The 127243-nt window shown below is 34.5% G+C and overlaps 8 protein-coding genes and 1 pseudogene across 9 annotated transcripts; 3 read left to right on the top strand and 6 right to left on the bottom strand.

The window, feature by feature from the left end:
* Window positions 1-2513: 2513 nt before the first annotated feature.
* LOC120209694 (protein TIC 22, chloroplastic-like) lies at window positions 2514-4899 on the top strand. Of its 2 annotated transcripts, none has more exons than XM_039208637.1 (8): window positions 2514-2928; window positions 3006-3068; window positions 3199-3273; window positions 3670-3720; window positions 4082-4141; window positions 4249-4320; window positions 4512-4563; window positions 4632-4899. In XM_039208637.1, the coding sequence occupies exons 1-8, from the start codon at window positions 2551-2553 to the stop codon at window positions 4637-4639; spliced, it is 759 nt and encodes a 252-aa protein (XP_039064568.1). In that variant the 5' UTR covers window positions 2514-2550; the 3' UTR covers window positions 4640-4899. The 2 variants fall into 2 exon arrangements, with proteins under 2 accessions (XP_039064568.1, XP_039064563.1); XM_039208632.1 differs by having other exon boundaries at window positions 2515-2928; window positions 4512-4547.
* Window positions 4900-6754: 1855 nt separating this feature from the next.
* Window positions 6755-8422, top strand: LOC120209635 (protein WEAK CHLOROPLAST MOVEMENT UNDER BLUE LIGHT 1-like). The gene is made up of 4 exons (XM_039208581.1): window positions 6755-6769; window positions 6943-7136; window positions 7208-7913; window positions 8045-8422. Exons 1-4 carry the CDS (start codon window positions 6755-6757, stop codon window positions 8390-8392), a joined length of 1263 nt encoding a protein of 420 aa, XP_039064512.1. The 3' UTR covers window positions 8393-8422.
* Window positions 8423-27238: 18816 nt separating this feature from the next.
* On the top strand, window positions 27239-28343 carry LOC120209663 (protein WEAK CHLOROPLAST MOVEMENT UNDER BLUE LIGHT 1-like). The gene is made up of 2 exons (XM_039208609.1): window positions 27239-27854; window positions 27955-28343. The coding sequence occupies exons 1-2, from the start codon at window positions 27239-27241 to the stop codon at window positions 28341-28343; spliced, it is 1005 nt and encodes a 334-aa protein (XP_039064540.1).
* Window positions 28344-28923: 580 nt separating this feature from the next.
* On the bottom strand, window positions 28924-30918 carry LOC120209675 (photosystem I chlorophyll a/b-binding protein 5, chloroplastic-like). The gene is made up of 4 exons (XM_039208617.1): window positions 30906-30918; window positions 29296-29437; window positions 29101-29189; window positions 28924-29018 (listed from the first exon to the last, which is right to left on the bottom strand). The coding sequence occupies exons 1-4, from the start codon at window positions 30916-30918 to the stop codon at window positions 28924-28926; spliced, it is 339 nt and encodes a 112-aa protein (XP_039064548.1).
* A 24-nt stretch (window positions 30919-30942) lies between these two features.
* On the bottom strand, window positions 30943-35331 carry LOC120209685 (pentatricopeptide repeat-containing protein At2g04860-like). Its single transcript, XM_039208624.1, is given in 6 exon segments — window positions 30943-33208; window positions 33410-33657; window positions 33740-33769; window positions 34012-34643; window positions 34788-34911; window positions 34914-35331. Coding segments are annotated over 6 exon segments (3246 nt in total). The 5' UTR covers window positions 35013-35331; the 3' UTR covers window positions 30943-31095.
* A 26364-nt stretch (window positions 35332-61695) lies between these two features.
* Window positions 61696-62806, bottom strand: LOC120209644 (heat stress transcription factor B-4-like). The gene is made up of 2 exons (XM_039208593.1): window positions 62558-62806; window positions 61696-62449 (listed from the first exon to the last, which is right to left on the bottom strand). Exons 1-2 carry the CDS (start codon window positions 62804-62806, stop codon window positions 61709-61711), a joined length of 990 nt encoding a protein of 329 aa, XP_039064524.1. The 3' UTR covers window positions 61696-61708.
* Window positions 62807-90262: 27456 nt separating this feature from the next.
* Window positions 90263-91512, bottom strand: LOC120209652 (transcription factor bHLH95-like). Its single transcript, XM_039208601.1, has 3 exons — window positions 91261-91512; window positions 90485-90943; window positions 90263-90399 (listed from the first exon to the last, which is right to left on the bottom strand). Exons 1-3 carry the CDS (start codon window positions 91510-91512, stop codon window positions 90301-90303), a joined length of 810 nt encoding a protein of 269 aa, XP_039064532.1. The 3' UTR covers window positions 90263-90300.
* A 9445-nt stretch (window positions 91513-100957) lies between these two features.
* Window positions 100958-103123, bottom strand: LOC120209720 (NAC domain-containing protein 96-like). Its single transcript, XM_039208651.1, has 3 exons — window positions 102501-103123; window positions 101524-101796; window positions 100958-101281 (listed from the first exon to the last, which is right to left on the bottom strand). Exons 1-3 carry the CDS (start codon window positions 103005-103007, stop codon window positions 101192-101194), a joined length of 870 nt encoding a protein of 289 aa, XP_039064582.1. The 5' UTR covers window positions 103008-103123; the 3' UTR covers window positions 100958-101191.
* Window positions 103124-105223: 2100 nt separating this feature from the next.
* Window positions 105224-109461, bottom strand: LOC120209710 (annotated as a pseudogene).
* Window positions 109462-127243: the final 17782 nt, after the last annotated feature.

A 127243-nucleotide genomic window follows, 5' to 3' on the forward strand; every position in this document is an offset into this window, starting at 1 on the left:
CCTCCACCCAATCTCCAAATATCCACCCAATAACCCAAATATGACCATTATGAACTCTTGTTTCAACGTACCTGGTTATGGACAAGATCTATATCATATGTACCATACTTGTTTTGAGTCATATAAAATCTGGCAAGAGTGTATCCCTTCGATCCAAGCTATAGAAGATATGGACTTCCAATATCTTCCTACTCTTAAATCCTAGAAGTTTTATAAACTCTTTAACTCAAACCTTTGGTTTATCATCAATTAGTCCGTATTTTTCTATTCCAATGTGGTATGTGTCCAAAACGAGCTCCGATCTGAAACTATAGGAATTTGATCCTATCTTTTAGGACAATTCATTTTTATTGACTCCGGCACAATCGCTACCCATTTGGACTAGATACCTTAGGTTTAATGAAAAAGGGACTGTGGATTCACCCTATAAGTCTAAGGATAGTGAGAGTACCCTAAGAACTCATCGTGATAGATTCCTTCATTATTTGATCTCTTGGTGGTTTAGACCATCCGGAGGTAGGTACTCCTCCCTTAGAACATAGATATATGGTGGATATTGTATCCAACATAAAAAGAAGATTTATCTGCCACAGATCATTTTTAGTGAGTTTCCATAAACATTGTTCCTTCCAAGAATATAGAAACCTTGGTTTATGGTTGTCTCCTTAGTAATTTGTTTATCAAACCGGTCTTTGGGTCAATGGGTTTATCGTCCCGAACTCAGGACTTTTAATTGTGAAACATTTTGATGTTCATGGATTGTTTTATTTTGGGTGTTTGAATTGTTGGATAAATGGATATTGAACTTATATGCTTATATATTTGGTTGATTTTCACTTTCATTTTAAGCTTAATGTTATTTTGCATCATTTACATATTAGTTGCATTATGACCAATTTTTGTCATTTCACATTAATTATGAATATTGATTATGAAACTAATGGCTAACGTTTCTCTTGCTTGTGATCTTAGCAGCTTATATTATATATCAATTGGCTAACTGATTTCAAAACCTTGTTTAAATTCTTTAAAATGTCTTTTTGATTTAACAAAAAGGGGGAGAAGTGTTAAAGTGTTTTTAAATGATAAATGGGAGAAGTGTCAAAGTAAGGTGGAGTAATTTCAAAACTTGATTTCAAAATCTTAAAATTACTAAAATGTTTTTGTTATATCAAAAAGGGGGAGATTGTTGAAAACATTTTGATATTTCGATATAACAAATTAAGTTAAATGAATTTTAAGATTTTCCAAATGATTTTCTAAGAATTATTAGAATATCAAAACATTACTCCAAATCTTTCAAAGATCATTTTTAATCCTTACTCAAAGTGTAAAATTAAGTTTTAATCTTAAAACAATTTCAAAATACTTTCAAAATAATTTTACAAAGTATTTCGAACCATTTCAAAGCCAAAAATTCCAGATTGCTCAGAGGGAACCGATTCCCCCCTGAATGGTTTGGCTCCGAGAATTCCAGTATGCTCGGAGGGAACCGATTCCCCCCCAGGGGGTACCGATTCCCCCCTTGTATAACGGTCGAAATATTTGAATTTTATACTTAGGGAACCGATTTCCCATAGGGGGTACCGATTCCCCCCACGCTCCAAGCTGTTTTATTAATTGTTTTCACACTAAAACGGCTATATGATCTTCTCTAATCATCCCCAACGTTCAGAAGTGATTCAAGGTGTATTTAAACAAGTTCTGAAGCCCTTGATCAACAAGAAATTATAGAGAAACAAGAGAGAAAGCATCAAACATCAAGTTTGTGCAAATCAAGCCAATTTTCCTTTCAATATTCATTTTGCTTTCAAGAACACCATTTGTGCTCATTTGTAATTATCTTTGAGTGTTCTTTTCTTGTTCTAGAATTGTGCAAACATCTTACCTTGTGAGGTTTTCCTTGTAAGTTTGCAAATTTGTAATCTTCTCTTTGGGAAAGAGTGTTCTCAAGAATTGGGGTATATTCTTGAGGGTGTTGTAAGGTTATCTCTTTGGCCTCAAAAGAAAGAACAAATTAGTGAATTTGTTGGAAAATCCTTAGTGTGGATAGCTAAGGTAGTGGACGTAGACTTTGATTGAGAAAGTCGAACCACTCTAAATCGCTATGCAATTACTTTCAATTTTCTGCAAAAGCTTCCACCAAATTTTTAATTGTCAATTCACCCCTCTTGGCCAATTCCGTCAATCGATTAACTCAACACCTTCTAATCTCAATGGTAGGCGTACTACTTTTTGTATTATATATATTTTGAAGAAGAAAGTTTATTCCTTCTAATCTGCCTAGTAGAATTTAAAAACTTTGTCAAGTATTAACTGAATTATAAAAGGAATAATATCACAAGTGATCCTTGATATTTTTTGAATCCCTCAGTTCATCCGTTTTGGACCGGTCCACTGGCTTTGGTAACTTTTGAAACCCAAGAGTTGGGAATTGGGTGGAAGCCCGTATATCCGATTGGATTGGATTGGACCATCGAAAGCATGCGTTAAACAAAACAAATACATTTTCAGCTTCATATCTGCAATTTTCTTTTTCCCTCGGAAAGAATGGAATTCCCAAAACCTCCTTCACTTCCGTCAAACCCTCTCTTATCCCTCTCCACTTTCTTCCACCGTCTCGGCGCCGAGCTCGCCACCCGCCTCCACCACACCAACCGTCTCGCCGCCGAATTCGCCTCTGGTTTCTCCCAGTCGGCTACTTCCAACCATCGTCCGCTCTTTGCTTCGGTTTCTCAGCCGAAGGCTGCGGTAGCGGCGGCTGCATCGCTGAGTCCCGGGCAAGTTGCGAAAACTCTAGTCGGAACCGCCGTGTATACGGTGAGCAACTCCAACAATGAGTTCGTGCTTATCTCTGATCCCAATGGAGCCAAGTCTATTGGCTTACTTTGCTTTCGCCTCGAAGACGCCGAGGCATTTCTCGCTCAGGTTTGTTAAAATTTTGAATTTGGAGATATTTTCGAAGCTTTTTCTGTGTTGATTTTATTTCATTTTTGCTTTCATAGGTTCGACTACGGAGAAGAGAGCTGAAAGGCAATGCTAAAGTAGTGCCGATTACACTTGATCAGGTTACTACTTTTTAGTTACGGGTTTGTCAATTGTCATTTGTGTTCAATAATTGAAATGTTAACTAAAATTGGATTGTAAATAACAATAGTGATTTTTATGATTTCTGGTTTTGCACTATATATGATACAGGTATACTCTCTGAAGGTTGAAGGAATTGCATTTCGTTTTCTGCCGGATCCAATTCAAATAAAGAATGCATTAGAGGTTAGTATTTAATTCAATTTGGTTTGAAGGTTGTTGTTAAAACATGTTCTTACGGTCTTAGAAGTGTTTAATGGAAAAATCATTATCCCAAAAATAGCAGAGCTTTTAATTCCGTGGACTTATTTCATGTTCATTGTCTTTACCACCATTTCTTATAAGAAATTTTAAGGCAGTGAAGGGAAAAATGAAAAAAAAAGGGTACAATTTTCATTTAGTTGGATGAGAAATGCGTGGGTGTCAATTTATATGTAAACTGCATGTTGGGGTACTTAGAGAAGATAACCATACTTAAAATGAAGTCATGATGATTATTGTTTCACACTTGAATGAAGATGCTATCTTTCTCAGTTGAAGAATTATGCATCATTACTCACAATAGTTTTTCATGTCTATTAGCTGAAAGCCAGTGATATCAAAAGTGGGTTCGATGGAGTTCCGGTTTTCCAGGTATGTTGTACATTTTGTTAAATACATATGATCTCCTTAAGAGTTGATCTATAGTTAATGACTTTTTCAGATTGGATAAGCTTTTTCACTATTGCATACAATTATCACATGGTTTTTTAGTGGCCATCAAAAGCTTATTTATGCAAATCTATGGTTACTCTTTTTTAGTAAGCAATTCTTATTTCTGTATTAGCATAGAATAAAGAGACTTTCTCGAATTGTTGCTGTGAATAGGAACACTTTCGATATTATCGTAATATTATTACTATTTGATGAATCATGAGATTTTCTTTCTCCACGGTTTCTCAAAACTATGTTATCACAAATTAATGTTATATTTTTTTAATGCTTCCATCTACAGTCTGACCTTCTTGCTGTGAGGAAGAAAAACAAGCGCTTTTTGCCAATATATTTCAATAAGGTTTGCTTCACCTATCAAGTTATAGATTTTTTTTCCTTTTCCAAAATGAATTTAAAGGTAGTTATCGAACGTAACTTTGTTTCTATTAATTTTTTACTATTGTATAGGAAGATATTGAAAAAGAACTTTCAAAGGTTTCAAGGGCACCAAGAGGACCCGGTGTTTCTCAACATATCACGGTATCGTGTTTGTCACGCACATGATTTTGACATTCACATCGTGTGTGCATGCATGGATGAATGATTACGCATCAACCCCCCGCCTTCCCTCAATGTTTCAATTGTTCCAGCATCGTATACACGTTTTACTACTGGTATAATTTTCCGTTTTGGTTTTCTTAATATTCATTTGATCTGATATGTTGGAGCAGGTTGGAAGCTTGGAAGATGTTTTGAAGAAAATGGAGGTAGAGGATCTAATCGGCATGTATTTCTATATAAGACGTACAATAAGGAATTGAATCTGATTGTGCATCATTGTTTCGATGCAGATGAGTGAGAAAAATTCGGGGTGGGACGATCTTATATTCATTCCGCCTGGTAAAAGCCATTCTCAACACATCCAGGACGTGGTGAAAGTATGAGGCAGTTCAGATGTTACTTCCGCCCGTCCATTTGATAACATCAGAAATGCAATTACAACTCAAAGCTATTGAATTCGAATATGGAACGGAAGTGATAGGAGTTATGCGATAAGAGTGGGATACCTCCATTTATGTACTCCGAGATCCGATGGGTTCTTCATATGTTACTGAAAAACAAAAAAGAAATAGGCAAGGGAAACGTTAGCTCTGGTCATTGATATTGCACATCTATACTTTGAACGAGTAAAGCATTAGTTGTCTATTGACATTTGTTCATATCTTCATCATCATTCATCAAAGGAAGGATATTTAGAAAAGGCAACGTAAAATTGCAATTTATATAGTTTAACTTATAGTAATACAAATATAATTTAAGTTGAATATAAATCGAATTTAATATTAGTAATATCTTATCTATTCATATTTTACAACATAATAATAATATTTTAAATTACCATAAAGTATAAATAAAAATAAAAATGAATATAAAATATAATTTCTTATTTTATTGGATTTTATATATTCAAATGTTTAATTTAATTTTAATAGGGTAGTAAATTTTTACAAAGTTTTTCAATATTGATATTAACTTTAGTCAATTAAATTATTTTTAAATAATATAGTTATATAATAATTAGTAAGGCATTAAAATAATCATTTTTGATAGATTTATTTAAACTAAAAATGGATAATCATGAAGAAATACAAAACAGTATTAGTTTGATCAAAATAGAAAAGATGCATTGCTTAGCCGTGTAAAACAATAAACCATTAATAATTGTTGTTTTTTGCTTTTGTTTCTCCCCTTAAACTCCGCGTTTGAAGTACTTGGAAATCATTATTAACGGATACCCCTCCCCTTTTCGTCTGTTTGTTTCTGGTTAGTCCGGTTAACTTCTTTTCGTAGTTTTTTGGAATGCAATTTGTGAATTAGCTTTCTGTTCATCTTTATATAATCAATGATTTGTTCATGAATTAAGCGCCAAACCATTTGTTTATCTTTTCAGCTCTGAGAATTTTGAAATTGCTGGGATTCAAGTTGAATGAATGCATAACGTTAAAGTGAGAAGCCAAGCTTATAGTTTCTTCATTTCATTCCGTTTTCTGCTTCGTTTTATTGCAGAAACAATCTACATTCAGATCAACTCGGATTAGCTCCACGTCCTTTCCCTTGAGCTTTCATTTACATTTGTTGATTTAATTATTTTCTTTTCATTTGATTCTATTGTTTAGAACTCTTAGCAACGAAATGCAGGATCCGCAGATTTTCTAGATAATAATTTGCCTTCTTATCTCAAAACATTCTCATTAATATCTATTCTTTTGAAAAGAAACAACCTTTCAAAGTATTAGCGGGAAGAAAAAACTTCAATCTTGATGTTCTGCCAAAATTGTTTATCTGCCTGTAGGAAAGTAAATAGAGATGCTTATGATTTTGAATTTGGATTGTATTTAATACAACATAGAGTGTTGACATTAATTTGTGAAAATCATGATTCAGTTTGAATTCCATTTCAGGTAAAGAAGTCTGTATGTATGTTCTAAGCTGATGAACGATCATAGAAATTTTTTTCATCTGATTAAATTGCTTTATCCTTGACAGACCCTTTAATTTGCAAGGCTGAGCTTATGTGGTTCTAGTTTTGGCGTTTGTAGAGATATGACCATATGGGGTAGAAATCTATTTTCCATTTTAATTACAGTTTGAATGAAATTATCCCCCAAAACAGGCTTTTGCATTAAATTAAATTTAATTGGCTGTTGAATATCTTCCCCCATTATTGTTATTTAAATGGTTTATTCACGCCTTGATATCATTAATCATTATTGATGTGTTCGGTTCATACAAAGAGGTAAAACGAATTTAAGATGACAAATCTTTGTTGCCACCTAGATTCGGCATGATTTCTAATGCTTGTTTACTCTTTGCATTTCTGATGTCTTTGATCAAAATTTGTTTGCAACCTGCTGTATCTTCTACAAATTGTAGAACTTAGATGGTGCTTTGATTGAGGACCTACTATTGTAGAATGCAGTGGCAGACAGTAATTTGTTTGTTGAAATTCACAATGTTTTCTAAATATATAATTTCAGGTTTTCATATCAACTTTTTGTCACTGACAAATTGTAAGAAATTAGATGGACTGGGCAGCGATTTCTTGTAAGCCTAGTTTACCTTTCCCTTCCCCTTACATGGCTTATGTTTTGTTGGTTTCAGACACCTTGGCCTGTCTACTTGCCGTTTTCTCAGATGCAAAATGCTAAAACAGAAGACATACCTCGTTTAGATTTTTTAGACGACCCAATTATAGGACAAGTAGATTATATAATAGATACTGCAGCTTTAGCTTCTTCAGTTGTCATTGATCAAACTGAGGTAGATCATCAGGGTAGGCTGATGGAAGGTTATAGGTGTGGGGGAGTACATGACAGTTCAGATGAACATGACATCTATCTAAAAATTCTTGTTCTGTTTCGCATAGTCATAATGAGGACATAATTCTTCCTCCACCTTCTAAACCAAAGGTTGGAGATTCTGAAATTCACCATGTAGCATCAGCCAGTTCTGTCGGAGCTATACATGGTGTTTCTGATGGTCAGCAACCTGAGCAAGCTGATTTAATTACCAGTTCTGTTGTCAACGGTGAGAATGACGTGATTTTGCCTTCTGCTTACTCCCATGATGTGAAATTAAGTGAGTTTACCTTGCCCCTTCCTGAGGTTGGCACCATTGATGTTCAATCTTCCCAAAATACTACAGATGAACAAAAATCTGAAAATGCTCTTTCTGCTTCCATTGGTTCCGAAAGTAATAACCAGATAAAATCACCTAATGATTCTACTCAACCCCTTCTTGTTGGCCCCGGTTCTGTTGATGGATTAGTAAAAGATACTTTGGATGGACAACAGAATCAAGGTGCAGATTCTCTTGGCAGCTCTCAAGTTCAACTTAATGGCACTATTTCATCCTCTCCCAAGGTCAATAACGTCAGTCATCTTGTTATACCTTATAAAAAGATTGTCAGTTCTATGGTTGAATCCCCAAAACCTGGTAACCTTATACCGAAAAAAGGTGATTTGAATAGGGGTTGTATTGTCACAGCTTCACCTTTTGAATCTGTCAAAGATGCAGGTTCCAAGTTTGGAGGAATGGTTAGATGGAAATCTCAGAGAACACAAACTCTGGAGGTATATTAGATGTATTTGTAATGGTGTTAATGCTATTTTAGTCTATTCTACTGCAATATATTTCTTCTTTTTTTCTCTGCCTACTTTATTTGTGTCTGATAAATGTAACTTGAACTTTTTTGGGGCTGTAGGGAGGATCCAAGGCTGTGGCCCAAGACCTTGAGAACCTACAGGAGCAGATGGTTGTATATAAGAAACAGTCAGTTGATGCTGAAGTGGAAAAAATTGAAGTATTGAAGGAGCTGGACAACACAAATAAACTAATAAAAGAACTAAAGCTAAGCCTGGATAGAGCACAAACGGATGAGAATCAGGCAAAACAAGACTCTGAACTCGCCAAGATCAGGGCGGAGGAAATGGAACAAGGGATTTGTAACGAGGCTAGTGTTGCAGCTGAGCAAAAGCTTGAGGTTGCTAAAGCCAGGCATGCAGCTGCTGTTGAGCTGAAATCTGTTAATGAAGAGTTGGAAATGTCGTAACCGGTTTTCGTCCGGGCACGAAATATTAAATTTGGCGGGAAAATTGATGTGAATAAATAATTTTGAAAATAAATAATTTGGGAGTCGCCATCGGCCTTTTGGGTCAGGTAGGTCGAATACCTAAAAATTATTTTTTAAAAGAGTTTTAAGAAAACACTAATAAAAAATGAACTGGTCTGCGTTTTATAACCAAAAATTCGTTCTTTTTAATAAAAAGGGATTCGTGGTCGGTTACGTTTAGGGAAGGATTAGCACCCCTACAACGCCCAAAATTGGTACTTTTTAATTATAAATTGTCTCTTATTATTAAAATTTAAAAATTCAAAAATATATTTAATTTATAATCTTATTATTTCAAAATTATATAAAAAATATTTATTTATTTAAAAATATCAGAAAAGAACTTCTAGGTGCCTTAAAACAGCTCTTTTCTTTGATATTGATAAATTTTAAATAATATTGTTTAATTTTTAATTTTAAAACATCAGAATAGGACGTCCAGTTGTTTTAAGACTGTCCTTTTCTTCGATATTAAAATAAATATTTAAAAATTACTATTTATTATATATATATGAATATATAAAAATATTTATTCATATAATAAACATACTACTAAAACAATATATTTAAAAACAATAAAATAAATGAAAACATATAAAATAACTGACTAAATTACAGTAAAAATAAAATTAAAAATCTAATTCATAATTAACCAAAATTATAGGGATTAAACGTGCTATTTTCTTATTTAATAATTTAGTGACTAAAATAAAATTATCTAAAATTCGGATATTATAATAAAATAAATTAAAAATATAAACTAAGGATTAAAATATTATTTATTAAAATTGAGGGATTAAATCTGTTATTTATCCTAAATATATTATTTTAATTAAAAGGACTAAAATAAATTAAATTAAAATTCGAAGACTGGATTAAAAATATTATAAATTCAATTTAGTGACTAAAATGTAAAGTTTACAAGTTCGGAGGACTGCGGACGGGGTTTAACTATTGTTTAATTACGCGCATAGTCCTTCCCGAAACGACGTCGTTCGGGAAGGACTATAAAAGTCCAAAACTGGCTGGCCCGAAGGGCCAGCTTCATTTCATCATTTTCCTTCTCTCTCTCTTCTCTGAGAGAGAGAAGTTTCTCTCGCTTCTCTCTAAAACAGAGAGAAGCCCAGCCAGCCGGCAGTCGTTAGTCGGCGTTCTTCCGCCGTCAACCACCGCCGCCGGCCACCGAAAATTTTTTTTTATATATATAAACGTAGATCGGACCGTCCTAATGACGGTTCCGATGCTCTTTTCCGTTAAACGGCTCCCAATCGGAGTAAATCTAAAAAGAATACCTTCGGTTTTTCGAAGGTTTTGGTGAGATCCGGCGTTTGGCTTCCTCGGTAAGTCTTTCCTTCTTCCTTTTTCCTTCTTTTTTTTTGTTTCTGGTTGTGGGATATTTGACTGAGATCGTTGGTTAGTAGTTGTTTTTTTTTCTTTCTCTATTTTTTTTTCTCCGGTTCTGTATCTCTCTTTTTCTGTCTCTCTGTCCCGTGGTTTTTTTTTTTTTCAGGTTCGGGTGGTGGCTTTTATAGCCACCACCGTTGTAGCTGTCGGATCGGTCCGAAGAGGGGGTCTCGGTGAGTCACCGGACTACCAGTGGTGACTCACCCCGTAGCCGTGTCGTGGACGGCTGGCGTTGGAGCTTCTGGAGCGTTCGGTTGGGACGTGGCAGCGGCGGAGGCGGCGAGATAGCAGCGGCGGCCGCGTGTCCCTAGGGTATCAGACCCTAGGGTTTCCATCTGGGGCAATCTGGACCGTTGGATCGTGCCAGATCCAACGGCTGTGATGAGGCGGCCGGCTAGATTAGGGTTAGGAAACCCTGACTGGAAACCCAAATGTTTAGGGTTTCTGGTTTGATTTGGACCGGTTCTGGTTTGTTTGTAACTGGGCCGGTCCAGTTGTAATTGGTCTGTAATTATTTATTTATATATTTATTTAATATGTATTTAATAATAATAATAATAATAATAATAATAATAATAATAATAATAATAATAATAATAATAATAATAATAATATGGATAAAAAATTAGTATCTTCAGCTGCCCCTCTTTGCTCATTCTTGTGTTAACAAGAATAGGGCAAAGATGAAAAGATAATAAATTTTTTTTTATCCATTTGGCTTTACTTTGATCATAATGGATATATTGAATAAATTCTTCTCTCTCTCCAGATGAGTTCTTCTTATTATGAACTTTCTGCTGGGGATGATGATGACCTCCTTTCTGTGATAGAGTCATTCAAAAGGTTGAATAAGCTCTTGATGAGTTCTTCTCATTATGAACTTTCTCTAGAAAGGCTGATGTTAATCTATCTCCTTCTGTGATAGAATTATACAAAAAGTTGAACAAGTTCTTCTTATTATGAACTTCTTCTTTCTTCTTCAGATGAGTTCTTCTCATTATGAACTCTCCCTGGCAATGTTGATCTATCAAATGATGAATTCAAACCAAAAAATTGAACAAGTTCTTCTCATTATGAACTTCTTCTTCCTTCTTCAGATGAGTTCTTCTCATTATGAACTTTCTCTGGAAAAAATAATCCATCCAGTGATGAATTCAGATAAAAGGTTGAACAAATTCTTCTCATTATGAACTTCTTCTTCCTTCTTCAGATGAGTTCTTCTCATTATGAACTTTCTCTGGAAAAAATAATCCATCCAGTGATGAATTCAGATAAAAGGTTGAACAAATTCTTCTCATTATGAACTTCTTCTTCCTTCTTCAGATGAGTTCTTCTTATTATGAACTTTCTCTGGAAAAGATGATCCATCAAGTGATGAATTCAGGTAAAAGGTTGAACAAATTCTTCTCATTATGAACTTCTTCTTCATTCTTCAGATGAGTTCTTCTCATTATGAACTTTCTCTGGAAAAGATGATCCATCAAGTGATGAATTCAGGTAAAAGGTTGAACAAATTCTTCTCATTATGAACTTCTTCTTCCTTCTTCAGATGAGTTCTTCTCATTATGAACTTTCTCTGGAAAAGATGATCCATCAAGTGATGAATTCAGGTAAAAGGTTGAACAAATTCTTCTCATTATGAACTTCTTCTTCCTTCTTCAGATGAGTTCTTCTCATTATGAACTTTCTCTGGAAAAGATGATCCATCAAGTGATGAATTCAGGTAAAAGGTTGAACAAATTCTTCTCATTATGAACTTCTTCTTCCTTCTTCAGATGAGTTCTTCTCATTATGAACTTTCTCTGGAAAAGATGATCCATCAAGTGATGAATTCAAACAAAAAGTTGAACAAGTTCTTCTCATTATGAACTTCTTCTTCTTTATTCAGATGATGTTCTTCTCATTATGAACTTCTCCTTCCTTCTTCAGATGAGTTCTTCTCATTATGAACTTCTCTGGAAAAGCTGCTCCATCAAGTGATGGATTTGAATCTTTGCTAAAATCTTTGAAATTCCTGTTAAAAATTCAGCATAGATGAAAATGAATGAAAATGCACCTATTTTTGTAAACACCTAAAATATGATGCATGAATGTTGAATTATTTGATTTCAGATTGGTGAATTGAGTATTTCTTCAATTGTAAAAACCCAATAGATTTTTCTTCTTCAAATGAAAGAATCTATCATCTTTGACCAATGTAGATATAATGTCACAAAAATCTCTTGAGAATAAAACTCAATAGTATAGGCTCTTGAAAAGCTTGCATTCAGGTAACATGTTGATTCTGATAACAACTCATCTGATTATGAAGTGACCTTTCAAGATGATTTCACAGATATCGATAGTTCTTCTAATACCGAGAAATCTTGAATTCTGATTCTGATGAGGAGAATAAACTGTTATACTTGACAAAAATGGGATTCTCAAAGGCTGAAGCTTCAATAGCCATGTAGAGATGTGTGGTCCAAATTCATCAATTGCAGAATTGGCAAATTTTATATGTGCTGCTCACATGACTAAAGATGCTGACGCACTTCTTCCGGTAAAAGATGGGAAGCCATTATGTGATAATCCCAGTTACAAGCAAAGACGAAACTTATGCTATGATTTTTGGGAAAGGGATAAGCAAAAGAATCTTGAAAAGAAACTTCTTAATGAAGACGATCATGCAGTTCATCTTTTAATTCCAATGATTGGTTCTGTAGTTTCTACCAAACCAGATCAGATAACTCAAAGAACACTTCCAGAAGATGCTATTGGCAAATTCATCTTCTAAACTCAATGATTGGTTCTGTCCAACCAGATCAGATAACTCAAAGAACACTTCCAGAAGATGCTATTGACAAATTCATCTTCTAAATTCAATGATTGGTTCTGCCAAACCAGATCAGATAACTCAAAGAACACTTCTAGAAGATGCTATTGACAAATTCATCTTCTAAATTCAATGATTGGTTCTGCCAAACCAGATCAGATAACTCAAAGAACACTTCTAGAAGATGCTATTGGCAAATTCATCTTCTAAATTCAATGATTGTTCTGTCCAACCAGATCAGATAACTCAAAGAACACTTCTAGAAGATGCTATTGACAAATTCATCTTCTAAATTCAATGATTGGTTCTGCCAAACCAGATCAGATAACTCAAAGAACACTTCTAGAAGATGCTATTGGCAAATTCATCTTCTAAATTCAATGATTGGTTCTGCCAAACCAGATCAGATAACTCAAAGAACACTTCTAGAAGATGCTATTGGCAAATTCATCTTCTAAATTCAATGATTGTTCTGGGATATCATAATGCTTATTTGATGTAGAGCCAGAATTTGTAGATTCGAAGCATTTCCATGCTATTACACTGAAAAGGGCTATATAATTCTGCCAATTAAGAACAGAGTTTCTCTTATTCTGCTTCCTCCATGTGCTGATGCTTTTCCATTGACAAAGAAATGATGGCATCCTTGGAATCCAAGAACAAAGTTGAACTGTTTATAAACATGTACAGGAAGTGCCAAATTGACAGAAAGGATCTGTAAGAGACATGTTTCCCAGTGATATCAATATCTTGTTTCTTTTTGCTAGAATCAGTGCTGCAAAGATCGACTTCTACTGTCTTAGTATATCTTTGAAAACAGATGTGCAAGAACTGAATGGTGATCGGTTGGAGCAATTGATGAATAGATTTGGCGGATTCGACCTTGTTGCCGGTAGCATCCCGTGTAACAATCTTGATGTTCATGGCTTTAAGATGGTGATGATTTGCTTACTTTGTATTCCATGTATTTAAAAGTATTAACATAAAGTGATATTCAGAAATCTTTAAATTATTTCAAAATTATGTTAATTTATAAAAATAAATTGGATTTCTACAAATAAATTGAATCTCAAATAAATTGAACTTGAAATAGATAGAATTGTATTCAAAGTTATGGCAAGCATAAGAATAATAAAAATTCAAATGTCTCAACAAATTATAAGCATAAGTATTTCTAAATTAATCAAGTTGATACAATTTAGAGAAATGATGTAAGCTTTTGTCTGGAAGATCTCAAACGTTGTCGAAATGCTTGTAGATGTGAAGTTTCTCCCATACTGTCAAAATCTTAAGAGAGTTCAATTGCCAGATGCCTAATATCAAACTGCATTTGAGCCGCCTTTTCAGGTTTTCAACTCAAATCCTTCCTTTGGTTACAAGATGCCCTTTGCGGGCTTTCACCTTGACCCTCCTTTTTCTTTTTCTTTTCTCTTTTTTCCTTTTTTTTTCTTTTTCTTTCTTTTCTTCAAGCATAATATTTCTTGACAGAATCCGAGTTTATTGGATTTCTCAAAATTTTTCCATCAATTTCTGCCAAGATCAATGCTCCTCCGGAAAAGGCCTTTTTCACAACGTATGGCCCTTCCCAATTAGGCATCCATTTCCCACGGAAATCTTTATGTATAGGCAAGATCTTTTTTAGTACTAGATCACCCTCTTGGAATTCTCTTGGATGTACTTTTTTGTCATGAGACTTCATCATCCGTTTCTGATACATCTGTCCATGGCAAATAGCTTTCAATCTTTTCTCCTCAATAAGGTTCAATTGATCAACTCTAGCTTGGATCCATTCAGATTCATCCAATTTTGTTTCTCTCAATATTCGAAGCGATGGAATCTCAACTTCAATTGGTAAGACTGCTTCCATCCCATAGACTAAAGAAAAGGCGTTGCCCCAGTAGATGTTCGAACAGTAGTTCGGTATGCATATAGAGCAAAAGGTAACTTCTCGTGCCAATCTTTGTAAGTTTCAGTAGTCTTTGTAATGATTCTCTTGATGTTCTTATTTGCTGCTTCAACTGCCCCATTCATCTTTGGACGATATGCCACTGAATTTGCATGTTTGATCTTAAACTGTGCACAAAGTTCGGTCATCATTTTGTTATTCAGGTTCAGAGCATTATCTGTAATGATCCTCTCTGGTAGGCCATATCGGCAAACTATCTCTTTCTTTATGAACTTGCAGACTGTGGACCTCTTAATATTGGTATATGAAGCAGCTTCAACCCATTTGGTAAAATAATCAATTGCCACAAGGATGAAACAATGTCCATTCGATGCTTTTGGTGTAATTGCTCCAATGACATCTATTCCCCACATAGAAAATGGCCAGGGTGCTGTCATTACATGTAAAGGAGATGGGGGTACATGAATCTTGTCTGCATATATCTGGCATTTATGACATTTCCTTGCATAATCAATGCAATCTGTGTACATAGTAGCCCAATAGTATCCATATCTCATTATTTTTCTGGCCATGGAAAGACCATTTGCATGTGTTCCACATATTCCACTGTGTACTTCTTCAATGACGTTTCGAGCTTCGCTGGTATTTAAACATCTCAATAGCATTTGATCATTGCTTCTTCTATACATAATCTCTCCATCAAGAAAATATCCAGCAGCCATTCTTCTCAAGGTTCTTTTATCAATTTCCGATGCATTTGGTGGGTAACTTTGATTTTTGATATATTGCAGGATATCATGATACCATGGTTTACCATCTACCTCTTCTTCCACACTATAACAATGTGCAGGAATTTCATATACTTGCATTTTGATTGGCATCATATCAACTTTCTTGGTTGCTTGAAACATAGCAGCTAATGTAGCCAAAGCATCTGCCATTTGATTTTCTTCTCGAGGGAGATAATTGAATGTAACTTTCTCAAATTCCTTCACTAATTCAAGGGTAAAATTTCGATATTCCAACAATTTGGGATCTTTTGTTTCCCATTCTCCTCGCAATTGATACACCACTAACGATGAATCTCCATATATTTTGAGACATTTGATTTTTCTTTCTATAGCTGCTTTCAATCCCATGACACAAGCTTCATATTCCGCCATGTTATTGGTGCAAAAGAACTCCAGTCTACTTGTAAAGGGATAATAAACATTTTCTGGAGAAATTAACACTGCCCCGATTCCTCGTCCCAAAGCATTAGATGCTCCGTCAAAATAAAGCTTCCAAGTTGCAAATTCATCATTTGTTCTGAATTCTTCATTCATGGATATGCACAACAGATCTTCATCGGGAAAATTAAAGTTCAAAGGCTGATAATCATTTAATACACGACTGGCCAGAAAATCGGCTATGACACTTCCTTTTATCACTTTTTGGTTGACATATACAATATCAAACTCAGATAATAACATCTGCCATCTAGCCATTCTGCCTATCAAAGCTGGTGATTCCATTAAGAATTTCAAAGGATCAAGTTTTGATATCAACCAAGTAGTATGGTATAACATATATTGTCTGAGTCTTCGAGTAGTCCATACCAAAGCACAACATAATTTTTGTATTGGTGGATATCGAACTTCACAATCAGTAAATTTCTTGCTCAGATAATAAATAGCTTTTTCTTTTCTTCCAGATTCATCATGCTGTCCTAGTACACATCCCATCGAATTTTCGAAGACCGTCAAATAGAGAATTAATGGTCTATCAGGCATTGGTGATACTAAAATTGGGGCATTGGATAAGTATTTCTTAATAATATCCAAAGCTTCTTGACATTCTTCATTCCAGACTTCAGGATTGTTCTTTCGAAGTAATTTGAACACTGGATCACATTTGTCAGTTAATTGAGAAATGAACCGAGATATATAATTTAATCTTCCCAAAAAGCCTCGAACTTCTTTTTTTGTATTGGGTGGTGGAAGATCTTGAATTGCTTTGACTTTATCTGGATCAATCTCGATTCCTTTTTTGCTGACCACAAATCCCAAAAGTTTCCCAGAAGTTACCCCAAAAGTGCATTTAGCGGGGTTGAGCTTTAATTGATACTTCCTCAATCTCTGGAAAAGCTTCCTCAAATTTTGAATATGTTCTTCTTCAGTTCGGGATTTGGCAATCATGTCATCTACGTATACTTCAATCTCTTTGTGCATCATGTCATGAAACAAAGTTACCATGGCTCTTTGATACGTTGCCCCTGCATTTTTCAATCCAAATGGCATCACTTTATAACAGAATGTGCCCCACATGGTTATAAATGTTGTTTTTTCCATGTCTTCAGGATTCATTTTTATCTGATTATATCCTGAAAAGCCATCCATAAATGAAAACCATGCGTGCCCAGCAGTATTGTCCACCAATGTGTCTATGTGGGGTAATGGAAAACTATCTTTTGGACTAGCTTTGTTGAGATCTCTGTAATCCACACACATTCGAACCTTCCCATTCTTCTTTGGTACAGGCACAATGTTGGCTACCCATTCTGGATATTTAGATGCCTGTAGGAAACCTGCATTGATATGTTTCATTACTTCTTCTTTGATTTGCAACAACATTTCTGGCCTCATCCGTCTGAGCTTTTGTTGGACCGGTTTATATTTTGGATTGATTGGAAGCTTGTGTATCACTATATCTGTGCTTAAACCAGGCATATCTTGATAAGACCAGGCAAAGATATCTTTGAACTCTTGAAGGAGATTTATCAATTCTTGTTTTATCTGGATGGTCAGAGTAGTACCAATTTTCACCTCTTTCATTTCTTCATCTGTTCCCAAATTCACAATCTCAACCTCTTCCTTGTGGGGTAGAATTTGTTTATCTTCTTTTTCTACCAATCTTAATAGTTCAGTAGGAACATCACATTCCAGTTCATCCTCACAACCATTGATTTCTTCCAGACATATAGGATGCTCTAAATTTATCACTGGATTAAATTTAGGAATACACATGCTATTAACACGGTGACACCTGCAAATTTAAATCAGACATATTTCCGAAAGAATATAGTAAATTTATGAAATGTAAAAATGTAATAAAATGTAAAGAATGATTGCCATCTAAAAATTTTAAAGAAAATTTCTTATATTTAACATAATTTCTTTTACAATATAACGAAAAGTTTTCATATTTTTGAACTAAACATAAAGATTAGTTCTGAATATTACTCTGCGTTAATATTAAAAACTATAGGAAGATCTTCAGTGGTCCAATTGGTGAGTGTTTCTCCAGGAAGACATGGTCGAATCCTATCCAAGTATTTGCCAATTTTGTTGTCATTTATGATCATGTTGATAAATAATCCATTCATAGCTTCTTCGACTATGTCTTGATCTTTCGTCAACTTTTCTTCTTTAAAGGCTTCAACGAGCTGCTGTTCTACATTAATTGTTCCCCCTGATCTGAATATGGTCTTCAACTGTGGGAATGACATGTATTTCCAAAGGATTTCTCCCCCTTTCAATTTTGCCTTTCTGTATTCACATCTTCTTTTCATCTCTTTGTTCTTTTGCTGAAGATTGGGCTTAAACCCTAGCCCAAAACGGTCTTTTTTCATCTTTATACTGATAGGAACTGAAATCCCTTGAAGACTCTTTCCTAGACCTTTCCCAGCTTTAGCTCCGATGCCTAAAGTTTGTTGTACCGTCATCTTGGTGCAATCAGACAATCTGGGATATGGAATTTTGCTTCCTTCTTCAATAAAGGTTGCATTTACAAATTCAAGAGCTCGAAAAGAGCATTCAAGAGCCTCATCATTGGTGTCGATATATGGAACATCGCTTGTTACAGACGCAATGATTTCTTCTTCAGCACTGACGCATATTAGTTGTCCATCAACAACAAATTTCAATTTCTGATGTAATGAAGAAGGAACGGCTCCTGCTGAATGAATCCATGGCCTCCCTAATAGACAATTATATGTGGGGTGGATGTCCATCACCACAAAGTCAATATTGTACACGACTAGGCCAATTAACAACGGTATTTCCATTTTCCCAAGCACTTCTTTTTGAGTACCATCAAATGCTCGTACTACATTCTGATAACTCTTCATATGTGATTGATCCAGAGGCATTCTTTGAAGTGTGACTAGAGGCATTAAATTGAGAGCGGATCCATTGTCAATCAATACTCCTGGCAACACATGACCATGACAGTGTGTCGTGATGTTCAAAGCTTTTACTGACCCCATTCCGCCTTCCGGTATTTCATCATCGGTGAATGTTATATAATTGTCAGCGGCTATATGTCCCACAATTCTGTCAAGTTTATTGAGGGATATATCTTCAGGGATAAATGTTTGATTGAGAATTTTCATCAAAGCATTTCTATGTGCTTCTGAATTCATCAATAGATCAAGAATAGAAATTCTCGCTTGTTGTTTGTGTAGTTGTTCAACCACACTATACTCACTATGTTTCAAAAATTTCAAAAATTCTTGAGCTTGTTTTTCTGTCACAGGTTCATTAAATGCTGGAAGGGATTCATCCTCAAATACCTTCTGAGGTATTGCCATGGCTTTTCCTTTTGCTTTCACTTGTTCTGAAGCATTGGATGTTTCGGGAGAGTAACATCTCCCACTTCTTGTAAAGAAACCGACCTCGCTCACTGCTTCAGACGTCGATGTTGTACTCAGGCTTTGTATTTTCTCTTCTGTTTTTTCTAGAGAAACAGATCCTCCTACCATTGAAACATTGGTAGTATAATTCCAAGGTACCCTGCGGGTATCTTTGTATGGAAATGGTAGAGGAGTGGTGATGACTACTTTCGGCTTTATTGGTGCAGGAAACACCGTAGATGATTTCACATTAATGATCACAAGATCATTTATTCTTTGACTCGGCTTAGAATCCTCTGATGAGCAAACATCATTTTCTTTTTTCCCTGGTTCTTCTTCAAAGAATTCTATTTCTCTGTTGTTCATCAATTTTTGCACCAAATCCCTAAATTCAGGACATAGTTGAATTTTATGTCCTTTCTCCTGATGATATTCACAATAATTCTTGCCTTCATTCTGCTTTGGCCTGAATTGTTGTGGAATTATACCGGCTACAGAGAGTTGTTGGAATACCCAAACAAAAGGAGATTTAATTTCAGAAATGTCAGTTTTTGCTTTCTTTCTGTTCTCTTCCTGAATTGCATTCACGTTTTTATCTCCATGATTTGGCAATGGATGATTTGATGCAGATGGTGTATTGAATTCCAACTTCCCAGTGTTGATCAAATTTTGAACCACCCTTTTGAATGCTAAACAGTTTTCAATAGAATGACCTGTGATTCCTTCATGATAAACACAGTGTGCCTTTGTATCATACCAAGGAGAGAATGGTGGTTGCATGGGAACCAAAGGATAGGGCCGTATGACATCTGCTTTTAACAGTGAGTCATAGATCTCAGCATATGGTACTGGTAAAGGTGTAAAAGATAACCTTTCATTTTCCTTTCGAGATCCTCTGGAATCTGCTCGATTAGTGTTTGTTTCTTCTTTCTTAACCCTTGGCTGGGTTATTGTAACACTTTTCGATGAATCCTTGCTGTAAGAATTGGCATTGTTGACTTCATTCTCCTTTTTCCGGTATGTAGGTCTTTTGGAACTAGACCCCTCATTTGATTCAATTTTGCCACTTTTCAAAACATTTTCAATGAGTTCTCCAGAAATGACCAAATCTGCAAAATTTCTGGTTGCATTCCCCATTAGATGATTTAAATAAGGAGCCTTCAAGGTATGAACAAATATTACTGTGGCCTCTTTTTCTGACAAAGGTGGTTGAACTTGGGCCGCAGTGTCACGCCATCTCTGGGCATACTGTCTGAATGTTTCATTATTCTTTTTCTCCAAATTTTGGAGAGTCCATCTATCAGGGACCATGTCTGTCACATGGCAGTACTGCTCTAAAAATGCTTTAGCCAAATCTTTCCAAGATCTAATGTTGGCTTTGGTCAATTGAGTATACCATTTTAAAGCCGGTCCTGTCAAACTATCCTGAAAGCAGTGAATTAACAATTTCTCATCTTTCACATACCCTGCCATTCTGCGACAAAACATTGTAATGTGGGATGAAGGGCATGTAGTACCATCATATTTATCAAATTCAGGAGCTTTGAACTTGATGGGGAGGATTAAGTCGGGAACTAAACTTAATTCACTAGCATCAAACCCATAGAATGATTCAGTTATTTCCACAGATTTCATTCGTTCTTCTAAGCTCTTGATCTGTCTGGTCAGTTCTTCATTTACTTTTTGTTTCTCATTCAGCTCATTCAAATCTGGGATCAAATGCTCAGTATTCATATCTCCTATTTTCACATCTGATATAAGCGGATTTTTGCTTGAAGATGCAGGATCCACTTGTTGATCTTCATGCGGTTTGGCCTCTTGTAATGCAGATGTACGAGCATTGATTTGTATAGGTGTAGTACCAGAGTGATAAATTGGTTCTGGTGGAAAACCTAGAGGATATATGGGTTCTTGGTCGAAAGATACATGATTTTCATGCATTTTTCCACTGATAGCCTGCCTTTTAAACAAGTCCTCTATTTTCTTCATCATATTGTCTTGTGAATTTGCAATACTGGCTTCAATTTTTTCTAGCTTCATTCTCATTTCTTCTTGTTCTTTATGATGATGTTCCTCAATACGCTGTATTTTATCCTCCATAATCCTCTTAGTAGCTTGTCTAGTACCGTAGTGATGTTGTATTTCTCTTTTGGCCAGAATAACTGCGATTGAGCAATCTTTTAATATTATTTTTTCAAATTTTAATTAATGAATTTTATCTTAATAAATAAAATAATTCATAAAGAAAATTATGAAATGAATGATGAATGTATGCAAAATGCATGTATGTAAAAAAAATTGATCCCAAAAAGTTAACTGTCATAGAACAACTTTCATCGGCATACAAAAGTTTCTTTATAATAGTTCAGAACTACAGATAAGGCGTAGCTTTCCTATTAAGCTCTATAATTTCTTTCATTAACCATGACACCTTCTTTCCGCACTTAGAAACTGGATCAACGTGATGCTCAATTATTTTGGCTTCAACAGCTAGTTCCCCAACATATCTAGCAACTTCGCTCATTTGAACCATGGCCTCGAACACCATATTACTTCTTTCTTCACTTCTTTCAACATAGAACTCAGTTGACTTTTGCCATTGTTCATTTGTTCCTTCAAGAGTTTGCTCTAACTCAGTGATTCTGACTTAACAATTGTGCAGAATTTTTTCAAGATCTCTAATGCGTCTTCGTAGTGAAGCATTTTCCTCATTACTTTCTTTGAGATCATTAGGCCCTAGACGAACCTTTTCTTGAAACAACGATTCCTCAAGTTGCAAAATATAAGCATTAAACTCTGAGTTTTTATTTCTAGACTGATCCAGATCTTCTTCAAGTTTTGTTCGTGCTTCTTGCGTTCTTTGATTAAGCTTCTGGATTTGAACATCTTTGTTTCTGCATCTTTGCATCCAATTTCTAGCCACTTCCTGCTCTACCTCAAGTCTGGTGTTGAAATTTTTTCTTTCCAGCTCCCATTTTTCTTTTTCAACATTGGATTCTTCCATCTTTTGGCCTCTGACTTCAAGTTCAGCAATCAACTGATTCATTTCAGATTCAAATCCCTTGAACATGATATTTTTCTCACCTTCAAATTTATTAAAGATGTCATTCTTCATTTCTTCTACATCTTTGACTCGATCTCTTTCTCTTTGCATTTCATTCATGATCTCGCGATGCTCAGCCTTGTGTTTATAATTCGCTCTCTTCTGTCGACCTCAAAATCTTCCATTTTTTGCTTTCCTTTCTCAAGGCTTTTGAGTAGACGGCTATTCTTTCCTTTCAGATCTTCAACTCGTCTTTTCTCGATATTCAATTCTCTGGTCATCTGTACCGTCGATTGGCTGGGTCCTGATGCTTTTCGGGATTTATATAACTCCTGGTAATTTTTCTGTAAGGCTCTGTACTCATCCTCACCTTTTTCTTTATCTTTTCTCAACATTGCACATTGTGATGAATGAAAGTCAATGTCAACCCCCAACATAGCTTTATCTTGTCTCATTTGCTCTAACTCTTTCGACCAGCCTTCTCTTTCTGCTTCAAACTCAGCTCTCAAGATTTCAATCTCTGATGGAACCACCTTAATGCGATCTTCCATAGAAATATCCTCATTTTGATCTGGTAGAGGAATATTTTCGTTTTTTCTGACAGATCTCCAATCTTCATAATCAGGAGTTAACATTTCTTTTGCTGCCTTAGCTCGGATACAAAAAGTTGTTTTCCAAGCTGTAACGGCTTCCATGATATTTCTTTTATAATTTTTGCTGTGGAATGCGAACTCAGATGACTGTAATCCAGCAGTGACAGGTACAAATTGACGACCTTCATACTGTCTTATAACCAGAAGTGGTGCATATCCAATTCCTCCCCATAATCCGAGCAGCATTATCCAGTTGTAATCACCACACCTGTAAAAGAATTCCCTTTGTATTTGCCACGGGGCTCGCCAAACAACATCATTGTTTTGCAGATTTCGAAAGGCATTAATCCACATATCTTTCTTAATTTCTTTAGGCCATTCCTGCTCCAGAAATTCTTTTAATGGTGAGTAATCCGTATTAAAGCGTCGGTATGAAACCTTTTCTGTCCTCCAGAAATGACTACGGATCCAAACATATAACAACTGGGTACACCCTGAGAATCGTCCACCTCCTAACCTTCTACAAGCATTTAACGATCTGAAGGTCTCTGCTAGGATTGCAGAAGCAGGATTAATCTTTTTCGGTAGCTGTTCAAACAAATCTACCACTGCAACTTCAACATATCCCAATACTTTTGGGAAGATGACCATACCATATATACCCAGAGCAAATAAATCGAATCGTACTTTAATATCTGGATGGCTCTGAATAAGTTCTCTAATGTTGGTCCAAGCAATGCCTTCACTTTCGCATTTTTGTTTTGTACGGGATACCACCCATTCTTCTCGTACCCCAGCAATCTTTGCTAATTTAACTCGAAAGGGTTGAGTTTTAATTGACTTTGAATAGATTCGATTGTCCAAAGCCCCATCTATATGTAGCAAAGTTGTGTATTCTTCAATAGTAGGGACCAAATCTTCTTTATTGAGAGTGAAGCAATTGTACCCTGGATTCCAGAATTGAATTAGGGCTCTGAGTAATTCATCATTAACTTCAACATAGAGCAAATATGGGATGTCTCCATAAATCTGATAAAACTGCAATTTTTTGTTTGAATCCCAACTTTCCCAAATGCTTCGCAAATCTTGCGTATCATTTCTTTTTAGTGAAACTGGAGCATAGCTGGCCAAGTCAGATACATAATCATCCTGTAGGCTGTCTCCTTCTCGTCTTTGTAAGTCCTCAGCCCACTGTCTTACCTCTGAGTTTAGAATTACTTGATTTGAACACTTTTTATCCATAGATGAAGGCTTTCCAATGAGACAATTAACACAAGGATCAATGTCTTTTATCCTGTATGATGCAATGCAAACAGAAAAATAAAGAACACACAAAAAGAAAATAAATTAGTTTACATAATAAAGAAATTTAATAATAACATTTACATAAATATTCTTTATTTAAACATGCTTTTCTAAATTTAAATAATTTAAATAAACATATAAATTAACAAGAAAGTCAGAATTTATTTCTCCTGTGTGTACACCTATTTTGGACAAAATTTCGGCATGACTTCTGATCGGAAGAGTTTCTAAGGTTCTTTATATGCAAGGTTTCAGATCTAAGAATCAAGGTACCCGAATTGTCCTTGTTAGTGCCTCCTTGGGTTGCTAACCCTCAATCCTAGTCCATCACAGACTAAAGTGGATCGAGTTCAATTCGAGGGGATACATTTCTCTATATCTGACACGGAGAATAAATTCTCACGAAGACATAGAGCATATGAACCCCGAAAGTTACTTGCTAGGTCTGACACGGAGAATAAATTCTCACGAAGACGTCGCTTTCACTCCCACTTAAAAGGGACAACTCAATTATAGAGTTTTATGTTATGCAATGCAAGTGTTGTGTGTGAGGAGAAATGTTCATACCTTTGACAAAATAAATAATGAAATAAAATACTTACAAATAAAATAAAACATATAAATATTATGAAAATAATAAGTAAATATAAAAATTTTGAAAAGAAAGAATTAAAAATTAAATATCTTAACTTTTAATTAATAGAGACAATTTATAATTGATTTTAAAGTTTGACCAGTCCCCAGCAGAGTCGCCAAGCTGTCGTAACCGGTTTTCGTCCGGGCACGAAATATTAAATTTGGCGGGAAAATTGATGTGAATAAATAATTTTGAAAATAAATAATTTGGGAGTCGCCATCGGCCTTTTGGGTCAGGTAGGTCGAATACCTAAAAATTATTTTTAAAAGAGTTTTAAGAAAACACTAATAAAAAATGAACTGATCTGCGTTTTATAACCAAAAATTCGTTCTTTTTAATAAAAAGGGATTCGTGGTCGGTTACGTTTAGGGAAGGATTAGCACCCCTACAACGCCCAAAATTGGTACTTTTTAATTATAAATTGTCTCTTATTATTAAAATTTAAAAATTCAAAAATATATTTAATTTATAATCTTATTATTTCAAAATTATATAAAAAATATTTATTTATTTAAAAATATCAGAAAAGAACTTCTAGGTGCCTTAAGACAGCTCTTTTCTTTGATATTGATAAATTTTAAATAATATTGTTTAATTTTTAATTTTAAAACATCAGAATAGGACGTCCAGTTGTTTTAAGACTGTCATTTTCTTCGATATTAAAATAAATATTTAAAAATTACTATTTATTATATATATATGAATATATAAAAATTTATTCATATAATAAACATACTACTAAAACAATATATTTAAAAACAATAAATAAATGAAAACATATAAAATAACTGACTAAATTACAGTAAAAATAAAATTAAAAATCTAATTCATAATTAACCAAAATTATAGGGATTAAACATGCTATTTTCTTATTTAATAATTTAGTGACTAAAATAAAATTATCTAAAATTCGGATATTATAATAAAATAAATTAAAAATATAAACTAAGGATTAAAATATTATTTATTAAAATTGAGGGATTAAATCTGTTATTTATCCTAAATATATTATTTTAATAAAAAGGACTAAAATAAATAAAATTAAAATTCGAAGACTGAATTAAAAATATTATAAATTCAATTTAGTGACTAAAATGTAAAGTTTACAAGTTCGGAGGACTGCGGACGGAGTTTAACTATTGTTTAATTACGCGCATAGTCCTTCCCGAAACGACGTCGTTCGGGAAGGACTATAAAAGTCCAAAACCGGCTGGCCCGAAGGGCCAGCTTCATTTCATCATTTTCCTTCTCTCTCTCTTCTCTGAGAGAGAGAAGTTTCTCTCGCTTCTCTCTAAAACAGAGAGAAGCCCAGCCGGCCGGCAGTCGTTAGTCGGCGTTCTTCCGCCGTCAACCACCGCCGCCGGCCACCGTCTTCGGTGGCCGGAAATTTTTTTTTTTTATATATAAACGTAGATCGGACCGTCCTAATGACGATTCCGATGCTCTTTTCCGTTAAACGGCTCCCAATCGGAGCAAATCTAAAAAGAATACCTTCGGTTTTTCGAAGGTTTTGGTGAGATCCGGCGTTTGGCTTCCTCGGTAAGTCTTTCCTTCTTCCTTTTTCCTTCTTTTTTTTTTGTTCTGGTTGTGGGATATTTGACTGAGATCGTTGGTTAGTAGTTGTTTTTTTTTCTTTCTCTATTTTTTTTTCTCCGGTTCTGTATCTCTCTTTTTCTGTCTCTCTGTCCCGTGGTTTTTTTTTTCTTTCAGGTTCGGGTGGTGGCTTTTATAGCCACCACCGTTGTAGCCGTCGGACCGGTCCGAAGAGGGGGTCTCGGTGAGTCACCGGACTACCAGTGGTGACTCACCCCGTAGCCGTGTCGTGGACGGCTGGCGTTGGAGCTTCTGGAGCGTTCGGTTGGGACGTGGCAGCGGCGGAGGCGGCGAGATAGCAGCAGCGGCGGAGGCGGCGAGATAGCAGCGGCGGCCGCGTGTCCCTAGGGTATCAGACCCTAGGGTTTCCATCTAGGGCAATCTGGACCGTTGGATCGTGCCAGATCCAACGGCTGTGATGAGGCGGCCGGCTAGATTAGGGTTAGGAAACCCTAACTGGAAACCCCAAATGTTTAGGGTTTCTGGTTTGATTTGGACCGGTTCTGGTTTGTTTGTAACTGGGCCAGTCCATTGTAATTGGTCTGTAATTATTTATTTATATATTTATTTAATATGTATTTAATAATAATAATAATAATGATAATAATAATAATAATAATAATAATAATAATAATAATAATAATAATAATAATATAATAATAATAATAATAATAATAATAATAATATGGATAAAAAATTAGTATCTTCGGGAATCATTAAGAAAGACGTATGCTTCTATGGTGATTGAGCGAGATACAGCTGTTAAGAAAGCTGAAGAGGCTGTTTCTTCTTCGAAAGAGGCCGAGAAGAGAGTGGAAGAATTGACTTTTGAGCTGATGGCCTAAAAGGAGTACTTAGAGTCCGCCCATTCTGTCCATATGGGGGCTGAAGAGAAAAGGAATGGAGCAGCCATGGCCCGAGACCAAGATGCTCGCTTATGGGAGAAGGAACTAAAACAGGCCGAAAAGGACACCCAGAAACTCAATCAGCAAATCCAATCGAAAAAGGATCTGAAACCAAAGCTAGACACTGCTTCAGTACTGCTACGTGATTTGAAAGTTGACTTAACTGTTTATAGGGAATCTAAGTTCAATTTGGAAAATAATGGACACTCCACTGATGAGTCACAGACACCAGAGAAAAGAACTCGCACTGAGATACCAGCTGCTGTTACCTTAGCAAAGAAGGAACTTGAAGAGGTGAAGCTCAAAATATTAAACGCAACTGCAGAAGTGGATTCTTTGAAGGTGCTTGCTGCTTCATTAAAATCGGAGCTTGAAAAGGAAGAGTCTGCTATTGCCACCATTAAGCAAACAGAAGGCATGTCAGTTGATGTTGCTTCTCTGAAAGATGATCCAGATAACACCGAGTCAAAAATAGCTTCAGTGCAGATGAATGAAAAAAAGGCCAGAGATAAAATGGTGGAAGTGCCCAAGCAACTGCAGCAGGCAACACAAGAGGCTCTTGACGCCACAACACTTGCTCAAATGGCTCGTGAAGAGCTGTGCAAAGTAAAGGAAGTTTGCGTTAGATGCTATAAAAAAATTGCAAGATCATGCATCAGCTCAAAGAACCGATAATGTTGATTCACCAGATGCAGTAGTTATTTCCTTAGAGGAGTACAATGACCTCAGAAAACGTGCATATGAGGCGGAGGAACAGGCCAACATGAGGGTGTCAGCTTTCGCTTCTCAAGTAGAGGCAGCTAAGCAATCCCAGTCGAGTAGCTTGGAAAAGTTGGAACAAGTAAAGAGAGAGATGGCTGAAAGAAAGGAACAACTAAAAATTGCTTCGGTGAAGGCTGAGAAGGCCGCGGAAGAGAAATTAGGTGTAGAGCAGGAATTGAGACGATGGAGGTCTGAACATGAGCAGCAGAGAAAGACTTCTAAATCCTGCCGCAGTGTAGAACCTCGATGGGCAAGTTTTGATGGAACAAATCAAAGGAAGAACCTGGATCAAATATTTCTCCTTGCAGCACTCTAGATAGCTCAAAGGCAGTCAATTTCAGTGGCACCAAGTCCGAATCATCCCCAGAAACAGCGGTCGAAAAAAAGAAGAAAACTATTCCCCAAGTTAGCCATGTTTTTTAACAAGAAAAAGAGCTTATTAAAAACCAAGTCCAAGTTCAGAACCCAGTAAGTCTGTTTCTGAAAAGCTCTAATGATGCATTATCTTTGCCATTGTGATTTCACCTCGATTCTTTTTTCGTGATTGTCACGGTGGCCCTCTATATTCGATGAAGGTTTGCCGGATTTTCTCCGAGTGTACATTTTATTGACTATAGGATGAATGATAAAGTTGTGAATACATATTTGGTCTGTATGGCTGGAATATAAAGAAATAAAAGATGATCCAAGTTCTGTATAGACTTTGATATACTTGGATTGTCAATTCTTGTATAAAATGATACTTATGCTAAATGAAAAGAACTTTTTTTATGCAATATCACGAAATAATGTACACAATTGCCGATAATCAGAAGAAATCAGATGAACCATAAGAGCCAATAGCAAAATGATTTAACAATCAAGAAGAGGAGCTAGAAAGGGTTTGAATGATGGTCTTATGCCAGGTGCTCCACAAGGTTATCAATTGGACCTGCATGTGTCATGTAAGCTTGCACAAAGATCCCGAGCATTGCTACCATCGCTAGCCGTCCTGCATTCGAAAACCCTGGCTTAATTTCATGCAAAGAAGAAAAAAAACATGGTGATTGAGGGATGAATCAGGCAAACCAGACCATTTTTTATCTCTTTCAGCTTCCAGTCATGAGCGTTTTTAATATCTTTGGCCAGACCAAGAGGGTTCAACAAGGGACCTCCAGGGTATCTGGTAACCATGGAAACAAAATTCTAGGTTCGGTTTTCATTTTTCGAATGAAAATATATTTGCATCGAACATGCGTTCGTATCTGGAGAGCGTTTAGGAAATATACCCGGGTTCTAAACCTGCTAGTGCAGATTCCAGTCCAAAGAAAGATCCTTCTTTGGCTTGAGAACCAGGACTGATGAAATCCATGTATCTTTTAGTTTCAGCAAACCTGTTCTCATCAACATCAAGCCAAGAATTATTATAGTCTGCAGCACAACATATACAACTGTGAGTCTAAGTATGTCCCAAACGTTGCTTATTGACCACCAACAATTTCTGAAGAGCAATTGTCAAATCCACAATTATGAAGGAAGTTGAAGAGTCGACCTAAATCTAGTCGAATTCATATTGATATGAATGATATTTAACAAGAGCAATGTCTATCAAAGTTTTGTGGCCACCACAGAGGTGAATGCCACAACAAGAAGCATTGTCTACATCTTCCTAAATATCGAGCGAGCCGATAAAACGTTTGTAATTAATGTTATTTTGTTGTATCAATCGTTGGATCATTTATGAACAACATTATTCATCTAAATTTTTAATTTTTCATACATAATTACAAACTACTCAAATTACTTTTAACTAAATATAAATCCATACATATATTTAAAACATTTCCTCAACATAAAAATCAACATACAAAACAACTTTTTGTCTCATTTTTCTTCTCAATTTCTACACAACTATTTTTCTTTTTTTTAATTATTATCTGTAAGTCGTTTGCTACGTAAGATCAATAATTTTTCATACTTTTTCTTTTTGTTCCCCTCCTCATTGATTTTCATCTCCTTATTCGCTTCTTCAAGTCTCCTTTTCTCCTTATGTTGATCAAGTATCTACTTGATGGCCTCCTTTACCCAATTCTCATATGAAAACGAACTCGAATCCGAATCATCGATGTCTGAGTAATCAGACCCAAATATACCATTCAGAAATTTTTGGTAATATTCTTCCTACAATTGCATGATTTCAATCTCATATACACTCTATCAATTCACTAACTTATATTTATAATGAAAATTTTGTGAAAATAACCATCGTAACTCATCACATCGAGGTGATGAGTTCGTTAATTCAAAAAATTCATGTCGTTGGTTTGCCAACGACAATAAACAACTACTAATTTTAAAAGAAATATTATTTTAATAGAACTCATCACCTTAACATGACGAGTTCTATTAAAAAAACAAAACAGTTGAAGTTAATAAAATATATTATTTTAATAAAATTTATCATCTTGAAGTGACTAGTTTTAAGCAAAATAATTAAATATTGATACGTTATTAAAAATAATTTATATTAGAACTCGTCACCTTGACGTGACGAATTATAAGAACACTGTAACAAATACCATAGATCCCAAAATAAACTCTAATATGTCCCATTGGGCTAATTAATTAAAATATTTGCTCTATTGGACTAAAAAACCATTAAACGTGCTAGCAAAGCCCATCATTGTATTAAATTATAGTTGCAGCTGCGGTATCACAATCGCAAATGTTGCTAATGATACAAAATGATTTATTTCTTAAAGATAATTATTTTTATGTTGTGGATGCAATCTATGGTATCACAATGAAAAATATTACGATACGGCCATTACACCATGTTATCTCCAAAATCTTTTAACTGCATTTCTACCCCAAGTTTCATTTTAATTATGTTACCGACCTTTAGAACCCATCAAGTTTCCTCATTTTGCTCGTTAGTCTCTTCATCTTCTTCTTCATCCTGACCATTAATTTTCAACATCTTGATAATAGAGAAAGGAGTTTTGAGAGATGAGTTTTGGGTTACTCAATTGACAATTTTATGGTTTACAGGCTATTAGTACCATTCCTGGTCTTCTGGCATGGCAAGATTATGAAGTCAATTCAATCAGACTAGCTCCTGAAGAGCTATCCCCCCCAGTGTCCTTCATAATTTGCCTCACTCTAACTACATCATCCCACATCCCTTTAGCAGCATAAAGATTTGACATCGACAAATAAAGGCCACCATTTGTGTGATCCAAGAGATACAATTTCTTGGCTAGATATTCCCCAAGTTTGACCTCTTGGTGGATGCAACACCCATCGAGCAAAGCTCCCCACACCGTGGAATCAGGATCGAATTCCATATCCCTGATGAATAAAAATGCTTCCTCAAAGTAGCCACCACGGCTAAGGAGTGTAACCATGCTTGCACAATGTTGAAGGCTTGGTGATATACCGAATTCTTCGGTCATTATCTGAAAATATCTTCCTCCTTTATCGACATTGCCACCATGGATACAAGCTGCTAAAACACCCAAGAATGTGATTTTATCAGGTTTTAACCCTCTTTTTCGCAACTCAGCGTAATGATTAAGCGCTTTTTTTTCAAATCCGGATATACTGTAACCTGTAATCATTGTATTCCATGTTGCCAAACATGGCTCTTTGATGCCCCAGAAGACTCTTTCAGCTAGCTCAATGCTTCCACACTTCACATACATGTCTATAAGGGCAGTACTAATAAAATCATCCATTTTTATGTTATTCCTGTGGATAAAACTGTGAAACTTTTTACCATAACGTAAATAACCCAATTGTGAACACCCGGATAGCATGCTAGCAATGGTTATGGCATCTGGTACATGTCCTTGCAACTTCATTTGAAAAAATAACTCCATGGCATCACCAGATCTTCCAGCCTGCACACAGCCGGATATTATTGAATTCCAACTGATTAATGGTTTTTCTTGCATCTCAGAAAACAAAGAGAATACAGCTTCAATGTCATCGAACATGGAATACATACTTATTAGCCCATTTGAGACCAAAAAATGCATGGATAGACCCGTCATTATTCCGTAACCATGAAAAGCAAGTCCGATAGCAATGTAAGCAGGATTTTTAACCCCATGGAGAATGCTAACCATTGCAACTGCATCCAGTTCCATATTGAGTTCCCGACTTCGAGCAAAGCATGCTACCACCTTATCCATATTCCCTTTCTCACCATAGCTAGAAATAAGAGCAGTCAAGGATACCAAATTTTCTTGCGGTAATGACTTATGAAGCAACTCAGCTGACTCACTATCCCCACATTTGGCATATACACAAACTAAAGAAGTAACTACAGAAGCATTGTTTACAATACCAGTTTTAATAGCAAAACAATGAATAGTTTCAGGTTCTGCATTAGCAGATAGAAGGCTCATAACTGTTACAGAATTTGGTTCCACAGCTTGCGCTCTCATTTTCTTGAAAAAAGCCATGGCTTCATCAAAGGAACCATTTTGTCCATAAGCACCAATCATAGTGTTCCAAGAAATTGCATTTCTTTCAACCATTTCTCCAAACAAAATTTCGGCCCCTTCCAAGTCCCCACATTTTGCATACATCGAAGTAAGCGCATTTTTCACCTTGGGATCATTATCTAATCCGGCTTTAACTCCAAACCCGTGAATAGATTTCCCTTGAAACACTGACTCAAGCCTCCCACTAGACGGAACCAAACCAACCAACGTCGTAGCTTCAGGCCGAAACCCTTCTCTAACCATTTCAATGAAGAGATTAAAGGCCAAAAAAGCATAACCATTTTTTGAGTACCCTGAAATCAAAGCGTTCCAAGCAACAACATCCCTGTCAGGCATTTCTTCGAGCAGAAGGTGAGCATTTTGAATGCAACCCAAGTTACCATACAAGTTCAGAAGACCAGTTCTAATGTATGTAAGTTGAATAATACCGGATTTAAGTAGATGGATATGTATTTGATTGGCTTCTAGCTTGGATTTTAATGAATTTGAAGCAGAGAAAGATGAGGCTAAGGCTTTGATGAGAAGAGCGAAAGTGAAATCAGATGGCTTTAGATTCGATTGTAGTAATTGGCGGAAAACAAGCAAAGAAGATTTCACTGTTTTAGTTTGAAGCTGTGAATTTAGTAATGAGTGAAAGAAACCGAGACCAAATGAATTAACCAAGCTCATACTCCGGAATCTCTCTAGCCCTCTGAATTACCCTTTTAATATTATTTTTATTCTTGTAAAGGAAAGGCGGCGATAATTCATAAATTTTTATATTTCTATCTTTATATTGAAAAGCAGAATTTTTCTTGGTTGTTTTAAGATACAACAAATGGCCAGTCCTTAGAACATAATCTGAAATGGCAATTTGCGTCTTTGTTTCTAATCATTTATTCAATTTGGTCACTTCTTCTCCCATACTGCATAGTTGTTCCCAGAGGTAGCAAGCTGGTAATTGGAAGGAACAAGGTTTCCAAGATCCATCTTTGGTCCAATCTTCATTATGATTTTATCATCGATGGAAGCCACATAAAATTCAGATTCCGCTGCCAGAATATTAACTGTGCTTGTGCTTTGAATTCCATTCTTATTCCTGATGACCACCAGTCTATTAATCTCGTCCTTCAACCCGAACTCGAATAAGTGATCATAAAACTGTAGAGCCAAGATACAGAGGTTTTCATTAAGGAAGTTGTTGAAGACTAAAAGAAAATGAAGAGTGGAAGTGTAAACTTACTATGGATGGGATGCCAGGATGTGTTAGTATGTAAGCATATCCCTGCATTATTTTATCAGATGGGAATGGCCAGTGATTTTGTGTTGATCCAGTGTCATGGTTGTCAATGAAAGTTACAGCATTTTGAGGTAGAATTCCTATCAGTCCAGGCGGTTTCCCATTCGAGTCCTTCAATAGCCATAACTTCCCTTGCACCGCGTCGTTCAGAATCCCTTTCGTAGTGAAGTCGAATGCCGTCACGACGCCCATGGGATGCCAGGATGTGTTAGTATGTAAGCATATCCCTGCATTATTTTATCAGATGGGAATGGCCAGTGATTTTGTGTTGATCCAGTGTCATGGTTGTCAATGAAAGTTACAGCATTTTGAGGTAGAATTCCTATCAGTCCAGGCGGTTTCCCATTCGAGTCCTTCAATAGCCATAACTTCCCTTGCACCGCGTCGTTCAGAATCCCTTTCGTAGTGAAGTCGAATGCCGTCACGACGCCCCCGGCAGCTACAACCCAATCTTTTATGTCAGTACGGTGTGCATCTTCTTGTCCTTCATTTAACTGTTCCCATTTCTCCCCGACAGCGAAATCCGGTGAAGTTCGGTCCATGTAGAGCTTGGATATGCTCGGGGCATACCCTCTTACGAAATCGAATCTCCATCCATCGAATCCGATCTCAGTCTTTAACCAATTCAACCAATCCGATAACTCATTTTGTACCCTCGGATTGAGATGATCTTCGAAAATGCAGTATATACCCCTGCTATCTTGCCTCTCGGCTGTTCTATGATTTATCACAATGTCAGCAACGCATTTGACTCCCTTTTGATGAAAAGCATCGATCAATGACTTCAATTCGGCCTGAGATCCATACCTCGATGCATCGAGATCATATAGCCTTCCCGGCAAGTATCCTGAACAAATTCATATAAAATCAAAAGATTGCTAACACACACAATTCAAACAAACACGAAGCCTGCAACATTCATGGAATCATTCACATCAATTAACATATAAATAATACATATGATCAATGAAGAAATTCAATTGGAGGGTACCCTCGCGACTGACTGACTGGGAGGGCGGTGGGAGCCAAACATGAGTAACACCGGCGGCGGCGATATCGGAAACGGAGTTCCGGAGAAAGTTATACCATCCACCAGAAGTTCAAAGAGAGATCAGTAAGGAACAAAGAGAGACAGTACCTGGAACAATAAGGTAGAGGTTGCAAAAGGGGAGAAGACAAAGAGGATGACAAAGATGAAGCAAAGTGAATTCAACATTTTCTTTTAGTCTTTGGTTCTGTTTGTGTGTCCTTGGGAACAGAGCAACCGAGGGTTTTATACTCTCTCCTGTAGGGTTGTCGTCGGCTTGTTTTTGGCATTTTTAGCCATTAACGCGCAAATTGAAGCTCTATGGAGTTTGAATATTATTGGTAGGGGAAGATGAATATAAAAAGTTTTGAATTTGCGTGTAGCTTGGTGGAATCTTGAATTAAATTACGTGTTCAAAGGAAAAAGATGAATGGACTTACTGAAATTTTCATTGAAACTAATCATTCGCTCGCGTGTTGAAGGGAAGAAGATGAATTTTCAAAGTCATTAGAATTATTCCTTTCTATGAGGTGAGTAGGGTTGGTTTTAGAACAACTTGATTAGAGGGGAATCCATGTCTCTGACCTATTTCGGATTATATTATTTCGAGTTCAAACCATATTTTAATCATTTGAGATCGTTCGAAACAATTAAAAATATATAAAAAATAATCAAAATGTGTTTGACGTGGAAAACAGTAGAAATATAAATACCAAAGTTAAATGAAAAAAATGTATTATTTACACAATTTTATATTTACCCTTCTAAAAATTAGATTAAAAAAATTAAGTACCAAAATTAAATGCCAAATGACATAAATATCAAAGTTAGGTACCTACCGGAATTTATATTACCTTTCTAAATAATTTTTTTAAATATCATTTTCTTAAATAATTAAAAAAATGTATTATTTACACCTCAATTTCTCAATTCAATTTTAATAGATATCAATAGATTTTAGGTTTTATTTAAACTTTTTTTTTATAATTTTAGCCGCCTGTATTTATTACCTAGCTTTTGGAAGGGTAAAAATAAATTTTGGTACCTAACTTTGACATTTATATGTAATATGATACATAACTGTTGAGTTAATCGATCGATGGAATTGGCCAAGAGGGGGTGAATAGACAAATAAAAATTTTGGTGGAAGTTTTGCAAAAAATTGAAAGTAATTGCACAGCGATTTAGAGTGGTTCGACTTTCTCAACCAAAGTCTACGTCCACTACCTTAGCTATCCACACTAAGGATTTTCCACAAATTCACTAATTTGTCTTTCTTTTGAGGACAAAGAGTAACCTTACAAATCCCTCAAGAATTATACTCCAAATTCTTTAGAACACTCTCTCCCAAAGCGAACAATACAAATTTTGCAAACGTACAAGAAAATCCTCACAATGCAAGATGTTTGCACAATTCTAGAACAAAGAAAAAACACTCAAGAATAATACAATTGAGCACAATAAGTGTTCTTGAAAGCAAAAATGAATATTGAATGAAATAGGCTTGAAAATGCTCAAACTTGAGGTTTGATGATTTCTCTTTGATTCTCTCTTGATTCTTGTTGATTGTGTTTCTTGTTTTTGATCAATGGCTTCTAAGCTTGTTTAAATACTCATTCAATTGATTCTGAACGTTGGGGATGATTAGTGGAGTTAATGGAGCCGTTTTAGTGTGAAATCAATTAATAAAACAGTTTGGAGTGTGGGGGGAATCGGTACCCCCTCATAGGGAATCGGTACCCCCTCATAGGGAATCGATTCCCTAAGTGTAAAATTCAAATATTTTGACCGTTGATCAGGGGGGAATCGATACCCCCTTAGGGGGAATCGGTTCCCTCCGAGCATTCTGTTTTTCTCGGAGCCAAACCATTAAGGGGGGAATCGGTACCCCCTTGGGGGAATCAGTTCCCTCTGGACAATCTGGAATTTTTGGCTTTGAAACGGTTCGAAATACTTTGTAAAATTGTTTTGAAATTATTTTAAGATTAAAACTTAATTTTACACTTGAGTAAGGATTAAAAATGACATTTGAAATATTTGGAGTAATATTTTGATATTCGAATAATTATATCGAATATACTTAGAAAATCTTTTGGAGAATCTTAAAATTCATTTATCTTAATTTGTTATATCGAAATATCAAAATGTTTTCAACAATCTCCCCCTTTTTGATTTAACAAAACATTTTAGTAATTTTAAGATTTTGAAATTAAGTTTTGAAATTACTCCCTCTTATTGATTTAACAAAACATTTTAGTAATTTTAAGATTTTGAAATTAAGTTTTGAAATTACTCCCTCTTACTCTAACACTTCTCCCCTTTAAAAATACTTTAACATTTCTCTCCCTTTTTGTTAAATCAAAAAGACCTTTAAAAGATTTTAAACAAGATTTTATAAAACATTTAGCCAATTGATTATAAATAAATATAGCGTAAGCTTCTAAGATCACAATTAAGGGAAACGTTAGCTATTAGTTTCATAATCAATATTCATAAACAATGTGACATGGCAAAATTGGTCATATATGATGTAAATGATGCAATAATGAATAAATTTAACCAAACCAAATATATAGAAATATAAGTTCAAACATCCATAAACCATCAAATAAGTTCAAATATCCAACAACCAAGTAAAAAAAAACAATCCAAAGTCATTCAAACAATAATCTCTAAGTTCTATTTCAAAGTACTAAAGCATGACAAAGAATCAAGCATCCGTAGGAGGGTCGGGAGGAGGAAAATGAGCTCGCATAGCGGTCATCTCATGTGAGAGAGCATCAATGTGTTCATTCATAAAAGCGTTGTTCGCGCGCATCTCCCAGAGAATCTCTAATTATTGAGCTCTCATTGTGGATAAATGAGACTCTATGGAAGTAAAGTGAGAATCCATGGATGCATACTAGAAATCGAATGTCTCCATAAAGGATTGAAAGTATGGAGGCATTTGATCCTCTGGTTGTGCTTGTTCCTTGTGCTGTTCTTGCTCATCGTCGGAGTCGTCGGCTTCCGGAGGTTGTTCATGAGTACGAACCAAAAGACCAGTCTCTTCATTGAACTTCCATCCCGATTTAGTTAAAGAGAAGAGGTTGATTTGGTTTTTGAGAGGGAAGGAAGCATCAAGAACAACCCTAAGCCCGACTTTTTTAACAGATTACTTAGAATACAACCGTAAACTAAAGATGAACATAATTTCTTATTGGGAACAAGATTTACGGTTTCGACAAGTTCAACAAATATAATCTGTGGAAAGTTGATTTTAAGATTATTTTGGACACAATGTAGCCAAAATAAATCAATGGCTCAGAGAGTAGAGTAACGGCCTCCGGATGGTCGAAACCACCAAGAGATCATGAGATGAAGAAAACAGTCATGAAGATCTAGAACACTCGCACTATCCCTTCGTTTATACTGAGATCCTACCGTAAGTTTTTCATTGTCTAACCCTTCATTATCTAATCCTAATGCTTTGGTAATGTATTCCGGGTCAAGATGAAAGAATCGTCCTAGAAGATAGGATCGAATTCCTATGGTTAAGGTTTTCTCCCGGTTTTGAATGCAAACGACATTAAAGTATAAGATACGAACGAGTTGGTGGTAGACTATAGGTTCAAGCTCGAAGAGTTTATCAAATTTCCACTCTTGAAGAGTAGGAAGATGTTGAAAATTGATGTCTAACATGGCTTGAAGATATGAGATTCGTTCTTCCCGGATTTTGTAAGACTCAAAGTATTGACAAAACCTAAAGAAGATATTTTGTCTATGACCGGGTTCATTAAAGCAAGAATTATGAATGGTCATGTTTGGATCATCGGGATTAGGATTAGGAATTTGTTGGATAGGTGGAGGATTTAGAGGTGAGTTTGGAGGTTGGCTAGAACGACTAGAGGAAAGTCTAGAACGTTTGTGAGACATGATTTAAGGTAATCAGAATGGAAAGAATAACCTGCAATTTTAAAACACATGTATGCAATAAAATCAATCCCAAAACTCAATTGAGTCTTCAATATCTCAAGGTTCTCTAAACCAATCCTAATGGGCAAAGTTTTTTAAAACTATTGAAAAATAAAGTTTTGAAAATCAATATACATATAGTTTTCATACTAACATAATTAAATCAAAACACACCAATTTGAAATTAATTAAAATTTTTCATTTTTTTTAATTTCAAAAATTCAAGAATTAATTGAAAAATTATTAGATTTTGATGAAATTAGTTGTAAAATCTAGTTTCTAAACACTAAACAATCAATGGTCGATCACTATTTCAATCTATAACTAATTAAAACTAGTTCTATGTTCAAAAATTGATAAAATAGAAGTTTTAGAAAAATACCTTGAAGATTTTCGGATTTTGTGAGAATGTGATGATTTTTGCACTAGTTTGATGATTCCAACAAGTTTAGGAGATGATATTTGAAGTAATTCCGATTAAAAACGGTGTTTTGAAGCAATGTGGAGATTTAGGAAGATGGAAAGAGTGAATGGCGGCAAAGAGAAAGAAGAGAGGTTCTGAGAGAGAGGGTTTTTTGGCCGTGATATAACCAGAACCCTCAGAGGGTATCGATTCCCATACAGGGGGAATCAGTTCCCCTTCAAAGGGGGAATCGGTTCCCCTTCAGGGGGTATCGATTCCCTCTGCACTAAAAATGCTAAAATTTGATTTTAAACACTCAAAATGCTAAATTAATTTGCTCTAGTGGTATTGGCAACTCATATTACGAAAAATTAACTATGTTCAATCAATCAAATCTCTCATTAAAAATTATTTGAACATATAATCAATTTTTCACAAAGAATCATAAACTCCCCCTAACTAATAGCAAATAATACAATCAAAATTTATTATAAGCATTTTTCATTTGTTCTTAAAAGTGTTAAAAATTATTTTAAACACTAAGTGAAGATAGGTCAGTTAAACCTAATTCTCTTCTAAGTGTCCAAAATCTTTCCTTGTCTAAAGGCTTTGTAAATATATCCGCTAATTGATGCAAAGTATCAACAAATTCTAGAACTACATCTTCCTTAGCGATATGGTCTCTAATGAAGTGATGTCTAATTTCAATATGCTTAGTTCTGGAGTGTTTGATGGGATTTTTAGTGAGACAAATATCACTAGTATTGTCACATTTGATAGGAATGATACATACTTCAATTCCATAATCAAAAAGTTATTGTTTCATCCATAAAACTTGTGCACAACAACTACCGGCTGAAATGTATTCCGCTTCAGTGGTAGATAATGCAACACAATTTTGTTTCTTTGAAAACCAAGAAATCAACATATTTCCAAGGAATTGGCAAGTATCGGAGGTGTTTTTCCTATCTAATTTGCATCCTCCATAATCCGTATCAGAGAAGGAATGCAAGCTAAAGCTAGAGTCTCTAGGATACCAAAGTCCTAAACTAGGAGTGTCCTTAAGGTATCTAAAGATTCTCTTAATAGCTAGTAAATGTGATTCCTTAGGGTATGATTGAAATCTAGCACATAAGCAAACACTAAATATAATATCCAGTCTACTTGCAGTTAGATAGAGGAAAGAACCAATCATTGACCTATATAATTTAACATCCACACATTTACCTCCTCCATCCAAGTCAAGCTTTGTTGATGAGCTCATTGGAGTGTCATGAGGTTTCTCATTTTTTAGTCCAAACTTTTTTAGCATATCTTTGACGTAGTTAGCTTGATTGATGAAGATGCCATCTTTTCTTTGCTTGATTTGGAGTCCCAAGAAAAATAAGAGCTCCCCCATCATGCTCATCTTGAATTCACTTTGCATTAGCTTAGAAAATTCTTGGCAAAGAACATCATTAGTAGAACCAAATATTATATCATTAACATAAATTTGAACTAGTAATAAATCTTTACCTTTATGCTTTAAAAATAATGTAGTGTCAACATTCCCTTTCAAAAAACCTTTTTCAATTAAAAAGTTTGACAATTTTTCATACCAAGCTCTAGGAGCTTGTTTTAAACCATAAAGTGCTTTTTTCAATTAAAGAACATGATCCGGAAATTTTGAATCTTCAAAACCTGGAGGTTGTTCCACATACACTTCTTCTTTAATAAAATCATTTAAAAATGCACTTTTAACATCCATTTGATATAATTTAAATTCATGAAAACATGTAAATGCTAATAACATTCTAATTGCTTCCATCCTAGCTACGGAGCGTATGTTTCATCATAGTCTATGCCCTCTTATTGAGTGTACTCTTGAGCAACAAGTCTAGCCTTGTTTCTTACTATATTACCACTTTCATCAAGTTTATTCCTAAATACCCATCTAGTACATATAGTAGATTTATTACTAGGCCTTTCAACTAATGTCCATACTTTACTTCTCTCAAATTGATTTAACTCTTCTTGCATAGCTATAATCCAATGTTCATCATTTAATGCTTCTTTAATATTCTTAGGCTCTATGCATGAGATAAATGCAACATAATTACAAATATTTCTAAGAGAAGATCGAGTTGTTACCCCTTTGGATGGATCACCTATGATTTCACTATCCTTGACATAGTTGTACTCTCTTGGGTAAGATACTTCCTTTTCTTCAATGGTTGGATTCTCGAGAGGATCACGATTTCCTCATCTTTCGTTTCTTCTTTTGATGATGGTTCTCCAACATCATATCCAACGTCATTTGTATTTATAATGCCTACATCATCATTCACATAAGAATCCTTCCTCGGAAAGAGATTATCATCGAAAACAACATGTATAGACTCTTCTACAACTAAAGTTCTTTTATTAAATACTCGATAAGCTTTATAATTTAAGGAATAACCCAGAAAAATTCCTTCATCACTTTTAGCATCAAATTTGCCAAGATTGTCTTTATCGTTGTTTAAAACAAAACATTTACATCCAAAGGGATGAAAATGGCTAATGTTAGGCTTTTTATTTTTAAAAAGTTCATATGGAGTTTTCTTCAAAATAGGCCTAATCATTGCTCAATTAATAACATAACAAGAGGTATTTGTGGCATCTGCCCAAAAATATTTTGGCAAATTGTTTTCACAAAGCATGGTTCTAGCCATTTCTTCTAAAGTTCGATTTTCTCTCAACAACTCCATTTTGTTGAGGGGTTCTAGGTGCTGAAAAATTATGGCTACTACCATTAGAATTACAAAATTAAGTAAATCCAAGATTTTCAAATTCAGTTCCATGATCACTCCTAACACTAGTTATAGAGTAACATTTTTCGTTTTGGATTACTTTTGAAAAAGTGATGAATTGTTTTAATGCTTCATCTTTAGTACTTAAGAATATAACCCAAGTATATCTAGAATAATAATCTACCATTACAAATGCATATTATTTTCCACCTAAGCTAGTAGTTCTAGATGGCCCAAAAAGATCTAAATGAATCAATTGTAATACTCTACTAGTGGATACGCCATTATGGATTTAAAAGAAATTTGCTTTTGTTTTCCTTTAGCACAAGCATCAAAAATTTTATCATTATCAAATTTTAGTTTAGGCAGCCCTCGAACCAAATCTCCTTGAATTAACCGTTGCAAAACACTCATACTAGCATGTCATAGTCTCATATGCATAACCAACTATCATGATCATCCTTAGCAACTAGCATAAATTAGTCATTTCTATAGAGTCTAAATGCACCATGTATATGTTTCCTATTCTATGACCAACAAGCATAATCTGATTAGATGCAATGTCAATAACTTTACAACCATTAGTTTCAAACATGACATTGAATCCTTTATCACAAAATTGACTAATGCTCAAAAGATTATGCTTTAATCCATTCACATATAAAACATTTCTAATTTGTATGGAAGAGGTATTACATATTGTACATATACCTTCAATGTGACCTTTTGAATTATCACCAAAAGTCACTTCTCCTCCATTTTTGGCATTAAGCTCTATGAACCGACTTTTGTCTCCGGTCATGTGTCTTGAGCATCCACTATCAAGGTACCATGAGTTTGAATTTGTTTCCCGTGCCTTGTAGCAATGCTCATTTTCCTACAAACATAGATTAATTTCTAATTTTTGGTACCCAAATTCTTTTGGGTCCATATTCATTAGTTTCCAAAATCCTAGTCCCCTTATGTATCCATTTGTGTAGGATATCATTATTTTTAGTAGTAATGAGTTCTTTATGAACCCATATACTTCTAACAGTTTTTCCATTAGAGGTTTTCAGGGACCTCTATGATTGTAGTTTTTAAAACTTTTTCTAAAAAAGTTGGATTTTGAATTTTCTCATTTTTCAAAACATTTTGTTCCAACTTTATCAAAAGAAGCTTTAAGATCATCAATTTTCTTTTGATGATCATCATTGACCTTTGAAATTGTTGAAAACATTTTTGTGTTTCGATATAACAAATTAAGTTTAAATGAATTTTAAGATTTTACAAATGATTTTCTAAGTATATTCGATTTAATTAATCGAATATCAAATTATTACTCCAAGTCTTTCAAGTTCAAATTCAAACCTTACTAAATGTGTAAAATTGTGTTTTATACTTAAACTATTTTTGAAACAATTTCCATAAAGTATTTTGAACCAAAATCAAGTCTAAAATCAATTTATCAAAGTGATGCACCGATACACCAATCCATGCATCGATGCACCATGAATTAAATTGAACATCAATGCATTTCATGCATCGATGCACATACCATGCACCGATGCACTGAGGATTTTATGAAAACATCGAATGCATTTGATGCATCGATGCACCAGCCATGCATCAATGCACTCTGGCTATTTTGAAACATTGAATACACTTGATGCATCGATGCACTCTTAGAGAACCGATGAACTAAGGGTTTAACGGTCAAAATATTTAAATTTTACACCGATGCACCGATGCACCATGGGTATGCATCGATGCACTGACGCTCCCAACTGAATTTATTAATTGTTTTCACACTTAAACAACTATATTGACTCCACTGAGCATCCCCAACGTTCAGAATCATTTGAAGGTGTATTTAAACAAGCTTAGAAGCTATTGATCAATAACAAGAAACAAGAATCAACAAGAATCAAGAGAGAATCAAAGAGAAAGCATCAAACCTCAAGTTTCAATATTCATTTTGCTTTCAAGAACACTACTTGTACTCAATTGTATTCATTTTTTAGTGTTCTTTTCTTTGTTCTAGAATTGTGCAAACAATCTACCTTGTGAGGATTTTCTTGTAAGTTTGCAAATTTGTAATCTTCTCTTTGAGAAAGAGTGTTCTCAAGAATTGAGGTATATTCTTGAGGGAGTTGTAAGTTCATCTCTTTGGCCTCAAAAGAAAGAACAAATTAGTGAATTTTTTGGAAAATCCTTAGTGTGGATAGCTAAGGTAGTGGACATAGACTTTGATTGAGAAATTCGAACCACTCTAAATCGCTGTGCAATTACTTTCAATTTTCTACAAAAGCTTCCACCAAAATATTAATTGCCAATTCACTCCCTCTTGACCGATTCCGTCGATCGATTAACTCAATAATTGGTATCAGAGCTTGACTCATTTGAAGGTTTAACCGCCTCTTAAGTAGATCCAGGAAGAGTTAAATCGATAAATATGGCGTCCACTTCCGGTTCATTCTCCATGGAAGAATCCAGACCAATTGACGTGCCTCCACACTTCAATGGAACAAATTATCGTCATTGGAAGAAGCTTATGATGATATTTATCCAAGCATTTGATATGGAAGCTTGGATGATGATCGAGAAAGGATATTCTTCTCCTACAAAGAAGGCAAAGAAGTGGAGTGATCACGAACGGAAGAAAGCACAACAAAATACAAAGGCTATGCACATGTTGTGTTGTGCAATTGATCCTAATGTATATAAAGGAGTTTCTTCTTGTTCAAATGCCAAGGAGATGTGGGATAAGCTTGAGGAGATCTATAGAGACAATGAAGAAAAAGAACCAATAAAGGTGATGTCTCTATTAGCTCTCACAGAGCCAAAGGTATCTTCTAACTCAAATAGATTAAATTCAATATCTTTTAATGAGTTACAAGATGCTTATGATGAATTATTTTCGGAGTTTAAAACCATGAACTCCAAATACAATAAATTGATTTCTAAATTTATTGCTAAAAATGATCTTCTTTTGAAAACTAAAACAGACTTGGAAAATCAAAATGAAATGTTGAGAAAGGAGTTAGAGTTTTCAAAAATAAAATCTGAAAACTTTGAAAAATAAATTTTCAAATTAAACAAACTTCTTCTAGAAACGAAAATGGATTTTGAAAATCAAAATGAAATCTTGAAGAAGGATTTAGAGCTTTCAAAAATGAAATTTGAAAAGTGTTGAAAAAGAAAATTTCGATTTGAAAGTTAAGCTTGAATGTTTAACAAAAGAAAAAGATATCATTTTAAATAATTCATCTAGTTCAATAATGACAATATGTTCACATTGTCATTATCATGGTCATAAGGAACATACTTGTCCTTTAAAGAAAGGAAAACGATTTAAAATTAGACAAGTATGGGTTCCAACAGGAACAAGAGGCATTGAAACTAATGTTCAATGATCCAAAGCAATTTGGATACCAAAATCTACTTAAATGTCTCTTGTGGGTGTGTGGGAGCAATGGTGATGAAGATGATGATATTCAAGATGCTCTAGCCACACATGAAAAAGGAATGGGTAACCTCTAAACTTAATGGTTTTATTTTATTTGGTTGTTCATTTAGTTTATGCATGAATGAGGCTTTAAATGTTGAATAATTCTAAATGATTATGTTTTATCTCATGTATGTTGAAAAATATTGTATGATGAACATAGTAATTTTTGGTAATGTTTTATAAACTCTAGTTCATCATATAAATTTTTGGTCAAAATTGTTTTTGATATATCTTTAACAATTGATATCGATTTTTTTTCAAGAACTTTGGTTTTTGCAAAATTTTGACCTTAAATTTTTCTTAATGTTTATAAATTTTTTTTTTGTTTTAATGCATAACATTTTCAAAAACTTTATGCATGTTCTTTTAATCTCGATAATCAACATTGCATAATGTTTTATGTGTGAATGGATTAAAGCATAATTCGATTAGATGAATTTGACAAAAGATACAATGTCTTATTTTTAAATTAAGTGTTTGCAAAATTGATTGACATTGCGTGTACTTTGATTATGCTTGTTGGTCATAGAATAGGAAACATTTACATGGTGCATTTAGACTCTATAGATTTGACTAATTTATGCCTAGTTGCTAAGGATGAGCATGATAGTTGATTATGGCATAGGAGACTAGGTCATGCTAGTATGAGTGTTTTGCAACGGTTAGTTCAAGGAGAATTGGTTCGAGAGTTGCCTAAACTAAAATTTGATAATGATAAAATATGTGATGCTTGTGCTAAAGGAAAACAAAAGCGAGTTTCATTTAAATCCATTAATGATGTGTCGACTAGTAGAGTATTACAATTGATCTATTTAGATCTTTTTGGGCCATCTAGAACTACTAGCTTGGGTGGAAAACAATATGCATTTGTCTTGGTAGATGACTATTCTAGATATACTTGGGTTCTATTCTTAAGTACTAAAGATGAAGCATTAGAAAAATTAATCATGTTTTCAAAAGTAATCCAAAACGAAAAAGGTTACTCTATAACTTGTGTTAGGAGTGATCATGGAACTGAATTTGAAAATCTTAGATTTACTGATTTTTGTAATTATAATAGTATTAGCCATAATGTTTTAGCACCTATAACCCCTCAACAAAATGGAGTTGTTGAGAGGAAAAATCAAACTTTTGAAGAAATGGCTAGAACTATGCTTTGTGAAAACAATTTGCCAAAATATTTTTGGACGGAAGCCACAAATACCGCTTGTTATGTTATTAATCGAGTAATGATTAGGCCTATCTTAAAAAAAACTCCATATGAAATTTTCTAAAATAAAAAGCCTAACATTAGCTATTTTCATCCTTTTGGATGTAAATGTTTTGTTTTGAACAACGGTAAAGACAATCTTGGTAAATTTGATGCTAAAAGTGATGAAGGAATTTTTCTGGGTTATTCCTTAAATTCTAAAGCTTATCGAGTATTTAATAAAAGAACTTTAGTTTTAGAAGAGTTTATACATGTTGTTTTCGATGATAATCTCTTTCCGACGTTAGACATGACGTTAGAGAATCATCATCAAAGGAAGAAACAAAAGATGAGGAAACTCATGATCCTCTCGAGAATCCAACCATTGAAGAAAGGGAAGTATCTTACCTAAGAGAGTACAACTATGTCAAGGATGGTGAAATCATAGGTGATCCATCCTAAGGGGGTAACAATTTGATCTTCTCTTAGAAATATTTTTAATTATGTTGCATTTATCTCATGCATAGAGCCTAAGAATATTAAAGAAGCATTAAATGATGAACATTGGATTATGGATATGCAAGAAGAGTTAAATCAATTTGAGAGAAGTAAAGTATGAACATTAGTTGAAAGGCCTAGTAATAAATCTATTGTAGGTACTAGATGGGTATTTAGGAATAAGCTTGATGAGAGTGATAATATAGTGAGAAACAAGGCTAGACTTATTGCTCAAGGGTATACTCAAGAAGAGGGCATAGACTATGATGAAACATACGCTCCCGTAGTTAGGATGGAATCAATTATAATGTTATTAGCATTTGCATGTTTTCATAAATTCAAATGATATCAAATGGATGTTAAAAGTGCATTTTTAAATGGTTTTATTAAAGAATAAGTGTATGTGGAACAACCTCCAGGTTTTGAAGATTCAAAATTTCTGGATCATGTTCTTAAATTGACAAAAGCACTTTATGGTTTAAAACAAGCTCCTAGAGCTTGGTATGAAAGATTGTCAAACTTTTTAATTGAAAAAGGTTTTTCAAAAGGGAATGTTGACACTACATTGTTTTTAAAGCATAAAGGTAAAGATTTATTAGTAGTTTAAATTTATGTTGATGATATAATATTTGGTTCTACTAATGATATTCTTTACCAAGAATTTTCTAAGCTAATACAAAGCGAATTCGAGATGAGCATGATGGGGGAGCTCTCATTTTTCTTGGGACTCCAAATCAAGCAAAGAAAAAATGGCATCTTCATCAATCAAGCTAAATACGTCAAAGATATGCTCAAAAAGTTTGGATTGGAAAATGGGAAACCTCATGACACTCCAATGAGCTATTCTACAAAGCTTGACTTGGATGAAGGAGGTAAATGTGTGGATGTTAAATTATATAGGTCAATGATTGGTTCTTTGTTTTATCTTACTACACGTAGACTGAACATTATATTTAGTGTTTGCTTATATGCTAGATTTCAATCATGCCCTAAGAAATCACATTTACTAGATGTTAAGAGGATCTTTAGATACCTTAAGGACACTCCTAGTTTAGGACTTTGGTATCCTAGAGACTCTAGCTTTAGCTTGCATGCCTTCTCTGATGCGGATTATGGAGGATGCAAATTAGATAGGAAAAGCACCTCCGGTACTTGCCAATTCCTTGGAAATATGTTGATTTCTTGGTTTTCAAAGAAACAAAATTATGTCGCATTATCTATCACTGAAGCGGAATATATTTCAGCTGGTAGTTGTTGTGCACAAGTTTTATGGATGAACAACAACTTTTTGATTATGGAATTGAAGTAGGTACAATTCCTATCAAGTGTGACAATACTAGTGTTGTTTGTCTCACTAAAAAGGTTTTTCAAAAGGGAATGTTGACACTACATTGTTTTTAAAGCATAAAGGTAAAGATTTATTAGTAGTTTAAATTTATGTTGATGATATAATATTTGGTTCTACTAATGATATTCTTTGCCAAGAATTTTCTAAGCTAATGCAAAGCGAATTCGAGATGAGCATGATGGGGGAACTCTCATTTTTCTTGGGACTCCAAATCAAGCAAAGAAAAAAATGGCATCTTCATCAATCAAGATAAATACGTCAAAGATATGCTCAAAAAGTTTGGATTGGAAAATGGGAAACCTCATGACACTCCAATGAGCTATTCTACAAAGCTTGACTTGGATGAAGAAGGTAAATGTGTGGATGTTAAATTATATAGGTCAATGATTGGTTCTTTGCTTTATCTTACTGCACGTAGACCGGACATTATATTTAGTGTTTGCTTATATGCTAGATTTCAATCATTCCCTAAGGAATCACATTTACTAGCTGTTAAGAGGATCTTTAGATACCTTAAGGGAACTCCTAGTTTAGGACTTTGGTATCCTAGAGACTCTAGCTTTAGCTTGCATGACTTCTCTGATGCGGATTATGGAGGATACAAATTAGATAGGAAAAGCACCTTCGGTACTTGCCAATTCCTTGGAAATATGTTGATTTCTTGGTTTTCAAAGAAACAAAATTGTGTCGCATTATCTACCACTGAAGCGGAATATATTTCAGCTGGTAGTTGTTGTGCACAAGTTTTATGGATGAAACAACAACTTTTTGATTATGGAATTGAAGTAGGTATCATTCCTATCAAGTGTGACAATACTAGTGCTATTTGTCTCACTAAAAATCCTATCCAACACTCTAGAACTAAGCATATTGAAATTAGACATCACTTCATTAGAGACTATGTCGCAAAGGAAGATGTAATTCTAGAATTTGTTGATACTTTGCACCAATTAGCGGATATCTTTACAAAACCTTTAGACAAAGAAAGATTTTGGACACTTAAGAGAGAATTAGGTTTAACTGACCTATCTTCACTTAGTGTTTAAAATAATTTTAGCACTTTTAAGTATAAATGAAAAATGCTTATAATAATAATTTTTGATTGCATTCTTTGCTATTAGTTAGGGGGTTTATGTTGCTTGATGAAAATTAATTTTATGTTCAAAAGTAGTTTAAAGGATTAATTTGATTGATTGAACATGATTAATTTTCAATATATGAGTTACCAATACCACTAGAGCCAATTAATTTAGCTTTTTGAGTGTTTAAAAAGAATTTTTTGACATTTTTGTGCTCCATGCATCGATACACTTAAAGGTGCATCCATGCATCCCTTTGAATGTACATCGATTCATCATGTTGATACACCGATGCACGCCTTGAATGTGCATCGATGCACAGGGCCATGCATCGATGCATCTTTCGGGTTTAAAAGGCTTATTTTTCTCATTTGGTTCAAACCCTAAAAACTAAATCTCTCTAGCCGCTCGTCCCTTTCACTCTCTAAATTCTCTTCTTGCTCAAAATCAATGAAATTTTGTCAGAATCTTCGAGCTCTTCAACTCCTAATCTTGTTTTTATCATCAAATCGTGCAAAACAACATCACATTCCCTCAAATCTGAAAATTTATATTTCATTGATTTTTGATCTTAGGACTAGTTTAGATTAGTTCTAGGATGAACATTATATCGGGCATTGATTGTTTGATGATTATAAACTATATTTTACAACCAATTTCATCAAAAAAACTCACAAATTTTTAATAAAATTTTGAATTTTCGAAATTAAAAAAAATCGAAAATCTGATTTTAGTTTTAAAATTTGATGTTTTTGATTTAATTATGTTGTCTTTATGAAAAACTATACATATTATAATTTTCAAAAGTTGTTTTCTAAATAGTTTTTCAAAAACTATGCCCATTAGAATTTGGTTTAGAGAACCTTGAATTATTACGGACTTATTTGAGTTTTGGGATTGATTAAATTGCATACAAGTGTTTCAATATGCAGGTTATATTCCTTTTTTCGATTCCTAAACTATGTCTAATCCCAAACGCCCTAGAACTTCATCGAGTCGTTCTCGTTCAAACCAACCTCCTAATCCCGTTCCTTCTCAATCTTCATCTCTATTAGGATCTTGTTTTAACATGCCTGAGCGTCGTAGAGACGAATTGTACTCTAGGTACATAAATTCTTTTCAAACTTATAGAATCCGGGAAGAGCGTATTCCTTCTCTTCAAGCTATGATAGATATTGACTTTGAATACCTTCTGATTCTTAAAGCTTCGAAGTTTGATAAAATGTTTCAGCTCAAACCTATCGTTTATCAACAGTTAGTTTGTATTTTCTATTCCAATGCGGTATGTATTCAAAACGAAACTCAATGTAGGACTATAGCCATTAGATCATATCTTTTAGGCCAATATATTAATATTGACCCTGCGATTATAGCTTCACGTTTTGGATTAGATGATGATGGGTTAAATAATGAGAATGAAACTGTAGATTATCCCTATGTTCTAAACGCTAGTGTTAGTACTCTACGATCTCATCACGATCGTTTTCATCATCTGATGATCTCTTGGTGGTTTAGACCATCCGGAGGTAGGTACTCCACTCTTTGTATTAGGGATTTGTGGTGGATGCACTGTCTCAAGAATAAGATCAAAATCAATCTACCCCATATTATCTTCAGTCAACTAGTTGATGTCATAAACATTGTTCATTCAAAACATGTCGAAACATTAGTTTATGGATGTCTTCTTAGTAACCTCTTTATCAAACTTGGTCTACACGTCTCTCTCGATAATCCTATCCCACTCCAAAACCAAATCAATCTTACTTCCTTGAAGAAAGCGGATTGGAAACAAGACGAGGAAATCGGTCTTTGGGTATCTCGACCCGGTAAGCAAACCCCAGGAGCTAGCTCTTCACGAGCTACTCCTAGCTCTTCACGAGCTGCTACTAGCTCTTCTCGTGCTCCTCCTCCTCCTCCTCCTCCAACACCGGCTGCTGACGATGATCCTTAGTTTCAACAACTTATGCAAGATATAGACGATCACGTTCCAGACGATGAGCCTGCACCATAACCGGCACGGCAAGAAGATCAAATGCCACCATATTTTCGATCCTTCTTGGAGTCATTTATCTGAGGTTTGCCTCCATGGAGTCTCAGATTACTGAGTTTCAGCGGGAGATGCGTGAACGTATGGATGCTCTCACTCTTGAAGTTCGAGCTCATTATCCTCCTCTTCACGATCCTCCTATGGAGTGAATTTGTTTCCTTGTTATGTTTTCTTGGATTTTTAAACTTGGATTAATTTTTGATATTTCTGGATTGTTTGTTTTTTATTGATAAATGTTTGAATTTGTTAAGAGTTGGATGTTTTATGGATTTTGAACTTATTATATATATATTTGGTTTGATTTTATCTTTATTATTTTGAGCTTAATGATTATTAATTTTTGCATCATATTAGTTCATGTTGACCAATTATGCCATTTCACATTTAATTATGAATATTGTTTATGAAACTAATGGATAATCTCTCATTTGATTGTGATCTTAGCAGCTTAAGCTATATATATATATATATTTAATCAATTGGCTATGTTTTTCAAAACCTTGTTTAAATCGATTTTTAAATCTTTTTGATTTAACAAAAAGGGGAGAAATATTAAGTGTTAAAAGGGAGAAGTGTTATAGTAAGGGGGAGTAATTTTTCAAAATTGATTTCAAATTTTTAGAAAATCTTAAAATAACACAAATGTTTTGTTATATCAAAAAGGGGAGATTGTTGAAAACATTTTTGTGTTTCGATATAACATATTAAGTTTAAATGAATTTTAAGATTTTACAAATGATTTTCTAAGTATATTCGATTTAATTAATCGAATATCAAATTATTACTCCAAGTCTTTCAAGTTCAAATTCAAACCTTACTAAATATGTAAAATTGTGTTTTATACTTAAACTATTTTTGAAACAATTTTTATAAAGTATTTTGAACCAAAATCAAGCCTAAAATCAATTTATCAAAGTGATGCACCGATGCACCAATCCATGCATCGATGCACCATGAATTAAATTGAACATCGAATGTATTTCATGCATCGATGCACATACCATGCACCGATGCACTGAGGATTTTATGAAAACATCGAATGCATTTGATGCATCGATGCACCAGCCATGCATCGATGCACTAAGGGTTCAACGGTCAAAATATTTGAATTTTACACTGATGCACCGATGCACCATGGGTATGCATCGATGCACTGACACTCCCAACTGAATTTATTAATTGTTTTCACACTTAAACGACTATATTGACTCCACTGAGCATCCCCAACGTTTAGAATCATTTGAAGGTGTATTTAAACAAGCTTAGAAGCCATTAATCAATAACAAGAAACAAGAATCAAGAGAGAATCAAGAGAGAATCAAAGAGAAAACATCAAACCTCAAGTTTGAGCATTTCAAGCCTATTTTTCATTCAATATTCATTTTGCTTGTAAGTTTGCAAATTTTTAATCTTCTCTTTGAGGAGGAGTGTTCTCAAGAATTAGGGTATATTCTTGAGGGAGTTGTAAGGTTATCTCTTTGGCTTCAAAAGAAAGAACAAATTAGTGAATTTATTGGAAAATCCTTAGTGTGGATAGCTAAGGTAGTGGACATAGACTTTGATTGAAAAAGTCGAACCGTTCTAAATCGCTGTGCAATTACTTTCAATTTTATGCAAAAGCTTCCACCAAAATTTTAATTTCCAATTCACCCCCCTTGGCCGATTTCGTCGATCGATTAACTCAACAGAAAGTAAATTATGCAAATCAGAATTTCTTTTCAAACTCTTCTAGATTGATTTGCAAATTTTTTATTTTACTTTCAAGATCATTGTTGGTCTTGGATATGAGATTATTTTCATTTTTCAATTTTGATATATCATTTTTATATTTTAAAAACAATTTCTCATAATCCGAAGCCAAACCATTATATTCCTCTAATAACTCATCTAAGATAAATCATCTAAATCAAATGAGTTAGAGGTTACCTCAGAATCTTCCCCGAATGCCATCAAGCACAAGTTTGCTACTTCTTGTTCCTCTTTATCGGAACCTTCTTCATCGCTCCATGTAGCCATGTGAGCCTTGTGCTTAATCTTTGATTGACCCTTCTTCTTCAATTGTGGGCAATCATATTTGACATGCCCTGGTTTTTTGCATTCATAGCAAATGATCGGGTCCTTCTCTTTGGTTCATTTTTGAAGCCTTCATTTCGTTTGAATTTTCTTCCTCGGTTAGGCCTCATCATTTTTCTGAACCGTTTGGCAAACAATGTCATTTCCTCGTCATCGTCATCGTCATCTTCATCCGAATCACTCTAATCTTTTGTTGATTTGAGAGAAACTCCCACGTTCTTCTTTTTCTCCGTCTCCTTCTTTGGCTCGTCTCTTTTCTCAAGATCTTCCTCTTTTTTAAGCATCATTTCATGCGTGAGGAGAGAGCCAATAAGTTCATCGAGGGTCAATGATTTTAAGTTCTTAGCCTCGATGATCGCTGTCTTCTTTGATTGCCAAACTTTTGGAAGAGAGTAAACTAACTTCCTTACAAGCTTGTCATTTGGAATGATTTCTCCATATGATTTGAGACTATTGACAATTGTGGAGAATCTATCTGTCATAGCTTTGACATCTTCATTCGGTTTCATCCTGAAATTTTCATAGCTATGAGTTAGAAGACTAATTTTAGATTCTTTTACCTCGTTTGTGCCTTCATGAGTGACTTGTAGTTTGTCCCATATCTCCTTGGTAGTTGTGCAAGATGAAACTCTCTCGTATTCATCCGGTTCAAGAGCACAAAAGATAATATGGATAGCTTTGGAATTGAGCTGGAACATTCTTGTTTCTCCTTCACTCTACAATCTTGGATGAGTGGAAGGTTTGATGTATCCGTCTTCTATGATATTTCATGCTCCCATGTCACTTGTTTGAATGAAATACATCATCATATTCTTCCAATAAGCATAATTAGCTCCATTGAAGAAATGATGCTTATTAACGGGCAATGAATCAAGACCAAAGTCGGAGTTTGAAGCGTCGTTCATTGATGACTTGAAAATCAATGTAACTCTTCCCGAATCGACTCAAGAGGCGATTAAACCTTCAAATGAGTGAGGCTCTGATACCAATTGTTGAGTTAATCGATCGATGGAATTGGCCAAGAGGGGGGTGAATTGGCAAATAAAAATTTCGGTGGAAGCTTTACAAAAAATTGAAAGTAATTGCACAATGATTTAGAGTGGTTCGACTTTCTCAACCAAAGTCTACGTACACTACCTTAGCTATCCACACTAAGGATTTTCCACAAATTCACTAATTTGTCTTTCTTTTGAGGACAAAGAGTAACCTTACAAATCCCTCAAGAATTATACCCCAAATTCTTGAGAACACTCTCTCCCAAAGAGAACAATACAAATTTTGCAAACTTACAAGAAAATCCTCACAAGGCAAGATGTTTGCACAATTCTAGAACAAAGAAAGAACACTCAAGAATAATACAATTGAGCACAATAAGTGTTATTGAAAGCAAAAATGAATATTGAATGAAATAGGCTTGAAAATGCTCAAACTTGAGGTTTGATGATTTCTCTTTGATTCTTTCTTGATTCTTGTTGATTGTTGTTTCTTGTTGATTGTTGTTTCTTGTTTTTTATCAATAGCTTCTAAGCTTGTTTAAATACTCCTTCAATTGATTATGAACGTTGGGGATGATTAGTGGAGTTAATGGAACCGTTTTAGCGTGAAATCAATTAATAAAATAGCTTGGAGCGTGGGGGGAATCGATACCCCCTCATAGGGAATCGATTCCCTAAGTGTAAAATTCAAATATTTCAACCGTTGATCAGGGGGAATCGGTTCCCTCCGAGCATTCTGTTTTTCTCGGAGCCAAACAATTCAGGGGGGAATCGGTTCCCTCTGGACAATCTGGAATTTTTGGCTTTGAAACGGTTCGAAATACTTTGTAAAATTGTTTTGAAATTATTTTAAGATTAAAACTTAATTTTACACTTGAGTAAGGATTAAAAATGACATTTGAAAGATTTGGAGTAATATTTTGATATTCTAATAATTATATCGAATATACTTAGAAAATCTTTTGAAAAATCTTAAAATTTATTTATCTTAATTTGTTATATCGAAATATCAAAATGTTTTCAACACTAACTCTTTTTATGTAATTAAGTGTTTAGTTTTTTTTTTACTTTGATACAATTAGGTACTTAATTCTTTTCTTTGGTGCAATTAGATACTCAATATTCTTTTTAAAAAGTTATATATTTTCAATTTTAATTAGTTCATACTTATAATTTTAACACCATTTAGTTAAAAATATAACATATATTTAAAAATCGGATATCACATTACCATAAGTGCAAAAGTTATGTTTTCCTTTTTTATAATTTGGGTTTATTCACTTCTCTTGATTGTTTCTTTTCCATCTAATTTTATATTTTTATTTAATTATTACTATTATTTATTTATTTCATTACCATTATTGAACCTGAAATAAATAAGTCGGTCAACTCAATTACTAGTTTAATTTTAAAAGTATTAGATTTGAATTTTTTGAGTTTACCAAATTCGTCATTTCAAAGTATTATTTATTCTAATTAATTTTAATCCAAATCATTTTAAATTTGATTATTTTTTATATTATTATCATATTTAAGTTAAAAAAAATTCAGATATTTTAATTTTATAACCATTATTTAAATTTAAATTTAAATTAATCAAGTTAATTAATTAAAATTGATAAAATGAATAAATATTGAAAATGTTGAGAAATTTAGTGAAGCATATAAAATGTATATATAATCCAAATGTTTTTCGATATAAGTAACACATAGGCATAATGCATTACAAAAAGTAGATAAGAGTGATTAGAAAAATAAGAATCCAAGATGATGCTTACACATCAAGCCACTATAATCATTAATCTTATCTATAGCCCCCGTCCCATTGTATTAAGCTTGATGCTCTACCATCCATATTAACCATTTAAGTCCCAAACAAAAAAATATTTTTATTTTAATCCTTGCTTGGGCAAGTGAATCAAACGCCAAAATGGACAGCCCCGCAGTTGGAATCTAACTCCAGGTTTTATTGATTATTAATGGGATAAAAGCAACATTTAATCCCTAAGTTTAACAACTTTTTTTATTATAAATTACTCTCAAAATTGTGTAATCAGAAGGACTAACAATCTAAGTTGAAAAAAATGTCAAGTTTCGGGTCTAATATGGAAAAAGATTTATGGGCCAACTTAGAAAACATTATCGAATTAAAGGAACCTAAAGTTACCTTTACCTATATCTCATGATTGACTAACGGAAAACTGAGAAAGAAAAACCCTGGTAAAGGTAAAGGTAAAGCTGGATGAGAAACAAGATTATCATCTCCATCACTTGATGAACTGAAAAAGGCCCGAGATCGATGCAAGTGTCGGGTATAAATATATGTAATATGTAGTTCGACTCGACACATTTAGTAAAAAAAAAAAGAAAGGACGAGAACGTGGGAGTAACATAGTCCGACAAAGCATATAATTTCAGTAGAGCACGGTGCAATTGATGGATAAAAAGGAGCGGAGCTTTTACAATCCAAAGCATTAACGATAAGAAGCCATGAATACTAACATTGGCGTATCTGCTCACATCTTTGCCGGCTTTGGGAAAATATCAGGAGTGAATTTCTGAGCTGCAGACAAGCTTCCCTTGATCTTCATCATCCCCCTGCAACATCCATGGCACTGTGTATTAACTCTCAAACTCATAAAATCTAAGAAGATTCACCAAAGAATCTCACCTCATAAAAGCAACCTGGGGATTCGTCTGCCCTGTTGCCACCTTCACAAAATCATCGTCATTGAAGTAAAACGTCGCATCAGGCTTTCCCCCTTCATATGTTCCTAAAATTCAGGGTAATATATCACACTATCAACTTTATAAACTGCATAATCTTTTTACCATAAGAGTCTGAGGTTGAGGTGTAAATGAACAAAGCATTTGAACACGTAACTATTCGTATATCGTTTGTTTATATTCTTTTTAAATGAGTTAATATGAACAAAATTTTTATGTTCATTTAATAAACGAATGGACACAAACAAAGATATGATGTTCGTTTATGTTCATAAATAGACTCGTTTATTATATTTTCATTTTCCTATTGTTTTTTACATTTTAAATATCAGTAAAGGTAAGAACTAAATTGAATATAAGTGGACTTTGAAATTCAAACTGTGAAATCTAAGAAAAATAAGGACTAGTGGATAATTTTACTATTTTCTTGACTTGTAAAAGATAGAAAGATAATTTTGGTTTCCTAACAAACATAATATTAAAAATTTAAATGAATATGAATGGATATAAAAACCTTCAAATATAAACACAGTTTTGTGCGTTGAAACATAGTTTATTTTCACCATAAGCTAAGGGAACAAGAGCAAGAGCAGGACAGGAGTGAACTGACGTGTAATATAAAGACAAGTATGGTGTTGACCTTTGGTAACCTCTCCTTTCTTAAGATCAACAACGTAAGAGACCTCATCAATCCCAATTTTCTATAAAATCATAAACCAATCCCAGAATCAGAAACAAATCTTTAAAAACAAATCGAAACTGAGAAAGCATGAAGGAGTTAACCTTGGGGGCGATATTGATTTGGAAAACGAGGCCGATCTTCTTGGTGAGGTATTTACCAGCATCAGTAGCCAAGTGAAATTTAATCATCTCAAACAAGTTATCAGATTTCAACTCAGTAGTCGCCATTATCACAACAGAAATGCAGAAGAAATAAGTGAGGGATTTTGGGTTGAAATCTGATTTTGGAAGACAGTGAAGGCGAGGTAGTTGACGATCATTCAATTTTTCAGTACGGTAAAGTTAGTAGACGGCATATCTGACATGCCACGCTTTTCAATATTTAATAACAACTCATCATTTATAGGAAGTAGGGTACACTACATTCAATGCTAACATTAACAAACATGAATTCTTTTTTTTTGGTAAAAAGAGACTAACATCAATTTAAACGCCCACAAAGCTCAGTCAACTTCCTGTAGAGCTTCGCATACCACCATCGGGGGAGAAAGGAATTTGATACAATCATACGTTGTGTCGTCCGCTAGCTTCGCCATTAAGTCCGCTACCTTGTTTCTGATTCGGGAGACGTACTGGAGATGCACCGTCCACTCCCGTGTTAACATATCTGTTAAAATGCTAATCGAATAATACTGGAATATACTTCATTTCTCTGCAGTATTAAGTTACAAAACCAACGTATTTATACAACAGCTAATTATCTAACTAACTTGTAAACTAACCAAACTAACTAACTAATTTTGTAACTGTGCAAACAGAAATAACCTCCTACAACTATTCTCTACAATATCAACAATATAATTTAACAAAATTATCTTGTTACCTCCATTGTCAGCAGATTTGAATTCTTCCGGGCCTCCGAGCTATCCAGCTCTAATATAATTTGAGATTCCTGTAACTCCCAAGCACAGAACAGTCCCATATAAGAGCCCCAAAGTTCGTCTTCAAGCACCGAGCAAATACCTATAAATTTGACAAATCCCAACTTCCATTCTCCTTCGTGGCCACGAATAACCCTCCACATCCAGTGAACCCCGTCGCCCGATTTCTCGTTCCATTCGAATTCACTTTCGTCCAGCCATAGTTCGGCCGCTTCCACATTTCTCGGCCAACATTGCAGCTCAGCTTCGGTGTTTTATGCAGCGTCTCCAGCATCAAGGCCCGACAAGTAACCACCATCAAATGTTTTCCTCGTTCAAATACGACCGATTATCCTTCGGCGCTATTTCAAAAGCAACATCCGTTCAGAACATCACGAATGGGTCTTAGGCTTTCCCATCTCTTCTTTACCGATGATATGATTCTCTTTGTCGAGGCATCTTAGGAACAAGGGGCAGTGATTCGGGAGGTTCTTACTAGTTTCTGTTCTACCTCAGGACAAAAAGTGATTGTGTCAAAGACAACAATGTTCTTCTCTCGGAACGTCAAACAGGAGGTTCGTGATCAACTAAGTTCTAAGCTCTACTTATCAGTGGTGACTGATATGGGTAAATATCTTGGAGTTCCACTACTTCATGGGCGAGTTACAAAAGCATCTTACCAATATCTGGTTCAGATGGTTTAAACTCATCTAAGCGGGTGAAAGATGAGGTCACTTTCTCTAGCAGGACGGATTACTCTAGCAAAGTCGGTGCTGGCGGCAATCCCCATCTATACGATGCAATCAGCAGTTATCCCATGGCGAGTTTGTTTGGAAATTGAGAGCATTATACATCGGTTCATTTGGGGCACTGATGTTACTAAAGGTGGGATTCATTATGTCAAAAGGGAAAGATGAATGTCGTCCTACGAATCAAGGGGACAGGGATTCCGAAGTCTTGAAAAGAAGAATGCAGCTTTCCTCATGAAAATAGCTTTCAATCTATTAGCCAAGAGGGATCAATTTTGGGTCCATTTTTTGCGAGCCAAGTATAGATGCACTGACGATGTTCCAGAGGTTATCCGAAATTCTAATTGTTCTATCTGTGGTGGGGACTGTCGTGTGTGTGGGCCGATGTGCGAAGACATATAAACAGGTGTATTGGTAATGGTAGCGAGGTTGATTTTTTGTTCAATGCATGGCTTGGTGATTGCGGTCCACTAATTAATTATGTTACCTCCTCCGAAGCAATCGGTCTCCAACGTGTAACGGTTGCGGACATGGCCGACGAGCATGGTAATTGGAGGATATAAATAAATGTCAGTGTAGTCATTAAACTAAATGAAGTAATTGAATCATATCATAATATATTAAGTTATATAAAATTTTATATTTTATATTTTATATTTTTAAACAGAAAAATAAGTTTAATATTTTATTTTTAAAATAAAATTTAATATTTTTATATTTCTAAACAAAATTTATGGAATATGTAATATAAAAATAAAAATATTTTTATATATTAAACAAAATAAGCTTTTACATTTTTATATTTTAAAATAAGTATATTTAATGTAAGTTTTAAAATTAAATATTAATTTTTGTGTTTAATTTAATTAAATAAATAAAAAATAAAAACCATCAATCAGATGGTGACATGCGGTACTAATGACACGTATCACAATCGTGTATTTACACGTGTTACCTCCTAATCGAAGAGTTAATTTATAAAACTAAATTCAATTCAAGACTAAACTAACAGAATATATAAGTATTGAAAATTAAATATATAATTATACAATTTTTTTTAATTACTACATCGCTCAGTTAGATTTTAACTACAAATGGCTTAAGAGATACTACTTAAATATTTATACAATCATATAGATAAAATTTTAAAAATGATATTATTGACACCAACCACGTAATTAAATAATTATTAAAATAATTTACCGTTTGTCTATTTGGTATGGGGCGGAAAAGGCTCGACAAAGATACTGTAAGAATTTTACTCTTTTTATATTCAAAACTTTTATGCATCATAACATTGGAGAAAGAGCAAAGAAGATGTTGAGATGGCTAGTCAAACTTTATGTAAAACTTTACTAATTTATATACATTTTTGGGCAGTGGGACACCGTAAATCCATTAGAAACACACAAGCTTTTCAATTTGTTTAGCTACCAGTCAATAGCCTTGTCTTAAGCAAACGTTTCTGCTTCTTTATTTGAACAGGTATAGAAGCACTCGAATAAGTCAGTGTTTTTGTTTCTTTTAGTCCAATCTAATTCTACTATTTCAAACCAAATATTCGTATTTTTTTATGTGGGGTATAACAGTTCATGGGAACAAGACATCTTCTTTTTACTCCACAATAATGGTCAAAATTATATTATTGAAAACCGAGAATCGAATGTGTTTATCTGTATGGGGTTCTGAATCCAGATGAAAAAGCATGGTTGTACGAATCTTGCATTAATGGAGTAATCAAAAGAAAGCCCTGGAGAAATTGTCATCGACACACACAGCCTTTTCATTTTCACTCTCTCTTTCTCCATTAATGCAACTGGAAACACACAGAATCACCAACAGACGTATTGCACCAATGGAAAACTAAGGGAAAAAAACATCGCTTTTGATCTTCACTTTCAGCTTATAATATTGTACACATTCAAAAGGGAAAAAGGAGAAGAAGATAAAATAATGGGAAACTAACATGTAAAAGAAGGCATAAGATTCAACCGTAGATCATCTTTTTCCAAGACCAAACGTGCCTTGCTAGTCTCCATGTTTGTTGTTGCAGTATTGTTATACTCGGGATGCAATCTCTTCTTCGGTTGTAAAGCTACACCAAACAGCTTTGTTTTGCAACTGTTGCTGCTCGGTTCTTCGACAATGGTTAACGAGCTCTGGGATGTTGCTGCCGGTGAGTTCAATACCTGAACTTGGGGCTTTGGGCTGTTCGGATAATACCCGACAAGCTTATTCAATGGCTTCTGTAATAATGAAGATGGAGGACCAGACATGAGCGAAGGAGAATAAGAATTGCTTGGAGTGACAGGCTTCACATGGTTTTGAACGAAGTAGATAATGTCATTGTAAAGCTTCTTCATATGTGCTAGTTCAGACATGAGCAGATTGTTGTTTCTTCTTAGCCTTTCGTTGTCTTCCGATAAAGCATTCACCGAGCTGTTATTATATCCTCCTCTCGGGGAAGAAAGAGTTGGTGAATCACACCAGTTGGCTCGTTCATCTGAGTCGGTCGGGGAGATGCTGACTCGACTTTGAAACGGAAAGAAACTCGGTGTAGTCGACGAGGAATGGTAATGATGATGGTTTAAAGACGGGTGCGAAGTTTTTCTTCTGTGAATCTCACAAAGCAAGTGCTTTTCTCCTTTCTTGAATAACTCATTAGCGAACTCCCATCTCTCCGGTATAATCTTCCTAAAACCCTAGTTTCCATTACCAAAGTCCAACAAGAAAAACCCAGATTAGTACACGAACCAAGAATTCAAAAGGAATAATTTTTATGAACAAAGAACCTAAGTTTTTGTTTATACGTAAGTGTTGAGCTGCCTAACAAAGCTGGAGAAGTTGTTGTGCTTGAAGTAATTGGGGAGCAGATCACGAGCAAACTCAGGTGGTCTCCAAACGACGAAAGTGGTGTCGTCTTCGCCCCATGAAATTATGTGATCGGTGGTCGGATCATCGACCAGTTGGTAGGTTTTTGTGAGGAAGGTCGCCCGCACTGCTTTGTGGGAGTCTAATGAGAGTAATAACCCTTGGCAATTATCAAGCATCAGAGCCATTGGAAGATCAGAAGCAAGAAACTGATGAAATGAAAGAGACGGAGAGAGGAAAAACACATACACACATCTTAAAGCACGAATTAGTGTATAGGGGGAGTGTGATATCAAGACAAACCCGTGACTATCTCTCTCTCTTGTCTGACAACGAATCCCTAGCACATGGCCATGCATGTGCGCAGTTTGCCAATTTACAAAGAAACCCTCTATTCCTGTCGCCGAATTATATAAATTTTAAATAAAATATAAATATTTAAAAAAATTAATAATTAATGTACTGATTTTTAAGTTTAAGTTGAATTTATTTGTTTTATATAATATATTACATCTGAAAAAAAGATAATACTTAAATTTAGAATCCCCATGTCTGGTTCTTCTCTTCAGTCCATTTTTGGTAACGTTCCTTTTGTTGTTTAACGTGAGGAACCCAACAGTGTTGTATTTTTGAATGAACGTGGAAGATACACGGAAAAGGATAAATGGAGGTCTCTTATGAGATTTAAAGCCTGTTGTTGGTGACGACATTTCTTCTTCTTCTTCTTCCAATTTTCTTTTTGGTATTCTAGAGATTCCAAACCTAAAAAAGAAAAAAAAGAATGATCCATAGACATCCCCTTTGGCTCTGCTGCCGCCTTTACTTTTTCTATAAGGCTTTGGCTTTGGTTTTGGCCTTGGGACTTTGGGTCTTCTGCTTTCCTCTTCACTCAGGTGATTGAATTATTGTACTTAAAAGTCTACACCCATAACTGAAAATTATTTAACTAAATATCACACCTTTACCTTTATTTCTTGTAATCTTCCAAGAAATATTTGTTTTTAACATGTTCTTCTCTCTTAGCTTTTCAATGGGAAGAAGAGGCGTCAGAATTTTTAAAACCTTCCTGCTTTTAGACTAAAATATATGGCATCTTGAAGAAAAAAAACATTCAAAGAATATTTATTGATTTTCTAATCAAGATTATATTTGATGATGCCCTTGATCTCATTATTGGAAAATGAAATTTCAAAACCCATGAATATATACAAAACAATGGGAAGAAGCAAATGTCAGCTTCAAGTCCCGATACTCAATTCTAATGGGAAATGCTTTTATATATATATATATATATATATATATATATATACTAGGGACCTTCTGCAACTCCAAAATGTACAATTTTTTGTTGTTGTTGTTGCAGTGACTGACATGGAGACAGTGATTCTTGTTGAAGGCTGTTTGTTTTTTTGTTGCCATTCTCGTGATCCTTGTTTTGTTATCACTACAAGAAAATGACTTTTAGTGACATTGATAGAGTTATAAGACTAAAAAGAAAATGTACAATTTGATTTGTTTTCAAACCCTTAATATTTGAACTCGATTTTTTAATAAAACGAAACCCTTACTGTTCAACGCAGAAACTTAACCGCCACTCCACCACAGCTTACCCTGTCTCACATGACCTAGGCCTCCAAAATAGTTAAAAAACATAGCTTTGAAAATGGGAATTTCAATGACAGACAGCTTAAAACAAAGAGCCAATACGGATAGAAACCCCCCCCCCCAATGGAAATAACACTAGGTAAAGGCTGTATTAGTTTATTTGAAAAGAAAGAATCAAAACATGTTTTGTATACGACATCGATAAGCTCTTAACTTCTTTCTTTCCTTGCGTCTGTGGGAGAAAGTTTAAACTATGATAGTTATTTCGTTAACTTCGATTCATTTTTATAATGAATTATATTATTATATTTATAATCACGATAAGAATAACTTGATTGAAAAGAAGTAAATATACATTATCGTTTATTGTTTATATTTGTATGTTCGTGATGGATGCAGAATAGTGATATAAAATAGAGGGAATGAAATGGAGGTTATAAAGGAGGGGTCAGAGAAAATGGGATCCCACGAGGAACTGGCAGACTGATATTAATGGAGGATATAATATAAGATAAGAGTTTTGTTTGGGTAATTTCATTTCTGTATGTCCCTTCTCACGACAAAGATTATTAATGTAGGGAACTTATATCGACTACTCTGGTGAAGGCTCATAAAATAATTATAGTATCCTTTTTTTTCTAATAGTTTAGAATAATTATAAAGTAACATTATTTTTAAAAAAAATTAATCGTAATAACATATGCATATCTTACAAATTCAATTACCCGAACCCGAGAACCTGTAAAGTCATACCAAATTCAAACACTACACTCCAACCGTACCGTCATGCTTCAAGAGCTTTTGATTATCTAAAAAATGATGTATGCAAATATTTATACACTTACTTAGAGTCAGAATGTGATGTTCTTTTTGCCTAAATATACGCTTCTCCCCTTAACCATGGTTAATACTAAACAACCAATTTCTCCTTTATTTTATTTTTGTATTAAATGAAGAAGGAAGTAGTACTACAAACATATCAGTAGGCATGAAGTAATAAATCAATAATACGAGAAAATAAAATATTTGTACTTTCAATCTACAATATCATACACAATGCATGAATTTGTTTGATCATTAATAAGTGTTGAATATTGTATATTTTATTATTTTTTATTTGTCGTTTGAATATTATTGATTTATTTTGGTTTAAAGACATCAGAGGTCCCTGAACTTTTAAAAAAATCAATGTAGCCCCTATCATTTTTTTTGGATCAATGTAGCTCTTCAACTCGAAAAAAGTAACTCAATGTAGTCCTTCGACTAATGTTTTCCGTCATTGACCAACGCCTCCATTACTTTGTGCTAACGTGACACGTCAAACAACCCAACATCATATTTTTAGTGTTCAATGTGGCCCTCCAACTCACAAAAAAATAACTCAATGTGACCCTTTGACTTTGTTTAATACTGTTATAAATGGGAAAATTACACCATTTATCACTCAACTATCTTCTTTCTCCCATTTTAATCACTAAACTTCAAAAGTTTTCAATTTTAATCCCTCAAATTGCCCCTATTTTAATCATCATGACTTATTTTATTAATATTTATGTATGACGTGGCATTCATTATTTTAGGCTAAGGGTCACCTTTGCCCCTGTAGTTGACCAAATTTATCATTTTCGTCCCTATCGTATTTCCGCATCAATTTAGCCCTCAAAGTTGTTTAATTACATCATTCTATACACTACCCCTAACTTAAAACCCCAAATTATAAACCTTAAGTTAGGGTTTGTGGTTTAAAGGTTATGAGGTTATAGTTTAGGGTTTAGGTTTATAGTTTAGGGTTTTAAGTTAAGGGTAAGGTATAGAATGATGCAATTGAGTAACTTCGATGGTTAAATTGATGCGAAAATACGATAGGGACGAAAATGATAAATTGGGTCTACTATAGGGGCAAAAGTTACTCTTTTGTCTTATTTTTATGTTACTAACATATGATTAAAATAATTTTGATTAAATTAAAATTTCAAAATTGTGATTAAATTAATTACCATAAAAATTTTGAAACAAATGGGGTTTAAACTTTTCTATAAAAAGTTCGTCTTGTTTTTTATCGATTTTTGGAAAACCCAATTCCCGGTTAGGCTTCGTCGCGTCAATTGCCGCTCACCACCAACAAATAAGAGAATGTTGGCCTTTATCGAGAGTTTATAATTTTTAAATTTTAATTTAATTATAATTGGGAATATTTTTTAATTTAAATATAATTTTAAACTTTTAATTTAATTAATTTTATTTTAATCATATGTTAATAAAATACGAATAATAAATGTCACATCATACAAAAATATTAATAAAATAAGTCATGATGATTAAAATAGGAGAAATTTAAGGGATTAAAATTGAAAACTTTTAAAGTTTGGTGATTAAATTGGGAGAAAGAAGATAGTTGAGTGATGAATTGTGTAATTTTCTCATTTATAACAACATTAATCATAGTCAAAGGGTCACATTGAGTTATTTTTGTGAGTTAGAGGGCCACATTGAATGCTAAATGTAGACATCCATTTTGTCCGGATTATAAATATGATATTAAAATTATATTATTATTATTATTATTATTATTATTATTAATGTTACATCTTATTTTTTTTACAGGCTCGAGACCCAGATTACAAATTTCCTATAACTCAAGCTCAACCCAGTGACCATTACCCCAGTTACCGGTTTCCATCAATGCATGAGCCAATCACCAAGCAAGTCACTGCCACCAATCATGCCATCCATTGAAGCTGATAAAACATAAGCAAATCAATAAACAAATCAGTCACCAAGGTCAAAGAGATTTGACAAACCTTTACCTAAACCTTTGAAATGGAAATAAATCCCGAAAATTATGGGATTAAACGTACCTGCTTCAGCACTAATCCAACCAAGAAGGAAAAAGATGGATCGGAAGCAACCATAAAAGGATGGGAGGAGAATCAAAAAAAAGGGGAGGTTAGCAATCAAGAAAAGGAGGGGCAGTTGAGCAAAGTTCCATAAAAAAAAAATCTATGTAATCAGGGTATTTCAAAAAACCCGTGGAAATAGATTGTAAAAAAATTGACCATTGTATTGAGGGAAGTCGAGAAAGCAATTGAGATACAAGTTGAGATTTAAGGTATTTTTTATTTGTTTTCGTTTTCCCGTTTTTTCCAGATGTGTGTGTGTGTTCAAAACAAATAAAGAGAAGAAGCGGAATAGAGCGGATTTACCTAGGTTGTGAACGCCGGTGGGGCCTCGTCGGCTCCGTTTCGTGGCTGTTCGGGTTCCACTGTTGAAGATGAGGGGAGGAGTTAGAGAGTTGATTTTTAGACTTTAAAGCTCGAAGCGAAATAAGAAAAGAGATTTAGACCCTTACCTGTTTAGCCGTTGTTCTCACCGGAGTCGAGCGAGCGTGGAGGACGAGAGGCTAAGTGGTTAAATCCCGAACAGTGGGTTTCGGGTAGTTTTTTGAGAAAAATCGGTTGAGGTAGCTAGGTCTAGGTTTAGAGGGTTTGGTTTGGTTTCGGGCCTCACCGGTATGGTGGCCGTGCGGTGGCCGGTGGCAACTCTTGGGTCTTTGGGGTACGGCCGTGAGTGAAGAAGAGATGGTGGCCGGTCGAGATTTATTTGGCTTGAGGAGCCATTATTTCCGGCAGTACATGAGAGATGGAAAAGAGTGAGAGGGACTGCCTGAGAGAAAAGAATAGTGCGATACTGCTATAGGGTTTAGCTTAGTTTTAAAATAATATAAATATTATTTAATTAAAATGGCAATAATTCAGTGCATCAAACCATGCTTTTATAAACAAGGGTAAATAAGTTATGCAGTCCCTCTTATTTTGTCTCCATGTCACTTAGTCATGCCTTCATTTATTTTTCCTTTTAATTTTGGTTTACATCTTTTGGTAATTTTAATTTTAGTCCCTTATGGTAATGATTTGTTTTAATTTTGGTTCCATTATTTATTATGTGTGTTATTCATGTGTCCATTTCAATTAGCATTTTGTTTGTATTTTAGATAGTAAAATTATGTCTAATATAATTTAGTTATCATTTTAAGATGTATTATTTTCTTTATAGTTTGGTAGGCTATGTTTTTATTTCTGCATTTGATTCATATTTGTGATGCATATTAATATATATATATATATATAGTATAATGTGTGGTAATAAAATAGGTATATAATTTTTATTTTAAAGTGTCATATTGTAGGAATGTTTTGTATATATTATTTGTTAAGTGTTTTTTTTTTATTATTTTTGCATGTTAGCCTCATATCTACGATTCAACCAAGTCATATAATCGGATTAAGGATAATACCCTTTTAATTTAAAACTGTCAAAATGACTTTTCTCAACTTACAGGAAAGTTGTTCTTGACGATTTTAAATTACAAGTGTATCCCATCATTGTCGCTAAAAATTAATTCTTCACCTTAAAATTTGGGAGTGAAAGAAAAAGAAATGTTCGACTATTTAAATCTGTTGAGAAAAAGTCGTTAGAACTGACCTAAAGATCTGGTCTCAATATTTTTAAATAATCGAATATTCTTTATCTTTCTAATGGCTTGGTAATTTTAATTTAACCTATTTCGTGGCTTTTGAATGCTATAAAATTCGTATTTTGTTGTTTTAAGGGATCAAAAATTAAATTAAAGTTGAATTTATAAATTTCATTGTAAAGACATTAATTAATCGACGAGGTACCGATTTAGGGCGCTGTGGGGGTGCTAATCCTTCCCCACGCGTAACCGACTCCCGAACCCATATTTTGGTAACATAGACTGCAAATTTGTCGTTTTAATTAAAATTAATTTTTATTTAAAATTGCAACATTTTTTGGTGTCCAATCACACCCTAATCAAAGATTGGTGGCGACTCTTCGAACCATATGTTTTTATCGTAAAGAGATTTCCAAATTTTCGAAACGAGAGACCTTTTAAAATCGCATTGTTCTTAATTAAAAATCGTAAAGAGAATAATTAAAAATTGTCGCGGTTTTTCAAAATCTCGCTCCCCCACGTAAAATATTGTTTCGACAGCTTGGCGACTCCACTAGGGACGTTTTTAGAGAGTCAGGCCTATAGTCGATTAATTAATTGTCTTTGCAAACGAAAGTTGTAAGTTCACTTTAATTTGGTTTTTGATCCCTGATTTGTTTTAAATTGTTGTTTGCATTTTAATTTACGCTTTAATTAACAAATAAATAGTTGTACTAACGTGTGATTTACATGTTTCAGTTTTTGACATTCACTTTAGTATGTTGTGTTTCTTGGATCGAGGGAAAGGATTATGGGTTTCTCCTTTACTGTTGCAACAACCATTGTGATATTTAGAGCCTTCTAACTGTGCTCTGTCCCGTTAGGTAGGGGTGAACGCTACGCTTACGTGAGAAAAATTACTTTTCTCCGCATGGGCTTTAGCAAGTAACCTCTGGGGTACATGCCTTATGTTTACGAGTGAAACATTGAGTTTCCTCGCATGGACATAGGGAAATGTATCCTCTCGAATTGAACTTGATCCATTTTAAGCCTATAATGGGTGAAAATCGAGGGTTTGGCAAGCCCAAGGGGGCACCAGTAAAGGACAATTCGAGGACCTTATTAGTGATACCAAAATTCTGCCCGTTTTGTACCGAACCTCTGCCCGTTTTTCTTCAAAAGTCGTAGAGGGGAAATTTATTCTAACCTTTTCCTCGAATATATTCATTTTTTGCAAAAAGTATGCGAACTAGAGATCATGTGGTTAGGTTTATTTTTTGAACAAGCATGTGAATTAGATACCATGCGGTTAGGATTTTTTTTTTTTGAATAACAAAGCATGAGGGTAGATATCATGTTGGGTAGAATCTACTAAAGCATGATTGGGTAGACACCATGTTGGGTAGATACCATATGAATAAAGTTTAGGATGCATATATTTTCTATCTTCATGTTTGTTTATTTATTCTTCGACTATTCATTGTATATACTAACACCATTTTTATTTTTGTTTGTGTTTTGTGCTTTATTTATTATTGTTGCATTGCATCATCATTCATGAAGAAAGGTGTTGGTTCACGAGGTGGTCATAAAAGTAGAAGGCGGTCATAAAATGGACAAGAGCTTTCATAACAAGGAAGTGGATAACGCAGAAGCGAGGTCGTGGTCCGAGGAAACTCAGAAGAAGAAAGGCGACAGTTTGATTGAAGATTACATATCGATACTACCAGAGGTTGCTCCGGTCAGTCTAAAGCAAAACGATTTGCAGGAGTTACGCAAAATTTGGGAAAATTGGAATTCCGATTTAAAGTACTCTTTCTGGCAAAAGTATGGTGACATAGCTCTTCTGTTGTACGTGAAAATAAACGAACCCCTTATCAAATCTCTTATCCAGTTTTGGAATCCAGCATATAGCTGCTTCACTTTCAACAAGGAAGACATGACTCCCACGTTAGAAGAATACACCTCATTGTTTCATTTCGAGATGGTACACTTAGATCGAATCTACTCAAAGGCCTCAAGGACACAATCCTTCAAGAGCAAACTCGCAAGGATTACTGGAATGGGAGAGAAGTGGGTTGCTGATCGAATCCAAAAGAAATGAGAGTTTGATTGCTTCCCTTGGTCATGCCTCAAAGAGCTTATCGTCAACCATAGCGATATCGAGAAGAGCATGGAAATGTTCGCCTTGGGAATTTATGGTTTGATGATTTTCCCTAAAGTTCTTTACCATGTAGAAGCCGCAGTGGTCGATTTATTCGAACGTTTGGAAAGGAAGGTGAATCTTGTTCCTGCAGTTTTGGCCGAGACATTCAGAGCACTTAGCAGTTGCAGAAGAGCTGAGAGTAGCCGCTTCACCGGGTGTGTCCAGTTGCTCACTGTTTGGATACGCAGTCACTTCTGGAAGATTGACCGAGAGTATAGTCGACGGTTTTCTACGGCCTATTCACCCTTAAAAGATTTCCTCACTAAAGAGTGGCCAGATCATCTCACCAGGAAGGATTGGGTTTCACTCTTCAGAAATCTACAAGAGCATGATATAGTGTGGCGTGTCCCCTGGTTAGCTTTTGTGGATGTGTTGTACAAATGTGGGGATTTCGATTGGGTAACCCTATTAGGGTTATGGGGTGGAGTAGGCTATGCACCGCTGATGGTACTAAGGCAATTTGGGGCACGCCAATTCGTCCCAGCTACATCTGGTCTGAAGACATCTGAATTTGTGTACTGTGGAGATCACTACAAGAAAATTGCTCGTGCAATGTCAGATACGTGGAAGTCAACATTCAGAACTGATTTGGTCGCAGCCGAGGTCATGCTGACACCAGATTATGTGGTATGGAGAGCAGGACGAAAAAATGATATCATTCCTTTAGCAGATCGTGATCAAGCAATTCCTTTGGAAGTACAGTTTAGATACGTACCGTCTAAGTTGGAGATACTAAAGAGCGAATTCGAAGCGGAAATCGCCATAAAGGAATCAGAGTGTGAGGCCCTTAGACAAAAGAATTTTATGTTGGATATCGATAAAGGGTTCTATAATACACAATTTGAGCTTATGCGCAAGAGAAAAGACGAAGTCGAGGCCAATCTTACTAGTTTACAGAATGATTACCAAAAGATGAGTCGAGCTCGGGGAATTGATGGCCTCGGAAGAACTTCGGAGCAGTGGCGGGTGGAACTCAGGGCTGAGAGGGATCGTCGAGTTAGAGACGTCCGAGCCGAAAAAGAGCGCCAAGTCAGAGAAATGGAGACAGAAAAAAAGAAAAGAAATCAAGAACTTGAGTCCGAGAGAAGGTCCTGGGTTAGGGCACTGAAGAGCGAAAGGACAGAGGCTAAAGAGTTAAGACAAAGGTACACCTTGAGCAAGAAGCGAGAAGAAGAGTTACGAGCTAATATTGAAGAAATCAAGATGAAGGCAAGTAGCATGCAACATGAACTTGAGATTAGAAAGCAAAGAATTGACGAGCTCGAAAATGAGAAGAGGCAAAGCAAAGAGGAACTAAAATTAGAAAGGCAACATCGAGAGAGTGTGCTCCAAGGCAAACAAGATGAAGTATTCCTCTGGATGCAAAGGTGCGGAGCAAAGAATGAGCGGATAGAGGCACTCAATCAAGAGATGCATGAAATGGAATTAAGGCATGAGGAAGAGTTAGCTCAAGCCAAAGCAAAGAATGAAGAGTACAGTGCCTACGTTATGCAGCTTGAAAGTTCCTTATTTGCAGAAAGCAGTCAGCGTTGCCCAACGGATCAAAGTGTTGGCCTTGAGGAGAGCGTTGTTTTGCAAAAGAAGATTCATAATTTAGAGGCGGCCTTACGAAGCTGCCAAACACAAATTGCTGGTCTTGAGCGCACCCTCCAAAGCACCAGACTGCAATGGCAAAACTCAAACGATCACTTTAGAGACTGGAAGACAAACGTGAATCATGTGATCCGAGAAACCATGAATCAGTTAAGCGGCGTTGCGAGGCAGTTGGGAGAGATGAACCTCCAAGCAAAAGTCATCTAGAGCTACACAAATCCAGCATCAGATATAGGAAAGAGGGTTGATTGGCTTGTCAATCAGATAGTGGAGCTGAACATTAGAGCTAGGCCTTTTCTGTGATGGATTTTTCTTGTAAAGATGATGCTTTTGTCCTGAATGAAAGTTGTTCTAAGACTGGTCACGTCTTATGAATCAATGCCTTTCTGCATGCATTTGCATTTTATTTACAATTTAAGTTTTGTGTTGCATTTTTTTATCGCACTTTACATAATTTACATTCACCCTCAAAGCATTAAAATTAACAATAAGGGATACATTACAGAATACTGGGAAATTACAAGCATCATTATAACACCAGGAGGGCCATGGATGATAAGATTGCTCAAATTGAAAGAACTCAACTGCAGTTGCAAGACGATCTAAGGAAAATGCAAGAAGATATGCTTAAGGCTCAAGAGGATATGTTGTCTAAATTGGCAAGTATGCTGGGAGGGAGAAATTCAGAACATGGAAAGGCCCATGAGCAAATAATTGAAGAACCACTTTATCCTCCAGGGTTTACCCCGACGCAGTCTCCAAATATCCAAGGAACGTCAGTCCCTACTAAAGTACACATAAATCCCGTTGGCATTGCTGTTAATCCACAACCTGGATCTTGCTCGCATCCCGAAGAAAGTCTATATCACCAGGTCTCGGACCTTGATGAGGAAGCAGAGAAGAAGGAAAACAAGTTGTTGCAGGAGCAGTATAAGCAGCTAGCAAATGAAGTACAAGCTATGAAAGAAGACACCAGCTTGTATGGTCTCGACGCTAAGGAACTGAGTTTAGTTCCTGATCTGGTCCTACCTCCCAAGTTTAAAACTCCCGACTTCAAGAAATACGACGGTACCCAATGCCCTTCTGCCCATATCACAATGTTTTGCAGGAAAATGACTGGTTATGTAGGGCACGACCAGCTATTGATTCACTGTTTCCAGGAAAGCTTAGTAGGTTCAGCACTACGGTGGTATAATCAACTAAGAAGGGCTGATGTTAAGTCCTGGAAAGATTTGGCCAAATTATTTCTTGACCAGTATAAACATGTAAAGGATGTCAGGCCTAATAGAATGGTGTTGCAAGCAATGGAAAAAAAGCATAATGAAAGTTTTAGACAATATGCTCAAAGATGGAGGGAAGTAGCAGTACAAGTCCACCCACCGTTGGTAGAGGAGGAAACGAACCTACTTTTTGTTAATACCTTGAAGGCTCCTTTCTTCTCACACTTTATTGGTAATCCTTCTCGAAGTTTTGCTGATATAGTTACGGCAGGAGAAATGATTGAAATGGAAATTAAAAGTGGGAAGCTCGAGGGAGGAGAGTCCAGCAAGAAACCACCGATGAGGAAGAAGGAAAAAGAAGTTAGCAACGCTAGGCAGTATGATTCCCATAACATCACAATGTCTCGACCTCAAGGTATGGTGACACCCCCACAAATGGACAATAGACAAGGGGCAAGGGATCCGATGAGAGAGAGGCCTCAATTTGATCCAATTCCTATGACTTATAAGGAGTTATTCCACGAATTATATGATCGACATGTAGTCTCACCTTATCATGTGGACCCCATACAACCCCCTTATCCCAAATGGTACGATGCTAATGCTAAATGTGAATACCATGCGGGGGTTTCAGGACATTCTATTGAAAATTGTCCTACGTTCAAAAAAGTTGTCCAAGCTCTGAGAAGAAGAAATATCATCAATTTTGGTGACAGCGAACAACCAAACATAGCCCAGAATCCCTTGCCAAACCATGCAGGAGCCGGGATTAACGCAGTTACTGAAGGGAAAGGAAGAATGACTATAAAGAATGTTAGTGAGGTGATGTCACCCATGTCTTGGGTATGGTGCCAAATGGTTAAAGTAGGACTATTAAAGACCAATCTTCCATGCGAACAGTTCAACAATGAAGAGATGTGTCATTACCATAACTGCACAGGACACAATATACAGCAGTGTCCTGATTTTTTAGAGCTGGTGCAAGAAATGATGGATAGTAAAGAAATCGAGTTCTTCAAAGAAGTGGCTGAGAAAGAAGAGGCAGAAGTTTACGCCTCTGAGGGATCATCCAAAGGGGTATATGGTTCTAGTTTTCCATTCGTCATTACTCCCAAGAATCGAGTGGTTGAGAAGGTAGCTCCAAAAGTGATTATTACACCTCCCTCGCCGTTCCCGTACAAAGATAATAAACAGGTGCCCTGGAGATATACTTGTCAAATAGGAGAGGTAGCAAAGCAACAAGAAGAAGTAGACGAAGTGGGACATATGACCAGGAGTGGTAGATGTTATCACAAAGAGCCTGAGAAGAAGATTGCTGTCGAGAAAGGAAAAGGTATTGACGTGCAGATAAAAGAAGATGAGCTCGTCGTCAATGAGCCAGTAACGGAGAATGAAGTAGTGGAATTTTTAAAATTTTTGAAACATAGTGAATATAGTATTGTTGAGCAACTGCACAAGCTGCCTGCCCGTATTTCTGTCCTATCACTTCTTCTGAGTTTAGAGGCTCATCGCAACGCTGTGTTAAAAGTTTTGAACCAAACCTTTGTCCCTAAGGAGATACCCACAGAAAAACTGGACCGACTAGTTGCCAACATACAGGCTGATAATTTTTTATATTTTTCTGAGGACGAGATCCCTTCAGGGATGATTGGCAATCATAAGGCTTTGCACATTACAGTTAGGTGCAAAGGGCATGTTTTATCCAGAGTACTGATAGATAATGGTTCAGCACTAAATGTGATGCCCTTGGTGACCCTGAAAAAACTGCCAGTTGATAGTACCCTGATGAGAAACTGTCAAAGTGTGGTTCGAGCTTTTGATGGAACAAAAAGAGAAGTTCTAGGCAAGATTGATATTCCTCTGACTATTGGTCCTGCGATATATGAAGTAGAGTTTCTAGTAATGGACATAATGCCTACATACAACTGCTTGTTGGGAAGGCCCTGGATTCATCAGGCCGGTGCGGTTCCATCAACTTTGCACCAGAGGATAAAATTTGCAATTGATGGGAGACTTATATGCATTCATGCTGAAGAAGACATTATCGCTTCAGTTTCGACTACGGCTCCATACATTGAAGTGGAAGAAAAAGCTGTTGAATGTTCTTTCAGATCTTTAGAATATGTCAATTCCACGTTCGTGGCGGAAGGAAAGAAGATCCCGAAGCCTAGATTGTCAAACTGCACCAAAATGGGGCTTAAACTAACTCTTGGAAGGGGAGCGAAAGCTGGCAAAGGGCTTGGACGTCAATTGCAAGGACTGGTGAGTCCAATCTACCCTATAACTAAAAGAGATAGGTTCGGTTTAGGGTATCAGCCGACTTTAAAAGAAAAATTGAGAAGCATCAAGAAGAGTCAGGAATTGAGGAATGCAAGATTGACTGGTGAGCTCCCAATCTGGGAGCCCATGACATTCCCGCCATTGAGTAGCATTTTCGTATCAGGAGGATATATGTTTCAAGGGACTTTGGAAAACAGTAAAGTGATAGTTGAGGATGCCTTGGAAGACTTGGGCATTAATGTCATAACCGATGAGGAATTCAAAGAAATGAGAGCTATGGGTATTTACCCTGCGCCACCGGGATTTATGTTGAACAACTGGACTGCGGAGGAACTGCCTGTAGTTTACAAATCTTTTGCAGAGTAATACACTAGAACTCTTCACTATTGTTCATACCCTAGGACAATAGGTGATTTGATGTAAAGGGTTAAGTTGTGTGTTTTTACTTGTTTTCAATAAAAGACGTGTTTTGATTCCCAAATGGCAAACATTTTTCATGCATATCATTCTTGGTTGTATACGTATATATTATTTCTTTCTATTTATTTCTATGGGAAAATATTCTCCCGTATGCATATATGTATATATATCTTCTCTTTCGTTATCCTTTCAGGAGCTCAGATATCAATGATACGAATGCTAATGACTCTGACCCGGAGATTGATTTCGAGATGCCCATATGTCAAGGGGAAGTCGAAGGGTGTGATAATGATGAGGGATGTGAATTACCTTCTGAATTGCTAAGGATAGTAGAACAGGAGGATAAACAGATTCTGCCTCACGAAGAGCATACTGAGATTTTGAATTTGGGAACAGATGAGGATAGAAAAGAAGTTAAGATTGGCACTACCTTGTCTATTGAAGGAAGACAGAGTTTGATAGAATTACTTCAAATTTTCAAGGATGTATTTGCTTGGTCGTACGAAGATATGCCAGGTTTGGATACAGAATTGGTGGTCCATAAACTGCCAATAAAGCCTGATTGTAAGACTGTACAACAGAAGCTGAGAAGAATGAGACCTGAGATGCTGCTCAAAATTAAAGAAGAAGTGAAGAAACAATTTGATGACGGGTTTCTTACAGTGGCTAAATATCCTGAGTGGGTAGCAAATATTGTTCCGGTACCAAAGAAGGATGGGAAAGTTCGAATGTGTGTCGACTATAGAGATCTTAATAGAGCTAGTCCGAAAGACAATTTTCCTTTGCCGCACATAGACACATTGGTGGACAATACTGCCGGAAACTCCTTATTCTCATTTATGGATGGTTTCTCTGGCTACAATCAAATTAAAATGCACCCTGAAGATATGGAGAAAACAACGTTTGTCACTATGTGGGGGACGTTCTGTTATAAAGTTATGCCGTTTAGATTGAAGAATGCAGGGGCAACCTATCAGAGGGCTATGGTGACATTGTTTCATGACATGATGCTTAAAGAAATTGAAGTATATGTTGATGATATGATTTTCAAAGCCAAGACAGAGGAGGAACATATCGAGAATTTGAGGAAGCTCTTTCAAAGGTTAAAGAAGTGCCAACTCAAACTTAACCCAAATAAGTGTACTTTTGGGGTGACATCGGGAAAACTATTGGGATTCGTAGTGAGCCGAAAGGGAATTGAAATAGATCCCGATAAAGTAAAATCCATTCAAGATTTGCCAGCCCCAAGAACACAGAAAGAGGTTCGAGGATTTTTAGGGAGATTAAATTACATCGCTCGGTTTATCTCACAGCTGACCGAAAAATGTGATCCTATATTCCGCCTTCTTCGTAAGAATGATTCAGGAGAATGGAGTGAGGATTGTCAAGAGGCTTTTGAGGCGGTAAAGAGATATCTTTCGAATACTCCGATCCTAGTGCCACCTATCTCAGGCAAGCCTCTAATTCTTTATTTGTCAGTTTATGACAATTCAATAGGTTGTGTGTTGGGGCAACATGATCAAACTGAGAAGAGGGAGAGGGCTATCTATTATCTCAATAAGAAGTTCACTGAGTGTGAGGCCAGATACCCACCAATTGAAAAGCTGTGTTGCGCTTTGGTGTGGGCTACCAGAAGACTTAGACAGTATATGTTGTATCATACTACTTGGCTCATATCCAAGCTGGACCCCTTGAAATATCTAATGGGTGTGCCTGCATTGTCTGGGAGATTAGCTCGTTGGTAAATCTTGTTGTCTGAATTTGACATCCAGTATGTAAGCCAGAAGGCAGTTAAAGGGAGCGCCATAGCAGAATTTATTACAAGTAGGGCTTCAGAGGAATATGAACCGTTGAACTTCGATTTTCCAGATGAGGATTTAATGGCTATCTCGGAGGAAGAAACATTTGTGCTCACCAGTAAATACTGGAAGATGAACTTTGATGGTGCTTCAAACGCCTTGGGGCATGGGATTGGGGCAGTCTTGGTCTCACCAAATGAAGAACATTATCCTTTTACCAGTCGACTCAATTTTGATTGTACAAACAATATGGCTGAATATGAGGCTTGTGTTATGGGTCTTAGAGCAGCTATTGAACTCAAAGCAAAAATGTTGAAGGTATATGGGGATTCAGCTTTGGTAATTTACCAGCTCCGAGGAGAATGGGAAACGAAAGATTCGAAATTGGTGGAATATCGTAAATTAGTTCTGAGACTTATTGAAGAATTCGAAGAAGTGACTTTTAATTATCTCCCCAGAGAAGAAAATCAAATGGCAGACGCCTTGGCTACTTTGGCAGCGACCTTTAAGAGGAACGAGCATTCCAATATGATGCCTATTGAGATGAAGGCTTATGAGTATCCAGCCCACTGCTTTAACATTGAAGAAGAAGAGGATGAAAGACCTTGGTACTATGATATCTCCCAATATATACGATATCAAAGTTACCCTGAACAAGCAACTGAGAATGACAAAAGGACTATTAGAAGAATGGCAGTGGGGTATGTGCTTAATGGTGAGACCCTATATAAGAAAAGCATGGACCAGGTCTTATTAAGGTGTATGGATACTAAAGAAGCTAAAATGATCCTTGAAGAAGTACATGAAGGGATATGTGGCACCCATGCTAATGGGCATGTAATGGCCAAACAGATTATGAGATTTGGGTATTATTGGTCGACTATGGAGACTGATTGCATCAATTATGCCCGAAAGTGTCACAAATGCCAGATTTATGGGGATAGAATGCACACCCCTCCTCATCCGTTGCATGTGATGACAGCTCCGTGGCCATTTTCTATGTGGGGCATGGATGTTATTGGGCAAATTTTTCCGAAAGCATCAAATGGCCATCGCTTCATTCTGGTAGCGATAGATTACTTCACCAAATGGGTAGAAGCAGCTTCCTATGCCAGTGTTACCCAGTCAACGATATGTAAGTTCTTGAAGAAGGAAATCATCTGTAGATATGGCTCACCGGAAAGGATTATCTCCGATAATGCATTGAACTTAAACAACAAGATGATGAAATCTGTATGTGAGCAATTCAAAATAAAGCATCATAATTCCACGGTTTATCGCCCAAAGATGAATGGGGCAGTGGAGGCGGCTAATAAGAACATTAAGAGGCTTATAGAGAAGATAACTGAAACTTATAAAGATTGGCATGAGAAGTTGCCATTTGCTCTGTTTGCCTATCGGACATCTGTACGGACGTCAACTGGGGCAACTCCGTTTTCTCTAGTTTATGGGATGGAAGCTGTCCTCCCTATTGAAGTAGAGATTCCCTCACTCCGGGTTTTATCAGAGTTGAAGCTAAGTGAGGCAGAATGGGTGCAGGCCAGATATGACCAATTGAATTTGATTGAAGAAAAGAGATTGAAAGCTATTTGTCACGGTCAGATGTACCAGAAGCGGATGATACGAGCACATGATAAGAAAGTCCGCCCTCGAGAAATACACGAAGGAGATCTGGTGCTCAGGAGGATATTGCCCACTCAAAAAGATTTTCGAGGGAAATGGATGCCCAAGTGGGAAGGACCCTATGTTGTCAAGAAAGCCTTTTCCGGAGGAGCTCTAGTCTTAACTGAGATGGATGGGTCTGAATTACCTTATCCAGTGAACTCTGACGCGGTTAAGAAGTATTTTGCTTAAAAAAAAGAAAGGAAAAAAAACGAAAAAAGGAAGAAAAAGAAAAAGGGAGGGTTCAAGATGAAAACTCAAGAAAAGCGTCTTGAAGCCAAAGGAGGTCTCAAGCTGAAAACCCGGCAAAGGGCGGCTTGAGTTTTAAATTCAGAGTTCGTGCATGGAGGAGGATCTGAATTATTTTAGAAGTAGAAAGAGCTCCTGACATGGGTAACGACAATGACAGTTGGAGATCAGGAGTGAGACTGAAGATTAATGAGTCTCAATGAAAACAATCAGGGAGAAATTGAATGCACATGAGATTCAATACTGGTTTATGGTATCCAGTAATAGGAGATTTGGGGGTTCAGAAAGAGTTTGCACTCTTAGGTGTCATCACAATTTTAGAGATCCTTTTGACAGAAGCTACACTCGAGTTACTCTAACGGCGTGGCAGTTCAAAAGCATTTGTGTTATTGATATGTGAAGACGCCTATCCTTTTGTTCCTTTCCAATTCAAAGTTTGCCATGTAGTTGCCTAAAAATTCTCTGCATTTACATAAATGAAGAGATATTTTTCCTTTTCAACTCCTATTTTACAAACATCTAATTTTGAAAAAGTTAAAACATATAGCTTAACTTGTGGTACATGAGATCATTTTGTATTATTATGCAAAAGGTTTTGGAAAATGCAGGTATTCTGAAGTTGACATTGGTTTTAACATGTATGTTTGTATGATTATGAGAAACAAAAACCTTGGGGTTCATAGAAAATTACTGCCATTAATGGAGGACCCAAAGATTGTCATTTATCAAGAAGAGTGGTCAGGGGTACCGGTAGGTTTCAAGAAAGAAAGAAGTCAAAGTCCTGTTAAGCCGAAAGTTGTGGTATTGAGAGTGTCAACTGGGGTGAACTGGTCAAATGCTCTATGCCCGAAAAGAAACCGAGTTCCATTGAAATCAAAGGAGATGGTCTTCTTTCGAAGAAGAAAATGCATTGAATTGCATACTTGCATACATTTTAGGCATGAATAGGATCATAACATTACATGATGATTTAAAATGTCTACAGATTTCCCAATGATAGTTGAAGATTGAAGATATTGAAGCATGAAGATGAGGGTTTAAACTTTGAAGAAAATCAAACATAAGCCTTCACAAGAAAGTAGTGAAGCAGAAGAAGATGTTCGAGTTCTATACTCCCTAGAGAAAGAGGGAGCGAACCCGTTTGAAGAAGATGTCCGAGTTTTATACTCCCTAGAGAAAGAGGGAGCAAACCCGTTTGAAGAAGATATTCGAGTTCTATACTCTCTGAAGAAAGAGGGAGCGAACCCATAAGAAGAAGATTGTTCGAGTCTTATACTCTCTGAAGGAATAGGGAGCAGACACGATAGAAGAAGATTGTTCGAGTCTTATACTCTCTAAAGGAATAGTGAGAAGACATGATTGTTGAAGATTGTTCAAGTCTTATATTCTCTGAAGGAATAGGGAACAGACACGAGTGTTGAAGATGTTTGAGTTCTATACTCCCTGAAAGAAAGAGGGAATGAACCCATTGGTAGAAGACTGTTCGAGTTTCATACTTCAGGAGCGAACACGTTTTCAAAAGATTTCTCGAGTTCTATACTCCCTGAAGCAATAGGGAGCGAACCCGCTGGTCGAATTTTGATCAAACAAAAGGGAGCAGATCCCTCATCAAGTTTCAAAGCATGAAGAAAGAACTGGACAAAAACGCACTGTCTTTTTTTATCTTTGCCCTATTCTTGTTAACACAAGAATGGGCAAAGAGGGGCAGCTGTAGACATCCATTTTGTCCGGATTATAAATATTATATTAAAATTATATTATTATTATTATTATTATTATTATTATTATTATTAATGTTACATCTTATTTTTTTTACAGGCTCGAGACCCAGATTACAAATTTCCTATAACTCAAGCTCAACCCAGTGACCATTACCCCAGTTACCGGTTTCCATCAATGCATGAGCCAATCACCAAGCAAGTCACTGCCACCAATCATGCCATCCATTGAAGCTAATAAAACATAAGCAAATCAATAAACAAATCAGTCACCAAGGTCAAAGAGATTTGACAAACCTTTACCTAAACCTTTGAAATGGAAATAAATCCCGAAAATTATGGGATTAAACGTACCTGCTTCAGCACTAATTCAACCAAGAAGGAAAAAGATGGATCGGAAGCAACCATAAAAGGACGGGAGGAGAATCGAAAAAAAGGGGAGGTTAGCAATCAAGAAAAGGAGGGGCAGTTGAGCAAAGTTCCATAAAAAAAAAAATCTATGTAATCAGGGTATTTCAAAAAACCCGTGGAAATAGATTGTAAAAAAATTGACCATTGTATTGAGGGAAGTCGAGAAAGCAATTGAGATACAAGTTGAGATTTAAGGTATTTTTTATTTGTTTTCGTTTTCCCGTTTTTTCCAGATGTGTGTGTGTGTTCAAAACAAATAAAGAGAAGAAGCGGAATAGAGCGGATTTACCTAGGTTGTGAACGCCGGTGGGGCCTCGTCGGCTCCGTTTCGTGGCTGTTCGGGTTCCACTATTGAAGATGAGGGGAGGAGTTAGAGAGTTGATTTTTAGACTTTAAAGCTCGAAGCGAAATAAGAAAAGAGATTTAGACCCTTACCTGTTTAGCCGTTGTTCTCACCGGAGTCGAGCGAGCGTGGAGGACGAGAGGCTAAGTGGTTAAATCCCGAACAGTGGGTTTCGGGTAGTTTTTTGAGAAAAATCGGTTGAGGTAGCTAGGTCTAGGTTTAGAGGGTTTGGTTTGGTTTCGGGCCTCACCGGTATGGTGGCCGTGCGGTGGCCGTGGCAACTCTTGGGTCTTTGGGTACGGCCGTGAGTGAAGAAGAGATGGTGGCCGGTCGAGATTTATTTGGCTTGAGGAGCCATTATTTCCGGCAGTACATGAGAGATGGAAAAGAGTGAGAGGGACTGCCTGAGAGAAAAGAATAGTGCGATACTGCTATAGGGTTTAGCTTAGTTTTAAAATAATATAAATATTATTTAATTAAAATGGCAATAATTCAGTGCATCAAACCATGCTTTTATAAACAAGGGTAAATAAGTTATGCAGTCCCTCTTATTTTGTCTCCATGTCACTTAGTCATGCCTTCATTTATTTTTCCTTTTAATTTTGGTTTACATCTTTTGGTAATTTTAATTTTAGTCCCTTATGGTAATGATTTGTTTTAATTTTGGTTCCATTATTTATTATGTGTGTTATTCATGTGTCCATTTCAATTAGCATTTTGTTTGTATTTTAGATAGTAAAATTATGTCTAATATAATTTAGTTATCATTTTAAGATGTATTATTTTCTTTATAGTTTGGTAGGCTATGTTTTTATTTCTGCATTTGATTCATATTTGTGATGCATATTAATATATATATACAGTATAATGTGTGGTAATAAAATAGGTATATAATTTTTATTTTAAAGTGTCATATTGTAGGAATGTTTTGTATATATTATTTGTTAAGTGTTTTTTTTTTATTTATTATTTTTTGCATGTTAGCCTCATATCTACGATTCAACCAAGTCACATAATCGGATTAAGGATAATACCCTTTTAATTTAAAACTGTCAAAATGACTTTTCTCAACTTACAGGAAAGTTGTTCTTGACGATTTTAAATTACAAGTGTATCCCATCATTGTCGCTAAAAATTAATTCTTCACCTTAAAATTTGGGAGTGAAAGAAAAAGAAATGTTCGACTATTTAAATCTGTTGAGAAAAAGTCGTTAGAACTGACCTAAAGATCTGGTCTCAATATTTTTAAATAATCGAATATTCTTTATCTTTCTAATGGCTTGGTAATTTTAATTTAACCTATTTCGTGGCTTTTGAATGCTATAAAATTCGTATTTTGTTGTTTTAAGGGATCAAAAATTAAATTAAAGTTGAATTTATAAATTTCATTGTAAAGACATTAATTAATCGACGAGGTACCGATTTAGGGCGCTGTGGGGGTGCTAATCCTTCCCCACGCGTAACCGACTCCCGAACCCATATTTTGGTAACATAGACTGCAAATTTGTCGTTTTAATTAAAATTAATTTTTATTTAAAATTGCAACATTTTTTGGTGTCCAATCACACCCTAATCAAATATTGGTGGCGACTCTTCGAACCATATGTTTTTATCGTAAAGAGATTTCCAAATTTTCGAAACGAGAGACCTTTTAAAATCGCATTGTTCTTAATTAAAAATCGTAAAGAGAATAATTAAAAATTGTCGCGGTTTTTCAAAATCTCGCTCCCCCACGTAAAAAAATTGTTTCGACACTAAAAATATGATATTAGGTTGCTTGACGTGCCACATTAGTACAAAGTAACGGAGTCGTTGTTCAACGACGGAAAACATTAGTCAAAGGATTACATTGAGTTCATTTTTTGAGTTGGAGGGTCACATTGATCCAAAAAAGCAATATGGGCCACATTGGTTTTTTTAAAAGTTCAGGGACCTCTGATGCCTTTAAGCCATTTATTTTTCTTTTAATTTTATTTTGGAAATGAGTTTCATTGGATTAATTAGTCCAAAAACCAATAGATTTCGACGGTCTAGTCAATATCTTTTGGAAGACAAGCGAAATTATCTTGAATATTTAATTTGAAATTTACCTAGGATAAGGTTATGCAAAAGATGAAGCATAATTCTAAATCGTGAGGATTGAGTCTTGTTTTTCATAACTTCGGATAGCATTCTTCGATTCTCTAAAAAATAGGAGTGGCAATTAACCATTCCTTTAAATTTACTACATCTTCGATCCAAAAGATGTCTTTATCTTGAAGGTTATTTTGGCTTATGGTTGGAAAGTCGGATCTGTTGATTGTAATTCGGCTTCCAATGAATAAATTTAACGGCAATCCACTAAGCGAAATCAAGATCGAGTTCGATTCTCGATGAGATGCTATAACTCGAATCAGGCTTTTCTAGCACTTAAAGCTATCTTGGATGTACTAACAATGGACATGGTTAGTCCAACAAGGATTGAATTTTGGAGTAAGACTTGGAAACATCAATTAATTGGAGAGAAAAGTTAATTGCAATGGTTGAGCCTTGTAGACCATAATCGACGTGCACGCAAAAGAGAATCTATTTTGATGATCGATCGAAATTGATGCTAAACAAAGCCTAAGGCTATATCATCTCAATGAATTCTTCTACCTTATTTAATTTATTTACTTTCTCATCATTCTTTAATCATTATTTATTTTTATTATTTGTTTACTTTCATTATTTCTAAATCCCTCCATATTTACCTTTGCAGTTAGAACCTAAGGATCGAAACAAGTAAATTTATCAAACTTTTTTTAGTCATTGTGGATCGATCTCTACTTCTCTATATTACTTTCATTATTTATTTGAGATTAGAGTATTTTTATTTGATAATTTCATGTTTATCAATCATCATGTCCCGTATTCTCTAAGTATTGCCTTTTTTTCATGTCATGAATGCTTGTGGTATGTCTTAATTTTTCCGCAAAATAAAAAAAATATTGATAGTTTGAATCTCTTAAAAAAAATGTTCACATTCATTAAGAATCTATTAATCTAAATATTTTAGTTTGAGTTAATATTTACCTTTTTAAACTTGAATTTTTGGATGAAAATAAATTGTTTGAGAATGATTTTACATTTTAAACGGAATTTATAATCAAAAACACTTCTATAAGCATTCTCAAACGATCTTTAATCATATATTATTCATATTATCTATTATATCGTTGTTTAATAATAATTAAACCTTATTTAATATAATATCTTTGATATGGTTTTGATCAATCTCTGCTCATCCTTGTAAAAAAATTATATTCTTATGCAAATTTGGATTATTTTTAATTTTGCTTGTCGTATATATAAATATAATATCGGGATTAGAATAAGAGAAGAGAAAAGGTTGTTGGATCACATGCGCGTTACATCCTTTTCTTTTTCTTCTTCCCCTGCTTTTATTTTTATATTGTTGTTATGAACGTCAAAGAAAGGGTAAAATACGCTGGTGACTTCTTAATTATGGTTTAAAATTAATTTGACTACCAATATTTTAATTTGATCAAACAGATCATTCAATTATTTAAATGTTTAAATCAAGTTATTTGCCGTTAATATTTAAAGGAATATTAATAAATTAAAATAATGACACATGTCATCATTTCGATTGAAATAAAATAAATCGCAAAAGGTGAATGGGATTTGAACCAAGGACCTCTTGGGTGAAAAAAAAGAGCACCAAACCATTGAGCGAAATTATCCATTTTATTTATTATATACAACAAACAATACATAACTTGTATCTTAGTAATTACAAATAATATAATTAATAAATAAAAATAAGAATATTCTTTTACATTAATAAAATACGAATATATGAAATATATTAAAATTTTTATTTAATTATATAATTTATTATTATATATATTTATTAATATAATACAAATATAATATTTTATATTAACAAAAAATATGAATATAGTATTTTATATATCTTAATTCTTAAATTTTAAAAATATTTTTTTATTTTTATCTTAACTTATTAAATATTTTTTATTTTAATGTAAAAATATATATTTTATCTTTATCTTCATTTAAAAATATTTTTTTATTTTTATCTTAATTTTTAAAAATAACTTAAAATATTTAAAATATTTTATTATTATTTTAATATGAAAATATTAAAGAAAAGTTTTAGTATGTTTATTATATTCGTAATTTTTGTTATATATTATTCTATTAAATCATAATTTATTATATATATATAACTATTAATAAATATAATTAATTAAATAACAATTTTAATATGTTTTATATATTCTTATTTTTTTAATATAAAAAATATTCTTATTTTTATTTATTAATTATATTATTTTTTGTTTAAAGAAAAATTTACTGAGATACAAAATATATATTCTTTTGTTGTCTAAAGTAAACTAAATAGATGTCTTGACCCAATGATTTGTTACTTTCTACTTCATCCAAAGGTCCTTGGTTCATATCCCACCTGCCCACCTAATTCACCTAATTCGTTTATCTATCTTGTTAAAAGTTGAGGGTGACATGTATTATTTGATGGGAGTAAAATAAATCTATTAAATTAAAAAAAAATAAACTTAATCATTCAATCGAATGATAAAATGTGTCATTATTTTAGTTTATTAAAATAGGACCAAATTGAAAGAGTATATAAGTAAAATAAATCAATTGTGTAATTATACTAAAATGTTTTAATTGCCACATCATTTATTCAGTTAACTATTAACGGCAGATAATTTGATTGAAGTATTTAAATAGTTAGATAGTCTATTTAATCAAATTAAAATATCAACAGTCAAAGTAATTTTTTATTATAGTTTATTGGTCCGTGTAATTTACCCTTAAATAAAATAGAAAAGGACCCCGCCCCTTCGATCCAAGGGATTGTATGTGTCGATCAATCCAACTCTGGGTCCCAACGGGTGGGGATATTAAAATTCCAACATTAAATTTATTGGTTATCATATTTTAAAAAGTTTAAACTTTGAAAATGGATATGAATTCACTGCGAATAATTAAGTGTGTAAAATTCATGATTCTGGGTCTCATCAAACTCCTTGAATTATTGTAATGTGATGGGATGGGCCTGTTTTAGGAAAATTCAGCAATATCTGCCCTCTAATGATTTGTGGTGTTGGGTTGATCCAAGCAGTCCAATTCCCAGTGATGCTTAAACTATTCAAATTCCTCTTTTATATTTTTCTTTATTTAATATGAGTGATTAGAAAGTAGTATATGTCTTATATACTATCAATTATTTGATAATAAACGTTCAATTACTCATATTGCAATCGTTGATGTTCAAACCCGATATCTCTAAAAATAACTATTATTCCTTTAACCACCGAGATAATTTAGTTTGAATTTAAATAAAAAGATATTAAGTATTTAAATAAGGTGAATCTTGCATCCTCTATTCCTCATATAAATAACATTAACAACAATATTAACTGCATTCCTCATGAATCACTACTTTATATCTACTAAAAAGAATGACGCACTTCGCACATCGCAATACACTACTAAAGCGACCTACCACTAATTAAGTTATCCTTATTAAATAAATATTAAAAGGGTAAATTATACGTTTAGTACTTACACTATCATTTTTATTTCGTTTTAATACCTAAACTTTATTTCTTTTCAAAATCATTAACAACAATGTTGATATGACATGTCATTTTTTTATTTTTTATTTTCACATCATCTTTTTATTTCTCCGTCATTATTTTTCAATTAATTTTATTTAACTAATTAAATAGTGACACATGTCACCAACTATAGGATAAAATAAAAGAATGTATTCTTGCTCTTACCATAAATTGAACCTAAGCCTCTTTACATGAATTGCAAGACACTCAACCATTGAGTTAAACTAGTAATTAAATTAAATTTACCATATTTCGTATTTAAATTATATAACAATATCATCTCAAAATCAATATTTTTTGTGATTATAAAAGTCAAATATGTTAAACATTAAATTAATTATCAAAAGCTTAGTCATTTAGCTATAATGTGAATATATTTTTATTATATTAAACTTAATACTTACTTATTTCATTATTGAATTAAAGAATAATTTTTCACTTTATTTGGAAATAAAAAATAATCAAAATAATTATTTATTTATATTTATAAAATTTATATTAAATTATTCTAAAAATATATATTTATAATAGTATGAAAATATTTTAAAATATTTGTTTAATTTTTAAAATCATATTATTTATTTGAAATAGTATTAATTATTTATTTGAAATATTATTACTTTTCAATTATCTATTTAATTTTAAATAATATTATGCATAACCAAAGTGATAATTGAATACTAAACATATAATTTACACTAAATTTAAAATTATTTACAATTAAATAGATAATTTAAAAATAATATTATTTCAAATAAATATTTTTTGTAATTTAAAAATTAAATAAATATTTTTTGTAATGTTACAAATATAGCTTTTTATAATTAGTTCATATAATTTTTATAAAAATATATAAAATATTTAATTAACTTTTATATCTAAATAAAGTGAAAAGTTAGTTTTTTTAATTTAATAATGATATAAATATTAAGTTTAGTATAATAAAAAAAATCACACTATAGTTGAGTGACTAAGCTTTTGGTGATTAATTTAAAGTGTCACATATTTTAATCTTATAATCGTAAAAAAATTGATTTTTAGTGATATTGTTATATAAGTTAAATACAAAATATAATTAAATTTAGCTAAACGACTGGCTTAGCTCAACGGTTGAGTGATTTGTTTCTTATGTAACTAACCCAAGTTCAATTCATATTAAGAGTAAGAATGATTATAACCTTTTATCCCCGTAGGTGGTGACACGTGTCACAACGTAATTGGTTGACAAAAATTAATTAAAAAAATATCGAAGAATAAAAAAAGGTGATCTAATAATTAAAAAATAAAAAGTGGACATGTCATGCCACATAAACATTGTCGTTAATGATAATAAAATAATTAAAATTTAGATACTAAAACAAAACATAAGTAATAGTTTAAGTACAAAATATGTAATTTACCATTTAATATTTACTTAATAAGATCAATTTAATTAGTGGTGTGTTTCGGTATGTTATTTTAGTGGTATATTACGGTATGCGACGTGAGCTGTAGACTTATCTATAAATGAAATTATTGAGCCGTATACCGGTTTTGGGCCGAAAAAATAAAACCCTATACCAGTATATGTTTCTCTGATGTGCCCTACTCCTTAAAGAAAGGCTTGGAACCAAGGGAACGGTCCATATCACCTCAAGGCAAACGAAGGGCAGAAACCCACATAGTCAAATGCATCCTTTTAAGAGTTGCATGTCGTTGACTGGCCCAGGTTAAAGCAGTTAAAATTAAATATCAATTTTAAAATTTTAAAGTTATTTAATTTAATTCGTTTAAAATTTCTTTTCATTAAAGAAATTTTAAGTTTAAATTTAATTAGCTATATAAGATTCATGAGGCTGTTGTGCAGCAAAGGAAAAGAGAAAATAAAGAAATGAAATGAAGGCGATAAAACAGTAGGGTAAACCAAATATTGTATACTGCTTTCTGTCTTCTGCACATTTACATGATCAAAACTTTAGTTTGGACATTCATAGCAATGGATTTGCTTCACCGGCAGACAGTCACTTTCATCAACTTCCACTAGGGGGAAACTACTCACCAACCTTCATGTTGATTTGCTACTATTATCATTAACCTGAAAACAAGCACAAGTTCATCTCTCCTGCAGCCAGCTTAAACGTCTCCTCAATCGAAAGTGCCGCCGGAAATTGTTCCGATACTCCACCGGCCTGATCCATATAAAAACCCAATGAGCATTGTCATAGATATGGTAAAAAAATTAAGAGGCCTAGTTTTTTTTAATTGTGTACTTACATGGACATGGATCATGTACATGCTCCGATACTGATCCGACGAGACTTGAGCTGAAACCACCTCCAATCGATGCTTTTCGAGTATGTACAAGATGGTGGCTAACGTCCCCGGCTTCCTTGGGGAACAGACATTGATTTGTGCATCGTCCCCGCACATACTAATGACAACATTGGAGGAAAACCATGTCTGAAAGCAAGCTGGTGACATTTGAGCTGGAAATGTTTGAGGCATGTCGATTGTCAAAGGATAGTCATTTGTTGGTCCCTGATTATCTATCAGGAAGGCTTCCCTCGACTCAGGAACTTGCACCTCCGATGTGATTATCGATGACTGGTCGTAATCGACCGCCGTCGTCGAACTCCTTAGCTTCTCGAGCTTCTTTTTTTCAAGTGTCTGGAGAGTCTGCTGAAGGTTTTTGATGTATGTAACGGCCTCGTCGACAATGGTGGACTTGTCTGCCTGTGCAAGATTAAAGAGTAAACGTAAAAGTCTTCATCTCTCGCTACATCATGACAAAAAAACAACTCAAATGTTACTGAAATGTGCTAATGTGAAACCTATTAGAATCTTGAAAGTTTCTTTTGGAAGAATCCTAGGTAAATTGAAGTTAAACATCTGCAATGCCCAGAAATCATATGTTTTCTTTCTCATTGAAGCTCAGTTTCAATCATGTGATGAAGATTGGAGAATGGACACAAATACCATGAAAAAACAAATAATCTCTTCTTCTTTCTACCATAAACCCTAAATCCTTTTTTCTTATATATGTTAATTACCTTAGCAGGAAGTTGAGGAAGCAAAGCATGAAGACTAGAGAACATATTCCTCATCTTCTTCCTCCTTTCTCTCTCAGTCCATATATGCATCTCATGCTCCGACTGACCTCCACCGTGATCTCCGCCGCCTCCATTAGCCTTCCCTTGTTTCGACCCTCTTTTCCCACTTCTCCTCTGACCAGCCACCTCAGCAACGACCGCCGTCTCCGTCTCCAGATTTGGGTTATCTGAGCTTGAATCGTATGGTCTCATCATCACCCAAACTTCTTCTCTTCAACGATACAGCAGCCAATTCAGAAGGAAAAGAACCCAAAGAAAAAGGGGTTTAGGATGAAATTACGAAAGGAATTTTTTTATTGCAGAGATGGGAGTGAATTCATGTATATTTATAATGCGGAGGAGAGGAAAGGGAAGTGGGAAAAAGCATAAAGAGGTGAAGAAGATGAAAGAGTTTTTGAAAGCAACAGAACAAAATACAATCATGAGACAATGCCGTAATGCCGTTATTCCGCTTCCATACAAAAAACGGAAGCTAAGCTCTTTTGTACTGTTGTTCATTCGAAAGAAATTACATATATTTCTGCAGTGGGGCCCGGGTATTTCCTACTTCTTCCACTTTCACCCTCCTCTTCCCTCGATTTACATCACTGCCATTTTAAACTTTTCATCGCATTTATCCTTTCACATTAGAGGTGATTTACAAGTTCTGCCACAAAAGAGGGAAGGGACAATCTGCTAAATGGCAGAGCTGTAAATGTGAGTAAAGGCGGGGGTAATAAGGAAACCGTTGGGCAGCAAGATCTTGGTGGGGCCCAAACACGTCAGAACATCGACAGATTAACCCATCCAACTCATCTGTATTCATTAAAGTTATATTAAATATTTTCCTCGAAAATTTTATAACCCTCGATCAGGACCGTTGAATATCATTAATAATAAGTACTATTATGTATTATTAATTTAATTTATAGAAATTTAAAATTTTAGAAAACTGAATGTATGATTATAATTAATTAAAAATTAATTTTAGAAAATTAATGTATGATTTACATTAAAGCATCTTTGTTGTATTCTGTGTCTCAATCATAGATAAAACGCAAAAAGGAAAAGGTTTCAGTTTCGAAAACTTTATAAATAAGTAAACTTACGGTCCAAAAATCATCAAAAAGATGGATAAACAAACAAAGATGAAGCAGAAAGCTTTGTTTTTATTAATAGTACTCGTCGATCATCAATTACGCGCCAAAACTAACTCCCTCTGTTCATAAACAGTCTACCAAACCCAGGCTTGATTACCGGAGGTTCCATCGCCTCGGATTTAGAGTTTGTATCTAATTTCTTTAGAACATGGCTAAATATTATTAAATTTTAAGTGATGTATTATTTATATATTTTTTTTATTTTTTAAATTATACTATTAATTTTGATTCTAGTTTTAATTATATCATTGAACCGTTTAAATTGAAAATATGATAACATGATACAATAATGTCGTCGCGATGATAACTTTTGATGTTTAAAACGACTTTATTTTAAGCATTGAACTTTAGAGATTTATCGATTTTGTCACCAAACTTTTAAGTAAAACTATTTTTGGTAATGTGTTATTTTCACAGTCATCGACAGTCAATCAAACAATATTTAAAAATTTTGTTTTAATAATAAAAAACATAGATTTTAACAAATTGTTTTCATCAAGCGATATATACATGATGGTGTCAGCATATCAAACAAAATCATCGTTTTAGTAGATCATATATGTACATTTAGGTGATAGTGTCTATTATAGATTTGGGTTAAATTCCATAAACTTTTAAGTTCAAAAGATCTAAACGGATATAATGATATGAGATGAAGAGATAATTTTGTTAATGTATTTAATAGTTAGAGAAGACACTAAAACTTTATAATATGGTATAAAAACAAATTTTTAAGATTTTCATTTATGTGGGGGAGAATTTTAAATAAAAATAGATAAATCACATATGACTTCCATGTTAATATAAAACCATTTTATAGTTGACCTTAATAAAAACAATGTATATAATATAATAATATTGTTTGGTAATAATAATTTTTGATTTTTTTTTTAAAAAAATCTTTATAATTGTTATCCTAAAAATTAAGTTGAAACTTATGATGATATATTGTAAATGTAGTTGAAAATTGTACCCATTCAAAAAGAAAATGGCCAAAGCAAATTACATGGATAGGTTTTTTCTGCCCATTAGGTCTTGCGTTATATTTAATTGACCCATAGGTCATCCTGATATTCATTTTTGCAATCTATGACAAACACTACAGTATATGGCAAACTCGTCTTGCCAACGTGATGAGTTTACCTGAAAAATATTTTTAAATAGTCCCACGTAGGTGAGCTCCTATAGGTTAATATTATAATATATTTTCACGAATTCATCACGTCGACATGATAAGTTCGGTGAAAAGATTTTTTTAATCAGTAGTTAATTTCAAAATTATAATATTAAAAAATCTAGAACTTATTACGTCGAGGGAATGAGTTCCATTAGAATTTAATCCATTAACCGTTGACTAATAGACAACTTTTGAAATTTTAAAAAATGTAATCGTTTAAAAACTTGTCACATCAATGTGATGAGTTTTGTTGAATTTCTTTTTAAAAATGATTTTAAAAATAATTTATTATAAAGTAATTTATTACAAAATAATAATAAAAGTTTTTTTAAAAAAAACTAATACAATCTCTAAAAATATTACTTATATTTTCGTAATTCTTAACAATACCGAGGAATGGTCGAATGATAATGGCGTGAGACTTGTCAATTTTTTCTTGGTCGTCCGCCATGATCATTTTCATCTTCGTTTGCTTCTTCAACATGAGGTGTACTGAAGATCACTCCACTTTGAGATCCACCTTTAAAATACGATGATGGAGTACTTAAGGCATTTGATGCCATCATTGTCGTCATTGACTCGAATTGACCACTGAAATCAATACCTTGTTGATCATATATAATATGATCCCATTCACTCGTATGTTTTGTTGAAGATGCTTGAGCGATTTACATTGCATCCCATGAACCTTCAACCCAATTCGGCTAACTCTCCATTGAAGCATGGTATGGAGGATAAAAATAATAACTGGTCTAAGATGCAAATTATTCGGTAGAAGAAGAAGCATAAGAAGAAGATGTCAATGATGATGATTTCTTGCCCTTTGCGTATTTAGCCTTCATTTATTCACATTGTTCCCTCTCTTCTGGTGTTGTTAAATATGGTTTTTCATTTGCTTCATAATTTAAGAGGTAGGAATAAATGTCAAAATCAAGATCAGTAGCTATAATCTTGAAACACATAGGGATATATAGATGCCGCTCTGTAACACCCTTAACCCGTATCCGACACAGATACGAATATGAGGTGTCACATTGACTTTTCAAAACATTGATTCATAACGAATAAAGAAAATTTAACTTTTATTTATATTAACAAGGTGAACTCTTTAACGTAAAACAAAATATAAATCTCACATTCATACTTAATAAAAACCTTTAATAATTTACATAAATACAAAAGTATGAGTTTACAAAAATAGATTATAGCATTTCAAATTAAACGTGTAATACATGCCAACATTTTACAAAATTACAGAAAACCTACATTCAATTTGTCTTGATCTGATCTTCAAGGGAGTACGCCATCCTCACCTAGCTTTACTCTTATGATTTATTCAAACCTACATGTGAAACAATCACACGCTAAGTCGATGATTACTAACTTTACAAACGAAATCTTTATCTATTTTATCGAAACATTTCATAAAGAATTCCAAATTGTTTTCCATAACAAGAAGGTATACTTTTGTATATTATTTGTTTTATATAACTTGTTTCCAATTGCCCAACGTATACTACTGAGGACTCTAGGTATTTGAGTACATTGAGGTTGTGTACTAATGTTGTTATCACAGCTCGTAATTTGCATCGAAGTGCCTCATAATTTATCCCGAATGACCATATTGGTTTTGTCCCGAAGGACCACATAAACCTTAAACTCTTGGCATGCTAACTATACCTCTAATCCTCATACATATACTTTGGGCTTTTAACTATATAATTATTTTCATTCATTATTCGAAGTATACCTTATTCACATAGGCACTTTCACATTAAGTATTTTCATATACACATGTTCACATGTCACATTTCCATAATCATATACACATAATCATCATTCACAGCCTAAATAATAGAAATTGAATAAAACATTATAAAGATATAACATAAAAGAAATTGAAAGGTTTTCGATCGAAAACACTGAGGTTGGCTTATCGCAAGCCTTCCTCAATTATAATAAAAAACTGAGAAGTTGCACTCACATTTGCCTCACTGAAGTCCTAAACGAAGTCCTTAAAACTTTTGATCGAAACTTATAATGTCGAGTTGACCGGAAGTTGATTTTGTTCAACGTCTACACAAAACAATCGAAAATAAATATCGAAATTCGAATCACTTATATCCAATCGTAATAACTTAAGCTGAAAGAACACTTAAATTCTCATTTTATGCACAATAGTATCGGTACTCCCACTACGGTATCGATACTTCTCTTTAATGGTGTCGGTACCCCCTCTGGTACCGATACCATTTTGACATTCTGGAAATTTATCTTGGAAATGGAATCGATACTCCCCTTTCAGTATCGATACCTTCATCAACCAGTACTTATACTACTCTTCGAATTCAACTGATTTTGCCTTGAAGTATCGTTACTGTTCTTCTAGTACCGATACCCCATACCCATAATTGCCATTTTCAATTCAAAAATTAACCAAAACTTACCTAAATATCCTACTTTTACTTCCTTTTATACCTTTAAACTCAACTTCATTCATCCAAACCAACTTGTTTTCATTTACTACTCTTAAACATAAAAAATCTCACTAAAACTCTTACATCTCAAAATCATACCATGATTTCAAACAAGTTTTTAATCATTTCTAATACTCCTAACTCTTTAGTTAGATCATTGACAAGTCAAATCTCTCAATAAAACTCCAAAAACTACACCCTACCAACAATTCATTTCAAAACTCATTTGCAATTTCATTTCTAATTCACTCCTCATGTTGTTTTAATCCCTTACAAGCTTTCCTTAACCTTTTATAACCCTCAAACTTTCAATACCAAACCAAAAATTGAAGGAACCAACAATTTACAAAAACTTACCTTTGAAGTGGAGCTCACGACAGTGGACGAAGACAAGAAAAGGATTTCCGATTATCTCCCCAATATCCACGTGTTTATCCCTTAATAAAGGAGATACATATCCTTTAAAATGAAAAGACTATAATGCCCTTTCTACTAATCCAAATTTGCTATCAAGCCCTACACAAAAATCTAAAATAAATCCTTGATTTTTTCAAACTATTATAATTAAACCACCAAGTTTTAAAATTCTTACATTTTGGTCACTGACCCGAATGATTGGGATATTACACGCTCATTCCATTGTTGAATGTATACAACATGCTTCCTCAGCTAATTCTCTTTATACTTCCCACAAGTATCAATTCTATGGAGCACGTCCATATCAAATATTTGCATAGGTATTGGTTGATGGGATGTAAATTAGCGCAACACTCTATCTACAGCGTGTATCTCGATAATCGCAAAATAAAGCAAAGGTGTTACGACACACCATAACTCCGATCCTTCAAAAAAGCTCGGTAACAGTAACCAGTAGACCTTCTCGTCACAATACGAATCCAACAAAACTATAAACATTAATTAAAATATAAAAGTTAGTATAAATTATAAATAAATAAAAATTGAAGTAATTTACTAAAATAATAATTATTGCATGTCAACCGGTGATATCGATCCTCATTCGTATATCAATTTTATTCGCACCAGAAAATTCAGTCTCAGTAATTTTATGTCACCATCTAAATAATATAATAAATAAAAATTTAAAAAGAAGAATAAAAAATAAATTTAAAAATTTACTAAAAATAAAGTTAAAAATTACATTCCAACCAAAAGAAACTCAACTTAGGCTACAATAATTGGTGTAAAAAATGAGAATTGGTACCATATTAGTGTAATTAACATAAAAAACGGGGTTACCACGCCCAAGATTGAAGAAAGACTAGACAAACCGTTACAATTTTTTTTGACTATTTTCAATTATTGTAGCCTTGCAAAGTATCGGTATAAAAAATGCCAAAATCATCGAATGTCAACTAGTGTTGCGACACTCATTGAAATTATGCAATTACAAAGATATTGAGTGTGTGCTGAATTTCCAGATTTATCTGGTAACAATATCTTTCCAATCAATTGGAGAAGATGCATTCGGGTTGTAAATTTGACCTTATCTTCGATAGAGACTTCAGTCACATGAAATTTAGACTCAACCCAAGTTATTTGTATCTGTATCCCGTCTAAGACCTCTGATGGTAGCATCTTTCCCAAAACATCCTCGACAATTTGAATCGATTGTAATCATTGTGCCTCACTAGTGTCGCCATTAATCGAAACACCGAGTTGGCAAGCGACATCTTCCAACGTAATTGTCGCTTCACCACTCAAAAAATGGAAAGTATGCGTTTCGGGCCTCCAACGTTCAACCAATATCGAAATCAATATTGGGTTCACTTTAAAACCACGAAGAAATGTGACCGGATACAACTTGAATTGTTGTATATATATAATAATCCGCTGATGTGGATCTTTAAGTATCATTTTTCGTTGACGAATGCCTCGTTCTTTTTTAGCAGTGAGTTCAAGCGAAAAAAAAATTTAACTTCAATTCTTACTCTTTTTTACTAAAAATGTAGTCTCTTTTTTATTTAGTTCCTTAACTGGTAATTTGACTACAATTGTTTGTAAATTTTTTCTTCCCATTAATTCTTTTACTCCTTTATACTCTCATCAATAATTTAATCTCAAAATACTTTCTTTAAAATAAAATATTATGAATATATTTTATAATTTTATATTGTATTTAATATATTAAATAACATTATAATGTGAAAATAATATTATATATATATATATACACACACATTTCTTATATGGTTAAAGAAAGTCAAAAAATTAGAACAAATCCTTGTCATAATACTATAAATAATTATATCAAAATTAGTATAAAAATCAAATAACTTGACTCAAATATCTTAAACTCGACTTGACTCGAAAAAATTTCTAGTTAAGTTTGAGTTGTAAAATACGATTAGTGAACTCGAATAACTCGATTTTTTTTACTCGGCTTGATCGAATGCTCACCCCTAATTCGGATCAATAATTGGTAAAAATCAATTAGGGTTCACATTAGAGCTTTCACTTTAATTTTAATTTCATTTTAGTCTTTTAATTTAGGGAATATTCGATTTAGTCGTCGCATTAATGCCCAAGGGTTCATTTCATTTATTCAATTCAAATAATTGGTTAAAATTAATTATGATTAATATTAAAGATCACATTTTTAGGTTTAGTCCCTTAAGTTCATTAAATATCATAATTTGACACTCTAAGCTTGAGGATTATCTTAATTAACCATTTAGTGTAATTAGGAATTGTCTGATTGCATATCGATTTTAAAAGCAAGGCAATGTTAATTTATTTAGGTAATTAATGGTGGATCCCCGCCATTGCTTGGGGGTGACCGCAATTAATTCCTAAAATAAATCGACATCCCTTTTAAATCCCGCATCATGTATTTTTAAATTGAGGCAATGCTCATTTATTGAGATCGATAACGAAACTTCCGCGTGTGCCTGGGGTGGTCATTGTTGGTCTTGGTAGTCAACATCTTTTTCAAAAAAAATTGCATACATAGTGGATTTTAATTTAAATAAAATTTCAAATTCAAAAATTTCACTATTAAAATACAAGTTAATTGACCATGTACAAATTTTAGGTGTTGTAGGGTGCTAATCATTCCCTACACGTAACCAACTTCCAAAGCTGTTTTCTGATTTCGCAGGCCAAAATTGGGTATTTTTGATAAAACAAAAATGTTTTATTGAAATTACCTAATTTACGTGTTTCAATTGCACCTTAAAAATGATTGATGTTGACTCTCAAATTTTTATAAAGCTTTTTTAAAATCGTCGATAATCGATTTTCTACCTAAAAGCCGGTACACAGTTGATTGCCTAGCTATATTATATGCAATCTGAACTTCAAGAATTTGGAGTGTAATTGGTTGAGTCTGAGAAAGGTTTCGGATTGGATGACGGCTTTGGGGGAGATGAAGAAACTATTGGACTGGCCTTGTGAGCTTGGCATTGACATTTGAAGAAACAAAACATGAACCCTGCTAGACCAAGAAGGAAAAGAGAACCGATTCTAACTCCAACATTGTTGAAAACCCATTTCTTAGAAGACTTAGAATTTGATTCTCCAACAGGGGAAGTTGGTATTTGAGGAGCATGGCCTGGAGATGGAGGAGGAGCTTTGAGGCAGTTCAATCATTGCATGCTCTTTAGAAAGTGGAGCCAAAATAGGTGTAAATGGAAATATAATATCAGTCTCAGATAATTCATTAGCTTCAATATGCTCTTCTCAACACCAAAAGTCTCGACAATAGAAGAAAATGAATCACCCAAAGTAACAATATAAGAAAGCAAGTATTTTGCACCAGCTCTAGTTTGATTCTCAATAGGACAAGCTGGAGATGAAAACCAGAGAAAAATATAGAGTTTGCAGAGCTTCTGAAGAGAAATTGAAGCCATTTTTTTGTTATTGAGAAGCTTGAATTATTGAGGAATTTGAGCTATTAGATGAATAACATTTGAAGTTTATAATGGAGTAACAAAAGTGGGTTGTGTCAAGGTGGCATAGAAACAAAAGTTTTAAAAGATTGGGGTAAATTGATATAAAATCATTGTTCAAAGACTTATTTAATGTATAGCAATAGTTTTGGAGTAATAGTAAAATTAATCTTTTTGTAACATGCCAATTCATCAATTTGACAACGATGGAGTGACATTTTGTTACAAATCGATAATGTTAGTGACCAATTTGTTACTTTTGAAACTTCAACGGGAAAATAAAAACTTAAACATTAGTGACCATCTGTGTAATTTACCCTTTCTTAAAAACCTTATCGACAAAGTTAGGAATAATAGCTAAATCAAAATAGAAAACCTTAAATCTGTGAGAAATCCCTCATGAAATGATGATTCAAACAACAATAAGTAACCAATATGAACATTAATGATTTTCCCTTCATTAACCACTATCATAACAACAGCATTTTGTCAAAGCTCTCGAGAAGCAAAGAAAGAACATCAGTAAACAAACAATTCAAAACAGTTTCAATCCAATTTATCTAGATCGAACAGTCTGAGTTAGTTTATCTGCCATAGCATACGACCAACAGCAAGCATGCTAAAGAAAGAATGGGTTTCCCAAAGGTTTTTTGTGCACTTCTGCAATGAGAAAGTTCATAAAGAGACTAGGATAAGAAAATAATGGCAAGTGAAGCCATTAGAGAATTGAGTAGAAAATATTTCTCGACCCATCATTGGAGAAACAGGAGAACATGGAAGTTGGGTGAAGGACCTGATGTCGAAATTTGTCTGATAATTCTTCTGAAGGAAAAACTCCAGATGATTTGATTCCTCTGCTATGGAAAGCTTCTTGATAACGTCAATTCTTCTAAAGTGAAATTCCTGATATTAGGCTCATGAATGCAGCCTGCATGGTAAGGCAAAAAAGATATATTTAACTAAAGCTCCCCTTATGTCATCCATCCAAACGCTTACCAGCAAATGAGGAATGAAAATGACCTTACGAGGTGAGTGATTCTGCCATTAGTTCTCTCTATTCATATTTGAAAATTTTCTTGTTCCCTATTATGTTCTCAAATATATATATATATATATATATCATTCTCTTCATATTCCAAAGGCAACTGCTCCTATTTTCTTCATGGTGTATCACAGGAACCCATCAACCAGATCTTCCAATTCTATGAAATCTTCTTCTACAATCGACTGTAATTCGTTGGTGGTTAGTCGAGATCCCACCTGCATAACAGTCATTGAACAGAAAAACTAGTTCAGTTCGAGGAAAGAACACATCACCTTCTCTTTTAATGCATGCCAAAGATTCAAATTATTTGATATGGAATTGAAATCTACAATACATGCATGTATCATCAATAGAAACGTTTTAAAACCCATGTCTGGTACCACAGAAAAAGTATCTACAAAGAAAAATGGCAGTAACATAATCCCCATGAAGTAAAAGGTGCTCAAACAAGGGTTACCATATCATTGGGCCGGTCCGGAGGGATGCCTGAAGGTAACTCTAAACTGGCAAGAAAAGCAGGTCTAGTTGCTATTGAACTAGCTACCTCCTTTGTGAATTCATCACCATTGATTCCAGCTTCATGATTGCAAGGTCTGAGAAATCCATTAGGCCGAACACCAACATGACAAAAAGCTGAAACACTTTCTTCTGCTGAACAACTAATAAGATTCTCCGAAACATTATTCCTTGTCCGAGGTTTAACAAATACTCGGCATAGGACAAAAGAAGCCTGCAGATGGTCCAGACATCAATTTCATGCAAGTACGAGTCCCAGACCCTCGCCCACCATTGAAACTAATCTAAACTATATTCACATCTTTGACATAGCATATCTTAAAAACAAAATATCATATGTTGAAAGAGTATGCACATAAAAGTCGGGATTTACTAAGACTTCACAACAATATTTAGGCAGAAATTTACATACAGAACGCAGAGACAATAATTGGTTTACTTCTATGTATCTAATTGCATCAATTTGCCTATCCAGCTGAACGGAAAACCGAGGTTATGTTCACAACAATGATTAACCATCTAAATCATTTTGGAAGAAAAACAATGCACGCTTTCAGAAAACCATGAAGATCAACAAACAAACAAGTCAGGACCAAAATTAACCCACTCAAATTTGGGAAAATTTCAAGTTAGTTTGGAAAATAATTTTACCACCAGCAGTTAAAACAACCAAGGTCAGTACTGGGGAATGGGGCTTTGGAACATTAAAGAGAGAAGCGTTAAAAAAACAAAGCAAAAGCAGGGTGGGTTTTGTTGGAGATTGGAGATGACAATTAAATCTGCAATAGATACAAAATTTGTCAGTTTCATTTAATCACTACCTACCAAACATCAATAACAAGAAGCAATTCCACTAAATATTACCCTCTTTAAAAAGGAAGGGGGAAGTAAAACAAATTAAAGTCAATTTTTTTTTACCTTGAGATGATGAAGCAGGGAATACTCAAGCATAATCCAGGGAGTCCTAACTTTTGCCTTAACTGAATTAACCGCATAATATACAAATTTAGCTTTAGTCCCCAACACTACATTTCCACCATCAACCACATCCTCATCTTTCCCTATTCTCCTCCAAAACCCTCCCTTTACTCTTCTCTTTTTCCTCCTTCCATTACTCTTCGTATAACAAAACCAGTGTCTTTTCCTCCCCCGATATCCGTGGACAAAGCAAGTGCCATCAGGCAATTCAAACGGCTCGTAATCGTACAAATTGAGCTCGCTTATCAAATCGCAGCCGCAAATATCAGCGGGATCGGCGGCGACGGAGTTGTTTTTCCCGGTGAGATAAAAATCAAAAAGCACCTTTTCGGAAGGGTAGAACCGACAACCTGGCGGAAGATGACGTATGGACTTAGCCCTCGATGAATACCCTCCTTTTCCTCTTGTATCTATCAATGGAAGAATCGAATCTTGATTGTTGAACATTTTGGGAATTGTTTTCTAGTCGAATCAGAGGAGAAAATTTGTTCTTTTTTTCCAGGGAGGGGTTTTTGGTTAGAAAAGGGTTTTAGGGATTTTGTAGGAATTTGAAAAGAAATCGACTGCGTGCAGGTGAAGCTTTCCTTGCAGGTGAAAGCGTTAGTATCCGATTCACGTGTACGTGCTCCTCAAATACTCTCCTATTCCCTAATTAAATTTCACGTTTTTATTTGTTGGTTTGGGACTTTTTTTCTTTTACGTGGAGGGATCTCATTAGCTGTTATTTTGAAATTGGTGCGGCGGGGATTTAGACTGTGACCTCGATTTGGTCAAAGTAGGAGAAATAATTAGCGTGAGATGAAAGCCCAATGATATATCTAACCTGTCAGCCGTTAGATCCAATAATTTGCTTTGCTGGCAGTCTCAGGTGGTACGAGCAAACGGTGATACATGGAAATGCTTTAATAAAAAAAGATGATTTTACCGAAATATCACCCGTATAAATAATACATATGAGTTTCAAGCTGACGTCACATGAGAGAATGGGCAAATCATCATCCGCATCTTAGTTGAACTTTTGATATAAATGAAAGGAGCGGATCATGAAACATACCTTCAATAGGCCCACATCAGCCTTAAAAGCATTTTAAAAAATATATCTTAAAAAATTAAAAATTAAAACTATAAGGATTAACATCATAGTTTAATACATATTAATTCCATGAGTTGAAGAGCTTAATGAGTTAGCTTATATAACATATTGGAGTGTTTAAGTTATGTTTCTTGACAATGTGGGATAAAAGCTAAAATGTGTATTTATTGACAATGTGTTTAGGTCATGTTTCAATGAGTTGTCTTCGATCGTTTTCATTACATTTTTATTTAAATTATATACATATAAATGTAATAAGAAATTGATAAATTATTTTTTGTTTAATTTTTAAGTTATCTTACATCAACCCAAAAAATAAAAGTGAAAAAAATAATTAACTAATTACTTAGTATTAGATCATGTTGCTACTGCATCATCAACGTTTGAAGTAAGTTTGATTATATATAAATTTTAGGAATATTATACAAAATTTTGGGATTAAAAATACACAAATTATTATAAATATTGCACTAAATCAATAAATTAAAATGCGAGATAAATAATTTAAGACTTGCATAAAATAACATCTGTAAGGAAGATATTTTATCGTATAATGTATCTATCAGGATTCAACAAAATTTTATGTTATAAAAATGGAACGCGTGAATCAACAATAATTCTCGACATAAAACGTTTAACAAATTCAAAGTTATAGATAAAACAAGTCAGAAATGAAATGTACTCATTTTTAGTGTGTTTAGAATGATTGAAAAAGTTAAAATCCTGTGGAGGCGCGGATAAATAGTATTAAATCGATAATATTAAGAGAATGGTGATTGACATGTAATTATTACCTGTACAGGTGATATTTGGGTAAAATCACCTAATAAAAACTCCTCCACTGTTCCACAATTGAGGAGATTACCCCGGCTATGTTGTATTCGCTACAGGAGACCGATAGATTCAGCTAGGGGACACGTGGCTTGAGGATAAAGCGACTATGAATTACCAATCCACATACCAGAAAAGACAAAGGAACAAATGTCTCTAATGTCCCAAATTCGGGTGAAGTTTTTAATTAGTACTCTGAAGAAAACTAAATTTGTACATAATTTATTGTTTTTGACATATATAATTTTTATTAATATCTTATATATTTAACATGCTTATAATTCATATTTATATAGATAGTCACAGATTTTAATTAATTCAAATGTATTTTAACATATATCATTTAATATGGTTACTGTAAAAATAAATTTTATTGAAATTTGTTAACTCAAAAAGAAGTTTCGAGTCTAAGTGACAACTGCTAAGAGAAGGTAGATTCCTGGACCATAGATAATGTAAAGGCGCTATTTCTTCTTAAAATTGGACCAGAACATTTGAAAACAATTCCAAGGACAAGAATCAGAGATGTTTATGATCCAGGTCAGGCCACAATTAGAAAATATTAACTTCATTATCGAAAGCCTAGACGACTCAAATTAAACTCCATCCAAACGAAACCAACCTACCAAATCAAACATAGTCAAGCTCATAAAAAGCCAAGCAAAATTAATAACCAAGAGATTTAGTCTAAAAGCAAATCTTAATGCATCAAACGAACTTAAAATATCCATAACAGAGCAGTAAAAAAAGAAAAACTTAAAGCCAAACCAAAACGAACCATGTCTAGCAAGTATCAGAAACCCTAATAACTGACAAAAACAAAGCATAGATAAAAAGTTCCAAACTTCAACCCTAATAATAAACCAAAGATATAGCCCAGTTCTGATAAAAGAGGTCAACCCACGTCTCTGCCAAGAAACTAGACCCAAAATTCCCAGTCATTCAAGAAACGAGGTTATCGTTCAGGGATAGTGAAGCCAGTTGGTCGGCTGGATTGTTGGCCTGCTGCTGGGCATCAACACTCCTCAACACCTCCATGGCTTCAGCTACTTTAGCCTCAAGGCTTCTGGGGATTCAAGGAGATGCAAAACCTCAGTTTGGTCCATCTCCAGAAGCATGCCTGTAACCTTGGATGCTGCATCCCGCTCAAGCCGTTCAACAAGGGGGTACAAGCTTTCACCTAGCATCTGCTCACCCGTCACAAGTTGTAAACACAAACGTCTTTTAAGCTAAATAAATAAACCAAAGCCAATCCCGACTGTCAAAGAAAACAACAACAGAGCTCACCGTCCTTTGCTGTTCAGGTGTCGCATTTGCAAGAGCTGTAGCCAAAGCTGGAATTGGCATATGCTGTCCGATGCCAGCATCTCGCAAGGGCATGCCGCCCATGTCATATGGAACAGAAAGCATGCCTCCACCAACATTAGACAGCGGGACTTCAGGCATGATACGACCAGGAGGGTAGCGATAGGCACGTCCCCTAGGCATCATCTGGAACATTCTGAAAGAATTAGAAGAAAGCCAAAGCATAAGATTCGTGCTACTATATATGCATAAGGCTAACCTGCTGCTGCATCAATGGCATTGGTTGCTGATTCTGTTGGACAGCACCAGCTCCTCGTCGTCCACCTGGGCGCTGGCCCTGCTGACCTTGCTGTACCATGGGAACAAAGAAGTTTGGTACAGGGGGGGCACCAGGCCTCATTCCAGGAAGCAGTTGCTGCTGATAACCAAAACTAGCCTAGAATAGTAACATAAGAAATAAATAAATTCACGTTCAAATCTCCCCTATCAAACTGTGTTACGTGATTGAAACCCAATAAAGGTAAGGCACATAATACTAACAAATTATCCAAGCATCTAAAAGAACAAGCATGTAGAATTAAGAGAATTGACAAAGACTAAAGATATATTACTTGTGGAGGAAGCATGGCAGGAGGTGCTTGACCATATAAAAATTGTTGGCCAAGATCTGGAGCGCGAGGAGGGTACATTGGCATACGAGGAGCAACTGAAGGGATAAGCGGTCTCATTTGAGAAAACTGAGCCTGATATGATAGACATATGAGAGAAAATGACAAATTAAATTCAAATTGATCCATAGAACTATTAGAAACAAATCTCGATGGCTGATAACATGAATTTGACAGGAATTTCAGAAGTATCAAGATACGTGTCCCTTTAAAAAAAATTTCAAAATGAAAGTATGCACAAATAACACCAAAAAATTGTAGTCTAAGAAATTATCCTTGCTCATATTACCTGTAGCCTGACTCTTCTCTCTTCTTTCCTTTGTGCCACTGCAACATAAAGCGGTTTGCTAACAACTATTTTACCATTCATCTTAGCAAGCTGTAGATGGATACAAATATGTTTTAGATAACAATCTCATATTGGGATGACCAAGCAAATAAAAAAAAAAGAATTCAAACTTACAGCACGAGATGCTTCTTCAGGAGTCAAAAATGCAACAAACCCAGAGCCCTTACTAATTCCACTAGGGTCGCGCATAACCTGTAAAATTGTGAGACAATTGGGCAATGACATATATCAAGAGAAACAATTACAATAGTTAGCATCAACAATCAAACAATCTAGAAGCATTTCAAACCTTGCATGAAGTAATGGTTCCAAACTCAGAAAAAAGTTCCTTCAACATTTCATCACGAATACTATCATCTAAGTTTTTAATGTATAAATTTGCACCCTGAGATTTATCTGCAGCTTCCTTCATTGTTTGCTCAAATTGAGCTTTTAGCTCATGCTCTCTTTCAGATTTTTTCTGGGCTTTTCCAACATACCACTCTTTGTCTTCAAATTTCTTTCCATTAAGAGCTTCAACAGCTTTAGCAGCATCATCAGCATTTTCAAAGTTGACAAATCCAAAACATTTTGATTTCCCATCTGCATCCCTCATAACTACAGCACTAGTAATTTCACCATACTCTCCAAAAATTGTTTTCAGGTCTTCATCTGTTGTAGACTTGGAAAGATTTTTTACATAAACATTATTGAATTTGGCCTTGTTCAACGCAGTCTCTCTTTCTTGCTTTCTAAGGAAACGTCCAACATAGACCTGCTTGTCATTAATCAACATGCCATTTAATTGGTCGATCGCATTTTGAGCAGATTCTTCATTGTCAAATTGTACAAAACCATAGCCTTTAGACTGGCCAAAACTATCAGTAGATATCTTGCACGAAAGAATGTTGCCAAATGAATAAAATGTATCATGTAATGCTTTGTGATCGATAGACTTGTCCAGATTCTGCGATCAAACCAAAAAACAAAGGTATAGGTAAACATAAAAAGCCAATCATAACATTTTTCAACAGAGAAATTATGTAAGATGTAAATAATTGCAGCAAATGGACCACAGGAAGTCAAAGATATGATCATTGGCAAATATATTTGCATGAAAATTTGGCATGCAGGGTGAGACAATAAACAAGCAGGAGCAACACCTCTAAAAGGCATAGGAAGATACAACCAAAATTACCATTCTTCTGATTTAAGAAGAGAAAATCAGTAAGAGTGGAATAGCAATTCAAATGGAAGAAAGGGGAAATACTGAAAACACACTAATACCTTAATAAATATGTTTGCGGTACCAGTCTTACGAAGACTGGGATCACGCTGAGAATACATGATACGGATGGACTTATTATTCAGCGGAGTGAAATTCAGCAGATCCATTGCCCTAGCCGCTGCAGCCAAGAATAACAAAAATGCACAATCAATTAACTTGAAGAATTCCAAACAAAGAACAGATTCCCTATATGATAATTATCTAAAACATGAACTCAAAAATTCAGAAAAACAATTCATGAAGCTTCGTTTATTTTTTGAAGTGTTTAAGCAACTCAATGAAATGCAAGGCAGAAGTGATAAAAGAGTCAAAAACCAAAACTCAAAAATCATCAGAATGATACTTTCGCATATAAACAACTGAGCGCAATTTGAACAATTCCATACAATCTAAAGTCAGTATTTCGACTTCAAATATATTCACACTTATTGAAGACATTACCAATTACAAGTGGAAATCAGCAAAGTGCATTGATACAATAATAAACAGATAGAATCTGCAATTAAATTAATTTAGTGATGGAATCAGCAGTCAAAATCTGTCATAAATGCAGGACTTTATTTAAATCCAATAATGTATTACGAGAAACGCTTTGTAAAAATAATAAATAATCCTTAACTAATATATAGATAGCGGATCCATTCAATAGCATCCAAAAAATTTTAATACATCGATCATAAAACTTGTCAAAATTCAATCATTTATATTCATATTATAGAAGAATTCGCAATCAAACTAATTACTCCAAGCAGCCTTAGATTATTAAATCACTTAATAAAGGATAAATCTTTGAAAGTGAAGTAGAAGTCTAACCATCACGAAGGTTGTTATAATTGACATAGCCATAGCCAAGAGAGCGGCCGGTGGCCAAGTCCCGGCAAACCCTCACTGAAGCAACCGGAGCCACCTGGCTAAACAGTTGGTAAAGCTGCTCATCGGTAACAGTAACATCAAGATCGCCGACATAGAGAGATGTGAGCATGAATTGCGCTCCTCCGGCTCCCGGAGCGACGCCGTTTGGACCGGAAAGCGGTGCCTGTTGCGGAACCTGAATCTGCGCCATCCTCGAAAAACTTAACCCTGACTCTCCTATGATCCTTCTCCTTTTTTATGATTTTTTTCCTTTTTTGTTTCCCTCTCCTATTGCTATTAAATGTAAACTCTAGAGAAACAAACAGATAAAAATATGCGGGATATTTTTGGTACTAAAGAGGAGAGGGAGGGATAAAATGGGGATAGAATCGTCGGAAATCCGGAGGAGAACCGGACGGAAGATAACGCCGACGGAGAATTTAAGAGATTTTTTGAGTAAAAAATAGGATTTTTCTAAATATTTTATAATTACTAAGAACTAAGAATGGGTAGGGGGAAGAAGGGAGGGCAGAGTAACTGCACCGCACCGGCGAAAAAGGAACTGTGTCGTTTTTATAGGTAAGACAGTTTCAAAAAGGTTAATCTCCGCCGTCGGATCTTTTTCATGGAAACGAAATCTTAGCCGTCTGGCAAAATCAGGTGATTGCGTGACAATGGGCCAGTCAAATTACACGTGGCAGTGTCAGCCGTCAACGGTTACAGGAAGTTTCTTCCCCAATTTGGCTTCATTCCCTTTTTTTTTTTTCTGTTTTCTTACGTCATGATACTTCGATACTTTTAAAGTTGTTTTCGATTTAATGTATCAGTTAGTCCCTAACCTTTGTAATATTTTTAATTTATCTCAAATTTTTAAATTCGTTTATGAACTTTGAAATATTCGTTAAATTAATACGTATATCGACGTGATATTTTAGAAAATGGAAATTATCAAAACAAACTGGTTATTTCGCGCAATGCATATATTTTTTACTTAACCGCCTCTCTCTTTTTAATTGGTCTAATAAATATGTTTATCTTATCATTATTAGACAATAGTCTCTTTTTAAAATAAAAATATATGTATTTTCCCCATAAATAATATCTATAATTTTGCCACTACGTAGATCTCTACCAAATATATATATATAAAAGAAATATGTATCTAAAAAGTAAATCAGATAAATTTATTCTAATTAAATTAAAAAAATATGTCAAATTAAAATCTTATCAATAATACTGTATGAGTTAATAAAATCTTACGCCATTTTTTAACCCACGAAAGTTGGACTCAAAACTGCCAACCCGCATCAAGAGTGTAGTTGGCCCAACGTCCGAATATATTAACATAAGATTTACAGGCCGGGTCCTGTTGGGCCAAGGCCCGAATATAAAACTGGGCATTTTCTTAAAACTCAATAAATTAAATTTTTCTCTAAAATAATATTTTTCTCGATATCAACTTGGACCCAAAGTCTAAATTAATTTTTTTATAAATTAATAAGATAATAATTTTTCGGAATACATTTATATAAATTTATGGTCCCTTCAATATTATAAATTATGATTTTACAAAATTACAAATATAACTATGACAAACTAATAAAATATGATTTTATTTCTATTTTGTTCTTAAAATTTAAATCTAGTTATATTTCATCTTTAACTTTCCTAACTGCATCAAAAAGTTTCGGTGTTATATTCTCATACTACAACAAAAATTTGTGAAGAGTTACTGCCACTATGAGCGTTTCCTCGTGTGTAATTGGTTACAAAGACATTGCATCATCTTCAGTTTCATCGTCAATAAGATTTTCAATAACATTAGATATAATTTTTATCTAAACTTTGGACCTTTGACCATGTATCATTTTTACCCGAGTAATCTAATAAGTGTTTGACATCCATTTTGTTGTGGTACCTAATGTCATTAATCATTGTCACATTGTTCATGAACATCATTCAACTAGTCAATATGATGTATATGTTTCATTCATGAAGAATAATGCAAGTTTGTTGAATAAAAAAAATCTCTTTAAATTAATAAACTATTAATTTATCGATTAATTAATACTTTTTTAAATTAATATAATTATTTGGTCCTGACATCATTAATTTATAGAGATTTTACTATGATATTATTAATTTATAGGTATTTTCTGTAAATCAAGCTTTAAAACTGATACACGTGGATGAAAATAGAAAAATTATATTGAATAAAAATATATAAAATCGAAAACCTTTTGTTATCATGTCACAACCCGATTATGGGGCTAGAAATTATTTAAGAAAATTTGGCTATTTGTTTGATAAATATTAAAGTTAGGATTTTAAAGCAAAAGGAAAGTTTTGGAAAATTTAGGACTAATTGGGATTCGAGGTGAAGTTTTAAGTCTAAAAGTTGAAATCTATAAGAATCATAAGCTTTGGATGTAATTTACCCATTTAAATTTTGAATGGCATGAATTAAAAAAAGGGTTATAAGTGCTCTGGTTTTAAACTCAAAACCCTAAGGGTGTGTTTGGTTTGGGGAATGTGAGATTCCCATGGGAATGGAATCCACATACTCCCGTTTGGTTGGTCGGGAATGTCATTTCCGATAATCTGACATTACCAATAGTGGATTTTTTGGGGTAAATTACCGGGAATGTCATTACCTTCATTTCCTTAGGTATTGTTGGATTACCAGCGTTTTGGACTAAAATGCCCTTAAAAAAATTTCTTTCAAAAATATTCTTATTCTGTCATTGAATAATAAAAATTCTACGAAAATTAAATTACAAATTTATCCTTAAACTATTTTAGATTTTCAAAAAAAAAGTCTATAATTAAAATTTTATATGAAGTTCATGGGTTAAAATAAAATTTACCATTTCATTAAACTTTTTTATATTTTCAATTTTATAAAAAAATTATATAAATTTTATGAATTTAATTTTTTTAAAGAAAATATATAAATATTTTCCAACTTGTTAAAAAAACAAATATATAATAAGGACAATTTGGTAAAATATACATTCCAATAATCTTTTATTCCTTTAACCAAACACGGTAATCTTACATTCCTGCTAAACCAACCAAACACAAAATACAACATTCACAGTAATCTTATTCCCTGATAATCTTTTATTCCCATTGGTAATCTTACATTCCGTAAACCAAACACACCCTAAAGAGACGGTTGTCGATGCTTTAGCCAACTAGGCTAGACCACTATTGGTGTTTTATCTATTAAAAATATATTGTAAAGCATTTTAGATCAAAATTTAAATTCCTAGATCCTCATTCCTCATTTGATGAAACCAAATCCTTAAAAGTTTGAAGCTTCACCCCCACACCCACCCCATTATCGTCGTTCAGTTTCTGGCCATTTGTGGTATACACTGCCAACACCAAGGTGTTCGCTGTCGTCTCGCAACCACGATCATACCATTCATTCATCAAGAAACGGTGTCGTTCGTAGTGGAAGACCGTTCAAATCATTACTGTTATGTATGGCTCATAAAAAGTCTCGTTGTGGGGTTACGAATTATGTGGGTTGGGGGTGCGGGGGCGTAGCCCCCGCGGTACGGTACAGGGTTGATTTTGTAATTATGTACCAGGGTTTTCTATTATAAATAGAGATGTAACCTAGACCTAAAATATCATTGAATAAAACTTCTAGCGCCGCCTAGGCACCGAGGACGTAAGCACATTGCCGAACCTCGTAAAATTCTCGTGTTCTTTCGTTTTCTTTACCCGTTTTCGTCAACAATTGGTATCAGATGTCAGGAGCAAAATTCGAAGTCGCGAAATTCGATGGTCAGGGTAACTTCGGATTATGGCAAACGAGGGTGAAGGATCTATTGGCGCAGCAAGGGATCTTGAAGGCTTTGCGACCTATAAAGCCGGCGTCGATGGATGAGGAAGATTGGGAAGAATTGCAGCAGCGGCAGGAACCATACGATTATGCTTGCGGACGAGGTCATGTATCACGTCATGCATCTATCGTCTCCAGACGAAATTTGGAGGAAGTTGGAAAGTCAGTTTATGTCCAAATCCTTAACGACAAAACTGTATCTGAAGCAGCGGTTGTATGGGCTGAAGATGCAGGACGATCACGATTTGGCGCAACACGTGAATGTCTTCAATCAAATCGTTTCTGATCTGGCTCGGCTTGATGTGAAAATTGAGGATGAAGACAGAGCGATGATTCTGTTGTGTTCGTTGCCTTCCTCTTACGAACACATGGTGACTACTCTTACATATGGGAAAGAGACTATCAATGTTGAGGAGATTACTGCAGCCTTGTTTGCTCACAACCAGCGGAAGCAGAATGCAGGGGAAAGCTCTCAAGCCGATAGCTTATATGTCAAGGGTAATCGAGATCGTGGACGGAAGCCAGAGAAGGCAGGGTCCGGGAAGCGGAATTCCAGATCCAAATCCAGGGATAAGAAGACGATTCACTGTTACAAGTGCAAGGAGGCGGGACATATGAAGCGAGACTGTCCGAAGTTGAAAAAGCAGACCGATGAGAAGCGTGATGGCTCATCCAAGTCTGTGAACGTGGTCGAGGATGATACTTCTGATTGCAGTGAGGGTGATATGCTTTCTATTTCAACGACACAATTGACGGATGCTTGGATTCTTGATTCTGGATGTTCTTATCACATCACGCCAAATAGGGAATGGTTTTCGACATACAGGCCGGTTAATTCTGGTTCGGTTTATTTGGGTGATGATCGATGTTGCAATATTGTTGGTATTGGTGATGTCAGAATTAAGATGCACGATGGCTCCGTTCGGACATTGAGTGGTGTTCGACATATCCCAGACTTGAAGAAGAATTTGATTTCCTTGGGCACTTTGCACAAGAATGGTTTTATCCCTAAGGTTGACGAGGATAGGGAAACCATTCGGATTGTTAAAGGAGCATTGACTGTGATGAAAGGCAAGATGACTGCAGGGAATATCTACAGATTGTTAGGGAGTACCGTTGCAGGTGGAGTTCACTCTGTTGAGTCCTGTGATGATACGACAAAATTGTGGCATATGCGCCTTGCTCATCTTAGTGAACGTGGTATGGCAGAATTACACAAGAGCAAACTTGTTGCATGGTGTCAAAAGCTGTAAGCTCGACTTTTGCAAGTATTGTGTTCTTGGTAAACAGACTAAAGTCCGTTTCAAGACTGCGAAGCACACAACTCAAGGGATTCTTGATTATGTGCATTCTGATGTATGGGGGCCTTCCACGACATCGTCTTTGGGTGGATCTAGGTACTATGTTACTTTTATTGATGATTTTTCACGGAAAGTTTGGGTGTATTTTTTGAAACAGAAATCTGAAGTTTTTGAGAAGTTCAAGCTGTGGAAAGCTGAGGTAGAAAACCAAACAGGACGAAAAATCAAGTGTTTGCGGTCTGACAATGGTACGGAATACACAGATTCACAGTTCCTACAATTCTGTAAGGAGCATGGGATTCAGAGGCATTTTACAGTGCGCAAGACACCACAACAGAATGGTGTTGCGGAACGAATGAACAGGTTGTTGAATGAAAGAGCCAGATGTTTGCGGTTGAATGCGGGGCTTCCCAAACACTTCTGGGCTGAGGCTGTTAACATGGCGTGTTACCTTATCAACAGATCGCCAAGGGCATCGCTGGCTGGGAAAGTTGCAGAAGAGGTATGGACTGGTCATGATGTTAGTTTTGATAACTTACGGATTTTTGGTTGTCCTGCTTATGTGCATGTACCTGCTGATGAGAGATCCAAACTTGATGCAAAATCGAAGGAGTGTATTTTTCTGGGTTACAAGAAAGGTGTCAAAGGATTCAAGTTCTGGGATCCAGTTGCGAAGAAAGTTGTGATTAGTAGAGATGTCGTTTTTGATGAATAGTCTATGTTGCAGCAGAAGCAAGACACGACAGTGGTAGATTTCGAGCAGTTTCCAGTTGAGAAACCAGAAACTTCTCAACCGACTTCTGGTGGTTCCACTACGGATGATTTGCAGGATTATAGTCTCGCCAGAGACAGGGTGAGACGGACGAATATAAATCCTCCGAACAGATTGGGTTTTGAAGACTTGGTATCTTTTGCACTTACTGTTAGCAGTGATGATCCAGTTACTTTTCATGATGCCGTTACTAGTCAGGAAAACGACAAGTGGATGGCAGCCATGGTTGAGGAGATGGAGTCTTTGAATCACAATCGCACATGGGAGTTAGTTCCCCTTCCTGAGGGTAAGAAGCCGATTGGTTGCAAATGGGTGTATAAGAAAAACCAGCAGTAACAGAAAAAGAGGGGGAGAAGTTCAAGGCTCGTTTGGTAGCGAAGGGTTTTTCACAGCAGAAAGGAGTTGATTATGATGAAATCTTTTCTCCTGTGGTCAGGCACACTTCAATCCGAGCAGTACTTGCATTGGTGGCTAGTTGGGATTTGCATTTAGAGCAGATGGATGTTAAAACTGCTTTTTTGCATGGTGATTTAGAGGAGCAGATCTACATGCGGCAACCTGAAGGTTTCACTCAACCTGGAAACGAACATTTAGTTTACAGATTGAAGAAATCTTTGTACGGGTTAAAACAGTCTCCGAGACAGTGGTATAAACGGTTTGACTCCTATATGATCAAGATTGGCTACAACCGATGTGAGTATGATTGTTGTGTCTATGTTAAGAGCCTTGATGATGGTTCTTTATTTTCTATTACTGTATGTTGATGATATGTTGATTGCTGCGAAGAACATGGATGATGTTATCGGTTTGAAAACTTTATTGAGTCAGGAATTTGATATGAAAGATTTAGGTGCTGCAAAGAAAATTCTTGGAATGGAAATTTGCAGGGACAGAGACTCAAGGAAACTGCGGCTATCTCAACGGGGTTATGTTGAGAAAATGCTAGAAAGGTTTGCGATGAGCAGCGCGAAACCAGTTAGCACTCCATTGGCGAATCACTTTAAGCTCTCATCAGAACAGTGCCCTAAGACAGATAAGGAAGCTGAAAATATGACAAAGGTTCCGTATTCTAATGCTGTTGGCTGCTTGATGTATGCGATGGTATGTACTCGTCCTGATTTAGCTCATGCTGTTAGTCAAGTTTGTAAGTACATGTCTAAACCTGGTAAGCAACATTGGGATGCAGTCAAGTGGATCTTTCGGTACTTAAAGGGTACTGTGGGACATGGAATTGTTTTTGGGAGTCAGCGGGATAATCCTTTGGTTGTAGGATATGTGGATTCAGATTATGCAGGTGACTTGGATAATAGAAGATCTACGACAGGGTATGTGTTTACTCTTGGTGGAGGGCCTATTTGCTGGAAGTCTACTGTTCAATCTGTCGTGGCACTATCTACAACTGAAGCTGAATACATGGCAGCGGCTGAAGCTGCAAAAGAAGCTTTATGGCTTACTGGTTTAGTGAAGGAGTTGGGTGTTCAACAAGGTGGAGTTCAGTTGCTTTGTGATAATCAAAGTGCTATTCACTTGGCTAAGAATCAGGTGTATCGTGCTAGAACTAAACATATTGATGTAAGGTTACACAAGATCAGAGAGTTGGTTGCATCTGGAGAGGTTTTGTTTCAGAAGGTACATACTGATGAGAATGCCGCTGATATGTTCACCAAGCCAGTTACGACAGACAAGTTCAAGCATTGCTTGGACTTGTTGAATGTTTCGAGTTGTTAAAGAAGCAAGGTAACCCAACCCACATTGAAGTTTCCAAGGGGCAGGATATTCGCCAAGGTGGAGATTTGTTATGTATGGCTCATAAAAAGTCTCGTTGTGGGGTTACGAATTATGTGGGTTGGGGGTGCGGGGGCGTAGCCCTCGCGGTACGGTACAGGGTTGATTTTGTAATTATGTACCAGGGTTTTCTATTATAAATAGAGATGTAACCTAGACCTAAAATATCATTGAATAAAACTTCTAGCGCCGCCTAGGCACCGAGGACGTAAGCACATTGCCGAACCTCGTAAAATTCTCGTGTTCTTTCGTTTTCTTTACCCGTTTTCGTCAACAATTACCAAAAAACCAAGTCTTTCATCATTTTTTCAACAATTCGTCATCGTGTGATCGTCGTTAGCGAAACCGCCTGTACCAACGTGTTCCTCGTCCTGCTCTGAATCCACAGCGTGTCTAGATCGTCGCCATCAACATCAATGTGGAGGGGTGACACCGAGGAAGTTTTGGCCATTTGAAAAATCCTATCTCTGTCGCTCTCCGACGTGAAATAACACATGCACAAAATTCCTGAGCCAATGATCTTCCATTGTGGAAAATTTGGCAACGTCCCAACCGCTGGTGAAGCCTCACACGCTACCCTTCACGCGTGGAGGTTTTCATTTGCCTAAAAGGTTCTAGAGAACTGGATCGGTCTAAACCATTCGAGTTGATATACATAGAGTGAGCATAGCCGTTGAGCCGATTCATAAGCCAAGTTGAGCCGAACTAAGCCGTTGAATGCTGTAAAATGTTGACTAACAATTGATTGGTCGTTAATCTGCATTGACCAATCATTTACTTTTTTCCAAAACCACTTATCCTAACGTTTTTTGATATCTTGAGTTTGTTTTTAGGGTCTGTTTCACAAAATTTGAACTCCGTTTGTTTATTTGTAACGTTTTATCTTCTAATTCAATTTGTTTCCCCCGATTAAGTTCTGTTTATGACATAATTTCTTTTGTTCTGTATCTGAGATATTTTGAGACGTCAAATTAAATTTTGAGAGCAGTGGATTGAAGTTAAAATGGTCGATCGACGTGACTCAGAAATCAAGGTAATATTTTACTACTTTTTGAATGCTTTATGGTAAACGTTGATAATTGGTAAATGCATGAATGAGTTCGATTGATCTTGGGATTATCATTGATTGATGCAAACTCATCATGATAATGGTAAAAAGTTAGTAAATTGAATTAAACTTGGATAACTCACATACGGAATTGGAAGACCGATAATAAATAAAGCCAAGTTCAGTGATTAATTTGTCAATTAATTAACCTCACGATCCTTAAATTTTGATTATTTTCGTTAAAGGTTTTGTAACACCCCTAACTCGTACCTGACCCGGATACGAGTCTGAGGTGTCACATTGACTTTTCAAAACGTTTACTTGTATAAAATAGTGAGTAATTTAAAACTTTTATAACATTTAACTTATTCAAAACATTTACAAAACTATTCAGAGCTTATACAATATATTCTTTTGATTACATGCCAACTAGAACTTTATATACAAAAATACATATATTCACCTCTCTTCTGATCTGACATTCGGTAAGGAGAACTGACCTGTCTTGTTCCTCTTTACTTCTCTTTTCGCTTTCCAAACCTACGTGTGAAACAATCACACGCTAAGTCGATGACTTAGTGAGGCATATAAAACATATAATATTTCATATAACATAAAGCATACATAAACATATACCATCATTATCATAATCTCTATCATTATCATTAAGAAACACACATAACATCATATGGTTCATGTAACACATTTCAAACCACTTACCTTTGATAACCATTTATAAACCCATCGTATACATATCACATTCAGTATGTTTGTTTAATCTCTTTATTAGCCCATGTACACTAGTGATAAATTAAGGTATGTGAGTACATTGAGGTTGTGCACACATATGCTGTCACCACAGCTCGATCAATATCCCGAAGGACCTATCCAGAGGTCATAAAGATCCTCGGCAACTGTCCATAGGTCCCGAAGAACCTAGGTATACTGTCCATATGTTCCTTAGAACATAGGTATACTATCCATATATCCCGAAAGACATAGGTAATTCTGTCCATATGTTCCGTAGAACATAGGTAAACCCTCGACTCTTGGCATGCCAACTATACCCCTAGTTCTCATATCACATAACATGGGCATTATCATCTATAACATTTCATATCACTTGTTATTTCTCTTCTGTCACATACCACATGTATGTGTAACCATATATCTCATATCATATCACATGTATCACAAGTGCATGTATTCACATAGATCGTTTCATATGACTTATATCATTTCTCATTTGTTCATGTAACTCGTATGTCATATCATGTAACATATAACACATAATCATATAGGCTCACGGTTTTATCACCTATCATGTTATTTCACATATACACTTTTATATCGCATAAACTCATATATATATCATGTCACCTATAATAACATATGACACATATACCCATAACTTCATATCACATACTTATATCAATTCACACTTAGTCACATGAGTCATTTCTCATAACATATATCACATCACATATGTTCATGGGTATATCACATAGCATATAAAATAACATATAAACTTATATATGTATTCATGTGTATACTTTCATTTAGCCTATATATCAATGTCATATAACTTATCTCATAACTTATTTGATATTTATATATATTCTCATCTTATAACTTATATTACCTATGCATATAACCTTATGACTTATTATCAAGTACTCAATTAATGTTCCTATATGGTTCCATCTTTATCATATAACCTATGAGCTATTCTTATATTACCCTATATCAACCATACTTTGTTTATCTCACTTTTCATATCATTCATTTATCACATATATGTCACTTTGCTTATAACACTTCTCTGGTTTTCATATGACATGTAAATCATTGTCATCTCTTGTTCTCTTATAATTCCATATAGTCACTTATCACATAGTTTACATCCTATGATCATAGAATCATATCTATAACACATATACTCATGCACACATATAAATCATAACAAACACATACCTTTATGAATTCATGCATTTTACTATTGGAAATAGACTTATCATAAGTCTTATTTTCCATTTAACATCATATACTAAATAATGTGCACTCACCTTAGCTTTGCTTTGATTCGATTCTAATCCTTCAATTGTTTCTGAATGGGATCACGTTCTATATCTACATAATCATTCATAGATCTATATCAGTATTATAACTAATATACTCTAATGGTTCACTCCTTAGACTAAGAAAAATGCCAATTTCATCTTTCAATGAAAGTATGCATCGATGCACTACTGATGCATCGGTGCATAAAATGCATTCGATGTTGTATTATCACTGGGATGCATCGATGCATGCCTTATGCATCGATGCACTAATTGTATTCGATGTTTCTATTTTAAAAGAGTGCATCGATGCACTACCTGTGCATCGATACACCTTCAAACAAATTTCTAGGTTTTAACCTTGATGCATCGATGCACTATGAATGTGCATCGATGCACTCTGCCCAGAACCTCTTTTTAAACTCGAAAATCATCAACGGTTCACTCAAATGCTTCATATTTCATCCCCTTTCATATTCCTAACTTTCATATACATGTTTAAACTCATTTATAATCAATTATCTCTTCTTTAACCTTAATATCCTCTCCTCTTTATTAACTTCAAGAATCATACCAGATTTTTAACATGTTTTAAATCTAATTCTAACACTCCATATTTCTTAATTAGATTGATGAAAAGTCAAATTCCTTCTCAAAATTCACTTACTAACTCTTTTTCCAGAATTTCCTTTAGAAACTCATTTTCTTTAATCTTTCATAACTTCTTTATCTTTTGATTTTAGGACAACTTAAGCTTTCCATAAGCTTAAGTATTACCTAATGATCAAAACCCACTCTTAAAATTAACAAATAATCAGCTAACAAGGAATCTTACCTTTGCAAGCTTGGCTCTTTCTTTCTCTCGTACATGAAGAAGAAGAAGAAGAAGAAAATATCTCTTCATCCCTATCCCCTCTAATATATATATCCTTATCATATCTATTTTTAATTCATTTATTAGTCAAATGACCATTTTGTCCTCTACTTCATTTGATAATTACTAACAACTTTTAGGATTTATTTCCAGATAAATCATTGAACTAATTCATTCTTATACTTTAATCACCAAATTCTGAAACTTTACCATTTAGTCACTAACCCATAGTTTGGGGTGTTACAGGTTTTAATGTTGGAAATACTTATGGAAGAAATTATGAAAATACCCTTGGGATGTGAAAAGACAAGGATTTTCTTTGAAAATGAAAATGACCCCGAAAAGATATATTTAATCTAATGAAACTACTAATGCACCTGTTAAATGCTTGTTTTGTTTAGAAAACTCATAATAATCAATTTTAATCCCCGAGATGGCAAAAAGACTTAGAACTTTGATTCTTGAATAAACATCTGAAAACTAATTTACCAGAAGTAATACATATGACATAATAGACTAAAATGACTAAAATACCCTTAAAATGAAGAAAAAAACTTAGATCTCCATGATAATGGAAATGACCTAAGAATTTATTCTTGACTTGGTAGAAATACGGATTCTTTGATTAAATTTTTGATATGATTAGAGAAATCATGATAATTGGTTTTAACCTTCGAGATCTTAAAAATGCTTGGATATTTTATTTATGAATAAATATCTAAAGACCAATTTGTCGAAAGTACTCTATATACCCGAATTGATTGAAATGACCCAAATACTCTAGAACTCCGAAATGACTAGAATAATTCTTGAGTACTGAACTGACCTAAATACCCTCGTGACCTAGAAATAAGTGGATGTCATTAGATAAATTCTGAAACACCGATAAATCTAAATGTTGTATCATCCTTAAAGGTTATAGAGCACGATCCAAGCATTCTAGTCATTCTTGATAATATTACAAATACCATATTGTCTCTTCAATATTCGTTCAATGGTGATTATTAAGGTGACCAGTTCAAATAATGTAGTCGGTATTAAGAATTAAATATTTGTGAAGGATATCAGTCCGAATGATTGGTGAGTATCGTAGTGTTGAGGTCTATTTAATTTTATTTGAATCAAAATCCTAATAATTTGATATAAAAATTAAAATATTGAAAATTACTGCTTTACGCTTATTGGGTTTAATTACAAAGAATTCTTCAAGAATCAAAATGTCTAAAATGCCATGATAGATTGAATAATGCAATCACTCCTATTATATCTGAGTCTAAATTAATTATGATGTAAAATTTCTTGAATACCTTCTTGGTGTATTTGAATCCTAAATGTTTCTGAAGCAACAATTTCTAATTGTCTGATTATATCATTATCAACCGAACCCTTTTAGTAGTAATCTCATTTCTAAATTTTGATCAACTTGCAGAAGTTAATGTTTTCCTTCCTGATAATCACGACATGCCTATGGAAAAATATCTGAATCATCTAGTGTTTTCCTTATGCACATAAATATTTTCTTTGATTTAATAGTATAACTCATATTTGAAATAGAAACCCAATCTATGATCTCTGTTTTTTTGAACAAAATATATTTGGCTCCTAATTTCTAATATTATCGGTACTTTCTAAAATTATTTTATTAGGGCATTGTTTGTGTAGGATTATGAAGTTATGAGGTTCAACTCTAATCAAGCTGGTAATTCCTTACAGACATAAGGTGACCCTTGGGTAGGCTCTTAAGCCTTAAGGTACTCCATAGGGTAGGCTCTAAGACCACAAGGCACTCCCTTAGGTTGGCTCCTATGTCCAATGAGCCTAGGGTAAGTTCTTATGGATGCAGTTATGAGGAACTACATATCGATATTCGGGTGGAGGGTATATTGTGTTTTTAAAAATTTATTTTATTGAAATAAACTTCTATTTCTAGTTTTTTTTGGAACACATTAAACTCCTTAACTCCATATTCTAAATTTGGCTCTCTGAATTGTTTTTTTGAACCGTAGATTTCCTTAGTGTTACTTAAAAAATTAATTCATAAAATCTCATCTTATCACTATGACCTATATAGGCCTAGATAACTAAGGTAATTACATGTTTCACCATATATTTACTTTACTTTTAGCTTCTTTTGCTAGTTTTGTATTACTGAGTTTACCAATGCTCACTCTATTACTTATCATTTCAGGTTAAATGAATTGATTTGTGTAGTTATCGACATCGGTAATAAGAGTTCCTTCAACATTGGTTGCAGTGTATGGTACTCGTATAATTCAGGGGCATATAAGTCACATTTGTTTTTATACTAAGTTTAAAACTTGTATGATACAATGTATGATTGAATTCTGTTTATGATATATGAATGATTTTTATGAACTTGTGTTTATTTATAAATTGTTTTATGATTTATCAAAAAAATTATTTTCCCCATATCTTTTTACTGTGGGTCAATCTGGTGGATCTAATGTGACACCTCAAAATAGATCGGGTCAATCGTATCGGTCTGAGGGTGTTATATTTAATGGCATCAAAGCTTAGGTTGAGTCAAGTCTTCTAGGTAGATAAGTCGATCGACAGTCGTGGGATGTCTAGTGAGTACATGCCTCTTGATTATAGTTGCACTCCTCTAAGCCGAAGCTCTGATTCCATGCCATTTCTCTATAATAAGAGTACCTAAGTTTTTTGTCCTTTATGGCTCAATCTATGTAGAAAAATAAAATCATTGACATTAATCTATATTTTGAAAATTGCCTCGTGAGTAACGTACGAGTTACTTGTTTGAGAATTCTGAGTCGATTCTCGATATTAAGCTGGGTTATGTTATTTCAAATACTCTTTGGTTGTAAGTCTATAATCAAACGTTATAAATGGAATTTTGAAGTCGTATTTTGGGACATAGTGTAACAATTGAAAATATCTAAGTTGGTCTTAAAGGAGTTGAGTGTTAATGGATTATAATCAAGTAAAATTTTTGAGAGATACATTCTAATTGGAATTGCCAATTGGAAGCAAATCATAAGGGTTATGAACCATTGATTCGGATTGGCGTGACAAATTTAAATTCTAATAAAGGTATTGATAATGGTTGATGCTCATAAAATAAGTCTTAAAGGAATTTTTCAAGTTTTGGAACTTCTACTAAGTGGATTGTAGAACGTATCTTGTCTATGCCTGAACCAGGCGATTCCCTCCTAAGTTCTGCATAGATTAACCGAGTGAGAATTTTGGAACTTGATAAGTGTTGAGCCTCATACATCAGTGATTTAATTAGTGTGAGAATAATAAAAGTGTTCGTGTACATGGTAAAAGTGTAAATCTCGAGTTATTTTGTTGTCTGATAGAAGCAATGATGTTTGTAGGTTGCACAAGAGGTAAGCAAGTGTCATATGCCCAAAAATACGGTTCCATTGGATGCGCAAAATGATAAGATCATTTGTTTACCAACTTAAGTTGACTCTAAAAACTTCGAATGTATTCTGCATGTATTTCATGTAACTTCGTAGAAATGATACTGACAAGACATCATTTTTGTTATTCTGATTAAAGATAGTTAAGTTCTGATCGGTTCTATAAGGAGAATTCTATTTGGATTATAGAATTATGATAAGGAAGGGTTTTGACGAGTGAACATATTCTGATGGTAAAAGTTCAATGGAGTAACTATGGTCTCACAGAAGTTAACTCGGAGACAGAAAAATCAAAAGACTTTGTTTTTGTATCTATTTGATTCAAGTAAATTTTGAGGACAGATTTTTTAAGGAGTAGGTGAGTTATCATACCCCGATTATGGGTATATAAATTGTTTCAAAAAAAATTGCTATTTATTTGATAAAAATTAAAGTTTGGATTTTAAAGCAAAATGAAAATTTAGGAAAATTTAAGACTAGTTGGGATTTGAGATGACTATCCAGCTCAGTTGGTAGAGCACAAGGTTCTTAACCTTGAGGTCGTGGGATCGAGTCCCACAGAGGGCATTTCATAATTTGGAGGTCTTATACGGAAGTTGCTCTCAATCTGGTGTTGGGGGCAGCCTACTATCTTACCTCCCCCTTACCCCATTACATATGGGAACAAGGGACTTTAAAAAATTAAGACTAGTTGGGATTTGAGGTAAAGTTTTAAGTCTAAGGGGTTGTTTGGTTCACGGCATATGTGATTACCGGGGGAATATAATGTCATTCCCCCGTTTGGTTGGTCAGTAATTCTATTCTCCTATAATCTTTTATTCCCAGCAGTTGATTTTTTTGGGTATATTACAGGAAATGTGATTACCCCATTCCCTTAGGTATTTTTGGATTACTAGCGTTTTGGACTAAAATGTCCTTAATTTTTTTTTTCAAAAATATCATTCTTCTGTCGTTGAATAATAAAAATTCTACGAATGTTAAATTATAAATTTATCCTTAAACTATTTTAGATTTACAAAAAAAATCCATAATAAGAATTTTATATGAAGTTCAAGGGTTAAAATAAAATTTTACCCTTTTATTAAACCTATTTATCTTTTCAATTTTGTAAAAAAAATTATATAAATTTTATGAATTTAAAACTTTTAAAGAAAAAATATAAATTAATTATAGTAATATTATAGTAGATTTCAACTTGTTAAAAAATTAATATATAATAAGGATAATTTGGTAAAATATACATTCCATAACCTTTATTCTTTTAACCAACACAATAATCTTATATTCCTGTTGAACGAACTAAACACAAAATACAACATTCTCAGTAATCCTATTCCTCGGTATTATTTTATTTATACTGGTAATCTTACATTCCGTGAACCAAACGCACCCTAAAACTAAAATCTATAAGAATCAATGACTTTGGGTGTACTTTACCCATTTAATTTTTGAAAGGCGTCAATTAAAAAAATATTATTAGAGTTATGGTGGTTTGAACCCATAACCCTAGAAGAACGACTTCTAATGCCTTAGCTAGTTAGGCTAGGTCACTATTAGCATTAAATCTATTAAAAATATCTTTTAAAGCATTTAAGATCAAATTTTAAATCCCATATCTCCATTCCTCATTTTATGAAGCTAAATCCCTAAAAGTTTAAAGCTTCACCCAGAGTCGTCTTGTAAATTTTGGTGGCCCTATGCCATAACAATAAAATAGGCATTTTAAAACTAAAATATTAGATATATAAAGAAGTTCACTAATATTTCAAAATTTGATGATCCTATATCATAACAGTAAAATAAGCTTTGGACTTGAAAATTCTTGAGCTAAATATTCTAAATACACATACATACAAAAGGCTTAAAAAATTTTGGAGGTCCTTACAAAAATTGGGCCCTGTACGGTTGAGCAACCCGCACAGGCCCAAAACCGGCCCTGGCTTCACCGTCAATCTCACCCATCGCCGCCGTTAAATCTCCGGTAATTCATGGCATGCACCACCACCATCAAGGTTTTCGTTGTTATCTACGACCATGATCGTACCATTCATTCACTGAGAAACATGTCATTCAACGTGGAGAACAATTTGAAGCTTTATCGAAAAACTAAGCCTTTCTTCGATTTTTCAACGATTCATTCTCGTCCGATCATTCGTCAGCAACATCGCTTATACCAACATGTTCCTCGTCCTATTACGCATCCATCGGTGTCCATATCATCACCATTAGTGTCGGCAAAAATTTGGCTCCGAATAAAGTTACACGACTGAGCCAACGATCATTCATTTTGAAAATTTGGCAATGTTCCAACTGCAGTGAAGCCTCACGCGCCACTACTTGAATTTGAGCTAGTTGAGCCGAACTGAACTGTTGGACCAGTCTGAACCAGTTGGACCATTCTATCTCGATTCGAGGCACATAGAGTGAGCTGAGCCATTTAGCCGAGCCAAACCATTGAACTGAATCGAGTCATTGATTGTCATTGACCACCATTGACTATTAACCGACATTGACTTTTTTCGAGATCACCTATCTTGATGTTTTTCGATATGCTAAGTCTGTTTTTATGGTCCATTTCAATAGATTTGAACATATTAAGTTCTTTTTCAGTATTTTATCTCTTGATTTAATATGTTTTTTCCGATTAGGTTTCATTTCTGATGTAATTTATTTTGTTATGTATCCGAGATATTTTAGGTCGTCGAATTAAAGTTTGAGAGATCGATTAAAGTTAAAACAGTTGACCGATATGACTCAAAAATCAAGGTGATATTTTACTACTTTTTGAATGCTTATGATTACGTTAATTGGTAAATGCCTGATGAGTCGATTGATTTGATGTATCGTTGATTGATGTAAACTCATCATGAGGATCTTTAATTTTGGAAGACCGATAACTCACATAAGGAATTGGAAGATCGATAATAAATAAATGCTAGTTAAGTAATTATTATCAATAATTAACCCTCAGGATCTTTAAATTTTGATTATTTCATTAAAGGTTTTAATGTGGAAATGCTTAAGAAGAAAATTACAAAACCCTTGGGATGTAAAAAGAAATGATTGTCTTTGAAAGTGAAATAATCCCGAAAAGCATATTTGATCTAATGAAACTACTAATGCACCTATTAAATGCTTGTTTTGTTTAGAAACTCCTAATAACCAATTTTAACCTCTGAGGTGGCAAAAGACTTAGAACTCCGATTCTTGAATAA

The sequence above is a fragment of the Hibiscus syriacus genome, unplaced genomic scaffold, assembly GCF_006381635.1.
Source record: "Hibiscus syriacus cultivar Baekdansim isolate YM2019G1 unplaced genomic scaffold, ASM638163v2 tig00000657_pilon, whole genome shotgun sequence".
NCBI classification, from domain to species: domain Eukaryota; kingdom Viridiplantae; phylum Streptophyta; class Magnoliopsida; order Malvales; family Malvaceae; genus Hibiscus; species Hibiscus syriacus.

Bases quoted from the DNA above. Each gene is read 5' to 3' on its own strand.
- LOC120209694 (XM_039208632.1), top strand. From the start codon at position 2,551: ATGGAATTCCCAAAACCTCCTTCACTTCCGTCAAACCCTCTCTTATCC. The intron at 3,069-3,198 runs GTTACTACTTTT...TATATGATACAG, and splicing joins TGCCGATTACACTTGATCAG to GTATACTCTCTGAAGGTTGA. The intron at 3,721-4,081 runs GTATGTTGTACA...TTCCATCTACAG, and splicing joins ATGGAGTTCCGGTTTTCCAG to TCTGACCTTCTTGCTGTGAG.
- LOC120209635 (XM_039208581.1), top strand. The intron at 7,137-7,207 runs GTGTGGGGGAGT...TGTTTCGCATAG, and splicing joins AGGCTGATGGAAGGTTATAG to TCATAATGAGGACATAATTC. The intron at 7,914-8,044 runs GTATATTAGATG...TTGGGGCTGTAG, and splicing joins AGAGAACACAAACTCTGGAG to GGAGGATCCAAGGCTGTGGC.
- LOC120209663 (XM_039208609.1), top strand. From the start codon at position 27,239: ATGGGGGCTGAAGAGAAAAGGAATGGAGCAGCCATGGCCCGAGACCAA. The intron at 27,855-27,954 runs GTGAAGAGCTGT...TTGATTCACCAG, and splicing joins AACACTTGCTCAAATGGCTC to ATGCAGTAGTTATTTCCTTA.
- LOC120209675 (XM_039208617.1), bottom strand. The intron at 29,190-29,295 runs GTATATTTCCTA...CATGGTTACCAG, and splicing joins CTAGCAGGTTTAGAACCCGG to ATACCCTGGAGGTCCCTTGT. The intron at 29,019-29,100 runs GTCTGGTTTGCC...TTTCGAATGCAG, and splicing joins GCTGAAAGAGATAAAAAATG to GACGGCTAGCGATGGTAGCA.
- LOC120209644 (XM_039208593.1), bottom strand. From the start codon at position 62,806: ATGGCTCTGATGCTTGATAATTGCCAAGGGTTATTACTCTCATTAGAC. The intron at 62,450-62,557 runs GTATAAACAAAA...AATGGAAACTAG, and splicing joins TTAGGCAGCTCAACACTTAC to GGTTTTAGGAAGATTATACC.
- LOC120209652 (XM_039208601.1), bottom strand. From the start codon at position 91,512: ATGAGACCATACGATTCAAGCTCAGATAACCCAAATCTGGAGACGGAG. The intron at 90,944-91,260 runs GTAATTAACATA...AATCTTGCACAG, and splicing joins TTCCTCAACTTCCTGCTAAG to GCAGACAAGTCCACCATTGT. The intron at 90,400-90,484 runs GTAAGTACACAA...TATATGGATCAG, and splicing joins TGTACATGATCCATGTCCAT to GCCGGTGGAGTATCGGAACA.
- LOC120209720 (XM_039208651.1), bottom strand. From the start codon at position 103,007: ATGTTCAACAATCAAGATTCGATTCTTCCATTGATAGATACAAGAGGA. The intron at 101,797-102,500 runs GTAAAAAAAAAT...GACCATCTGCAG, and splicing joins CCCTGCTTCATCATCTCAAG to GCTTCTTTTGTCCTATGCCG. The intron at 101,282-101,523 runs GTAACCCTTGTT...ACTGTTATGCAG, and splicing joins CGGACCGGCCCAATGATATG to GTGGGATCTCGACTAACCAC.